This window comes from Anolis sagrei, chromosome 9 (genome assembly GCF_037176765.1).
Source record: "Anolis sagrei isolate rAnoSag1 chromosome 9, rAnoSag1.mat, whole genome shotgun sequence".
In the NCBI taxonomy this organism is placed as follows: Eukaryota; Metazoa; Chordata; class Lepidosauria; order Squamata; family Dactyloidae; genus Anolis; species Anolis sagrei.
Window position 1 is genome coordinate 35,344,397 of NC_090029.1, and position 144,179 is coordinate 35,488,575.

The 144,179-nt window shown below is 43.1% G+C and overlaps 1 protein-coding gene across 3 annotated transcripts; it reads right to left on the reverse strand.

Annotated features, from left to right (window-relative positions):
• Positions 1-1,039: 1,039 nt before the first annotated feature.
• ACAN (aggrecan) lies at positions 1,040-117,714 on the reverse strand. 3 transcript variants are annotated; one of them, XM_060755175.2, is made up of 19 exons: positions 117,217-117,714; positions 57,805-57,881; positions 54,787-55,170; positions 51,225-51,399; positions 49,185-49,312; positions 46,577-46,870; positions 44,432-44,923; positions 42,519-42,693; positions 40,854-40,981; positions 40,430-40,723; positions 34,751-34,930; positions 30,062-32,209; positions 26,103-26,216; positions 20,267-20,380; positions 16,217-16,375; positions 13,137-13,219; positions 10,546-10,690; positions 7,948-8,130; positions 1,040-1,452 (listed from the first exon to the last, which is right to left on the reverse strand). In XM_060755175.2, exons 2-19 carry the CDS (start codon positions 57,872-57,874, stop codon positions 1,364-1,366), a joined length of 5,355 nt encoding a protein of 1,784 aa, XP_060611158.2. In that variant the 5' UTR covers positions 57,875-57,881; positions 117,217-117,714; the 3' UTR covers positions 1,040-1,363. The 3 variants fall into 3 exon arrangements, with proteins under 3 accessions (XP_060611158.2, XP_067327557.1, XP_067327558.1); XM_067471456.1 differs by lacking the exon at positions 20,267-20,380; XM_067471457.1 differs by lacking the exons at positions 20,267-20,380; positions 26,103-26,216.
• Between the last annotated feature and the right edge of the window lie 26,465 nt (positions 117,715-144,179).

The following is a 144,179-nucleotide window of genomic DNA, read 5'->3' on the forward strand; positions in this document are numbered from 1 at the left end:
TGTGTCCTGCTCTTGAGCTCCTCAATATGTGTTGCCACTTTGGAAAGAAGGAGAGAAGGGGATCAATCTCTTTAAAGAAGAAGAAGAAGAAGAGTCTTGTCCACCCTGCAAATTAAATAATTACATTGCTTATGAATAATATCAGGTCAGTTGTAGGTTTTTTCGGGCTATAGGGCCATGGTCTAGAGGCATTCTCTTCTGACATTTTGCCTGCATCTATGGCAAGCATCCTCAGAGGTAGTGAGGTCTGTTGGAACTATAAAAAAGGGTTTATATATCTGTGGAATGACCAGGGTGGGACAAAGGACTCTTGTCTGCTGGAGCTAGGTGTGAATGTTTCAACGTGTCAGGAGTGACTCCTGGTGTGAGAGAATTGGCCGTCTGCAAGGACGTTGCCCAGGGGACGCCTGGATGATTTGATGTTTTTATCATCCTTGTGGGAGGCTTCTCTCATGTCCCCGCATGAGGAGCTGGAGCTGATAGAGGGAGCTCATCCGCCTCTCCCCGGATTCAAACCTGCGACTTGTCGGTCTTCAGTCCTGCCAGCATGGGGCTTTAACCCACTGCGCCACCGGGGCAGATTAGATTAGAACAGCACAACAACAGAAAGGAAACAAACAAGGACATCTAATCACCTCTCAACAAAAGATTGCTCCAGGCACTGCCAGGCAATCAAATGCTAATCAAGGTGGTCAGTTGAAACATTCCCACCTAGCTCCAGCAGACGAGAGTCCTTTGTCCCTCCCTGGTCATTCCACAGATATATAAATCCAATTTTCCTAGTTCCAACAGACCTCACTACCTCTGAGGATGCTTGCCATAGATGCAGGCGAAACGTCAGGAGAGAATGCCTCTAGACCATGGCCATATAGCCCGAAAAAACCTACAGCAACCCAGTGATTCCGGCCATGAAAGCCTTGGACAATACAATATCAGGTCACTCCCTTCCACGCCCACAACAAAAATAACACTCTGCTTTCATTATTTAACTTAACCCTCGCCCTGCTGTGCCCCTCCCCTCCCCGTCCCCTCCCAAGGCACAAAGATATTTGGATCCAGGCAGTGAGTAGAAAATAAAATAAAAATGCTGGAATCCCAATGGCTTTTGCTTTGCTGTCTTTTCCCTCCCTCCTTCCCTCTTTTTTTGTTTTTGTTTTGTTTTTTTTACATATACACAACTTGGATTTTTTTCTTTAATATATTTTTTCCTTATATAACAACAACAACAACAACAACAAAAAGCAACAAGCGTCTGTTAATATAACTGTTCCATAAATCTTTTTTATCTCTCTCTTTCTCTCTCTCTCTCAATCTCTCTCTCTCGTTCTCTCTTTCTGTGTCTTATCTCTTGCTCTCCTTCCTTTTAATGGGTGGTTCTCTGTGCCATTCCGCCATTGGTCCTCGATCGAGTCCGTGGGCTTCTCTTGTGTAGTCTGCGCTTGTAGGTGGAGGCTGTGGAAGGGAACGAGAAGAAAAGGCACCTTGTTACCCAGGGGTTGGAGAACACAGAGGCTTTGCTTGTCCTGAGCTGGCTTGACCAAGGTTCCCTCTCCTCCCACCTCTCTGGAAAAACACTGCCGAGGCAACAGCATGATATTTCTCCGCCCGGCCGTGTTGAACATCCCATGGCGCCAGCCCGCTTGCCACTGCACAATTGCGCTTTCTCTCACCTCGGACGCTCTGGGGTCTGAGGAATCAGCTAGGTTTTCTTTTCCAGGGCATTTTGTATGTAGCAGGCTCTGCCTTGTTCCACCCCCAGGTAAAGAGAACAGGGGTGGGGGTCTCGGGAGGTTCCAGGGACAGTTATGGCACTATGTGGGAGGGCAGTAAATGTGCCATTTCTCATAATGGCTGAGATATTGCCACCATGATGACCCATGACATCCAGGATCAGCTTCCCTATGGCTTCTCAACCTGACTGAGATATTGCCGCCATGATGACCCATGACATCCGGGATCAGCTTCCCTATGGCTTCTCAACCTGACTGAGATATTGCCACCATGATGACCCATGACATCCAGGATCAGCTTCCCTATGGCTTCTCAACCTGACTGAGATATTGCCACCATGATGACCCATGACATCCAGGATCAGCTTCCCTACGGCTTCTCAACCTGACTGAGATATTGCCACCATGATGACCCATGACATCCAGGATCAGCTTCCCTACGGCTTCTCAACCTGACTGAGATATTGCCGCCATGATGACCCATGACATCCAGGATCAGCTTCCCTACGGCTTCTCAACCTGACTGAGATATTGCCGCCATGATGACCCATGACATCCAGGATCAGCTTCCCTATGGCTTCTCAACCTGACTGAGATATTGCCACCATGATGACCCATGACATCCGGGATCAGCTTCCCTATGGCTTCTCAACCTGACTGAGATATTGCCGCCATGATGACCCATGACATCCAGGATCAGCTTCCCTATGGCTTCTCAACCTGACTGAGATATTGCCGCCATGATGACCCATGACATCCAGGATCAGCTTCCCTATGGCTTCTCAACCTGACTGAGATATTGCCACCATGATGACCCATGACATCCAGGATCAGCTTCCCTATGGCTTCTCGACCTCACTGAGATATTGCCACCATGATGACCCATGACATCCAGGATCAGCTTCCCTATGGCTTCTCAACCTGGCTGAGAAATTGCCACCATGATGACCCATGACATCCGGTATCAGCTTCCCTATGGCTTCTCAACCTGACTGAGATATTGCCACCATGATGACCCATGACATCCAGGATCAGCTTCCCTATGGCTTCTTATCCTGACTGAGATATTGCCACCATGATGACCCATGACATCCAGGATCAGCTTCCCTATGGCTTCTCAACCTGACTGAGATATTGCCACCATGATGACCCATGACATCCGGGATCAGTTTCCCTATGGCTTCTCAACCTGACTGAGAAATTGCCACCATGATGACCCATGATATCCAGTATCAGCTTCCCTATGGCTTCTCAACCTATGGGTCCCCAGATGTTTTGGCCTTCAACTCCCAGAAATCCTAACAGTTGGTAAACTGGCTGGGATTTCTGGGAGTTGTAGGCCAAAACACCTGGGGGGCACATAGATTGAGAACCACTGGTTTAGGCCACCAGAGAAGCTTTCTTCCAAGTATCTCGGGTAAATATCTGGTGGCCCAACTATGGAATATAATCTCCATGGAGGATAACCTGGCATCAGGTCAAGCCTTCATTATTTTCTGTGGCATTTTATTATTGTCTAGCTCTGGCCATCCTTGAAGTGACTGGCTTGACCTTGAAGGAGCTGGGGTGGTGTTGGCTGACAGGGAACTCTGGCGTGGGCTGGTTCATGAGGTCACAAAGAGTCGGAAGCGACGGAATGAATGAACAACAAGCTCTGGGTGGAATTCTGGTAATGTTATACACAAATGTTACGCCAGCCTTACACTTAGCACAGCAGGTTAACCACCAGCTGCAGTAAATCTTGCCAACCAATAATAATAATAATAATAATAATAATAATAATAATAATAATAATCTTTATTTATACCCTGCTACCATCTTCACAAAGGGGACTCAGAGTGGCTTACATGAGGCCAAGCCCAGCAATACATTACAGCAACATAAAGTATAAACAACAAAACAAGTATAAACAACAAAATAACCTTGGATTATCTCCTTCTTTAATGTTTGTATTATGTTATATTATATTTATTTATTTACGACATTTATATGCTGCCCTTCTCACCCCGAAGGGGATTCAGAGCGGTTATTTTGTTGTTTATACTTGTTACTCCTTGTCCTAATCTCCATGGAAGCAGTAAACAAGCTTGCTCCCTCCTCCCTGTGGCTTCCTCTCACATATCTCTACATGGCTATATCTCCTCTCATCCTTCTCTTCTTCAGGCTAAACATGTCCAGCTCTTTAAGCCGCTCCTCATGGGGCTTGTTCTCCAGACCCTTGATCATTTGAGTCACCCTCCTCTGGACACATTCCAGCTTAGAGTCAATATCTCTCTTGAATTGTGGTGCCCAGAATTGGACACAATATTCCAGGTAAAGTGGTCTAACCAAAGCAGAATAGAGCATGGGGAGCAGGACTTCCCTAGATCTAGACACTAGGCTCCTATGGATGCAGGCCAAAATCCCATTGGCTTTTTTTGCCGCCACATCACATTCCTGGCTCATGTTTACCTTCCTGTCCACGAGCACTCCAAGATCTTTTTCACACGTACTGCTCTCGATCCAGGCATTGTCCCCCATTCTGTATCTTTGCATTTCGTTTTTTCTGCCTAAGTGGAGTATCTTGCATTTGTCCCTGTTGAACTTCATTTTGTTAGTTTTGGCCATTCATCTCTCTAATCTGTCAAGATGGTTTTGAATCCTGCTCCTGTCCTCTGGAGTATTGGCCATCCCTCCTCATTTGGTGATCCTGCCTTCTAGCCCTTCATCTAAGTCATTAATAAAGATCCTGATCAGGACCGGGCCCAGGAGGGAACCCTGCCGATGTCACTCCACTCGTCACTTCTTTCCAGGATGAAGAGGAGGAAGCCTTGGGGAGAATCACCCTCTGGGTTCATGCATTTAACCAATTACAGATCCACCTCACCGTAGTTTTGCCTAGCCGGCATTGGACTAGTTTGTCTGCCAGGAGGTCATAGGGGACCTTGTCGAAGGCCTTACTGAAATCCAGGTATGCTCCATCCACGGCATTCCCCGCATCTACCCAACTATTACACAAAGATGGACCATATACAATTATGGCCATTGTCCCATTACTGTGCTTGCTGCTTTTCTTTGACATGATGCCATTTTTGGGATCTAAAACTGCCTCAAGTATTTCATTCTTTGAACCATAGCTATGCAACGCTCTCATATCCACACTGATGAAGAAGCAAGCTAGAAGGAGCAACACATGTCACATCTCTCGCTAGGAAGGAGTCTAATTTTCCTGGCTGCTTTTGGGGAGAGGTTGCTGGCTTTTCTTCTTGCCCCACAAATCCCTTCCCTGTCTGCCCCAGACTTCAAAAATCCAGGGAGGATTTGCAGAAATGGCTGAATTCCGCCTCTCAGCCAAGAAGAACTTGCCAACTGTTGACACTGCTATTTAATGGAAGTGCCAGAGCTGAATTTCCAGCTGGCCCCTGCAATCCTACCTGGGACACATTCAAACTACTGAACCTTGCAACACTTCTAAGCGCATTTCCATTTTAATCTAGCCTATTTTTCAGTATCAAACTGAATCATCTGATAATTCTTAATAGGAGAGAGAAAGTTAGAAAAGAAGACCATCTTAGAATCTTAGAACCCGACATAAGTATTATTATTTGCATTGCAAACTAATGAAGCAAAATCACATTTCTGAAAGGGTCTGTAAGACATAGAGAAATCGTGCACAGGGCACCAATTCTTACATTGCAGAAGAAGAGAAGAAGGAACAACCTTGGATCATCTCCTTCTTTAATGTTTGTATTATTTTTATTTATTTACTTACGACATTTATATGCTGTCCTTCTCACCCCGAAGGGGACTCAGGGCGGCTTGCAAGGTATATATTATATACAACATATTATATTATTAGCATAGTACAATATTAGCATTAAACATTGCTATATTGCACCATACCACTATATCGTAATATTATTAGCAATATTACATCTATATAAATAAAAATGTAATGTTCGTTTGTGGGATTAACAGAACTCAAAAACCACTGGATGAGTTGACATGAAATTTGGACACAATACACCTAACATTCCAATGAGTGTCCATCACCCATAAACACACACATGCACACACACGCACACACACAAAACCCCAGCGAATAGACTTAAAACCCCCCAAAATACACCATATATACATATTCACATACACTCATATACATATGCACAGCACACATTCATACACACACACACACACACACACACACACATATATGCACAAACACACACAAATATACACATATACACACATACATATACATACACACATATATACATATACACATACACTCATATACATATGCACAGCACACATTTATACACACACACACATATATATGCACAAACACACACAAATATACACATATACACACATACATATACATACACACATATATACATATACACATACACTCATATACATATGCACAGCACACATTCATACACACACACATATATGCACAAACACACACAAATATACACATATACACACATACATATACATACACACATATATAAGGGATCATCTGGAGAGGCCCTGCTCTCAGTCCCACCGGCCTCGCAAGCGTGTCTGGTGGGGACGAGGGACAGGGCCTTCTCGGTGGTGGCCCCTTGACTCTGGAACTCTCTCCCACTGGAGATCAGAACCGCCCTTCTATCCTGACATTCAGGAAACAGGCGAAGACTTGGTTATGGAGACAGGCATTCGACGAGTGAGCCAACACCCTGAGATATGGATGGAGGATGATGAGCAACGATTTTAGTCTGACGACTGACCATTGTAGTTATTGATTGTAATTGCTGTTTTAATGTTTTACTGTAATATGTTGCTTGTAGGTGATATTATAGTTGGAAACCGGTCTGAGTCCCTCAAGAGAGGTGAGAAGGTTGGTATACAAAACTTTTAAATAAATAAATAAATAAATAACATTAGGAAGAACTTCCTGACTGTGAGAGCCGTTCAGCAGTGGAACTCTCTGCCCCGGAGTGTGGTGGAGGCTCCTTCTTTGGAGGATTTTAAACAGAGGCTGGGTGGCTATCTGTCAGGGGTGCTTTGAGTGTGATTTTCCTGCTTCTTGGCAGAAAGGGATTGGACTGGATGGCTCACAAGGTCTCTTCCAACTCTGTGATTCTATTGAACAGCATTTGGGCTGGTCTGTTTAGCATGTGGGATGGCATTTGCATGGGTTCTTCATCTGGCCCAGCTTACTTGTCTGAACACATCTCCCTCATAGTTTAAGATCATCCTGGGAGGCCCTGTTCTCGTTCCTACCAGTGTCGCAAATACATCTGGCGGGGACGAGAGACATGACCTTCTCGGTTGTGGCCCCTCGCCTGTGGAACTTGCTTCCCACTGAGATAAGATCGGCTCCATCCCTCCTGTCATCCCTCCTGTCATTTGGGAAGAAATTGAAGTAGTGGTTCTGGGACCAGGCTTTTGGACAACAGACATAGATAGGACTTTGGACATGGAATTGGATATGGAATTGACTGGAATGATGTTATGGCGATGATTGCTGTTTTTACTGTTTTAATGAATATTTTACTTATTGTTTTAATTGTTATTATATTGCTGTGTTATGTAGTGGCATCGAATTGCCACCAAATGTAAGCCGTCCTGAGTCCCCCTTCGGGGGGGGGGGGGGGGGGTTGAGAAGGAATGGGATAGAAATACCAAATATATATATATATATATGGCTTGGGTAACCACGCCATATATATAGGGGGCCCTTGCGTTTCGTATAATTACGAATCGATTCGTTAATGGCGGACGCGATTGCGCAATATGCTAAAAAAACCCTCCAAATGGGACAGGAGGAACTTCTGAAGTTTCCCTCTCCCTCTGTGGTTGACTGTTGGTGTGATAAAACACACAACAACTATAAAACTTGCACCAGACATGCGAAAATAATTACGAAATAATTACGAAATAATTACAAAATAATTACGAAATAATTACGAAATAAATTGAAAAATTTTTTTCAAATCTAATTTACTCCTCACACTATTCCTGCATGGCTCAATATTGGATCGTAAGCTAATTTAAATACAAATTAATAATGAATTACGAAATTAACGAACGAAACCGCCCAAGCCTTATATATATATATATATGTATGTATGTATGTATGTATATATCTGATGCAGGTGCATGCTATACAAGAAAAACAGTCGATCCCTTCCTACTGAGGGATTTCCAAGTGCCAACAGTAAAAATAAGAAGAGAGACCATTACGTACGATCTATACAGGCTATCCGTGGCTCTTCCCAGTGCCCATTGGGTTGACACCGAATGGTGGGCACGTGGCGCTGTACGTAGCCTTGATTGCATTGGTATCGCACCATGGAGTTGATCTCATAGCGGTCTTTCTTCTTGCCAAAGTGCCTGGCATTCTCAACCATGGGGGGATCCCTGCAAACAACTGGTGCGAGAAAAAAAATGGGTTTTGAAATTGCTCAAAGGGAGGGAAGATCAGCCAGACACAGTCTCGTGGTACCTAGGCCCAGGAGCTTAGGAAAGACCCTTCCTCCACCTCAACTGGCATTACTTCAGTCTGAGAGGGAGAGAAGGACCTTCTTGGCTTCATCCTCTTGTACACTGCCAACCCCTGTTCCAGTATGTCCAGAATCAAACGACATGGCTATCCTCAGAATCAAGAAGACTTTGCCCTATCTGCCCTGTATGTGTCAAAGGATTATTTATTTATTTAGAGGTTTTCTATACCGGCCTTCTCAACCTCGACGAGGGACTCAGGTCGGTTTACAGTGCATATCAAATACAATCATATGAAAAAAACAGCAAATACAAATCATTACATATTAAAATAGTACAAGTCAGTACAATGAAAACATCGTCATTACATCATTACAGTTTCCTACGCCAAGTCATCAATCCAGTCATGGTCATAATCATATTCATAGTCACAGTTCATCATAATTTTGACCAAGCATTATGCTTGTGCTGGACATAAAACTGCCAGATTTGCAACTATCCAGCATCTATAGCTGCCTTTCAGGATCTCTTCATATTTGGCACTCTCAGCGCAAATGTTTAGAAAAGGCAGAGGAACGAGAGACCAGATTGCCAATATCCGGATGCTGGAGAATGGAGAAAGGCAGGGAGTTTCAGAAAAACATCTATTTCTGCTTCATTGGCTATTCTAAAGCCTTTGACTGTTTGGATCATAACAAATTGTGGCAAGTTCTTGGTGGGATGGGCATCCCAAGCCCCCTTCCCTCTCTCCTGAGGAATCTGTACAAGGACCAAGGAGCCACAGTCAGAACTGACCACGGAACAGGAGACGGGTTCAAGATTGGGAAAGGCGTCCGGCAAGGCTGCATACTCTCACCCAACCTTTTTAACTTGTATGCAGAACACATCATGCGAGGATGTGCGGGGCTTGGTGAATGCAAAGCTGGGGTGGAAATTGCTGGAAGAAACATTCACAACCTCAGATATGCAGATGACACCACTCTGATGGCCGAAAGCGAGGAGGAGCTGAGGAGCCTTCTAATCAAGGTGAAAGAAGAAAGCGCAAAAGCCGGGTTGCAGCTCAACATAAAAAAAACAAAGATTATGGCAACAAGAATGATTGACAACTGGAAAATAGAGGGAGAAAACGTGGAGGCCGTGACAGGGTTTGTATTTCTAGGCGCAAAGAAGACGCTTCCTTCTTGGGAGGAGAGCAATGTCCAGTCTCGATAAAATAGTCAAGAGTAGAGACATCAGACTGGCAACCAAGATCCATTGCCTAGTCCAAGCCGTGGTCTTCCCTGTAGTCACCTACGGATGTGAGAGCTGGACCTTAGGGAAGGCTGAGGGAAGGAAGATCGATGCTTTGGAATTGTGGTGTTGGAGGAAAGTGCTGAGAGTGCCTTGGACTGCGAGAAGATCCAACCAGTCCATCCTCGAGGAAATAAAGCCCGACTAAAGCTCATTGGAGGGAAGGAGACTAGAGACAAAGTGGAAGTCCTTTGGCCACATCATGAGGAGATAGCAAAGCCTAGAGAAGGGAATGATGTTGGGGAAAGTGGAAGGCAAAAGGAAGAGGGGCCGACCAAGGGCAAGATGGATGGATGGCATCCTTGAAGTGACTGGAGTGACCTTGAAGGAGCTGGGGGTGGTGACGGCCGACAGGGAGCTCTGGCGTGGGCTGGTCCATGAGGTCACGAAGAGTCGGAGATGACTGAACGAATGAACAACAACAACAGCACAAATGGTAAAATCTACCAAAGATCAAAGCCAATTATTAAAAAAGCATCTACCTGAATATGCTTCTGAATAGTATCATCTGAAAGAGGAAAAAAATTGCTCTACAAGACTCACGTTTTTGTTTTGTAACGCAACCATTAAGTATCTATTTACTCAGGTCAAAGTATATTATATTTTGTGCCTTTATGCATTATGGTTTATGCATCCTCATAGTCCTGCTAGTTCATTTTATTGACCACTAAGACACGATACTTGATGGATTCCAAAGGATGCATAAAGCATAATGCATAAAAGCACACAATATAAAAGATCAGCAACTACTGCAGTTAGAGACCTCAAATGTTGGGAAACTTAGTTTAATACCCAACTGGTGCTACAGCTAAAAATTGAACAAAATTTGAGAAATGATGGTGGGAAGGTTTAGACCACTTGACATGGAATGACCCCTATGTAAAGATAGGGTCTATGATGACTTACGGCCATAGATCTGTATTCTTTCTCAAGCCACTGCTATCGGTCACTCTACTGACCCTTTGGCAGCTTAAGACACACAGTTTTCCTAGCAGGAGCCACATAAGCCCTTCCTTGTCCCATAGCCCTGTTGGTGCAACAAGCCAGGCCTTACCTGTTCCTTTTTTGCAGGTGAACGGAAGGTGATAGTTACAAGGGACGTCATTCCACTCGCCCTTCTCATGCCAAATCATTACGACACAATCTTCTCCTTTGGCAAAGAAGTTGTCAGGCTGGTTGGGCCGCCAATTTTCATATTGCTGTGAAAGAAGACAAAGATGCCTATATTTTACACCGGAAAGAGAGACTAACCTGGAAGATGGCAATGCAAATTATATTTCAATGATTCTATGATTCCAATAGCATCAGATGGACTTATTTAGGCACCATTTAAATTGGGTTGTTGCAAGTTTTTTCAGGCTGTATGGCCATGTTCCAGAAGCATTCTCTCCTGATGTTCCACCTGCATCCATGGCAGGCATCCTCAGAGATTGTGAGGTCTCACAACCTCTTCAGGATGCCTGCCATAGATGCAGGCGAAACGTCAGAAGAGAATGCTTCTGGAACATGGCCAAACAGCCTGAAAAACTGACAGCAATCTAGTGATTCTGGCCATGAAAGCCTTTGACAACACATTGTGAGGTCTGTTGAAAACTAGGAAAATCGGTTTTATATATCTGTGGAATGTCCAGGGTGGGAGAAAGAATTGAAACATTCACACCTACCTCCAACAGACAATAATAATAATAATAATAATAATAATAATAATAATCTGCAAGGAAGAGATGAAACAATAGATCACATCCTGAGCTGCTGCAAGAAGATCACGCAGAGAGACTACAAGCAGAGGCATAACACCGTTGCTCAGATGATTCATTGGAACTTGTGTCACAAATACTATCTGCCTGCGACAAAGAACTGGCGGGATCACAAGCCTGAAAAAGTTACAGAAAATGAACACGCCAAACTACTGAGCGTGAAGCTTGAAGCAATAAACCACAGCCCTTGAAGGCCATGGCCAGCATGTCTCCAACAGTCAGGGAAATAATCAATGTTTTAAAATGTATTTTAAAAGGAAAGGTGATGAAAAACTTCCACGGAGGCTGAGTGTGTGTGAGTCAAGGTGTGATTTGCTCAAGATAACCATTTAAGAATGGATTAAAAAGGGATTATCTGCACATTGCTCTGAGGCCAAGAGTGTGCCTCACTCAAGGTAACCATTTATTGAGCCACTTTGAGTCTCCTTGTGGAGGGAAAAAGTGTGGCATAAATAAACATTATTATTATTATTATTATTATTATTATTATTATTATTATTATCCTTCTGAATTCAGACAGACAGAGTTTTGGAGCACAATACTCCTGACCTCACGATTGTGTTAAAAAACAAAGTATGGATTGTTGATGTTGCAATCCCAGGTGACAGCCGGATTGCAGAGAAACAACTGGAAAAGCTGACACGATATGAGGATTTAAAGATCGAACTGCAAAGACTCTGGCACAAGCCAGTCAAGGTGGTCCCAGTGGTGATCGGCACACAGGGTGCAGTACCTAAAGACCTTGGCCTGCACTTAAATACAATTGGCGCTGACAAGATTACCATCTGCCAGCTGCAAAAGGCCACCTTACTGGGATCTGCACACATTATTTGCTGATACATCACACAGTCCTAAACTCTTGGGAAGTGTCCGACGTGTGATCCAATACAGAGTGTCTGCTGTGGACTCATCTTGTGGTGTTTCAAATAATAATAATACTTTATTTATACCCCGCCACTATCTCCCCAAGCGGACTTGGGGCGGCTTACATGAGGCCAAGCTCAGCAATACAGTAAAGCAATATAACACAAGAACACAGCAGAAAATAAAAAAAAATAAAATTCAAATACAAGAACCAATATAAATAAACACATCAGATAATGTAAAATCAGAAAATTGAATGGTGGGTAGGGCCAATTGCAAAAGATTAAAAATTCAACAACACTGAGTGAGAGAGCAATGTAATGTATCAGGACAGGGGACAAAATTGGGTTTGATTGCACTAGCAGGTAAAATAAAGTGCTTCTGAGGGCATTTTATGCAGGACAAGAGTTCTTTCTTCCACCCTGGACATTCCACAGATATATAAACCCCATTTCCCTAGTTTCCAACAGACCTCACAACCTCTGAGGATGCCTGCCATGGATGCAGGTGAAACGTCAGGAGAGAATGCTTCTGGAACATGGCCAAACAGCCCAAAAAACTTACAACAACCCAGTGATTCCGGCCATGAAAGCCTTTGATGATACCATTTAAATTATCTCACAATACCTCACAATACCTCTGGTATAGCACCTTGTAATCTTATGCCAGAGGGAGAAAATTTTTCAAGTTATTGTTGAAGTCTTTCATGGCCGGAATCACTGGGTTGTTGTAGGTTTTTTCAGGCTATATGGCCATGTTCTAGAGCAGTGGTTCTCAACCTGGGGTCCCCAGATGTTTTTAGCCTACAACTCCCAGAAATCCCAGTCAGTTTACCAGCTGTTAGGATTTCTAGGAGTTGTAGGCCAAAAACATCTGGGGACCCCAGGGTGAGAACCACTGTTCTAGAGGCATCTAGAACATGGCCATATAGCCAAAAAAATCTACAACCTACTTTTCCAGTTATTTGTCCTTGTATGTAAGACATTTTTATTAAGAACAAAGTCCCTTCAGAATATAAACTCACAAGGGAGTGACCGTCAGACCAGCGGAAATCATCTTCAACAGCTCTGTCACTAAGGCCAACCCACTGGTAGTCTTGTGCATTGTCTAAAAAAGAGATTGGGAAAGGGACAGCAGAGGATTAAAACAAAAATTGGTTTATTGCACTAATAGGAAAAAGACATTTCCCAGAAGTCCCTCTCCAACATACACTCCTTCTTTAAAAAAGAAGAAAATATTACATGCAACAACAAATTATGGAAATTGCACAAAACTGCAATGCATCCATTCATTTATTTACTGTATTTATATACCACCTTTCTCACCCCTGGGTGGGGGTGGGGGGTGGGGGTCAAGGCAGGTTACAACATACTAATGGCAAAAATTCAATACCAACATACATTACACAAAGAATTCATAATAACGAATTACTACATATAACTACGAACTTAAAATCAATTAAACATAAGCTTTCTATGTTACCAACTTTATAGACTCATAAAACATATGACTTTATAGACTCATATAATGCAATTTAAAGGCATTGAATTGCATTACCTGAGTCTAAAAGTTGGTACAAAATGCAGCTGCTCGGCTTCTTGCGGGAATTCCGATGAGATGCCACATAACACCAATCTTACTACAGTTGCATTGGTTACCGATTGAGCACCGGATCACTTTCAAAGTGATGGTACTCACCTTTAAGACCTTGCATGGTCTGTACCTGAAGGGCCGCCTCACCCCCTACCAACCCCAGAGATCTATTGATCTGAGGACCAAGATCTATTGGAAATTCCCAGTGTCAAGACCTTGCGTCTAACAGCAACCAGGCGCAGAGCCTTCACAGCAGTGGCACCATCACTCTGGAACACTCTGCCACCTGAAGTCCGTGCCTTGCGGGACTTACCAGCTTTCCGCAGGCAATGTAAGACATACCTGTTTCAACAGGCCTTTGATTGTTGATATTGCTGCTTTTAAATTATTTTAAATTGTTTTTAAATTGTGTTCGATTTTAGTCATTCTTGTAAGCCGCTCCGAGCCCCAGGGAAGTGGCGGCATAGAAGTTCGAATAATAAATAAATAAATAAATAAATAAATAAATAAATACATTAAATGGAAATGGTGATGGGACTTAGAGATCTCTTCCATACAATGATGAGAAGACCCTGTCCCTCATCCCAACCAATCATGTTTGCGATGTCGGTAGGGTTGAGAGCAGGGCCTCTCCAGATTACCTTAAGTTTTGTGATGTTTCATACCAGGAGATACGTTCGGACAGGTAGTCTGGGCCAGAACCGTTTAGGCTTTAAAGGTTAAGACCAGCACTTTGAACTGTGCTCGGAAGCTGATCAGCAGCCAGTGGAGATGGTGTACGCCTCTCTTGTGAGCAACTTGGCTACCAACCATTGGACTAATTGAATCATAGAATCCAAGAGTTGGAAGAGACCTCCTGGGCCATCCAGTCCAACCCCATTCTGCCAAGAAGCAGGAATATTGCATTCAAAGCACCCCTGACAGATGGCCATCCAGCCTCTGTTTAAAAGCTTCCAAAGAAGGAGCCTCCACCACACTCCGGGGCAGAGAGTTCCACTGCTGAACGGCTCTCACAGTCAGGAAGTTCTTCCTCATGTTCAGATGGAATCTCCTCTCTTGTAGTTTGAAGCCATTGTTCTGCGTCCTAGTCTCCAAGGAAGCAGAAAACAAGCTTGCTCCCTCCTCCCTGTGGCTTCCTCTCACATATTTATATATGGCTATCTTATCTCCTCTCAGCTTCTCTTCTTCAGGCTAAACATGCCCAGCTCCTTAAGCCGCTCCTCATAGGGCTTGTTCTCCAGACCCTTGATCATTTGAGTCGACCTCTTTCTCTGGACACATTCCAGCTTGTCAATCTCTCTCTTGAATTGTGGTGCCCAGAATTGGACACAATATTCCAGGTGTGGTCTAACCAAGGCAGAATAGAGCATGGGGAGCATGACTTCCCTGGACCTAGACACTATGCTCCTATTGATGCAGGCCAAAATCCCATTGGCTTTTTTTGCCGCCACATCACATTCCTGGCTCATGTTTAACTTGTTGTCCACGAGGACTCCAAGATCTTTTTCACACGTACTGCTCTCAATATCTCTCTTGAATTGTGGTGCCCAGAATTATTATTATTATTATTATTATTATTATTATTATTATTATTATTATTATCTTTATTTATACCCCGCAAAATCTCCCGAAGGACTCGATGCAGCTTACAAAGGCCAAGGCCGCCGCCAACAACAACATGCAAATATCACAGTAAAACTCATAAGCAAATAGTAAAACATCAAGCAAAATAATAAAACACTAAAACAATGACATCACAACGCATTAAAACCTAAAGGCCGGGCCAAATGTAATGGACAAAATTCAAACGTGGTGAACTTCACAGGAGGTATGTAGCGGTTTTTTGGAGGTAAGTGCAATGTGCAGACAATCCTGGTCTCTGACAAAGTGCATTTGGGACATGATGCCAGGAGTTTCCTATTCTGGAAAGGCACACTGGAATAGTCAGGTCTTCAGGCTCTTCCTAAAGATTGCCAACATTGGGGCTTGTCTGATGTCCTTGGGGAGAGAGTTCCAGAGTCGGGGGGCCACCACAGAGAAGGCCCTGTCCCTCGTCCCCACCAAATGCGCTTGCGATGCAGGTGGGATTGTGAGCAGGGTCTCTCCAGATGAACGGAGGGAACGGGTGGGTTCGTATATGGAGATTCGGTCACGCAGGTAGGCGAGTCCCAAACCATTTAGGGCTTTGTAGGTGAGCACCCGCACCTTGAATTGGGACCGGAAGATGAACGGCAGCCAATGGAGCTCCTTAAACAGGAGGGTTGACCTCTCTCTGTAAGGAGCGCCAGTTAACAGCCTGGCCGCCAACCGTTGGACCAATTGGAATTTCCGAGCCGTTTTCAAGGGCAGCCCCATGTAGAGTGCATTACAGTAGTCCAATCTAGATGTAATGTTTGAAGAATTGGACACAATTCTTCAAAGGCAGCCCCAAATCTTCTTGGAAAAAAACCCCCAAGCATATGCTGTCAAGTTTAAGGTCTCTCTGAAGATGTCTGAAGACACTCTACTTACTGTTGACAAACTCTTGCTCTTCGGGAGTGATGATACTGCTCAAGTGGGACTGGTGTTCTCGGCACAAGTTCTCAGCATCCACCCAGGTGTGTTTCTCTTCGAAATGCTTGTAACAGTTGCCTTGGAATTTGGTCCAACCCACTTCACATTCTGCCAGGTCTGGAAATGGATAAGAAGGAGATATGAAGGCAAACAGAAGAAGGAAAAGACGAGGATGAAACACCCCCGAACTTGATTGAGTGGAGATGCAATGCACAGTTGTTTTCCCAGAAAGAAGGAAGTATTGACTTCCCTGCCATAGAAGATCCCTGTGGAGCCAAGCAAAATTTCAGAGCCTATTGATGCCACTTTAGCTTGCCAAAAGATGAAGAAAGATGGCATTGCCTTTTCAAGGCTGCCAAAGCGAAAGGGAAGGCCATTCAAGTCGCTTGGGCTCCATAAGGTTCTTCTTGAGGAAACAGAAGGGAGGACTTAAAGATAAATGGTTGGCAGGTCACAACATCCCCGCGGGTTTTGAGGAAGCCTTGAACAATTCTACACAGATTCAATTCGAATAAAGGTTACTGCTATTTAAAATAAGAAGGGAGTCGTTGAGATATTTTATTATTTTGTTCTGCTTCTCTGTCGGATAGTGCAGTGGGTTAAACCGCTGAGATGCTGAACTTAATAGTAATCTATATAAATAAAATTGTAATGTTCGTTTGTGGGATTAGCATAACTCAAAAACCACTAGATGAATTGCAGCCAAATTTGGGCACAAGACACCTACTAACCCAAGGAGTGACCATCATATATATGTGTGTATATATATATATATATTAGGCCTGGGCGGTTTCGTTTCGTTAATTCGTAATTCGTTAATAATTCGTTAATTTTTTCAATTACAAAACGATAACGAACCATTCTGGAGCAATTATTTAAAAAAACGAATTTTTAAATACGTTTTGTAAATGCTTCGTATTTCGTTATTGTATTCATTTCGTTATTGTTTTGAGGTCGTTTCGTTATTATTTCCGCATGTCTGGGCCAGTTTTATGGTTTAATTAGTGAAAAAAAAATTATAATATCACACCAACAGTCAACAACAGAAGGAGAGGGAAGCTTCAGAAGTTTTTGGAGGTTTTTTAGCGTATTTCGCGGTCGCGTCTCCCATTAACGAATCGATTCGTTATTGTTTCGGAAATCGATTCGTTAATTTTTTACCATTTACAAAATTTTGTAAATATCGAACTTTTTAAAAGGAAAATTTTGTAATTATTTTAAATATCAAAACAAAAAAAAAACCCAAATACAAATTGATTTTAGAAACAAATTTTTGCGTTGTTACCCAGGCCTAGTAATCTATATAAATAAAAATGTAATGTTCGTTTGTGGGATTAGCATAACTCAAAAACCACTAGATGAATTGCAGCCAAATTTAGGCACAAGACACCTACTAACCCAAGGAGTGACCATCACTAAATATATATATATATATATATATATATATATATATATATATAGTTTTGTCATTTGGGAGTTGTAGTTGCTGAGATTTATAGTTCACCTACAATCAACCGCTTTGAGTTCCCCCAGGGGTGAGAAAAGTGGTATATAAATATTGTAAATAAATAAAAAAAAGAGCATTCCGAATTCCACCAATGATGGAATTGAACCAAACTTGGCACACGGAACTCCCATGACAGACAGAAAATACTGGAAGGGTTTGGGAGTTGTAGTTCATAGGCTTGGGTAACAACGGAAAAGTTTGTTTCTAAACTCGTTTCGTTTTTAGGGGTCCATCGCGTTTCGTTTTTTTAAAGAATTCCGAAATTTTCCTTTTAAAAATTTCAAAATATACAAAATTTTGTATAATTACAAATCGATTCGTTAATGGCGGACGCAATTGCGTAATATGCTAAAAAACCCTCCAAATGGGACAAGGGGAACTTCTGAAGCTTCCCTCTCCCTCTGTTGTTGACTGTTGGTGTGATAAAACAAACAACAACTATGAAACTTGCACCAGACATGCGAAAATAATTACAAAATAATTACAAAATAATTTTGAAATAATTACGAAACAATAATGAAACAATAACAAAATAAATTGAAAAAATGGTTTCGAATCTAATTTGCTCCTTGCACTATTCCTGCATGGCTCAATATCGGAATGTAAGCTAATTTAAATACGAATTAATAACGAATTACGAAATTAATGAACGAAACCGCCCAAGCCTAGTAGTTCACCTACATCCAGAGAGCGCTGTGGACTCAAGCAATGATGGTTCTGGACCAAACTTGGCACAAGCACTCAATATGCCAAAATATGAATTACATGTATTAGAAACCAACACTTTCTTGTTACTTTATTTTCCAGATTATGAGACTGGGCCACAGCAAGGCGTGGCAGGGGATGGCTAGTCTATATAAATAAAAATGTAATGTTCATTTGTGGGATTAACATAGCTCAAAAACCACTGGATGAATTGACATCAAATTTGGACACAAGACACCTATCAGGCCAATAAAGGACCATCACTCATAAAAACACTGAAAAATACAGCAGAAGAGACTTAAAAAGTCAAAAAACAAATATACATTACAACGCATGCACAAAACCACATATATACATAAACACACATATATACACAGATACACAAATATATACACATATATGCAAAACTCTGGAACTCATTGCCCGGTGAGATTAGGAAAGCCCCTACCTTAGAAAGCTTTAAAAAGAATCTCAAGACCTGGCTCTGCCGCTGCGCTTTTGGAGAGTAGCCACACAAGCTTTAGCTATTGCCCCCCGCCTCAACATTTTGACCTAGGAGTACCCCCCCCTTGTACGAAGGTATGTTTATTACACTGTTTCTCTATGAGTTCCCCCATGCAAATAATCTGCTCCTTTTATCTCACCCTGAGTTTTTAAACCATTTTATTGTACATGCGGCCCGCTCACTACCATTATGTTGTTTATTGCTTTCTTATGCTTTGTATATATTGCTTATTGTATTTATATGCTTTGCACTTTATTGCGATGTTGTTTATTTTATTGTAATCTGTATTGTATTTTATGGTAATTTGTTGTTTGGGCTTGGCCTCATGTGAGCCGCCCCGAGTCCCCGTTGGGGGAGATTTTTAAAAATTTATTATTATTATTATTATTATTATTATTATTATTATTATCTTTGAAACGACAGCATAACAATACACATAACATTATAAAGCAAATCAAAACGTTAAGCAATAACAGTAAACAATAAAAGCAATACACCATAACACAATAAAACTAGGGCCGGGCCAAATGTAATGGGTACAGATTAAAAAGTGCTGAGTATGACAGGTGAAATATAGGATTTTAGGGTAAGTGTAATGTGCAGACAATCTTAAATCTCTGATAAAGTGCTTCTGGGACTTGTTATTGGAGATTCCTATTCTGGAAAGGCACACCCGAACAGCCAGGTCTTCAAGCTCTTCCTAAAGACTGCCAACGTAGGGGCTTGTCTGATGTCCTCGGGGAGGGTGTTCCAAAGTCAGGGGGCCACCACAGAAAAGGCCCTGTCCCTCGTCCCCACCAGATGCGCCTGCGACGCAGGTGGGATCATGAGCAGGGCCTCTCCAGATGAACGAAGAGAATGCGTGGGTTCATATGGTGGTGGGGTATAAATAAAGATGGTGGCGGGGTATAAATAAAGATTATTATTATTATTATTATTATTATTATTATTATTATTATTTCTCCCACCCTGGACATTATTCCACAAATATATAAACCTCACTTGCCTAATTTCCAACTGACCTCACAACCTCTGAGGATGCCTGCCATAGATGCAGGTGAAACCTCAGGACAGAATGCTTCTGGAACATGGCAATACAGCCCGAAAAACTTACAACAACCCAATGGAGGATGTGTTTGTCTCCTAGCAAAACATATGTTATTGTGATGAAGTGTTAGCGCTGAAGAGACGAGGACGGGACGGGGTGGGACAGGACAAGGGGAAAGAGAAGAAGGAGAGCTGTTAGTCCAGTTAGCTGAAGCCAGGTAGGGAGGAGGTAGGCAGGCCGTACCAATGTCACAGAGATCCCCTCCGTAGCTGGGAAGGCATAAGCATGTGAAATTGTGGACGCCATCGACGCAGGTAGCTCCATTCAGACAGGGTCTGGAGTGGCACTCATCAACGTCTGCAAGAAATCAAGGGCGCCATTAGGACGTGGGCTGGGCAGGGAGGTGGTCAACAGGAGAACTCCATGTTAGGGGAAGAAGTAGGGAAATGTTTGGAGGGACCGTGGAGGAGAATGGGATTCGGATGGAGAACTGCAGCTGCCACCAAAATAGGAAAGGCATGGGGATGGGAAGACATGGGGAGCCAGGAAGGGGAGACCAAGGTTGTCATCTACTTGGGTTGCTGAAATGACAGGTGGTGTTAGGCTTGGTGGAGCTCCTATCCTGCTCTCTGGCAGACTCCTATCCTGTATAGGAGAGGGTTGTTTTGTCTGTGGTCACCAATTAATTCCAGGCAGTAGAAGACACCTTTGTCCATGTCCTACACAGAGCAAAACACTGCTTCACCTTTTTGAATGGAGAGGTACTTTCGCCTCCCATCTTGGAGATAGTTCAAAGCCTTACAATTGCTATGGTCAACCACTTCTAAAGCAGAGGTCACTTGCCAGACTGTTGTGTCGAGGAAGGGGGGGATTGTGGAGAATGACCATTGAGGAACTGCCAGGACATGTCACCTCATTTCACTACTTTAATTCTTTGTAGTAGGCATCCAGGAGGAATAGAATCATAGAGTTGGAAGAGACCTCCTGGGCCATCCAGTCCAACCCCCTTCCAAAAAGCAGGGAAATCACATCCAAAGCACCCCCGACAGATGGCCATCCAGCCTCTGCTTAAAAGCCTCCAAAGAAGGAGCCTCTACCACACTCCAAGGCAGAGAGTTTCACTGTTGAACAGCTCTCACAGTTAGGAAGTTCTTCCTCATGTTCTGGTGGTATCTCCATAGAGTTGGAAGAGATCTCGTGGACCATCCAGTCCAACCCCTTTCCAAGAAGCAGGGAAATCACATCCAAAGCACTCCTGACAGATGGCCATCCAGCCTCTGCTTAGAAGCCTCCAAAGAAGGAGCCTCCACTACACTCCAGGGCAGAGAGTTCCACTGTTGAACAGCTCTCACAGTTAGGAAGTTCTTCCTCATGTTCAGGTGGAATCTCCATAGAGTTGGAAGAGACCTCATGGACCACCCCCCTTCCAAGAAGCAGGAAAATCACATCCAAAGCACCCTCGACAGATGGCCATCCAGCCTCTGCTTAAAAGCCACCACCACACTCCAGGGCAGAGAGTTCCACTGCTGAATAGCTCTCACAGTCGGGAAGTTTTTCCTGTAGAGACTATACACTTTCCCATATGTACCCACAAGTCCCCCCCTTCTCAAGTAATGTGTCATCACACCTCTCTGTCACACACACACATGCTAAAAATCTGGGGAAAATGCTTCTAGTCCCAACCTTGACAGTCATTAGTAATGAAAACAAGAGAAATGGCTTCCTAGTAAGCTTCTAAATGCAATTTAGCCTAACAGGGTGAGCAATGCGTGTGCCGGGAGAAAGGTTTTGATTTGCTCAGAACACTGAAAATGATATAACCTTGGTCTCCACTGCCTACCAATACCATGACAACATTTCAGAGCTGGTCAAGGTATTTTTCAAATGAAAAAAAGAATATGTGTTTTTCTGACTTAGACTTCATAGAATGAATTATTAGCATTATCCTTTTGTTTGGGTCTGTTGAATTGATCCAGTGAAGTTTGTGGGTTTCTCATCCTTCCTGATAAATAATTTTATAAGAGATTTGGGAAGGCCAATTGTGGTTTTATAAAAAGGAATGTAATAATAATAATAATAATAATAATAATTCCAAGAGTATTTAATAATAGCAATTCCCAGAGCTACTCTGGGACTTTTGAATTCAGACAGACAGAGTTTTGGAGCACAAGACTCCATGATCGTGTTAAAAAACAAAGTATGGATTGTCGATGTTGCAATCCCAGGTGACAGCAGGATTGAAGAGAAACAACTGGAAAAGCTGATACGAAAAGAGAATTTAAAGATAGAACTGCAAAGACTCTGGCACAAGCCAGTCAAGGTGGTCCCAGTGGTGATCGGCACACTGGGGGCAGTGCCTGAAGACCTTGGCCTGCACTTAAACACAATCGGAGCTGAGAAGATTACTACCTGCCAGCTGCAAAAGGCCACCTTACTGGGATCTGCATGCATTATTCTCCGATACATCACACAGTCCTAGACACTTGGGAAGTGTCCAACGTGTGATCCAATACAACAGCCAGCAGAGTGTCTGCTGTGGACTCATCTTGTTGTGTTTCAAATTATTATTATTATTATTATTATTATTATTATTATTATTATTTGTTCTATCATGCGCTGGGCCTGTAAATAATTGTCTTTAAATAGGACGTGTGACTTGAGCCCAGCGGGAAGCCAGGGTCCCCCAAAGAGAAGTTCTCAGAGGTTTTCCACCACAAATGGTCTTTAGATGGCTTGTGAAGTATAACAAAGTCCTTTATTAATGAACAATCAAACAGAAACTTCTCTTGCCTTCAATAAAGCTAAACAAATGACTCCAGGCTTTTATGCAACTGGTGGCTTCCTAATCTTGCCCACGAAGGGCAGGCAATTGTCTTCAATAACTAATTCTTTGCTTTAAAGGAAAATCCCCTTTTTTAACTTCTCCCAGGCTGACTGTAATCTGATTCTTACTGACGTGGGCTCCGCTACCGGGTCGAATTGCGTCTCGAACCTACCAGTGGACCTACCAGTAAGGCTAGAAGATTCTCCAGCTGGAGTTCTTTGGTCTTTAGGGCTGTTTCCCTGGAAATCTTTGGAGACTCTTAAGGCTGTTCTCCCCTGGAAAGGGTTGAAGCTTTTGTACAGGGAAGCTTGCACACGTCCTGTACATTAGTTTTCCTTGCTGAGACTAACTAAAAAATGGCTCCCTTCCCTTCCCAATTGCCCTGAGCAAGGGGTGGAACCAAAACTTAACGATGATGGACAGGTGACTTGCCCTATGACTGCAACCAAAGGAAGCCACCTTTCTGCAGAACCCCTGAAACCCTGGACTGCAAGCAAACACTCAATACAAAGCAAATAAAGTTCAAGCTCCTGGTACAGCCGTACCAGCACATTATTATTATTATTATTATTATTATTATTATTATTATTATTATTTTGCCCTGTCTCCCTGAGGAGACTCAGGGCAGATTCCTACATATAAGGAAGTGATCTTGTGGGATGAGTGGATGCATTGAATTATAACTGTTTGACAACGGGACCCCCCCCCCCACCCCAAAATGCTTGATGTGTCTTTCCAAAAGCAAATGCAGGCAGTTTTGCATGGAAAAGGGCTAATTTTTCATCCTAGGATTCACTTTCTGCAAGTGGAAATGGAAATAGTCAGAGATCTACCGGCTGTTAGAAATGGTGGGAGTTGAAGTCCAAAATACCTGGAGGGCCAAAGTTTGCCCATGCCTGTTCCAGTGGCATTCTTGAACAGTTGTTATGGTCCAGAGATTCTTCCTAATGTTTAGGTAGAATCTCTCCCACCCCCCTGCAATTTGAATTTGATTCCCCCAGGCTCAGCCAGGCCTTCAAATGCTAATGAAGGTGGTCAGTTTAAACATTCACACCCAGATCTAGCAGAGAAGAGCTCTTTGCCCCACCCCAGTCATTCCACAGATATATAAACCCATTTTCCTAATCCCAACAGACCTCACTACCTCTGAGGATGCTTGCCATAGATCAGGTGAAACGTCAGGAGAAAATGCCTCTAGAACATGGCCATATAGCCCGGAAAAACCCACAAGAACCTAGTGATTCCAGCCATGAAAGCCTTCGACATTACACTAAGCCATTCTTCATAGGGTTTGCTTTCCTAAACTCTGTTCCATTTGATCGCCCTTATCTGGACACATTCTAACTTGTCAATACAGGGGCATGGAATTAGACAACAGACACACAAATGATTGCAATCCACATCACAAATGACAGCAAAGCCTGCCATTAATGTTTGAATATGTAAAAAAAAAAAGTGTCACAAAAGCATCAGGAACCATCAAGAAGTGACCACAAATGGTCTTGCATAAACAAAACAATTTGCCAGTCTGGAAGCACATTCAGATTAATAGAAACAATATTGGGTTGCTGTAAGTTTTCTGGGCTGTCTGGCCATGTTCCAGAAGCATTCTCTCTTGATGTTTCTCCCACATCTATGGCAGGCATCCTCAGAGGTTGTGAGGTCTGTAGGAAACTAGGCAAGTGAGGTTTATATATCTGGGGAATGTTCATGGTGGGAGAAAGAACTGCCTGTCCGAAGCAAGTGTGAGTGTTGCAATTGGACACCTTGATTAGCATTGAATGGCCTTGCAGCTTCAAAGCCTGGCTTCTTTCTGCCTGGGGGATCCATACAGCCCAGAAAAATCATAGCAACCCAGAGATTCCAGCCATTAAAGCCTTCAACAACACAAGAAACCATGTTCTTGCTCACCTCTAGGTTGCATTTAGAAAGATGGAACCCACTCAGGATTATTTGGCCAAGAGATCCACAAAAGACTGGCATGGATAGAGGAACCAAAGTTCACCTCCTTCTTCTATCTCCATTATCCTTAAAATGAAACTTTGCCCCCTACTACACTGTCCTTATATCCCAGGATCTGATCCCAGATTACCTGCTTTTCACAGGTTATATGGTAGTGGAGACTCATCTAATCCAGTTCAAAGCAGATAACCTGGGATCACATCCTGGCATATAAGTACAATATAAAAGGGGTCCTTAGCTCCCATGAAAATTAGTTTGGGTCAGTGGTAGAGGAAACCCTAAAAAAGGGGTCTGGAGAAGAAGAAAGCTGGATCTGGAGAGGAGATGCATAGAATCATAGAATCAAAGAGTTGGAAGAGACCTCACGGGCCATCCAGTCCAACCCCATTCTGCCAAGAAGCAGGAATATTGCATTCAAATCACCCCTGACAGATGGCCGTCTAGCCTCTGTTTAAAAGCCTCCAAAGAAGGAGCCTCCACCACACTCCGGGGCAGAGAGTTCCACTGCTGGACGGCTCTCCCAGTCAGGAAGTTCTTCCTCATGTTCAGATGGAATCTCCTCTCTTGTAGTTTGAAGCCATTGTTCCTTGTCCGAATCTCCATGGAAGCAGAAAACAAGCTTGCTCCCTCCTCCTCCCTGTGGCTTCCTCTCACATATTTATACATGGCTATCATATCTCCTCTCATCCTTCTCTTCTGCAGGCTAAACATGCCCAGCAACTTAAGCCACTCCTCAAAAGGCTTGTTCTCCAGACCCTTGATCATTTGAGTCGCCCTCCTCTGGACACATTACAGTTGCCAGAGCCAAGAAGTGGGCTGTTTACACCCTGAATAAGGTCATGGCATTTGGGAGAGTAAATTCTTTGTAGTGTCATTTTAATGTTGCATGCACTTCTATTTGGTATTTTATTGGCCTTTAAAAATAAACTTAAATGTTGCAATACTAATGAGAAGCCGAGGCAGAACAGTCCTACATGCAGGAAGATTTGTAGCAGTGTTTCTCAGCTTTTATAATGCCGTCACCCTTTAACACAGTTCCTCATGTTGTGGTGACTCCCAACTATAACATTATTTTCATTGCTACTCCATAACTGTAATTTTGCTACTGTTATGAATTGCAATGTAAATATCTGATATGCAGGATGTATTTTCATTCACTGGACCAAATTTGGTACAAATACCTAATACACAATTTGAATACTGGTGGGATTAGGAGGGGTTGATTTTGTCATGTGGGAGTTAATCTCAGCAGCAAGTTAATCTCCATTCTAGGAAGAGGACTTCTAGACTTACCTATGTCACAGTGATCACCCATATATCCAGGTGGGCACAAGCAAGTGACGATCCCTTCTTGTTCCTGGCAAGTTCCCACTCCACATGGCTTCTCTTCACATGTCTTGGATGTAACTACAAATATAAAGTTTATATCCACTTAATCATTCAGCTATGTCGATTGGATGGGATGCTAAATGAAGGCTACCTCCAAGTTTGAGGGACTCTGATTAAAAGACCCTCAGGAAGTCACAACGGTTAAGAGGCAGACCTCTTTTCTCTTTGCTCTTTCCCATGAATCCTAATTCACTCTCTTCCTTCACCCTTGGAATGCATTACAACTTCTCCCTCGATGGACTGTTGGTGGGCAGGAAAAGAGATTTAAAGATGGACTCAAAGCCAACCTTAAAAACTCTGGCGTAGACACTGAGAATTGGGAAGCCTTGACCCTTGAGCGCTACAGCTGGAGGTCAGCTGTGACCAGCAGTGCTGTAGAATTTGAAGAGGCACGAATGGAGGGCGAAAGAGAGAAACATGCCAAGAGGAAGGAGCATCAAGCCAACCCCGACCAGGACTGCTTTCCACCTGGAAACCAATGCCCTCACTGCGGGAGAAGATGCAAATCAAGAATAGGGCTCTACAGTCACCTACGGACCCACCGTTCTTGAAAGATAATCCTACTCAGACAATGAGGGATCACCTAAGTAAGTAGAATTACAACTTAGGAAGAAGATTAAGGCTTATCACTGCTAAGTCCTAAGGTAAGGTAAGGTTTTTCCTTGACATTAAGTTGAGTCGTGTCCGACTCCGGGGGTTGGTTCTCATCTCTATTTCTAAGTCAAAGAGCCGACATTGCCCATAGGCACCTCCAAATTCATGTGGCCAGCATGACTGCATGGAGCACCGTTACCAGAGCAGTACCTATTGATCTACTCATATGTGCATGTTTTCAAACTGCTACGTTGGCAGAAGCTGGGGCTAACAGCGGAAGCTCACCTCTCTCCCCGGATTCGAACCTGCGACCTTTCAGTCAGCAAATTCAGCAGCTCAGTGGTTTAACTCACTGTGCCACTGGGGACTCCTAAGTAGAGCCAAAGTAAGTCCTACTTGAAGCCAAACCTTATACTTGCATTCAACATAGCTAAGTGGCTCTCTAAAACTCACAGGCTGCAAAAGTGCATGCAAAGCAGATGTTCATGGCTTGAATCAATCCATGGAGATATAAGAAGAACATGAAATTATCAGTACTCCTAGACAGGAATTGTACCATGCAATTTGGCTCCCTGTCTACAGCCTTTTTGATAACAAGCAAAGACCTTATTTTTTGGTGTACTGTAGCCCTGGATCGCCTTTTCACCGAACACCACACAATGTTCAGAAAATCCAATAAGTTTTTTTTGTCATGTCAGGAGCGACTTGAGAAACTGCAAGTCACTTCTGGTGTGAGAGAATTGGCGGTCTGCAAGAACGTTGCCCAGGGGATGCCTGGATGTTTTGATGTTTTACCATCCTTCTCTAATGTCCCTGCTTCGGGAGCTGGAGCTGACAGAGGGAGCTCATCTGCACTCTCCCCAAATTCAAACTTGCGACCTGTCGGTCTTCAGTCTTGCCAGTACAGGTATTTAACCCACTGCACCACTGGGGGCCCCTATCTAATAAGTAAAAGTTTTTTTTATACCTTTATACTTATTCATTAATAAACATTAATAAACATCCAATAAGTAAAAGTTTATTAATGAATAAGTGTAAAAGAAAAAAAGCCAGTCAAAAAGGAAGCAGCAAATGCACAAAAAGTAATTCCCAACGAGATCAAGAGTTCATCAGCGTTTGAAGCAAGGCATCAAAAAGCAATCCACAGAGACTTGAGTTAGACAAAGCAAAAGAATACTTAAGCAGGGTATTGTTCAAAAGTTATATCCATAAATGTGAAAACAGGAACACAAGAAAGGCAAAATCTCCAAGAACATCAAGTCATAAACAGGAATCAAACCGATAATCTTGAAATATAGGAACTTGGACTAGAAACCGGGAGTTATTTCCCCTTTTTACAACATTGTTTCCACCTAAGGCCTGAGAGCCCAGAAACCACTTGGAAGGTCTCAGCCTCTCCCATGACATCACTTCGCATGCACCTGCTTTTTCTCTCCTTATCTCTTAGCCTCTGAGAAAAATGAGCTTGTCTTTGTTTTACATTCTGTCTCCTAATCTCCAAGTGACTCGACCTGGAAAAACCTTCATCTCCCACATTCTTCTCTGAAGGTCACTCTGGCCAATCTCATGGGAACTGATATCACTTTCTCCCATTTCTCCGAAACCTCTTTCTCCAGGCCCCTGCTATCTTCCACAGATTCCTAGGAAATTACAGGTTGCAACCCATCATCCTCTTCCTCATCCTCTGAGCATTCAGAAAACTCATCCAATGCTTGTCAGGCTACAATATTTTTACACAGAGATTCAGCCCTTAACTGGTTGAGGAGTGCAATGGACATGTTTGCTTAACCTAAGTTGGTGGCCACCACCACATGCAATGTCTGACAAAATACTTCTGTTTCAAAACAATTACTTATATTCCAATATCTCCACATTCTAAATCCCCCGTCTCCCCTCTATTGGCATTCAATAAGATGAGACAGGCTTAAGAAAACACAGAGAATACAAAATGCTTTCCTCAACCCAGCACCCCTGAGATATCACAGAAATCATTCCCCATCATACTCAGTCATCAGAAGGAAGGGAGTGATGAAAGATGTAGCCTTGTAGTGTATGGAGTTGGGGAAGACTAACTTTTAAAGTTCTGTCATCAAGACCCAGATAGCTTTTTCTAAGTATTAAAAAAGGATAAGAAGGATAAGAAGACATCAAATGGATTTCTAAGCTGTTGAGATGCAAGGTAATAGGAGTGAGTTTCTTTCTCAGGGTGCTTCCAGACAGGGCCAAAATCCATGCCAATGTAGGTTTTAAAAACCCACTTTGGCATAGATTCCCATTCCCACTCCCCCCTCAAAAACCTGGGCTTTTCCAGAGGTGGGTGGCTACATGTAATGCCAATTACAATCAGGATGACATGTAGCCACCCCACCCCTCACGCCAATTTACCACTAAAAATAAAATAAAACTTAGCTGCTGCCATAACATTTCTTCTTGCTCCCACCTGGTGTGAGGAAATAACATGCCAGGAGACTGGGGGGGGGGGGGGGGGGGGAATCCCTCCTCCCTTCCCCAGTCCATCCCAAAAAACCGAAATGGCTATGTGGATTGGGTCTGGGAATCGCATGACATGGGCTCAATCCACACAGGGCCCACACCTGGTAAGACCTGGATCTTACCCTGAAATCCAGATCTTACCTAGTAAGATCTGGATTTTAGGGTAAGATCCAGGTCTTACCAGGTTTAATTAATTTGGAACAAATCCTGGTTTGTTCTGTATTAATTTGGTTTTACTGGAGGCGTCGTTTGAATGCTTATGGTAAGACCAAGACAAGTCCTGGTTTTTGGGCCTGTCTGGATGGGCCCTCTGATTTTGCGGATGAAAGGTGGCACACCAAGGTCAAGTAAAGGGAGAATAAGTTACCAGGAAATTCGGAAAATCAAGAGTCTAGAGCAGGGGTCCTCAAATCAAGGCCCGGGGGCTGGATATGGCCCTCCAAGGTCATTTACCCGGCCCTCGCTCAGGGTCAACTTAAGTCTGAAACAACTTGAAAGCACACAACAACAACAATCCAAAAGCAGGCCCACACTTCCTATTGAAATACTAATAAGTTTATATTTGTTAAAATTGTTCTTCATTTTAATTATTGTCTTGTTTGTAAGTGTTTTTTGCACTACAAAGAAGATATGTGCATTGTGCATAGGAATTCATTCATTTTTTTTTCAAATTATAATCCCGCACTCCAACAGTTTGAGGGACTGTCACCTGGCCCTCTGTTTAAAAAGTTTGAGGACCCCTGGTCTAGAGGCACATAATATATTATTAAATGTACCTTGTGTCATTGGCTCTGTTTCATCTGTCACATGGGGTGAAACTTCAGGCAGGGCATCTGTGGCAGCAGGAGGCATTGGTGAAGCCTCTGAAATAGATGCATCTTCTCTTTCTGACTCTGGTATCACATGCTCATAAACCTCTGTTAGATCCTTGGTGTGTTCTGTTAACTCAGCATCTGGCAACAGGTCTTTCTCTGGACCATCTGAGACAGGATGAGGAGGTGGCCCCGAACTATCCCCATGGATCTGGCTCCTCTCTTCAAATTCCCCCGAGGGCAAACCACTGACAGAAGGTACTCCAGATGTTTCGGAGTAGCTTTCAGGCAATGCAGAGGTTTCACTATCTGCTTCGTAAATGGTGGACACTTCTAAGTGACTTTCTGGCAATGCTGATGTTTCACCACTCAGTTCATGAATAGTTGAAGTTTCAACACCAGATTCATGGAATGTGGAAGTTTCACCACTAATATCATGATATTCAGGGGATTTTAGGGTACTTTCAGGATATGCAGAAGTCTCTCCACTAGCTGTGGAGGCTTCTCCACTTGAGTCAGTAAAGTGAAAATATGTGGCCTCTGTTCCTCCTCCCAGTTCCTGTGAAACTGCTGGACTTGTTACAGCTTCTACTAGATCTGAAGTCATTAAGGTGATTTCTGGGAGTCCAGAAGCATCACCACTAGTACTACCTACAGTTGAAGACTCTCCAGTTACATCAGTGACAACTGCAACTTCTCCACTAAAATATGGAACACCTGATGATGTTCCGCTGATGTCAAATGTCCCTGATGGTAATCCACTAGCTGTTGTCACACCATATATTTCTCCAGATGTTTCCCTCTCTCCTGAAGGGAAACCGCTGACTTCTAAGATCCCAGATGTCCCTTCTCCTAATTCTTGGGCAACAGATGGCTGTGTTACAACTTCCACCAAAGTTGTATCCACAAGAGAGATTGTAGGAAAGCCAGATGAGAGCCCACTATAATCATAAATTCCAGATGGCAAACCACTGGTGAGGCTCACACCAGAACTTTCCCCACTCATGTCCGTTAGTCCACTTGGAATTCCACTGCCTTCATGGACTCCTGAAATCCACCCACTGTAATCTATTTGTCCAGAAGGTTGACCACTCACATCCCAAATTCCAGACACTGTGCCTGATAGATCTTCATCTCCTGAAGGCAATCCACTTATTTCTACAAATCCCTTCCCTTCTTCTTCTTTAGTTGAAGAAGTCGTTGTCACTTCAAATAAATTAGAATCTATGAAGGTAACTCCTGAAGTCTCGCCACTTTCATCAGTTCCAGAACCTCGACCACTTAAGTCCACAAAACCACTTAGATCAGGTATCCCCAAAGGCGCTCCGCTGAAGTCAATTCCTGAGGATAACCCACTGCTATCTGGTAGACCAGAGGTCAGTCCACTGATATCAAGTCCTGATGATAATCCACTGATATCAGGTATCCCGGATAGCTCCCCACTGATATCAAGTCCAGAGGACAGCCCACTGATGTCCGGGATTTCACTGACATCTACTCCTGAGGGCAATCCACTAATGTCCCACTCAGCAGAGGGAAAGCCCGATAAGTCTCCATCTCCACTGACTCCAATTGTCCCTTTCCCTTCCATTTCTCTTTCCGTTGCTGTGGTTACAACTTCCACCAAAGTGGCATTCACAAGAGACACCGTAGGGAATCCAGACGTCAAACCACTGTAATCATATTCTCCGGATGGCAAACCACTGAAAAGATCAGTGCCAGATCCTTCTCCACTCATTCCAGAAGGCAATCCACTGAATTCTGGGATCCCTTTGCCTTCTTGAAGTCCAGGAACTCGTTGGTGGATTTCTGGGCCAATTCCTGATAATTCTTCATCACCAGAAGATAAGACGACTTCAATAATGCCAGAAGAAAGGCCACTTGTATCTCCTGATGGGAGTCCACTCTCTCCAGAAGGAAGTCCACTCAAATCTGGGATTCCAGAAGGAAATCCACTTTCTCCAAATCCTGAAGGTTCTCCACTAATGTCAGGGATTCCACTTATATCTGGCACTCCAGAGGTCCACCCAGAAACAGATGTCTCTGTTATTGGAGCTTCTGCACTTGTTTCTTCAGGTATTTCATAAATAGTAGGAACAGCCGATGGACTCGCTTTAACAAAGAAGTTTGGGGGAGAAAAAAAAAGAGAACTTATTTTTAAAAAGTTCAAAGAAGCAGTGAAAATACACAATACAAAAGGAAAGTTGACTTTTTAAAGCCATGGCTGCAGGAAGAAAGCTCTGAGAACAGGAAATATTTCACTGAAGAGTTGCTTCTTTTTGCAGAGCTTCTGAGCTACCTACATTGTTGACACAAAACCACTCTCACCTCACTGCTCTCAATGTCCAAGGAGAGAAATGGTGTGATACTCCAGGTATTGTTTCCAAAAATAAGGAATGCTGGGAGAGAAAGTTCAATATATGGAAGTCTATTTAAGCTCTCCCCTTGTGCTTTTCTGTGTGGTGAAATGCAATATGTGTTTTGGTGCAAACTCATTGACAGATTCATATGCGCCTTCAAATTAACTCCAACTTAAGGGGACTCCATCCTCCAGTTTCTTGGCCAGATTTCTCCAGAGGAGATTTGCTATTGCCTCTTACAGATTTGACAAAGTCACCCAATTAGTAGATTGGGGATTCAATAATAATAATAATAATAATAATAATAATAATGGGTTCTTGTGGGGTTTTTCGGGCTATAGGGCTATGTTCTAGAGGCATTTCTCCTGACGTTTCGCCTGCATCTATGGCAAGCATCCTCTGAGGATGCTTGCCATAGATGCAGGCGAAACATCAGGAGAAATGCCTCTAGAATATGGCCCTATAGCCCGAAAAACCCCACAAGAACCTAGTGATTCCAGCCATGAAAGCCTTCGACAATACAACAACAACAACAACAACAATAATAATACTGCAAAGGCTCTGGTACAAGCCAGTCAAGATGGTCCCAGTGGTGATAGGCACACTGGGTGCAGTGCCTAAAGACCTTGGCCTGCACTTAAACACAATCGGTGCTGACAAAATTACCATTTGCCAGCTGCAGAAGGCCACCTTACTGGGATCTGCATGCATTATTCACCGATACATCACACAGTCCTAGACACTTGGGAAGTGTCCGACATGTGATCTTGTCTGCTGTGGACTCATCTTGTTGTGTTTCAAATAATAATAATAATAATAATATAGATTAGGTAAAGGGTTCCCCCTGACATTAAGTCCAGTTGTGTCAGATTCTGTGGGGGGTGGTGGTGGTGGTGCTCATCTTAGTTTCTAAGCCAAAGAGCTGGCGTTGTCCATAGGCACCTCCAAGGTCATGTGGCCAGCATGACTGCATGGAGTGCCGTTACCTTCCCGGAGAAGCGGTATCTATTGATCTACTCACATTTTCATGTTTTTGAACTGCTAGGTTGGCAGAAGCTGGGGCTAACAGTGGGAGCTCACCTTGTTCCCCAGATTCAAACTGCTGACCTTTCAGTCAGCAAGTCCAGCAGATCAGTGGTTTAACCCACTGTGCCACTTGGGGCTCTTCAATAACGATGATAACAATAATAATATACTTTATATTCTGCTCTATCTCCCCGAGGGGACTCAGAGCAGATTACAGGTACATATAGAGCATACATTCAATGCCATTATACAATTGACAGAGACAGACAGTACGTAAACAGAGGCAAGGCTTCCCTCTTTACAGTACTGTACCCAAATACCGGTCCCACCTTATTTCAATTTGTATCAGTCTTAACCCAGCCTTTTAAATTATCCTGATCTATTCCTTTTCCATGCCCTAACAAATAGACATGAAGAGCAGGTGGTGTATGTATGTGTGTGTGTGTGTGTGTGTGTGTGTATATATATATATACTATTGATGTGTTGTTGGGTAATTCCATGCTTATGTTGCTGTTACTGTTGATGTTGTGACTCTGTATGTTTTGATGTTGTTGCTTGGAAACTGCCCTGAATCCCCCTGGGGAGATAGAGCAGTATATAAATAAAGTTTTTATTATTATTATTATTATTATTATTATTAATATTTATCTCTTGCATCTGGCTGTGCTCGACTCATCCATGGGGAGTAGCTCTTGCTTCATTTTTCCATACCGAGAAGCTGTCGTCCATGGATGCTTTCCTGGTTGGATTTTTTCCAGCATGTTTTTCAGGGCGCCTTTTACCTCCCTGCCAAAGCAGTACCTATTTATCTACTTACATTGTTGTTTTCGAACTGCTAGGTGAGCAGAAGCTGGGCTGATTGCAGGAGCTCACCCCAAGCCTCGCTTGAATTGCTGACCTTCTGGTCGGAAGGATCTTCTATAGCTGGCGATTTAACCCACTGTGCTAGCCTGGCCCAGATTCAAATTCTAGTCTTCCACTCAAACTGACTCTTATAATGAATTATTGGAAACCTTCTACTTTCATAATGGAGTGATATTTCCATTATAAAGATGCTTGCAACTGTGAGAGGGAAACCACATCATCCCTTGGTGTGTCTGCTACTGGACCTGCCTGGAATTCATAGGCACAAAGTATTGGGAGGGATGGCTGGCTATCATACAGATCAGACCTATGTATGCTGGCCCTGTACAAATCTGCCATACGAATGGTAGATACTGATTTACGCTATATCCGAACAATGTTTAATCATGCAGCCTGACTTACCAGTTAGCAATGACATATTTGTTGGAAATACTTCTGCCCCCCACTCAGTCTGATTTTCAGAGTCAGTGGCAAACTCAATTTCCACAGTTGTTTCTTCCCCAGAAGGGACTTCCTCGACTCCAGGGACCAGCTGAGCTGAAATGAGATCCTCTTCTATGTCTTCATACAGGGATGGCAGAGCTGGAAGACGAGAATTACAGTTGGTCATGTTCAAGACAGAGGCTTGACAGAGGCATGACTTGGATGAATGGCTAGAAGGCATGATCATCAAGTTTGCAACAAACACCAAATTGGGAGGGATAGCCAATAGTCCAGAGGACAGGAGCAGAATTCAAAACGATCTTGACAGATTAGAGAGATAATGGGCCAAAACTAACAAAATGAAGTTCAACAGTGACAAATGCAAGATACTCCACTTTGGCAGAAAAAATGAAATGCAAAGATACAGAATGGGTGAGAGCAGTACGTGTGAAAAAGATCTTGGAGTCCTCGTGGACAACAAGTTAAACATGAGCCAGGAATGTGATGTGGCGGCAAAAAAAGCCAATGGGATTTTGGCCTGCATCAATAGGAGCATAGTGTCTAGATCTAAGGAAGTCATGCTCCCCATGCTCCATTCCGCTTTGGTTAGACCACACCTGGAATATTGTGTCCAATTCTGGGCACCACAATTCAAGAGAGATACTGACAAGCTGGAATGTGTCCAGAGGAGGGCGACTAAAATGATCAAGGTTCTGGAGAACAAGCCCTATGAGGAGCGGCTTAGGGAACTGGGCATGTTTAGCCTGAAGAAGAGAAGGCTGAGAGGAGATATGATAGCCATGTATAAATATGTGAGAGGAAGCCACAGGGAGGAGGAGGGAGCAAGCTTGTTTTCTGCTTCCTTGGAGACTAGGACGCGGAACAATGGCTTCAAACTACAAGAGAGGAGATTCCATCTGAACATTAGGAAGAACTTCCTGACTGTGAGAGCTGTTCAGCAGTGGAACTCTCTGCCCCAGAGTGTGGTGGAGGCTCCTTCTTTGGAAGCTTTTAAGCAGAGGCTGGATGGCCATCTGTCAGGGGTGATTTGAATGCAATATTCCTGCTTCTTGGCAGAATGGGGTTGGACTGGATGATGGCCCATGAGGTCTCTTCCAACTCTTTGATTCTATGATTCTACGATTCTATGATTCTATGATTCTACGATTCTACGATTCTATGATTCTATGAGAGGGGCTTCAGGGTATTATATGGTCATATTTTAATGCAAATCTCAATCTCTAAAGTGGAATATTCTCAATTTTTCCTCTGTGGCATTTTACCTTTGTCCCCACAACATCCTAGAGCCATGGTGGCGAACCTATGACACGTGTGTCAGCACTGACACGCGTAGCCATTTTTGATGACACACAGCCGCATGCGGTCGCATACAGAGAAGATGGGGCTGCATCCCAAGAAGGACATTTCATCCTCAGTTCCTACACCAGCATTTTTCTATAATGCCGAGATATATGGCATTATAGAAAAAGCAGGTAACTTAAATAATTAGTTTTTGGTTTATTAAATATAGTTATATATTACAATAATACATTTTTGTTATTAAACTATAAATATCATGAAATTATGGGTTTTTCTCGAAGTGACACCCCACTCAAGTTATGCTTGATTTTTTTTGTGAGTATTGACACACCAAACTCAAAAGGTTGCCCATCATCGTCCTAGAACAATGTTAGCTTTGGGAACTTTGGATAATTCATAGTCTTTGTAACATCGATAAACACCCATTTAAAACACTCAAAGCCAACCTCAAAAACTCTGGCATAGGCACTGAGAACTGGGAAGCCCAGACCCTTGTGCGCTCCAGCTGGAGGTCAGCTGTGACCAGCAGTGCTGTAGAGTTTGAAGAGGCAGGAATGGAGGGCGAAAGAGAGAAACGTGCCAAGAGGAAGGCGCATCAAGCCAACCCCAACCGGGACTGTCTTCCACCTGGAAACCAATGCCCTCACTGTGGGAGAAGATGCAGAGCAAGAATAGGGCTCCACAGTCACCTAGGACATTGACCTTGGAGGACTATCCTACTCGGACAATGAGGGATCGCCTAAGTAAGTAAGTAAGTAAGTAAGTAAGTACACACTCATTAGGAAGAATAAAAAATTCATTGCTAGCAGATGGTGGAAACAGAAGAATGGTCTGCCTCAGGGGAGTGTGCTTGCTCCAACAATGTTCAACATTTACACAAATAACAACCATTGCCAGAAGGGATTGAGAATTTCATCTATGCTGATGATTGTGCCATCACTGCTCAAGCAGGGAGTTTTGAAATGGTTGAACAGAAGCTCTCTGAAGCTTTAGGTGCTCTTACTGCCTATTACTGGGAAAACCAACTGATTCCTAATCCATCTAAAACACAGATGCGTAGTTTTCATCTTAACATCAGGCAAGCATCTCAAGCTCTGAGGATGACCTGGGAAGGAATCCCACTGGGGCATTGAAGCATACCAAAATACCTGGGAGTTACGCTGAACCAGACTCTGACTTATAAGAACCACTGTTTGACTATCAAGCAGAAAGTGGGTGGTAGAAATAATATCATATGAAAGCTGACTGGCACAACCTGGGGATCACAACCAGACACAGTGAAGACATCTGTCCTTGCACTTTGCTATTCTGCTGCTGAATATGCATGCCCAGTGTGGAATACATCTCACCACGCTAAAACAGTCTCATTAAGTGCATGCAGCTCTTAATGAGACATGCTGCATTATCACGAGATGTCTGCGCCTTACACCACTGTCTAGCTAGTATTGCACCACCTGACACCCACCGGGAAGTAGCAACCAATAGTGAAAGGACCAAGGCAGACACATCTCCAGCTCATCCCCTGTTTGGGTATCAGCCAGCATGTTAATGACTTAAATCAAGAAATAGTTTTCTAAGATCTACAGAGACACTCGCTGGAACACCTCAGCAAGCAAGAGTCAAAAAATGGCAGGCTCAAACCCAGCACCTCAACCAATGCCTGATCCCAAATGCGAGACTCCCCCCTGGGCACACAGAAGACTAGGCGACTTGGAAGGCGCTGAACAGACTGGGCTCTGGCACCACGAGATGCAGAGCCAACCTCAAGAAATGGGGCCACAAAGTGGAATCCTCGACATGCGAGTGTGGAGAAGAGCAAACCACTGACCACCTGCTGCAATGCAACTTGAGCCCTGCCACAACACCAGAGGCACTCCAAATGGCCAGATGCTGGTCAAAGGACATTTAACCAACTACCAAACTCACAAATTTTGTGTTTTGTCTGTTTGTTTCATAGAATCATAGAATCAAAGAGTTGGAAGAGACCTCCTGGGCCATCCAGTCCAACCCCATTCTGCCAAGAAGCAGGAACATTGCATTCAAAGCACCCCTGACAGATGGCCATCCAGCCTCTGTTTAAAAGCTTCCAAAGAAGGAGCCTCCACCACACTCTGGGGAAGAGAGTTCCACTGCTGAATGGCTCTCACAGTCAGGAAGTTCTTCCTAATGTTCAGATGGAATCTCCTCTCTTGTAGTTTGAAGCCATTGTTCCGCGTCCTAGTCTCCAAGGAAGCAGAAAGGAAGCTTGCTCTCTCCTCCTCCCTGTGGCTTCCTCTCACATATTTATACATGGCTATCATATCTCCTCTCAGTCTTCTCTTCTTCAGGCTAAACATGCCCAGTTCCCTAAGCCGCTCCTCATAGGGATTGTTCTCCAGACCCGTGATTATTTTAGTCGCCCTCCTCTGGACACATTCCAGCTTGTCAATATCTCTCTTGAATTGTGGTGCCCAGAATTGGACACAATATTCCAGATGTGGTCTAACCAAAGCAGAATAGAGGGGTAGCATTACTTCCTTAGATCTAGACACTATGCTCCTATTGATGCAGGCCAAAATCCCATTGGCTTTTTTTGCCGCCACATCACATTGTTGTCTCATGTTCACCTTCCTCCCCATGAGGACTCCAAGATCTTTTTCACACGTACTGCTCTCGAGCCAGGCATTGTCCCCCATTCTGTATCTTTGCATTTCATTTTTTCTGCCAAAGTGGAGTATCTTGCATTTGTCACTGTTGAACTTCATTTTGTTTGTTTGTTTTGTTCTGTTAGAAATGTAATACAATTGACTGGTTGCCCTGACATGACAAATAAATTGGGAAAAATCCATTCCTGATCCCTCAATACAAAAGTCCAAAGGGGATAGTCGATGCAGCCATGCTCTCTGATAATCAAAACGTCCAGAAGTTTCAGCTGTGCAAGCTTTGGCCCCACTCCAGCACTGTGTACACCCTGGGCAGCTTGAAAAGGCTTTTGATGTCTACTTCACAAGCATCCCGCGTAGCTTTCGGAGGACGTTTCTTGTGAAATTTAGCACCTGAGGGGGAAAACTCTTCATGTCTAGTGTTCGAAAAAACTACTCTTGCTTATATTATTAAATGAGGGCAGGCATCCTCCTAACGATGGTTGTGTAGAAGAGGAAATTTCACCAGGCTCAGCCACTCCTGCTGAAATTTTGTCTTCTACACAGCTATCAAATGTACATGAGCTAGCTCAGGCCATGGGCAAACTTTGGCCCTCCTGGTGTTTTGGACTTCAACTCCCACCATTCCTAACAGCCTCAGGTATTTACATTATGATTCATAACAGTAACAAAATTACAGCTATGAAGTAACAATGAAAATAAGACTCTCTTTGGGAAATGTAATAAGACTCCCTTTGGGAAATTTCACTTGAAACTTGGCATTGCAGCTTGGATGACAGATATTGACTCTAAGCTGGAATGTGTCCAGAGGCGGGTGACTAAAATGATCAAGGGTCTGAAGAACAAGCCCTATGAGGAGCGGCTTAAGGAGCTGGGCATGTTTAGCCTGAAGAAGAGAAGGATGAGAGGAGACATGATGAGGGCTATGTATAAATATGTGAGAGGAAGCCACAGGGAGGAGGGAGCAGATCAAGGGTCTGGAGCACAAGCCCTATAAGGAGCGGCTTAAGGAGTTGGACATGTTTAGCCTGAAGAAGAGAAGGCTGAGAGGAGACATGATGAGGGCCATGTATAAATATGTGAGAGGAAGCCACAGGGAGGAGGGAGCAGATCAAGGGTCTGGAGAACAAGCCCTATGAGGAGCAACTTAAGGAGTTGGACATGTTTAGCCTGAAGAAGAGAAGGCTGAGAGGAGATATGATAGCCATGTATAAATAGGTGAGAGGAAGCCACAGGGAGGAGGAGGGAGTAAGCTTGTTTTCTGCTTCCCTGGAGACTAGGACGCGGAACTATGGCTTCAAACTACAAGAGAGGAGATTCCATCTGAACATGAGGAAGAACTTCCTGACTGTGAGAGCTGTTCAGCAGTGGAACTCTCTGCCCCGGAGTGTGGTGGAGGCTCCTTCTTTGGAAGCTTTTAAACAGGGGCTGGATGGCCATCTATCAGGGGTGATTTGAATGCAATATTCCTGCTTCTTGGCAGAATGAGGTTGGACTGGATGGCCCATGAGGTCTCTTCCAACTCAATGATTCTATGATTCTGTGACAGCTAAACACACACTAGCAACAATGTGAGGTCATTAGTGTGATTTATGGTCGCCCTAGACATATAGATATTCTCATTGATCATCTTGAACAGGAGATACATCTATGATTACATAATATACGACATAACAAATGGAAATGGAGATCCTACCTTTAAAACAAAAGGCATGGTGCTTTGATTGTGGGTCAGGGAACCCTGTCTGATTGTGGTGCAAGTAGATGGTCCTCACTCCAGGTTTGTCCCCACCGCATCCAGGACGGGGGTTGGCGATGGGGTATCGGAGGCTGCCGTCAGCCAGCCAGCCGGCACGGCAGTTGTCTAGGCCCAGTTTCCAGGCAGCATAAAGTTGTCCAGCAGAAGCCAGAGTGGCATTCTGGCTCTCACAGTATTCTTGGGCTTCCAGGAAGGTAAACTGCTCCAGCTGGGTTGCAAAGAAGACCTCACCTAGGCATTAAAAGAGGTTGCATGAGTTCTGGGCTCAAGCTTGCATAGGTCTGCATGTGCATCTATCAACCATCCCATATTTAGATGAAGAGTTCCCTACCCTACCCAGATACCACAAAAGGACACTCACCATTCAGTTTATCAATATAGCAGTATACATCAAACATCTCCGATGCGGGGCGCATACCATATGTCCGCACCCCAGGGATGTCTTCCTTGTCACCTTCACATTTGTTTCGGGGAAACACAATGGGGTACCTGAGCAATAAGCATAAGGGAGAATCATTTTTATTGAGCATCTCAAGTATCTCTCCCTCGTTGTTGAAAAAAATTATGTTCCAAACCAGGCAAACTTTGGCCCTCCGGGTGTTTTGGACTTCAACTCTCATAATTCCTAATAGCCGGTAGTTGAAGTCCAAGACATCTGAGGGCCCAGGTTTGTCTGTGGCTGTTCTAAACCATCATGTTTAGAACATTCTTGGTCTGAATGGTAGCAGTGATACTGTATTGCACAGAAAGCATACTTATCTGCATCAAAGGCAAGCTCACCCTGTTGTAATTTAAAGAATTTAGAGCAGTGCTGTGAGTTGACAACTTCAACACAAACGTTTTGTGTGGACCCAAGAAGGGTGCTTCAGTAGATGGTACCTGCTCCAAATTGCAGGAACTGCCCAGCCAAAATGAACGCAACAGACTTTAATTGACAGATTAGAGCGATGGGCCAAAACGAACAAAATGAAGTTCAACAGTGACAAATGCAAGATACTCCACTTAGGCAGAAAAAACGAAAAGCAAAGATACAGAATGGGGGACAATGCCTGGCTCGAGAGCAGGACGTGTGAAAAAGATCTTGGAGTCCTCGTGGACTGGCCATCCAGTCCAACTCCATTCTGCCAAGAAGCAGGAATATTGCATTCAAATCACCCCTGACAGATGGCCATCCAGCCTCTGTTTCAAAGCTTCCAAAGAAGGAGCCTGCACCACACTCCGGGGCAGAGAGTTCCACTGCTGAACGACTCTCACAGTCAGGAAGTTCTTCCTCATGTTCAGATGGAATCTCCTCTCTTGTAGTTTGAAGCCATTGCTCCATTGCGTCCTAGTCTCCAGGGAAGCAGAAAACAAGTTCCCTCCCTCCTCCCTGTGGCTTCCTCTCACATATTGACACATGGCTATCATATCTCCTCTCAGCCTTCTCTTCTTCAGGCTAAACATGCCTAGCTCCTTAAGCCGCTCCTCATCGGGCTTGTTCTCCAGACCCTTGATCATTTTAGACGCCCTCCTCTGGACACATTCCAGCTTGTCGATATCTCTCTTCAATTCTGGTGGCCAGAATTGGACACAATATTCCAGATGTGGTCTAACCAAGGCGGAATAGAGCATGGGGAGCATTACTTCCCTAGATCTAGACACTATGCTCCTCTTGATGCAGGCCAAAATCCCATTGGCTTTTTTTGCCGCCACATCACATTCCTGGCTCATGTTTAACTTGTTGTCCACGAGGACTCCAAGATCTTTTTCACACGTACTGCTCTCGAGCCAGGCATTGTCCTCCATTCCGTATCTTTGCCTATGTCTTCCAAGGGAGTGAACCCTGCCCAGTGCAGGCTGTAACCCTATACCCTGTTTGACCTTATGACTGACCAGGAGTACCTCCGTCTTGTCTGGATTCAATTTCAATTTGTTCACCCTCATCCAGACCATCCCAACTGCCAAGCACTGGTTCAGGACCTGCACAGCCTCCTTAGTAGCAGGTGGAAAGGAATGATAGAGTTGTGGAATCACACTCCATTCTCACCTGACCGTCTGGTCCCTCAGCCAGCCAGCATCACACTGGTCATAGCCATCTTCATAGGCGGCCTGTAGTTGTTCCGGAGTGGCAATGACAGCATGATTATCCAGGCAAGCTTGCTGAGCTTTGACAAAGGTCAGGGAGTATCTGTTGGTGGATGGTCGGTAATGAAAGATAACACCTGGCAAAGAGAGAGAGAAAAGAAAGAAAAAGATGAAAGGCTCAAAAAGGGCAGGAGTATATTCATTCGCACTGTGCCAAAATGTCAGTAGTTTCTGTAGTTTGCAAAGACGATTGCAGCGGGAAGAAAATAAATGAAAAATGCTCATTGCTCACTTGGGGAAGAAACTTAGTGAAGAATGACATGGATGTATTGTCGAAGGCTTTCATGGCTGGAATCACTAAGTTCTTGTGGGTTTTTTCGGGCTATATGGCCATGTTCTAGAGGCATTTCTCCTGACGTTTCGCCTGCGTCTATGGCAAGCATCCTCAGAGGTAGTGAGGTCTCTTGGAACTGGGAAAAAGGGGTTTATATATCTGTGGAATGACCAGGGTGGGACAAAGGACTTTTGTCAGTTGGGCTAGGTGTGAATATTTCAACTGACCACCTTGATTAGCATACAATGGGCTGACTGTGAGGATGAGGAAACACAACATACGAACCACCTACAGACCTACTAAGAAAATCCAACAAATGCTACGTACAGCAAAGGACAAGAGGGAACCTCTCACCTCTGCAGGAGTCTACCATTGTGTACCATGCAGCTGTGGACAAGTCTACATAGGGACCACCAAACGCAGCATTGCCCAAACAGGAATCAAGGAACATGAAAGGCACTGCAAACTATTCCAACCAGAGAAGTCAGCCATAGCAGAGCACCTGATGAACCAGCTTGGACACAGCATTTTATTTGAGAACACAGAAGTGCTGGACCACTCTCACAACCACCATGTCAGACTACACAGAGAAGCCATTGAAATACACAAGCATGTGGACAATTTCAACAGAAAAGAGGAAACCATGAAAATGAACAAGATCTGGCTACCAGTATTAAAAAATTCTAAAACTGCAACAGCAAAAACAGCAGAGAGGAAACAGGCAAGGACATCTAATTACTAGGCCTGGGTAACAACGCAAAAATTTGTTTCTAAAATCGATTTGTATTTGGGTTTTTTTTTGTTTCAATATTTAAAATAATTACAAAATTTTCCTTTTAAAAAGTTCGATATTTACGAAATTTCGTAAATGGTAAGAAATTAACGAATCAATTTCCGAAACAATAACGAATCGATTCGTTAATGGCGGACGCGACCGCGAAATACGCTAAAAAACCTCCAAAAACTTCTGAAGCTTCCCTCTCCCTCTGTTCTTGACTGTTGGTGTGATATTATAATTTTTTTTCACTAATTAAACCATAAAACTGGCCCAGACATGCGGAAATAATAATGAAACGACCTCAGAACAATAACGAAACGAATACAATAACGAAATACGAAGCATTTACAAAACGTGTTTAAAAATTCGTTTTTTTTAATGATTGCTCCAGAATGGTTCGTTATCGTTTTGTAATTGGAAAAATTAACGAATTATTAACGAATTACGAATTAACGAAACGAAACCACCCAGGCCTACTAATTACCTCTCAAGAAGAGTTTGCTCCAGGCACAGTCAGCCCATTGTATGCTAATCAAGGTGGTCAGTTGAAATATTCACACCTAGCCCAACTGACAAAAGTCCTTTGTCCCACCCTAGTCATTCCACAGATATATAAACCCTTTTTCCCAGTTCCAGCAGACCTCACCTCTGAGGATGCTTGCCCTAGATGCAGGCGAAACGTCAGGAGAAATGCCTCTAGAACATGGCCATATAGCCCGAAAAAACCCACAAGAACTTAATGACATGGATGTTGCAAACTTACCTGTAGGTGAAATGGGCTGGCTGGGAACGAGGGCAATGTCAGGAGCAGCTGTCCATGGCACGATCTCCTCCTCCACGGTGAATGGCAAGGCAGACTCCGGCCCTGGTGTTTCGGTAGCCCACAAGGTCTCTTCTACTGAGCTCACCTCTGGGGTCTCCGTGGTGAAAAGGACATCCAGGACTGAAACAGTGGCGTTTTCGAGGTCCTCCCAAATTCCTACCTCAGTCGCATTCTCCGTCTCATTCACAAAGCCAATTGTAGCAAAGAGATCGGGAGTGGCCGTGAAGCCTTCCTCCACCTCTGAGGCCGTGGCTGTAAAATCTATTGGCTCCAAGGTTGCGATGCTTCCCCGGGCTTCTTCCTCTGTTACATTTCGTGGAAATTCCAGCTCTACGTCGACATCGGTGACTGTCTGGATGGTGAAGCCACTGCCCAGTTCATCTATGATCACATCCGTGAAGTTTTCATGGATGATTGTACCCAAGTCACCATCTAGAACAGGAGGAAAATGTTGGACTAATAAAAGAACAGAAGATGGAGAAATCCCCTTCTTTTGGGCTAGGTCCAAGTGTGAAGACACTCTGAAGATCATGCAAATCTGGTGGTCCTAATGCTGTGACTCCTGAATACAGTTTGCCATGCTGTGGTGACCCCCAACCATAAAATTATTTTCGTTGCTACTTCATAACTGTAATTTTGCTACTGTTATGAATCGTAATGTAAATATCTGATATACAAGATGTATTTTCATTCACTGGACCAAATTTGGCACAAATACCTGATATGCCCAATATATACAGGTGGGGGTAAGTTGATTTTGCCATTTTGGAATTGTAGTTGCTGGGATTTATAGTTAACCTACAATTAAAGAGTATTCTGAACTCCAGCAACGATGGAATTGAACTAAACTTGGCACACTTCCATGACTAACAGAAAGTACTGGAAAGGTTTGGTGAGCATTGGCCTTGAGTTTTGGTATTGTAGTTCACCTACATCCAGAGAGCATTGTAGACTCAAGCAATGATTGATCTGGACCAAGCTTGGCATGAATTCTCAATTTGCCCAAATGTGAACACTAGTGGAATTTGGGGGAGATGGATCTCGACATTTGGGAGTTGTAGTTGCTGGGATTTATAGTTCACCTACAATCAAAGAGCATTCTGAACCCCCACCAATAATAGAATTGGGCCAAACTTCCCACACAGAACTCCCATGGCCAACAGAAAATACTGGAAGGGTTTGGTGGGCATTGACCTTGAGTTTTGGAGTTGTAGTTCACCTACACCCAGAGAGCACTGTGGACTCAAACAATGATGGATCTGGACTGATCTTGGCACAAATACTCAATATGCCCAAATGTGAATACTAGTGGAGTTTGGGGAAAATGGATCTTGACATTTAGGAGTTGTAGTTGCTGGGATTTATAGTTAACCTACAATCAAAGAGTATTCTGAACTCCACCAATGATGGAACTGAACCAAACTTGGAACACAGAACTACCATGACCAACAGAAAATACTGTGTTTCTGATGGTCTTTGACGACCCCTCTGATGCCCCCTTGTGACCCACCACAAGGGTCCCAACCCCCAGGTTGAGAAACACTGATGTAAGGATTCCATGATGCTCTGTTTCTGAAGCACATGGAAACAGAGCCCGAAGACCGTCTTCAAACTGGAGAAAGTGGGGAGAAGACGGGGAAAGGTGCAAATACCTGATATGCACACACCTGATGGTCTTTGGCAACCCCTCTGACACCCCCTCGCAACCCCGAGGGGTCCCAATCCCCAGGTAGAGAAACACTGCTCTATTAGATGTGGCGGGTGATTTGGGTGCCATGATTACATGTAATCTCATGTAGTCATCCTAAGCATTAATAAACATCTGAGTCTAATACAGGCATAGGCAGACTTTTTGAATATGACAAAATGCTTTAAAAGGTGCACGTTGAAGGAAAATGTCTACCCAAAAAAAGCATATTTAGCAGCAAATGCAAAAAAAAAATGTTTTCATATTTTGGAAAAATGCACAAAAACACATATTTTATGGGAAATGTGTGCAATATAATTGTGAACATTGACAAAGGATGGGATAGGCTCCTGCCTAGGCACATCAGGTCATTCGGACAGCTCTGCCCATATGCTCACCAGTATAGCAGATGGCATCGTAGCGCGAGTGGGGGTAAGGATACCCTGTCTGGTTGACATAGAGGTACACCGTACGAACTCCCACCAAGTTGCCACCACAAGTGGGCCGTGCCTTGTTGATGGGATACCGAACGCTGCGGTCCGCCAGCCAGCCGGCGCTGCAAACATCCATGCCATCTTTCCAGGCAAGGTACAACTCTCCCGTTGTGGCCAAACGGGCACCAAGGCTACGGCATTTCTCTGCAGCTTCTGGGAAGGTGAACTTCTCCGGGGAAGTGGCATAGAAGACTTTACCTGCAAGCATCAAATAGAAAGCATGCACCCTTTTACTAATACACTTATATCCTTCTAATACTGTATTATTATCTTATACACACTTATGCACCTATGGAGAGGAGGAATGTCCAATCGCCGTCTCCCAAAGCAGTTACTATACTCCCAACTCAAGAAAGGGAAATGGAATTGTGCTGGTACGGCTGTACCAGGAGCTCCAACTTTACTTTCTTTCTGTTATCTGTTTGCAGTCATAGGGCAGGCCTCCTGTCCATCATAATTAAGCTTTGGTTCCACCCCTTCTTCAGGGCTCTGGGAGAGAAAGGAACCATTTTTTGGGCAGTCTCACACAAGGAAGCTATATTATAGGACGTAGACCAGCTTGTCCCGCAGAAAAGCTTCTTTTCTCAAGAACATCTGGGGAAACAGAAATTCCAGGGAAAAGGTCCCAAGGCTCTGGCTGAAAACTCACAGCCTCTCAGCTTCACAGCAATCGGAGGGAAAACAGCCCAGAAGTTCTCAAAGAATTCACTGAGGGTGGACAGCACTACAGATCCACGGAACTCCATCTGAAATATCTACAAGCCTTGGCTGGTAGGTCTACACAATACCCAGACGCATTTGGAATTGGTAGTAGGACCCACACCGATGAGGCATAAATAGTAAGCAGCCTGGGAGAGGTTAAAAAGGGTTTTTTTCTTACAGAGAAAGTACACTTAATCAAAGTCAGGTGCCAGCCCATTGAGGACTAGACTAAGAAAGCCTTGAAGTGTTGTTTGAACCATTGAAGATTTGTTGTTTGTTCCATAATAAAGACTTTGTTGTATCATTAAAAGACTCTAAAGACCATCACTTCAGAAAAATCCCTGAGAACCTCTCTTTGAGGTGCCCCGGCTTCCCGCTGGGCTTAAAGTATACGTCCTATAGAAAAGACAGCTGTTACAGGCCCACTGGGACCACCTTGACTGGCTTGTGCCAGAGTCTTTTTAGTTCAGTCTTTAAATCCTCATATCGTGTCAGCTTTTCCTGTTGTTTCTCTTCAATTCTGCTGTTGCTGGGATTGCAACATCATTTATCCATACTTTTTTTTTGAGGTCAGGAGTATTGTGCACTGGGTTGTTGTAGGTTTTTTTCAGGCTATATGGCCATGTTCTAGAGGCATTCTCTCCTGACGTTTCACCTGCATCTATGGCAAGCAACCTCTGGAGAGAATGCCTCAAGAACATGGCCATATAGCCCGAAAAAACCTACAACAACCTATGATGATGATGATAATGATGATGATGATGATGATGATGATGATTATCTTTATTTATATCCCTCCATGGGGACTCAAGTCGGCTAATATCTGTCCATACTAAACAGTTTACCTTTAAAACTCTATCTATCTATCTATCTATCTATCTATCGATCTACCTACCTACCAGGATCCGTGGTGGTGCAATAGGTTAAACCCTTGTGTTGGTTGAATTCTGACCTGAAGGTCGGTGGTTCGAATCCAGACAGCAGGGTGAGCTCCCATTTGTCAGCTCCAGCTTCTCATGCGGGGATAAGAGAGAAGCTCCCACAGGATGGTAACACATCCAGGTATCCTCTGGGCATGTCTCTGCAGATGGCCAATTCTGTCACACCAGAAGCGACTTGCAGTTTCTCAAGTCACTCCTGACACGATACAAAAAGAATCTATCTATCTATCTATCTATTAGGGCTGGGCGGTTTCGTTTCGTTAATTCGTAATTCGTTAAAAATTCGTTATCTCTCTATCTCTCTATCTCTCTATCTCACCCTCTCTCTGAACTGCTTTTTACCTTTTAAAAATCTTTATTTTCCATTATGTTCTGCTTTTTAATCTTTTGTGACGGATGTGGGTTCATATCAATGCACAGAAACTTTATCATTCTTTCCAATTCAATAAATCTCATATTCTTTGATGATTCACGAGGAAGAAGGACCAAAGGTGGAAAAGAAGGACATTTTAAAGCTGAATTGAAATTTCTCAGAAAGCAATTTTCTTAGAATTCTTTTTCTAGCTCCCACTCAACCTTTGGTGATTGTGTACAGTTTGGCCTTCAAACGGTTGATTTCTAATAGATTGTTCTGTACATTCTCTTAACTTGGACCATGCATTGATGTGATGGCTCTGTGGTTGTACTGTAGGGGTATGTAGTTGTTGAATTAGGGAGGGGCAACTATGGCCCTGAAAATAGGTTTGGATGGCAACAGCTATTATCCTTCACTGTTCACAAGGTTGCCTAGGATTGATGGGTGTAGATGAAAAATGTCTCCAAAGCCACAGTAGTCTACCTAGTATTAAATAAGCGAACAAAGAATTTACCTTTCATTTCATCGGCATAACAATACACATCATATGTCTCATCTGTTTCTCGAACGCCATATGTTCTCACTCCAGGAAATTCATCCTTGTCACCATAACAACCTTCACGTGGATGGTGCATTGGGTACCTGATTCAGCAAGAGTTTGAGAAAGGAAAGAGATTGACTTTGGAGAGGGGGCTGGGCGAGAGAGACATCGAGCACTGAGCAATTCTGCAATGAAAGGAGAATCAGCATTGTATCAAAATTGTCTACACCAGGGTTCCTCAAACTAATGCCCGGGGGCCGGATGTGGCCCTCCAAGGTCATTTACCCGGTGCTCGCTCAGGGTCAACCTAAGTCTTGAAAGCACATGACAACAACAACAATACAACAATAGATACAGTGAAGACATCTGCCCTTGCGCTGTGCTGCTCTGCTGCTGAGTACGCATGCCCAGTGTGGAACACATCTCACCACACTAAAACAGTGGGTGTGGCTCTTAATGAGACATGCCGCATTATCACAGAGTGTCTGCGCCCCACACCACTGGAGAAATTACACTGTCCAGCCGGTATTGCACCACCTGACATCCGCCAGGAAGTGGCAGCCAATAGTGAAAGGACCAAAGCAGGGACTTCTCCAGCTCATCCCCTGTTTGGGTCTCAGCCAGCACGTCAACGACTTAAATCCAGACATAGTTTTCTAAGATCTACAGAGACACTCGTTGGAACACCTCAGCAAGCGAGTCCAAAAGTGGCGGGCTCAAACTCAGAACCTCAAACCTTTTGTATTGTTACTCCAATACCCCCATGCATATGGCATATATTGATATGAATAAACATAACAGTTTAAATAATGCACCAGTAAGGCCTTCTCGTGGACCACCATGAGAATTTCGGGGGGGGGGGGGGAGGGAGGGGCTGAAGCCCCTCGAGCCCCCCCCCCCCCGGCTACATGCCTGCTCCTGGCTGTCAGCCCAGCTCACTGCCCAATAGTTTGAAGACTGGGTCGAGGTGAGCTCCTAGTTGACAGCCCAGCTCACTGCCCGCCTAGCAGATTGAAAGCAGCAATGTGAATAAATAAATATGTAATGCATTAAAGTGGGGAGGTTTATAGGTACCTCATAAGGAACACCTCAGCAAGCGAGAGTCCAAAAGTGGCAGTCTCAAACCCAGAACCTCAACCAATGGCTGATACCCAATGAGAGACTCCCCCCTGGGCACACAGAAGACTGGGCGACTTGGAAGGCACTGAACAGACTGCGCTCGGGCACCACGAGATGCAGAGCCAACCTCAAGAAATGGGGCTACAAAGTGGAATCTTCGACATGCGAGTGTGGAGAGGAGCAAACCACTGACCACCTGCTGCAATGCAACCTGAGCCCTGCCACATGATGCACAATGGAGGACCTTCTTAGCAACACCAGAAGCACTCCAAGGGGCCAGAGACTGGTCAAAGGACATTTAACCAACTACCAAACTCACACATTTTGTATTTTCTCTGTTTGTTTGCTTTGTTCTGTTAGAAATGTAATATAATGGACTGGCTGTCCTGACACGAGAAATAAAATAAACAACAACAATCTTATCCCAGCACCTAAAAACAGGCCCACGCTTCACATTGAAATACTTTGTTGTTGTTGTTCATTCGTTCAGTCGTCTCCGACTCTTTGTGACCTCATGGACCAGCCCACGCCAGAGCTCCCTGTCGGCCGTCACCACCCCCAGCTCCTTCATTGAAATACTAATAAGTTTATATTTGTTAAAATAGTTCTTCATTTTAATTATGGTATTTTTTAAGTGTTTTTGAACTACAAATAAGATATGTGCAGTGTGCATTCTTATCACAGAGTGCTAGGGCACGTCAACCATTTCAGTTCTCGTTTGCAGGTATTAATTACAATTCATTAAGCAGGCCAGAATGGTGTCTCCAAAATTATTAGGTCTCGTTCATTCCTTCCTTCCATTCAGTTCATTGATACCCACACATATAAAATCCACATTTATCAAATCTTCATATTATATTAATATGACATCTGTCTACAGAAATACTTGCTTACCTGACGGTCTGATCAGACAACCAGCCAGCATCACACTGGTCAAAGCCATCATCATAGGCAGCCTGGAGCTGTTCAGGGGTTGCAATGACCGCACTGTTCTGGATACATGCCTGCTTGGCCTTCTCAAAGTCCAAAGTGTATCGGGTGGAGATGGCTCTATAATGGAACACGATTCCTGGGGGAAAAAACATTCACCAACATACATGTCAGTGGAACTAAAATCAGGTTTTTCTATACAGGTAAGCTAGAAGTCTTAGAAATGAACACCAACTCACAGAGTTGGATATGACTGGATTCATATCCAACTCTGGGGAAAATTTTTACCTTTAATAATAATAATAATAGTGATGATGATGATGATGATGATAATGTGTGATTGGTGTGGACTTGGCTTGGACTTTTAAGTGGACATAATGATAATAATGATAATATTAATAATAATTGGCAACCTGCAGGTAACAGCACTTCATGCAGTGATGCCGGCCACATGACCTAGGAGGTGTTTATGGACAACGCCGACTTGTCAGCTTAGAAATGAACACCAACCCCCAGAGTTGGATATGACTGGACTTAATATCAGGGAAAATATTTACCTTTAATAATGATGATGATGATGATGTGTGATTGGTGTGGACTTGGTTTGGACTTTTAAGTGGACATAATGATAGTAATGATAACATTAATAATAATTGACAGCCTGCAGGTCACAGCAGATCATGCAGTCATGCCGGCCACATGACCTAGAAGGTGTCTATGGATAGCGCAGGCTCTTTGGCTTAGAAATGAACACCAAACCCCAGAGTTGGATATGACTGGACTTAATATCAGAGGAAAAGCTGGAATGTGTCCAGAGGAGGGCGACTAAAATGATCAAGGGTCTGGAGAACAAGCCCTATGAGGAGCGGCTTAAGGAGCTGGGCATGTTTAGCCTGAAGAACAGAAGGCTGAGAACAGACATGATAGCCATGTATAAATATGTAAGAGGAAGCCACAGGGAGGAGGAGGGAGCAAGCTTGTTTTCTGCTTCCTTGGAGACTAGGATGCAATGGACCCATGGCTTCAAACTACAAGAAAGGAGATTCCATCTGAACATGAGGAAGAACTTCCTGACTGGGAGAGCCGTTCAGCAGTGGAACTCTCTGCCCCGGAGTGTGGTGGGGGAGTCTTCTTTGCAAGTTTTTAAACAGAGGTTGGATGGCCATCTCTTGGGGGTGCTTTGAATGCAATTTTCCTACTTCTTGGCAGAATGGGGTTGGACTGGATGGCCCAGGAGGTCTCTTCCAACTCTATCATTCTATGAAATGAATAGGTCTCAGAGGAAATTGTGCCTAAATTTGCACTAAAAGTGAAGATGGTTGAATTGAAGCCATTGTACTGAGAGCAAAACATGCAATGACATGACTAATTTGAAAAGACAATAATGTCCCAAAAAATCTATTTCCTTCCCATTCTGAAGGGAAGACATTGACTTTCCCATCTGTGCTGGTGGCCCTGTGTTAGTGGCAAAGCATAATAGAGGACTCAACTCAGTAAGTAATGGAGCCCCCGTTGGCTCAGTAGGTTAAACCACTGAGCTGCTGAACGTGCTGACCAAAAGGCCTGCAGTTCAAATCCGGGGAGTGGGGTGAGCACCTGCTGCTAGCCCCAGCTTCTGCCAACCTAGCAGTTAAAAAACATGCAAATGTGAGTAGATCAATAGGCACCACTTTAGCAGGAAGGTAAGGGTGTTCCATGCAGTCATGCTGGCCACATGACCTAGAAGGTGTCTATGGACAATGGTGACTCTTCGGCTTAGAAATGAACACCAGCCCCCAGAGTTGGATATGACTGGACTTAATATCAGGGGAAAATCTTTACCAATAATAATAATAATAATAATAATAATAATAATAATAGATTGGTGTGGACTTGGCTCGGACTTTTAAGTGGACATAATGATAGTAATGATAACATTAATAATAATTGGCAGCCTGCAGGTAACAGCACTTCATGCAGTCATGCCGGCCACATGACCTAGAAGGTGTCTATGGACAACGCCGACTCTTCGGCATAGAAATGAACACCAAACCCCAGAGTTGGATATGACTGGACTCATATCCAACTCTGGGGAAAATCTTTACCTTTAATAATAATAATAATAATAATAATAATAATAATAATGAAGATGATGATGATGTGTGATTGGTGTGGACTTGGTTTGGACTTTTAAGTGGACATAATGATAGTAATGATAATATTAATAATAATTGGCAGCCTGCAGGTCACAGCAGATCATGCAGTCATGCCGGCCACATGACCTAGAAGGTGTCTATGGATAGCGCAGGCTCTTTGGCTTAGAAATGAACACCAAACCCCAGAGTTGGATATGACTGGACTTAATATCAGGGGAAAAGCTGGAATGTGTCCAGAGGAGGGCGACTAAAATGATCAAGGGTCTGGAGAACAAGCCCTATGAGGAGCGGCTTAAGGAGCTGGGCATGTTTAGCCTGAAGAACAGAAGGCTGAGAGCAGACATGATAGCCATGTATAAATATGTAAGAGGAAGCCACAGGGAGGAGGAGGGAGCAAGCTTCCTTTCTGCTTCCCTGGAGACTAGGACGCAATGGAACAATGGCTTCAAACTACAAGAGAGGAGATTCCATCTGAACACGAGGAAGAACTTCCTGACTGTGAGAGCCGTTCAGCAGTGGAACTCTCTGCCCCGGAGTGTGGTGGAGGCTCCTTCTTTGGAAGCTTTTAAGCAGAGGCTGGATGGCCATCTGTCAGGGGTGATTTGAATGCAATATTCCTGCTTCTTGGCAGAATGGGGTTGGACTGGATGATGGCCCAGGAGGTCTCTTCCAACTCTTTGATTCTATGAGTCTATGAAAATATTTACCAATAATAATATTTATTTATTATTTATTTATTTATTTACTGTACTTGTATACCGCTGTTTCTCAGCCTAACTGGCGACTCAACGTGGTTTACAACAAAATACAACATACAAAATACAACCGTCAACAGTATACAATTTAAAACAATAAAAACATAATACACAATATTGGCACATCAATAACAATCCAATGCATCTCCTGACTAAAATCGTGATCCAGTTTCGTCGTCCATATTACCAATCCTTTAATCATCACATCCATTGCACCGAATTAACCAAATGCCTGTTCGAACATCCAGGTTTTTAATCTTCTTCGAAACACCATCAGCGAGGGGGCTGATCTTACCTCCATGGGAAGGGCGTCCCATAGCCGAGGGGCCACCACAATGTGTGATTGATAATCACACCATAATGTGTGATTGATGTGGACTTGACTCAGACATTTAAGTGGACATAATGATAATAATGATAACATTAATAATAATTGGCAGCCTGCAGGCAATAGCACTTCATGCAGTCATGCTGGCCACATGACCTAGAAGGCGTCTATGGGCAATGCCGGCTCTTCGGCTTAGAAATGGATATGAGCACCATCCCCAGAGTTGGACTTGACTAGAAAGGGAAAACTTTTACCTTAACTCAGCAAGTAAGTCAGAAGGAGGGAGGTGGGGAGAGATAGAGCCTTACCTTTTACTTTGACCTCCACGGTGTCCTGGCTGTCCTCAATGCCATGTATCACTTCACAGCGGTAGATCCCGGTATCGTTGGACCGAAGCGTCTTGATTTCCAGGGTGGCATCGGTGGGTATGGCGGGGTAGTTGGGCAAAGAAACCACCTCCTTGTATGCCGTGTTGATTCTCACATGCCCATCCATGGCCACCAACAAGACCACATCTTTGTCCTCGGATAACTTACTCCATTTGATTCTCGGGGACAGAGGGGGTGTGAACGGAGAGGTGGTGACGTGCTCCAGTGTGTCAATGTAGTAACAGGGAATGGTCAGAGTTCTTCCAAGGGGGACGCGCAAGGGGGAATGTAAAGGTATGCTCACACTCAATGTGGCACCATGATCTGTTGGTTCCCCAAAAGATGGAGAAGAGGGGAAGAGGAGAAGAGATCAAGAGCATATGTGAGTGACAGACCTTGAAACAATGCATTGAACAATGCAATTAGGCATAATTAGGGGCACAGCTACCACTTTCTGGCAAGTCTAAAATACTAATGTCAGATCATAGAATCATAGAATCAAAGAGTTGGAAGAGACCTCATGGGCCATCCAGTCCAACCCCATTCTGCCAAGAAGCAGGAATATTGCGTTCAAATCACCCCTGACAGATGGCCATCCAGCCTCTGCTTAAAAGCTTCCAAAGAAGGAGCCTCCACCACACTCCGGGGCAGAGAGTTCCACTGCTGAACGGCTCTCACAGTCAGGAAGTTCTTCCTCATGTTCAGATGGAATCTCCTCTCTTGTAGTTTGAAGCCATTGTTCCATTGCGTCCTAGTCTCCAAGGAAGCAGAAAACAAGCTTGCTCCCTCCTCCCTGTGGCTTCCTCTCACATATTTATACATGAATATTGTGAATATTGTTTAGCCTGAAGAAGAGAAGGCTGAGAGGAGATATGATGAGAGCCATGTATAAATATGTGAGAGGAAGCCACAGGGAGGAGGAGGAGGAGGGAGCAAGCTTCCTTTCTGCTTCCCTGGAGACTAGGACGCAATGGAACAATGGCTTCAAACTACAAGAGAGGAGATTCCATCTGAACATGAGGAAGAACTTCCTGACTGTGAGAGCCGTTCAGCAGTGGAACTCTCTGCCCCGGAGTGTGGTGGAGGCTCCTTCTTTGGAAGCTTTTAAGCAGAGGCTGGATGGCCATCTGTCAGGGGTGATTTGAATGCAATATTCCTGCTTCTTGGCAGAATGGGGTTGGACTGGACGGCCCATGAGGTCTCTTCCAACTCTTTGATTCTATGATTCTATGAATATAATTTAGTGGTCCAGTTAGAAAGATTTAGACCAGTGGTTCTCAACCTTCCTAATGCAGTGACCCCTTAATACAGTTCCCTAATGTTGTGGTGACCCCCAACCAGAACATTATTTTCTTTGCAACTTCACAACTGAAATTTTACTGCTGTTATGAATCATCTTGTAAATATCCGATATGCAGGATGTATTTTCATTCAATTGGGACAAATACTCGCTACACCCAAATTTGAATATTGATGGGGTTGAGGGAGGATTGATTTGGTCATTTGAGAGTTGTAGTTGCTATGATTTCTAGTTCACCTATAATCATTCTGAACTCCACCAAGGATGGAACTGACCCAAACTTGGGACACAGAGCTCCCATGACCAACAGAAAATACTAGAAGGGTTTGGTGGGCATTGACCTTGCGTTTTGGAGTTGTAGTTCACCTACATCCAGAGAGCACTGATGTATCTGGACCAAACTTGGCACAAATACTCGATATGCCTGAATGTGGACACTGGTGGGGTTTGGGAAAGATAGATCTTGACATTTGGGAGTTGTAGTTGCTGGGATTTCTAGTTCACCTATAATCATTCTGAACTCCACCAAGGATGGAACTGAACCAAACTTGGGACACAGAGCTCCCATGACCAACAGAAAATACTAGAAGGGTTTGGTGGGCATTGACCTTGGGTTTTGGAGTTGTAGTTTACCTACATCCAGAGAGCACTGATGTATCTGGACCAAACTTGGCACAAATACTTAATATGCCTGAATGTGGACACTGGTGGGGTTTGGGGAAGATAGACCTTGACATTTGGGAGTTGTAGTTGCTGGGATTTATAGTTCACCTATAGTCATTCTGAACTCCACCAAGGATGGAACTGAACCAAACTTGGGACACAGAGCTCCCATGACCAACAGAAAATACTAGAAGTGTTTGGTGGGCATTGACCTTGCGTTTTGGAGTTGTAGTTCACCTACATGCACAGAGCACTGATGTATCTGGACCAAACTTGGCACGAATACTCAATATGCCTGAATGTGAACACTGGTGAGGTTTGGGGAAGATAGACTTTGAGATTTGGGAGTTGTAGTTGCTGGGATTTATAGTTCACCTATAATCATTCTGAACTCCACCAAGGATGGAACTGAACCAAACTTGGGACACAGAGCTCCCATGACCAACAGAAAATACTAGAAGGGTTTGGTGGGCATTGACCTTGCGTTTTGGAGTTGTAGTTCACCTACATGCAAAGAGCACAGATGCATCTGGACCAAACTTGGCACAAATACTCAATATGCTTGAATGTGGACACTGGTGGGGTTTGGGGAAGATAGACCTTGACATTTGGGAGTTGTAGTTGCTGGGATTTATAGTTCACCTAAAATCAAAGAGTATTCCGAACTCCACCAATGACAGAATTGGGCCAAACCTCCCACATGGAACCCCCATTGCCATCAGAAAATACTGTGTTTTCTAATTGTCTTTGGCGACCCCTCTGACACCCCCTCGACCCCCAGGTTGAGAAACACTGATTTAGACTCTGGACTTCATGGTCCTCCAGGCTATCCAACTTTACATGGCATTGGATATGGTAAAGTAACCCTGAAACATCATAGGGACCCTCCTGTTCCTTCTACGAATATGGTGGTGGCCTGTCTCCAAATCCTGCCCCGATGGCACCATTCTGCCCAATGCTTCCTTTGTTTAAGGTGAGCTCCTGAGAATACGTACCTAAAACTTCCACAGAGCTGGCTGCAGTGATGACTTGCAAACACACAAAGGCTAGTAGTAAAGTGGTCATGCTTTTGCTGAAATATACAAAGACAAAAAGAAGTTTGTTGGCAGGCAGATATTACCCTTTGGATGTGTGTATGGGTGCGTCTTTGCATGGTTCTGCAGAAGGTGATCTTCCAACATCTCCAATGGGTGGATGCATTTCACACAGACACTTACACTTGTCTACTGAGTGAAGATCAACCCATGTACCTGTATATATAGTCTATATCAATAAAAATGTAATGTTCGTTTGTGATACCATCAGAACTCAAAAACCACGGGGGGAATTGACACCAAATTTGGACACAAGACACCTAACAGTCCAATGTACGTCCTCCACTCAAAAAAAATTAATGATTTTGTCATTTGGGAATTGTCATTGCTGGGATTTATAGTTTACCTACAATCAAAGAGCATTCTGAACTCCACCAATGATGGAATTGGGCCAAACTTAGCACACAGGGCTCCCATGACCAACAGAAAATAATGGAAGAGTTTGGTGGACATTGACCTTGAGTTTGGGAATTGTAGTTCACCCACATCCAGAGAGCACTGTGGATCTGGACCAAACTTGGCACGAATATTCCATATGCCCAAATATGAACACAGATGGAGTTTAAGGGAAATATACCTTGACATTTGGGAGTTGTAGTTGCTGGGATTTATAGTTCACCTACAATCAAAGAGCATTCTGAACTCCACCAATGATGGAATTGAACCAAACATGGCATATAGGACTTCTATGACCAACAGAACACACTGGAAGGGTTTGGTGGGCATTGACCTTGAGTTTGGGAGTTGTAACTTGGCACAGAAATTCCATATGCCTAAATATGAACACAGATGGAGTTTGGAGGAAATAGACCTTGACATTTGGGATTTGTAGTTACTGGGATTTATAGTTCACTACAATCAAAGAGCATTCTTAAACCCACAAACGACAGAAATGGGGCAAACTTCCCACACAGAACCCCCATGACCAACAGAAAATATTTAAGGCCATCCTTTCCAACTCCCTTCACCAGGGCAAGAAAATGTAATCAGAGCCCTCCTGACAAAGAGCCATCCAGTCATAAATATAGATAGATAGATATGATTCTCTCTCTCACACACATATATAGTATCATATATTTGAAAGAGACCCTTAAGAAGGGCTATGATATGTTGCATATTCCAGAGTAGGCAAACCAGACACTCTCCACATCAACACTGACAAAGAAACATCAAGAAATACTGTTTACTCACAAGCATAAAGGAATTACGTATATTAGAAACCAACACTTTCTCATTACTTTATTTTCCAGATTACCAGACTGGGCTACAGCAACGCATGGCAAGGGACAGCTAGTTATAGATATACAGTTGTAGCTGGAGGCTTCCTCATCACCAGGGCAATGGACCCATTCTGGAATTTAGCTTGAAAATTAATAGAGCTTGCTGATCTCTAGCTTACAAGCAAGTTCAGCACCTTGGTTAGCTCCTTTCAATTTCAGATAGAAACCTGTAGCCCAGTGGTTCTCAACCTTCCCAATGCCGCGACCCCTTAATACACTTCCTCATGTTGTGGTGACCCCCAACCATAAAATTAGTTTCGTTGCTACTTCATAACTGTCATTTTGCTGCTATTATGAATAGTAATGTAAATATCTGTGAGAGCCGTTCAGCAGTGGAACTCTCTGCCCCGGAGTGTGGTGGAGGCTCCTTCTTTGGAAGCTTTTAAGCAGAGGCTGGATGGCCATCTGTCAGGGGTGATTTGAATGCAATATTCCTGCTTCTTGGCAGAATGGGGTTGGACTGGATGGCCCATGAGGTCTCTTCCAACTCTTTGATTCTATGATCTGATATGCAGGATGTATTCTCATTCACTGGACCACTGTGGGAGTTGTAGTTGCTGGGATTTATAGTTCACCTACAATCAAAGAGCATTCTGAACTCCACCAATAATGGAATTGACTGTCAAACCTGGCACACAGAACTCTCATGACCAACAGAAAATCCTGGAAGGATTTGGTGGGCATTGACCTTGAGTTTTGGAGTTGTAGTTCACCTACATCCAGAGAGCACTGCGGACTCAAACAATGATGGATCTGGACAAAACTTGGCACAGATATTCAATATGCCCAAATGCGAACACTGATAGAGTTTGGGGAAAATAGGCCTTATCATTTGGGAGTTATAGTTGCTGGGATTTATAGTTCACCTACAATCAAAGAGCATTATGAAGCCTACCAACGATTGAATTGGGCCAAACTTCCCACACAGAACCTCCATGACCAACAGAAAATGGTGGTCTTTGGCGATCCCTCTGACAGCCCCTCGCAACCCCTCCAGGGGTCCCGACCCCCAGGTTGAGAAACACTGCATAGCCAATTCCATTGATGGGGAAGCCACCACTATAGTACTGACATTGTAGATCACTGCCAGATATTCAGCCATCTAGCAAAAAGTCTTATTATTTTTCAAACAGTACTTTATTTCTTAACAAACAGAAGGATTTGCCTACTCAAAACATTTGCTGTCAGAACAGAGGATCTCTAAAGAATCATTGCTATAAAAGGTCTAGCATATCTTTGATGATCATTTATTATTAATTTATTATTAAATACATAATTAGTAATTACTAACAATCAGGGCCAGCTAACACCTCCCTAATAAGGCACGAAGCAGTCAGGCTTTGAAGCTGCAAGGCTATCCAATGCTAATCAAGGTGGGCAATTGCAACATTCACACCTGTCTCAAACAGACAAAAGTTATTTTTCCCACCCTAGACATTCCACAGATATATAAACCTCATTTGCCTAGTTTCCAAAAGACCTCCCAACCTCTAAGAATGCCTGCCACAGATGTGGCTGAAATGTCAGGAGAAAATGCTTCTGGAACATGGCCATACAGTCTGGAAAACTCACAGCGACTGAATTAATTAACCACCAATTACTTATCACTAGGGCTGGGCGGTTTCGTTTGTTAATTTCGTAATTCGTTATTAATTCATTATTTTTTTTATAACGAAGCGATATTGAACCATTCAGGAGCAACTAAAAATCAAAACGAATTTTTCAATTCGTTTCGTAATTGTTTCAAAATCGTTTCGAAATCATTTCGAAATCGTTTCGTTATTATTTCCGTTATAGTTGTTGTTTGTTTTATCAGTGAAAAAAAATAATAATTATCACACCAACAGCCAACAACAGAGGGAGAGGGAAGCTTCAGAAGTTCCCCCTGTCCCATTTGGAGGGTTTTTTAGCGTATTGCGCAATCACGCCCGCCATTAACGAACCGATTCGTAATTGTTTCGTAATTGTTTCGTAATTTCCAAAATTTCGTAAATTTCAAACTTTTTAAAATAAAATTTTCGGAATTCTTTTAAAAATAGAAACGCAAAACCCCCCTAAAAACGAATCGAGTTTAGAAACAATTTTTTCCGTGGTTGCCCAGCCCTACTTAACACCAATGAATTAAGCAATATGAAAAATAGATGACACTCAATGCCTACAAAGACATTACCAAATTCCTTCCGTCTTGCAATGGGTAAATACTAGGGCTGGCCGGTTTCGTTTCGTTAATTCGTAATTCGTTAATAATTCGTTATTTTTTTTTAATTACAAAATGATAACGAACCATTCTGGAGCAATTTTTTTAAAAAACGAATTTTTAAACACGTTTTGTAAATGCTTCATATTTCGTTATTGTATTCGTTTTGTTATTGTTCTGAGGTCGTTTCGTTATTATTTCCGCATGTCTGGGGCAAGTTTTTTGTTTAATTAGTGAAAAAAAATTATAATATCACACCAACAGTCAACAACAGAGGGAGAGGGAAGCTTCAGAAGGTTTTGGAGGTTTTTTAGCGTATTTCGCGGTCGCGTCCGCCATTAACGAATCGATTCGTTATTGTTTCGGAAATCGATTTGTTAATGTTTTGTAATTTTTTTCACATTTACGAAATTTCGTAAATATCGAACTTTTTAAAAGGAAAATTTTGTAATTATTTTAAATAACGAAACGCAAAAACCCCCAAAAAACGAATCGATTTTAGAAACAAATTTTTCCGTTGTTACCCAGGCCTAGTAAATACAGGCAGGAGCAGTGAGTCCAGTTCAGTGAATTCAGTGGCTGATCCAAGTCAAAGCTAGAGAGGTGTTTGCAGCAGACAGACCCATCCTTGAAACTATAGATCCGGAATAAGGAGATACAGCCCTTTCTCACTCCAATTCAAAATTTAAAAAAATCCAAAATCAGTATTCCCACTTTGGGTATAATAAAAATTAGTATTAAGAAAAAGGTTGCATTATGGCATATTAAAAAAAGTGAAGCCAAGGAGAAAGTGTGTGGGCATGAAAAAGCAGTGGCTTGCCAGATTGTGACTGTTATATTTGGATTAGTTCTGGACGTTGATTTGGTGTGACATACCATGCCCCTATTAAAGCAGCTCCAGTGGCTGCCGACAAGTTTCCGGTCACAATTCAAAATGCAGATTATTCACCTACAAAGTCCAGCCTATTGTCATGACCGCATCCCTCCCTCCCTATGAACCTGTGGGACACTAAGATTTGCGCCCTATGAACCTGTGGGGCAATAAGATATGCTGGAGAGACCCTCTTCTTGGTCCCACCTCCGTCTCAAGGATAATTGGTGGGGATGAGGGAGAGGGCCTTCTCGGTGTTGGCTCCTCAGGTTTGGAATGTCATCCCCAGGGAAATTAGCCAAGCCCCTACACTCTTATGCTTCTGGAGGGAATTGGAAACATGGCTTTTCAAGCAGGCCTTTGACAGTGGCTAAAACATCAGCAAAAATGGATGACTAATCAAATTGTTGACTCTGACACTTTAATGTTATCTGTAACTTGACACTGCCCATTTTAATCAACAGCTATTGCTACATTTTATTGAGCATTTCATTTAAATTGAATTGGGGTTTTTGTAAATTGTTTTTATGCATTTCTGTCTTATATTCATTGATATTATTATTGTTTTTATAAATGTTTATGTACTTATAGTAGTGTCTCGCTTATCTGACATAAACGGGCTGGCAGAATGTCGGAGAAATGAAAATGTCAGATAATACGGAGTCTCCTATTATTACTCATCCAACGTGGTGCTAGACACCTAGAATACTAACAACATCAGGCCTGTAGCCGGGGGGGGGGGGGGTGTTTAGGGGTTCAACCCCCTCCCCCAGAAATAATTCAGGTTAAAAAAAAGCCTGGTTTACTCATGAATTTTGAACTAGTTAACCCAATCTCCATGCTAAGTCTATGAGATGCAAAAAATTAAGAGCCCCTCTAGAACTGTAAGCACTATCTCAAGCAAATATTGACGAGGGAGGTGGGTGGGTGGGGTGGTTAAAAAAAAGGGGAAGCAAATATTGACAATTTATTCACACTGTCATTATTTGCAGCAATAGCCGATGTAGCAAAGCAACCATGTTGGGGGGGGGGGGGGTGTTGAATGCTCTCATTAAGGAGGCCAGACTTGGTGGAGGTGGTTGACAGGGGCGGAGCTGCTGGCTATGGAAGGATGCTCTTGCCCTTGCTGTGCTCTTTGCTTCAGCGTGAGCTAGGAGGCAGGTTTACACCCCCCCCCTCCAAATTTTCAACCCCCCCCCCCAAATTTTCAACCTTCCCTGAATTTTTTTCTGGCTATGGCCCTGAACAACATGGACTCAAAGGGATAAGACAAGGCAATGCCTCAGGGCTAGAGCAGCCCATAAGGAAGTGCCCAGATGCAGGAGAGGAGCATGGAAATCATAGAGGGAAGGAGAGAGGATGTTTCTGCTTCTGGTCCTGCCTCTTTTCCACCTTCTCTCCCTTCTCTTCCTCCTCCTCGTTTTGCATTTTTAACTTTGTGGGAATGGGGAGAGAGTTGGGGAGCACTCCTTTAATCAAAGGGGAAATGCTGGAGGAAAAGGGGGACATTGGATAAGAATGTTGGATAAGTGAAGGTTGGATAAGCAAGACTACTGTAATTGTATTTTATGTGTTCTTGTGACACCATTACATGCTTTTGTAAGCTACCAAAAGTTCCTTTTGGGAGATGGTTGCAGGATACAGATAAAGTTATTATTATTTGAAATACAACAAGATGAGTCCATGGCAAACAAGATCATTCTGCTGGCTGTTGTATTGGATCACACATCGGACACTTCCCAAGTGTCTAGGACTGTATTGGTGAATAATGCATGCAGGTCCCAGTAAGGTGGCCTTTTGCACTTGGCAGATGGTAATCTTGTCAGTGTCAAGTGTGTTTAAGTGCAGGCCAAGGTCTTTAGGCACTGCACCCAGTGTGCCGATCACCACTGGGACCACCTTTATTTATTTATTTACTTTGCTTCTATATCGCTGTTCTCAGCCTGAAGGCGACTCACAGCGGTTCACAAAACACAGAACACAGCAAAATTCAAACACCAATATAAACAGTTAATAACCTAATCTAATACACAATTAATACACAATTACTATGAAACCATTCACTAGCGTCTCGTCACTAAGAACATGATCCAGGTTCGTCGTCCATTGGTTTGGTCCAGGGTCTTTGCAGTTCAATCTGTTGTTTCTCTTCAATCCTGCTGTGGCCTGGGATTGCAACATCGACGATCCACACTGTTTTTTAACACAATCATGAGGTCAGGAGTATTGTGCTCCAAAACTCTGTCAGTCTGAATTTGGGAGTCCCAGAGTAGCTTGACATGTTCATTTTCTGTAACTTTTTCAGGCTTGTGATCCCACCAGTTCTTTGTTGCAGGAAGATTGTATTTGTGGCACAAGTTCCAATGAATCATCTATTATTATTATTATTATTATTATTATTATTATTATTATTATATCAATGTCATGACCATTGTGTTTACAAGCCCTGGCCCTTGACCGCTCCAGCTGGAGGTCAGCTGTGACCAGCAGTGCTGCAGAATATGAAGAGGCACGAATGGAGGATGAAAGGGAGAAGCGTGCCAAGAGGAAGACGCGTCAAGCCAACCCTGGCCGAGACCGCCTTCCACCTGGAAACCAATGCCCTCACTGTGGAAGAAGATGCAGAGCGAGAATAGGGCTCCACAGCCACATATGGACTCACAAGAATATTGGAAGACAATCTTCCTTGGAAAATGAGGTATTGCCTAAGTAAGTAAGTACAGGGTAATACAATACCGGCCTCCTTCCTCCTTGCCTCTTGTTCACAGCATGTTCATCCTATCTCAACTTGTAAGTGGAGATGCTTTTATTTGTTTTCTAGCACCATTCAGAAAGCACTCGAGGCTGCCACGATCCAGCTTCAGCACAGTTTCGTGAACCAAACACAGAAGTCATGACATTTATTTTACTTTCATTTATACCCATCCCTTTCTCCCTGGTGCCCAAAGGGACTTAGAATAATTTGAAGCAAAGTCAAACTTAAAATCTCATTTGGCAAAGGCTAAAAAGCAATGAAACAAACAATTCCCTTCCAAAAGCACATGGTTACAAAACAGTTTGAACACATTTCAAACAAAAGGTACAACAAAGATTTAAAAACCCACAGCACACTGTTTTCCCCCAAACACCCTTCTGCAACATGATTTGAGAATCAAAGGCTTGGTGAAATAAAAATATCTTTTCTTGCCAGTGGTAAGAAAATAGAGAGGGGAAACAACCTGAATTTCTGTGGAAAGACAAGGGTCTTACAGTCAGGGAGAGTGGCAGAGCGCAAAGTTTTGATACAGAAAGTCCCAAGTTCAATTAACAGCATGGAAAGATCATTTTCAAAAGCAATTTAGACCACTGCAATGCTAAGACTCTCCCAAATACTAACATAATAGTTAGGTAAAGGTAGTCCCCTGACATTAAGTCCAGTCCTGTCTGACTCTGGGGTGTGGTGCTCATCTCCATTTCTAAGCCGAAGAGCCAGCGTTGTCCGTAGACACCTCCAAGGTCATGTGGCCGGCATGACTGCATGGAGCGACTCTGGAACTCTCTCCCTCTGGAGGCCAGAACCGCCCCATCCATCCTAACATTTAGGAAACGGGTGAAGACGTGGCTGTGGAGTCAGGCCTTCGAGGAATGAGAGAACACCATAGGACCCTGGATGGAAGTTGATGTAGATCCATCTTAATAGGACGACTGACCACAGTAGTTTTAGACATAGTGTTATTTTAAAGTTTTTGTAATTGTGATATATGATATTTTAATGAATGTATATGTTTTTATGGCTGTAAACCGGGCTGAGTCCCTCAATGAGGTTGAGAAGCTTGGTATACAAAACTGTAAAATAAATAAATAAATAAATACCTTTCCTATTGATCTACTCACATTTGCATGTTTTCAAACTGCTAGGTTGGCAGAAGCTAGGGTTGACAGCGGAAGCTCACGCCGCTCCCCGGAATCGAACCTGTGACCTTTCGATCAACAAGCTCCAATCCTTTAAAAACAACATTTTCCTGTTTGTTGAACATAAATAGTCTATATACTTTTAGTTGTTGAATACCTATGACAGAAAACATCTATTCCCTCTCACCATCTCGTTGCCACTGAAACTGACCGATGGAAAATTCAAAATAGATAAAAGGAAGAATTTCTTTACATGGTGCATGGTTAAACATGGAATTCAAAGGAATCAGACACACTCGTAGAAGTTTGCACCTTCATTGGCTACTGCTACAATGGCTATTATTGCACTTTTGGTATCAGACGATAACAAGGAATATTGGGCACAGCTACTCTCACATCCTGTAATAATAATAATAATAATAATAATAATAATAATAATAATAAACCTTTATACCCTGCTACCATCTCCCGAAGGATACGGTGCAGCTTACAAGAGGTCAAGCCCAAATACATCAGTGAAAACAACAACAATACAACAATAAATAAACTCATAAACAAGCAGTAACCATTAACAATAACACCACAACACATTAAAAGAACCTATGGCAGGGCCAAGTGGAATAATTAAAATTGTTAAAAAATGCTGGGCATGACCAGGTGAAATAGGATAGGTATTTTGAAGATAGGTGGGGCGTGCAGACGATCCTAAATCTCTAATAAAGTGCATTTGGTACAAATTGCTTGGAGTTTCTTTATTTTGGGAAGGCACACTGGAACAACCACGTTTTCAAGCTCCTCCTAAAGACTGCCAGAGTTGGGGCATGCCTGATGTCCTTGGGGAGTGAGTTCCAGAGTCGAGGGGCCACCACCGAGAAGGCCCTGTCCCTCGTCCCCACCAATTACGCTTGCGATGCAGGTGGGATCACGAGCAGGGCCTCTCCAGATGGTTGAAGAGATCATGTGGGTTTGTATACAGAAATGCGGTCACGCAGGTAGACGGGTCCCAAACCGTTTAGGGCTTTGTAGGTAAGCAGTACACCTGCACCTTGAATCCTGTAGGCAGACTTCCTATGGTCACTTGCAGCCTCCAATATTTCACAGGCAAAAACCATGACATTAGAAGTTAGTCAAGACAGCAAAATATTGATGAGGAAGACCACACAAGCTTGGAGAAGCTGCAACTGTTTGTTTTGCCTGAGTCTATTTATTTATTTATGACATTTATATGCCACCTTTCTCACCCCAAGGGGACTCAGAGCGGCTTACTATATATATATATATATATATATATATATATATATATATATATATATATATATACATATATACATACACACACACACATATATAAAATATATTATATTATTTGCATAGCACAATATCAGTATTATATATTACTATATTGTACTATATCATTATATTGTAATATTATTAGTAATATTGCATGTAATATAAAATATATAATAATATTGTATTATTATTATTATTGGTATTATATTGTATTACATTATAATATTATAAATATTAGTTGTTGTTCGCTTCTGACTCTTCATGACCTCATGGACCAGTCCACACCAGAACTCCCTGTCGGCCGTCACCACCCTCAGCTCCTTCAGAGTCAAGCCAGTCACTTCAAGGATACCATCCATCAATCTTGCCCTTAGTTGGCCCCTCTTCCTTTTTCCTTCTATTTTCCCCAGCATCATTGTCTTCTCTAAGCTTTCCTGTCTCCTCATTATGTGGACGATGTACTTCAACTTTGTCTCTAACATCCTTCCCTCCAATGAGCAGTTAGATGTATATACAATATATTACATTACATTACATTACATTATATTATTAGTCTACTGAGAAAGGCTCGGATAGTTACACACAAGATAGTTTCTGTAAGTTTGTTCTTAAGTTGAATTTATATGTCAGCTTATATGATATGATATGAAAGCTGACTGGCACAACCTGGGGGTCACAACCAGACACAGTGAAGATATCTGCCCTTACTCTTTCTACTCTGCTGCTGAATATGCATGCCCAGTGTGGGATACATCTCACCATGTTAAAACAGTGGATGTGGCTCTTAATGAGACATGCCACATTTTCACAGGATGTCTAGTCCCCACACCACTGGAGAAACTACACTGTTTAGCCGGTAATGCACCACCTGAAATCTGCCGGGAATTATTAGCCAATAATGAAAGGACCAAGGCAGTGATATCTCCGGCCCATCCCCTGTTCGGATATCAGCCAGCATGTCAATGCCTTAAATCATGATCTATAGAGATACTTGCAGGAACACCTGAGCAAGCTAGAGTCCAAAAGTGGCAGACTAAAACCCGGAACCTCAACCCATGGCTGATACCAAATGAGAGACTCCCTCCTGGGCAAACAGAAGACCGAACAACTTAGAAGGCACTGAACAGACAGTCCTCTGGCACCACGAAATGCAGAGCCAACCTTAAGTCCACGACATGCAAGTGTGGAGAAGAGCAAACCGCAGACCACCTATTACAGTCTGATTTGTAAGTTAGATGTTTGTAACTTGGGGGCTGCCTCCCCCCTCACCCCCTATATTGTTGCTGCTGTGCACCTTTACATCTTTTATGACATACAGTAACCCTACCAGAGTGTATTCATGGTATGACCTGGCTTTCCTCTGAGGCTGAGAGAATGTGTCTTGACCAAGGTCATCCAGTGGGTTTCCATGACCCAGAAGGGATTTGAAACCTTGTCTCTACAGTTGTTGCCCAATATCCAATTCGGTTCACCATGCTTACACTATGGGAATAACAACAACAACAACAAAAACAACAATATATGTATAATATGTGTGTGTGTGCATGCATACATACATACATACACACACACACACACGCGCACACACACACACACATATATATATACACACACACACATACATATATATATACCCACACACACACACACACACACATATGAGAGAGCCCCCGCTGGCAAAATGGGTTAAACTGCTGAGCTGCTGAACTTGCTGACCGAAAGGTCACTAGTTCAAATCCAGGGACAGGGTGAGCTCCCATTGTTAGCCCCAGCTTCTGCCAACCCAGCAGTTCGAAAACATGCAGATGTGAGTAGATCAATAGGTACTGCTCTGAAGGGAAGGTAAAAGTGTTCCATGCAGTCATGACGTTGGAGCCGTCTACAGACAATGCCGGCTATTCGGCTTAGAAATAGAGATGAGCACCACCCCCCAGAGTCGGACACGACTGGATTTAATGTCAAGGGAAAAACTTTACCTTTACCTGTACCTGTACCTGTACCTATACCTATACCTATACCCAGGAGTGGCTCAACCCATTACGCAAAGTAAGCGTTTGCAGTATAGTTGATTTTGCTCAGGGGCGCTCTTGGGGGAAAATAGACCTTGACGTATGCGAGTTGTAGTTACTGGGATGTATAGTTCACCTACAATCAAAGAACAATGTATTGTCGAAGGCTTTCATGGCTGGAATCACTAGGTTCTTGTGGGTTTTTTCGGGCTATAGAGCCATGTTCTAGAGGCATTTCTCCTGACGTTTCGCCTGCATCTATGGCAAGCATCCTCAGAGGTTGTGGGGTCTGTTGGAAGTAGGAAAAATGGGTTTATATATCTGTGGAATGGCTGGGGTGGGGCAAGGAGCTCTTCCCTGCTGCAGTTAGGTGTGAATGTTTAGCTGATCACCTTCATTAGCATTTGAAGGCCTGCCTGAGCCTAGGAAATCTGTTGCTGGGAGGTGTTAATCTGTGCCTGGTTTTTTTCCTCTCTGTTGTTTGGCTGTTATAATTTTAGAGTTTTTTAATACTGGTAGCCAGATTTTGTTCATATGAACAAAATCTGGCTACCAGTATTAAAAAACTCTAAAATTATAAAAAAAATTAAAATTATAACAGACAAACAACAGAGAGGAAAAAAACCAGGCACAGATTAACACCTCCCAGCAACAGATTTCCTAGGCTCAGGCAGGCCTTCAAATGCTAATGAAGGTGATCAGCTAAACATTCACACCTAACTGCAGCAGGGAAGAGCTCCTTGCCCCATCCCAGCCATTCCACAGATATATAAACCCATTTTTCCTACTTCCAACAGACCTCACTACCTCTGAGGATGCTTGCCATAGATGCAGGCGAAATGTCAGGAGAAATGCCTCTAGAACATGGCTCTATAGCCCGAAAAAACCTACAAGAACCTAATCAAAGAGCATTCTGAACTCCACCAATGATGGAATTGAACCAAATATGGCACACAGAACTCCCATGACGAACAGAAAATATGTATCAGTGATTGGTTGGGGGGGGGGGGCAAAATACTGTTTGCTTACCGTTGAAAATTACCTAGGGCCGCCTCTGCCTATACCTATGCCTATGCCTATGCCTATGCCTATGCCTATGCCTATGCCTATGCCTATGCCTCTGCCTCTGCCTCTGCCTCTGCCTCTGCCTCTGCCTATGCCTATGCCTATGCCTATGCCTATACCTATACCTATACCTATACCTATACCTATACCTATACCTATACCTATACCTATACCTATACCTATACCTATACCTATATATATATATATATATTATTAACAATAATATTATTGTTTCCCTTTCTATCTGATATAATGTGGCATAGGAAAAATTGAGAAGAAAGAGAGGGTGGGGATAATTGGTTTACTTTCATTTCCCTCTATTTCCAACTGAAACACTGTGACAAGGGAATTTTGCAAAGGGACAGGCCTTCTGGTCGATGTGCTGCAGCCACACACGTACCTTTGCTAGTTGAAGTTGGCCAGCCTGGGAAAGGCTTTACCACTCAATCCTGCTGCTTAAAAATAGCTCTATGTTAGGGAAAAAAAACAGACTCTCTTGTGTGGTGAGAACCAGGAGGATATATTTTCCTTTTCCATACCCCAAACGGGAAATCTGTTCCAAGCAAAATGTCTAGGTCTGAAGAGTTTCCACCATGGCAGTTGGTTAGGCTGTTGTTGAAATCACCTCTTGGCATTACACCCCACCAGAAACTGCAGAGATGGCTTCTGCCATTAACTATATCACATAGTCCAGTGGTTCTCTCAACCTTCCTAATGCCATGACCCCTTAATACAGTTCCTCATGTTGTGGTGACCCCCAACCATAACCCTAACATTATGAATCGCCATGTAAATAATGATCTGCAGGATGTATTTTCATTCACTGGAGCAAATTTGGCACAAATACCCGGTATGCCCAAATTTGAATACTGGTGGGGTTGGCAGGGGGGGGATTGATTTTGTCATTTGGGAGTTGTAATTGCTGGGATGTATAATTAACATGTAAACAAAGAGCATTCTGAATTCCACCAACAATGGAATTGAACTATACTTGTCACACAGAACTCCCATGACCAACAGAAAATACTGGAAGGGTTTGGTGGGCATTGACCTTGAGTTTGGGAGTTGTAGTTCGCCTATATCCAGAGAGCACTGTGGGCTCAAACAATGATGGATCTGGACCAAACTTGGCACGGATACTCAATATGCCCAAATGTGAACACTGGTGGGGTTTGGGAAAAATAGACTTTGACATTTGGGAGTTGTAGATACTGGGATTTATAGTTTACCTACAATCAAGGAGCATTCTGAATCCCACCAATGATAGAATTGGGCCAAACTTCACACACAAAACCCCCATGACCAACAGAAAATACGGTGTTTTCTGATGGTCTTTGGCAACCCCTCTGACACCCCTTTGCGACCCCCTCAGGGGTCCCGACCCCCAGGTTGAGAAGCACTGACATAGTAGGTCAGGAGGGCCCACTAGTGGGTTGCGCTCAGGCAAACGGTAGAAATGCATGCATTTCACATTTTTGTGTAAACAAAGCTAATTCTGCACTCTTGAAAGGCACACAAGCCATAGCCTAAGTGGTGTATTTCCACCACTATTTGTTGCTGCCACAGACCCATAATAAGTAAAAGAAATTATTTTAGCACACACACACACACAGGAGTATCATTAATTCTTGTGACATTACAGTAGTAATGTAGTGTATACATTTCTCATTTTGTTGCAAGGTACCTTCACATCAACTATGATGTATGGCTAAATCACACTAATAATAATAATAATAATAATAATAATAATAATAAGGCACAGTGGGTTAAAATTTTGAGCTGCTCAACTTGCTGACTGAAAGGTTGCAGGTTTGATTTGAATCTGGGAAGTGGGGTGAGCTCCCACTGTTAGCCCCAGCTCCTGCCAACCTAGCACTTTGAAAACATGCACATGTGAGATCTATAGGTACCACTCTACTGGGAAAGTAATGGTGCTCCTTGAAGTCATGCCGGCCACATGAACTTGGAGGTGCCTACGGACAACACCGGTTCTTCGGTTTTGAAATGGAGATGAACACCAACCCCTAGAGTCGGATATGACTGGACTTAATATCAGGGGAAAATTGATACCTTTAATAATAATAACAATAGGAATAATAATGAGGTGAGGTCTGACCAAAGCAGAGAATTTATTTATTTATTTATTTATTCATTTACAGTATTTATATTCTGCCCTTCTCACCCCGCAACAGACTCAGAGTGGATTACAATGTACATGGCAAACATTCAATGCCATAGACACACAACATATATAGATAGACACACAAAGGCTACTTAACAATTCAGCTTTTTGATGAGGGTATTCTGGCCACCAGGGGAGCTGTCGCTTCACCGAATATTTGTGACACTGACGAAGTACTTCCTCATTCTTTGCATGCATGCTGGAAATTTTTATGGCATTGTAAATTAGTTAAATTAGCCTCCCCGCATACATGGTATCTAAATTTCCTACTTGACAGATGCAACTGTCTTTCGGGCTGCAAAGGTCGACAGCGAGCTACAGAAATTGGTCGGAATCTCACTCCAACCTGGGCTGGCTTCGGACTCATGACCTTTTGGTCAGTAGTGATCTTAATGCAGCTCACTCCCACAGTTTTGTTGATTAAAAGCTCATGTAGTCAGGAAGTTCTTCCTCATGTTTAAGTCGAATCTCCTTCCCTGTAATTTGAACCCATTGCTCCAAGTCCTAGTTTCCAGGGCAGCAGAAAACAAGCCTGTTCCCTCTTCCTTTTGACACCATTTCACATATTTATATAATATACATGGCTCACATGTCTCCTCTCAAGCTTCTATTTTGCAGGCTAAACATACCCAATTCTTTAAGATGCTCCTCATAGGGATTCATGGTCTGAAGACCTTGGATCATTTTAGTCACCTTCCTCTGGACGCCTTCCAGCTTGTCAATATCTCTTTTGAACTGTGGTGCCCAGAATTAGACACAGTATTCCAGGTAAGGTATAACCCAGGGGTCCTCAAACTAAGGTCCAGGGGCCAGATACGGTCTCTAAGGTCATTTACCTGGCCCTCACTCAGGGTCAACTTAAGTCTGAAACGACTTGAAAGCACACGACAACAACACCCCTATCTCATCAGCCAAAAGCAGGCCCACACTTCCCATTGAAATACTAATAAGTTTATATTTGTTAAAATTGTTCTTCATTTTAATTACTGTATTGTTTTTAAGTGGGGTTTTTTGCACTACAAATAAGATATGTGCAGTGTGCATAGGAATTCATTCATGTTTTTTTTCTCAAATTATAATCTGACCCTCCAACAGTTTGAGGAACTGTGTTCAAAATGTTTGAGGACCCCTGGTCTAACCAAACTAAATAGAGAGACACCATGACTTCGCTCGATCTAGACACTAGACTCCTTTTGATGTAGCCAAAAATCCCATTGGCTTTTAAAGCTGCTGCAGCACAGTGGAAGTTTACCTTCCTTTGAGGCTGAGATAGTGTGACTTGCTGGAATTCAAACCCTGGTCTCCAAGGCATAACCCAGCACTCAAACCACTGCGCTGACGCTTCCTTTACTTATTAGAAAATGAAATGAAGTAACTAGTAGTTTGGAACTGATTTGGAACTGCCGCAGGGTTCCGTCCTGGGCCCGGTCCTGTTCAACATCTTTATTAATGACTTAGATGAAGGGCTAGAAGGCAGGATCATCACGTTTGCAGACGACACCAAATTGGGAGGGAGAGCCAAGACTCCAGAGGACAGGAGCAGGATTCAAAACGGTCTTGACAGATGAGAGAGATGATGGGCCAAAACTAACAAAATGAAGTTCAACAGGGACAAAGGCAAGATACTTCACTTTGGCAGGAAGAACGAAATCCAAGATACAGAATGGGGAACAATGCCTGGCTCGAGAGCAGTACGTGTGAAAAAGATCTTGGAGTCCTCATGGACAACAAGTTGAACATGAGCCAGGAATGTGATGTGGTGGCAAAAAAAGCCAATGGGATTTTGGCCTGCATCAATAGGAGCCTAGTGTCTAGATCTAAGGAAGTAATGCTACCCCTCTATTCTGCTTTGGTTAGACCACACCTGGAATATTGTGTCCAATTCTGGGCACCACAATTCAAGAGAGATATTGACAAACTGGAATGTGTCCAGAGGAGGGCGACTAAAATGATCAAGGGTCTAGAGAACAAGCCCTATGAGGAGCGGCTTGGGGAGCTGGGCATGTTTAGCCTGAAGAAGAGAAGGATGAGAGGAGATATGATGATAGCCATGTATAAATATGTGAGAAGAAGCCACAGGGAGGAGGGAGCAAGCTTGTTTTCTGCTTCCTTGGAGACTAGGATGCAATGGAACAATGGCTTCAAACTACAAGAAAGCAGATTCCATCTGAACACGAGGAAGAACTTCCTGACTGTGAGAGCCGTTCAGCAGTGGAACTCTCTGCCCCGGAGTGTGGTGGAGGCTCCTTCTTTGGAAGCTTTTAAACAGAGGCTGGATGGCCATCTGTCAGAGGTGATTTGAATGCAATATTCCTGCTTCTTGGCAGAATGGGGTTGGACTGGATGGCCTAGGAGGTCTCTTCCAACTCTTTGATTCTATGATTCCTTTCAACCTCTGTATCATACTATTTCTTTCTTCCTGGGATATAATGTCCCGGGAAAACAAAATGGTAGATACAATCTGAAGTTGCAAGGATCATGGCAATATATTATTTAGAAAAAAGCAAAAGTGGAGGAGAAACAGCGGTGAAGCCACCAGCTGCATGAAGGAGCTTAGTATTAGGATGACTTGGAAGGCGGTCATGATGGAATAAATTTCTTATTTTTGTTACAGCTGAGAAAACACATGCACAAAACCCTCACAGAAGCATATTTATGGCTGTGTTTGGATTCTAACATTTGCCTTCTTTAAGGAGGGGTGGCTGGGAAAGATATAAAACTGGTTCGTTCTCCTGCTCAGAAACCATCTCCTCTCCTATTTCCTGAACCAATCTGAATTCCAAACAGAAAAATGCACACTCCTCGAAACTTCATGGAGAGAGAGAAACAATAAGGGATTTGTTCTTGGAAGTGGAGACAAATCACAGCAGAACCGAAATCCCAGGGATTTTCTCCCGAGGAAGAATAGGATTCAACCCAAACCCATTCATTCAAGGAGAAAGGGGTTTGTATAATAGCCTTCTACCAACTTCGCTTCTCCAAATCCTTTTACTGATGCTTCAGCAGCACATATATGTGGCATTGAATTCACCATTGAGCTCAGTGAGGTTAACTTATTTTAATTGGCAAGTGGTCTTGGACCTGACCTAGGAATTTGGAATTACCATATATATCCGTGTAGAAGCCCAACTCATGTTTAAGTCAAGGGCAGTTTTCAGGCCAAAATTATAGATTTTAATATGATCCATGGGGAAGTGAAGGATCCTTGCATGGAGAGGGGAAAGCACCAACCCTGGCAATGATTTTGGGCCTGTCCTAGGAATTTGGAATTACCATATATATTCATGTATATTTATTTATTTATTTATGTATTTTGACTTGTATACTAGGCTTGGGCGGTTTCGTTCGTTAATTCGTAATTCGTAATTAATTCGTATTTAAATTAGCTTACGATCCAATATTGAGCCATGCAGGAATAGTGTGAGGAGTAAATTAGATTCGAAACATTTTTTTTCAATTTATTTCGTAATTATTTTGTAATTATTTCGCAATTATTTTGTAATTGTTTCGTAATTTGTGCAAACATCACAAATTAGCATAACTGTGAAACATTAGGTAGTATGGTATCAGGGCTGGCAAGGTATTTATGTCAGGCCATAGGTGACCCATAGCTGTCCCACCTACACTGCTTTGCCACCTACACTGCTTCCCCACTCGTGACCCCTTTCCACCTGATAAATGTTTCCATGACCCTGAGTATATAGATATATAAAATAGATATTAAAAATTTAAACATTTACTACTAATAAATCAGCATTTGCAAGGTTGGCTAAACAGACCGATGTTTTCCCTGCAGTGAGAATGCATGGCTCATCTTCACTCCAAAGTAGTGTTTCTCAACCTGGGGATTGGGACCCTTGGGGGATCATGAGGGAGCATCAGAGGGGTCACCAAAGACCATCAGAAAACTCAGTATTTTCTGTTGGTCATGGGCAGAGGTGGCCCTAGGTAATTTCAATGGTAAGCAAACAGTATTTTGCCCCCCCCCCCCCCCCCCAAAATCACTGATATATATTTTCTGTTCGTCGTGGGAGTTCTGTGTGCCATATTTGGTTCAATTCCATCATTGGTGCAGTTCAGAATGCTTTTTGGTTGTAGGTTTGCTATACATCCCAGTAACTACAACTCGCATATGTCAAGGTCTATTTTCCCCCAAGAGGGCCCCAAGAGCGCCCCTGGGCAAAATCAACTATACTGCAAATGCTTACTTTGCGTAATGGGTTGAGCCGCCCCTGGTCATGGGGTACTGTCTCTACAGTGCTCTCTGGATGTAGGTGAACTACAACTCCCAAACTCAAGGTCAATGCCCACCAAACCCTTCCAGTATTTTCCGTTGGTTATGAGAGTTCTGTGTGCCAAGTTTGGTTCAATTCCATCGTTGGTGGAATTCAGAATGCTCTTTGATTGTTGGTGAACTATAAATCGCAGCAACTACAACTCCCAAATGTCAAGGTCTATTTTAGACAAAATCCATCAGTGTTCGCATTTGGGCATATTGAGTATCCATGCCAAGTTTGGTCCAGATCCATCATTGAGTCCACAGTGCTCTCTGGATGCAAGTGAACTACAACTCCAGAACTCAAGGTCAATGCCCACCAAACCCTTCCAGTATTTCCTTTTGGTCATGAGAATTCTGTGTGCCAAGTTTGGTCCAATTCCATCGTTGGTGGAGTTGCGGGCCTGAAAATAGTTGTTTTTTATGATTTTGGGGTGCTGAAAATGAAAATGACATTTAAAAATGTATATTGGCTCTAGTTTTTATGATATAAGCAATCACGTGATCACGTATGGTTGAAAAAAATGCATGTTGCAACTTACACTATGGAAGATTCTAGAATATTCTAGAAAGTTTGATGACGCAGTATTAGTGCCGTGTGCAAAAGCCAGAAAGCCCTATATAAGGCCAGACTTTTGAACGGTGAGGGTCAGTCAGTTGAAGACGGAGACAGTCTCGTTAAACATGGTTTGACATTGTTCTTTTGACTGTAGTTCTGCCTCCTCGCACGTGTGTAAATAAAGCACTATGGAAAAAAGAGATCAAGGCCAATGGACTCCGTCCATGCTGTCAGACTCCTGCTGGAGCATTGCAAGAGGGAATCCTCTCCTTGAATACAAAAGAAAAGTCAAGAGAAGCAAACAGGATAGAAACTAAAGTCACGATTAAAGCGACATTTAAACTTTCAGACTTTTCAACTGCATTAGGCCTACTAATACAGTTTCTTGCTGCACAAACATAAACAACAGACTAATTAAATAAATATTTCTCATGTATAAACTATTGGCAATATAATTTGACTAAAATTTAGTAAATATTCACGGATTATATACATGCAGTAAGGTGAGGCGCATTATCATGATATTAACGAATTACCTATTGTGGAGAAAATTGAAATAGCTGTTGCATAAAAACCAGAGCCAATTAACACATTTAATTATTATATTTGAATTCAGCAAGTTAAATTTTTTAAGAAACGGCACATTTTGTTTCCGCAACTGAGAAAAACTGAAAATTTGTAGAACAGTGTTATAGGTGAACTATAAATCCCAGCAACTACCACTCCCAAGTGACAAAATCAATGCCCCTCCAACCCCACCAGTATTCAAATTAGAGCTTATCAGGTATTTGGTCCATTGAATGAAAATACATCCTGCATGTCAAATATTTACATGACGATTCATAAGAGTAGCAATGAAAATAATGTTATGGTTGTGGGTCAGCACAACATGAGGAACTGTATTAAGGGGTCGCGGCATTCGGAAGGTTGTGAAACACTGCTCCAAAGGATCCTTGTAGTCAAACAGATCAAGCCAAGCCAATAGAGGCGATTCAAGGTTATCCACTAGGCCTGGGTAACAACGGAAAAATTTGTTTCTAAAATCGATTCGTTTTTTGGGGTTTTTTGCGTATCGATATTTAAAAGAATTCCGAAATTTTCCTTAAAAAAACTTCGATATTTACGAAATTTCGTAAATGGTAAAAAATTACAAAACAATAACGAAACAATAACGAATCGATTCGTTAATGGCGGCCGCGATCGCGCAATACGCTAAAAAACCTCCATATGGGACAGGGGGAACTTCTGAAGCTTCCCTCTCCCTCTGTTGTTGACTGTTGGTGTGATATTATAATTTTTTTTCACTAATTAAACAAAAAACAACTATAAAACTTGCCCCAGACATGCGGAAATAATAACGAAACGACCTCAAACCAATAACGAAACGAATACATAACGAAATACGAAGCATTTACGAAACGAATTGAAAAATTCGTTTCGTTTTTAAGATGCTCCAGAATGGTTCGTTATCGCTTCGTTAACAAAAAAAATAACGAATTTTTAACGAATTACGAATTAACGAAACGAAACCGCCCAGCCTTATTATCCACTTCTGTGAAGATCTTTCAATTCTTTAACAACATTTCAAATTTACACCAAATAAACATGTTTCAAAATCAAACTTACAACCATACATTTCATGGTTTAATGAGTTAGGCTTTGAGGTAACTCCTTTTTTTGCTGTCATTTTGCACAGTAACTAAAATTAAACAGACTTCAACAGATGTATACAAACACATCTCAGTGAAAACTCTGGTGAGCTCTAAAACACTCTTGTGCTTCTTGTCGATGGCATTGTTTTAATAGTGGATGTAATGTTTTTAAATGTTTGAATGTTTATTAATTTTAATTTTAAGGTTATTTTAATGTTATGTTGTTTTTATGTCACTGAATAGTTGCCTATGTGTAAAGCCACCTTGAGTCCCCAGGTATAAATAGGGTAAATAAATAAATAAAAATTGTGACTTGAACATTGTAATTCCACAAGCTCCTATGAAGGAAGGGGAAATTGGCTGGCGCTTTAGCATTCTCCCTCATTTGTTCAGTTAATTAGCAGTGTAAAATCTAGAATTAGGTTCATTCTGCACACCCAACTTAAGTCAATGAAAATAAGTGTATTTTTTGTTTAAAAAATCCAACTTAATCAATAGCAGAACACCTGATGAACCAGCCTGGACACAGCAGATTATTGGAGAACACAGAAATGCTGGACCACACCAACAACCACCATGTCAGACTACACAGAGAAGCCATTGAAATACACAAGAAGCATGTGGACAATGTCAACAGAAAGGAAGAGACCATGAAAATGAACAAAATCTGGCTACCAGTATTTAAAAAAATTCTAAAATTACAACAGAAAAACAGCAGAGAGGAAACAACCAGGCACATCTTAACACCTCTCAACAAAAGATTTTCCCAGGCTCAGCCAGGCCTTCAAATGCTAATGAAGGTGGTCAGTTGAAACATTCACACCTAGCTCCAGCAGAGAGGAGCTCTTTGCCCCACCCTGGTAATTCCACAGATATATAAACTAGGCCTGGGCGGTTTCGTTCGTTAATTTTGTAATTAGTTAAATATTCGTTAATTTTAGCAATTACAAAACGATTACAAAACTTATTTTTAAACCCGGAAGTGTTTTTAAATATCGAAACGGCATGCGCCAAAAAATTTTGTATTTCCGTCCATTTCGGAAATACGTAAGATGGCTTGGCTAGATGCTTGCTGGGAGCTCTCCTCTCTCTCCTCTCCTTAGCCAATCAGAGCCTGAAAGAGGAGGAGGAGGAGGAGGAGGAGGAGAGGGCGGGGAAGGCGCCGGCTGAGCAAGCGAGCGAGAGGGCGAGCGACCCTCAGCGGGAAGGCGGCCCGTCCCTCCTTCCTCACCTTTGCGGTGGGTGTGCTTCGTTCTCCCAATTCCTTAGCGGAGGGCTGGGCTAGATGGCCTTTGGGGAGCCCTTCTCCCAATTTCGCATTGCTTCGGAGGAGCCGGGCCCAACTCGGCGGCAGCGCTTGAGGGCCCGCCAGAGTGAGTGACTGCCTTCCCTCCTTAATAATAATTTCTCCTCCCTATTCTACTAAATTAATAATTAAATTTAAAAAATATTGAAAAAATATTGAAAAAAAAGGGCACCATCTTTACAAAATGTTTTGTAAATATTAACGAAATTTCGTAAATACCGAATTTTTTTAAGGGAAAATTTTGTAATTATTTTAAATATCAAAACAAAAAAAAAACCCAAATACAAATCGATTTTAGAAACAAATTTTTGCGTTGTTACCCAGGCCTAATATAAACCCATTGTCCTAATTCCAACAGACCTCACTACCTCCGAGGATGCTTGCCATAAATGCTGGCGAAACATCAGGAGAAATGCCTCTAGAACACGGCCCTATAGCCCGAAAAAACCCACAAGAACCTAATAACTTAATTGACTGAATTAATTCCTATCCCTGTTTGAAACTGCTGCAAATAATACTCACTGGCCCATTGCTTTGGAAGGCGAAAGACCCAAGCACCAAGACTAGTAAGGCCGAGCAGAGAGAGTGTCCAGACTGCCAAAACGCCCGGGGCCATTTCCCATTTTACAGTATGTCTGGCCTATGTTATGGACACCAAAGGCTTGTAAACAGGTTTGCAAACATATCCTGGGAATGCTGCTGCTTGTTACAGGTCCGTGGAGAACACTAGCAGAAAACTAGACAGAGCGTATGTTACAAAGTATTTGTGGAAGCCGGCTCTTAGCATAACTTTGGGGTGTTGGAGGGTTTAATTACGGGAAACCAGTCCTGTTTTATTGTGTCTTAGTGTATTGTGCCTGTTGTTTACTTTGCTTTACTCTGTTTTTAATTGTTTGATTTGCTTAGATTGTATTGTTATGTTGTGTGTTGAGGCCTCGGCCTGTGTAAGCCGCATCGAATCCTTCGGGAGATGCTAAGGTAAAGGTAAAGGTAGTCCCCTGACATTAAGTCCAGTCATGTCTGACTCTGGGGTGTGGTGCTCATCTCCATTTCTAAGCCAAAGAGCCAGCGTTGTCCGTAGACACCTCCAAGGTCATGTGGCCGGCATGACTGTATGGAGCGCCGTTACCTTCCCGCCGGAGTGGTACCTATTGATCTACTCACATTTTCATGTTTTCGAACTGCTAGGTTGGCAGAAGCTAGGGCAGACAGCGGAAGGCATTTAAGTTATTTTACTCTGGAAGAGATGCGCTCAGATGCAGGCAGCCATGTACTTTAAAGAGGCTTCTTACCTGTTACTATTCTAGAGGAGAGGCGCTTGGCTGCAGGCAGGCACCCAAACACTTTCTCAATGCAAGAAGGCAAGTTCTGATGGGGACTTTCTTACTCTACAGGAGGTACTCAGCTGCAGGCACTGGGCTTGCAGACACACACTCTCAAGACACACACTCTCAAGGCAAGGAGGCAAGTTCTGAAAGAGAGTGACTTTCTTGCTCTAGAGGAGACGCTTGGTAGCAGGCAGGCGGGCATGCTGCTCTTGCACACCACACACGCACTCTCTCTTTCCAAAGCAAGGAGGCATGGAGCACCATATCCTCACAAAAGCAGAGGGAAAGCTGATGATCTGCTCCCACTCACTTTCGTGTTGAACTGATTTTCCTACCGGGAGGGGGCTTCCCATTATGTGCTCCCAAAGGTAACACATTAGGCCTGGGTAACAACGGAAAAATTTGTTTCTAAAATTGATTCGTTTTTGGGGTTTTTTGCGTTTCGATATTTAAAAGAATTCCGAAATTTTCCTTAAAAAAAGTTTGATATTTACGAAATTTCGTAAATGGTAAAAAAATTACAAAACAATAACGAAACAATAACGAATTGATTCGTTAATGGCGGCCACGATCGCGCAATACGCTAAAAAAACTTCTGAAGCTTCCCTCTCCCTCTGTTGTTGACTGTTGGTGTGATATTATAATTTTTTTCACTAATTAAACAAAAAACAACTATAAAACTTGCCCCAGACATGCGGAAATAATAACAAAACGACCTCAAACCAATAACGAAACGAATACATAACGAAATACGAAGCATTTACGAAACGAATTGAAAAATTCGTTTCGTTTTTAAGTTGCTCCAGAATGGTTCGTTATCGCTTCGTTAACAAAAAAATAACGAATTTTTAACGAATTACGAATTAACGAAACGAAACCGCCCAGCCCTATAACAAATGTAATGAAAGAACGGATGAAACAAAGGGAAACAGTTCCGCACACAACTCTAATGAGAAGTTACCCCTATGGTACAATTGGTTAAACCCTTGTACCAGCAGGACTGCTGACTGACAGGTCAGTGGTACAAATCCAAGGAGAGTGGGTTGAGCTCCCTGTGTCAGCTCCAGCTCCCCATGTGGGGACATGAGAGAAGCCTCCAACAAGGATGGTAAAGCATCAAAATACCCAGGTGTCCCCCTGGGAAACATCCTTGCAGACAGCCAATTCTCTCAAACTAGAAGTGACTTGCAGTTTCTCAAGTTGCTCCTGACACACACACACACACACAAAACCCTTCTGAAGAGTAATTTATGACATAATAGATTTACATACATTGAGAGAAGTACACACTCAAAGCTGAAGAGAAAACACTCATTTAACTACTCATTATGTACTTGCAGATGGCTAATTCTCTCACAACAGGAGCGACTCCTGACACGACAAAAAAAAAAAAACAACTTTGAGATTATTGGATATATGATTGAAAGCAGTTGGAGAATAAAGAGGTTGGAAAAGGCTGACCGGTTGCATTACAACAAAAAGGAGGAGATTTCCCCCTCGCCTCTTCTCCATTCAGGCCACTCTCCTGGATTCACCAATATTCATTCCCAATCTCCACGTGGCACCTGGGTGTTTTCTCTGCATTAATTCTAGACATCATGTAAATACCGGGTTTGCTTGGTGTTCATATTTGAATATCCCAGGTAAATTTTTAGTCCAGACTTCCTATCAGATAGCCAAAGGCTTTGAGGCTAACATAAAAACCTCATCAGACTGTCTCCAGATGTTCAGACGGGGAGAAAACATTATGGTGGAATGGAGAAAGGCCCCATCTTTCCTCAATGCCCTATTGCCAGGTGTATATAGTCATACTTTGGGGATTTTCGAATGGGATCACACTGTAAGATAGTGTGACCCCATTAACATCCATTCCCTCCCCATTATTCTTCCCATGTCTTTATTTCCAATTACAAACCTCCGAGGAGCTCACATTGGAATATCTTTTCTGCCCCTGACCCAGAACAAATGCTTGTAAACTCTCTCATATTTGCCTTTTGTCTTTGCAACAGAAAAACAATTTGGTTTTGTTCAAACAAACTGGTGTAAACAGCTGGGGAGAAATGACAGATTATTTGTTATTGTGCACCTTCTGGTCATTTCTGACTTATGGCAACCCTAAAGCAAACATTTTATGGGGAATTCCTGACAGAGTTAGTTTGGAGCTGTTGGGAATAGCAACCTTCTCAAGCCTCTACTTTATATAATTCAGATTGCTTACTGTATTGTATATGTGTGCATTGGTATGCAATTTTACTTTAACTCTTTGTTGTGGGAGGGACTGCAGACCATGTGGTCAGGTCTGGGCTTGTTCAGGACTCAGACTCCATTTTAGAATCAGTATTCTAATCAGACTTCAATGCAGGAACTGTTTGTCTTGGATTTAGTAGGAACCGTATGCTTAGAGACTTCATTGGACTTTCAGACTAGACAGAGACTCTTTTAGACTCTCAGAACACAGATGCTTTGGACTATGGACTATTGATTCTAAGAAAGATGCCATGTGTTACCAACACAGAGAAGCTACTACAAATCCTATTTATAACTTGTGCTGGTAAGGCTGTACCAGGAGCTCCAACTTCTTTTTCTTTCTTTGATTATTTGCATGTATTCCAAAGTTCCATGCATTTTGCAATAAGGTGGCTTCCCTTGGTTTGCAGCCACCTGCCTATCATCAGGGTTCAGGAAGGAAAGGGAGCCATTTTAGCTCAGTCTTACAGTTGAAAGCTTAGCTACAGGACGTGGATTAGCTCCACCTGTAGAGAAGCTTAGTTTCTTACGACATTCCGGGGGGAAACAGTTCCAAAGGACTCCAACTGGAGAATCTACAAAGCCTTGACTGGTAGGTCTACTCGGGACTGAAGAAGCAGTTTGGAGCTGGGAGTAGAGCCCACACCAGCAAAGTTTAGAGAGTAGATTGCCCAAGGAGGGGTTAAAAAGGGTTTTCCTCTTAAAGAAAAGAAACAGTTCACGAAGCCAGTTGCCTGTCCTTGTGGACAAGATTAAGAAAGCCACCAGTTGATTCAAAGCCTTGAAGTATTTGTTTGACCTGTTGAAGATCTGAGAAGTATTTGATTGTTTTGTTGAAGACCTAAGCAATAATAAAGGACTTTGTTAAACTTTTCAAGTTTTTAAAGACTCTGTATAGGAAAATCCTTAGGGCCTCTCACTCGAGGCATCCCAGCTTCCCGCTGGGCACAAAGAGTACGTCCTGTTCAAAAGCCAATTGCTATAGGCCCAGTGCATGACAGCACAATAACTGGATTGATAAGAAAGTACCAGTATGCTGAAAACATGAAGTTAGTAAGTAAACCAACTATGTTACTTTTAAAGAAGTCTACTTACTTTTGTCTCTTGAGAGCATAATTTAAAGGCAAATATATTTTAAGGGAGAACACGTGTTTTTGGACAACTAAAAAGAACACTTCTGAAGCTCTGCTGAGTATAAACGTATTTTTTGTGCATTGGCATATCTTTGTCCCTGAGAGTTCAAAGATGTATCTAGGTAGGTACTTTAGTTTAACAGCTGAGAAATCTGCGTAATTGCCTTACATGAATGCTGGTGAATGCCATTTTCCCCAAAAGGTTGTGACTCTAACAGGTCATGCTTTTTACTAAGAGGTTATGGCATCATTTTTGAAAAGTTATGATTTCTAACAAGGTCATGCCTTTCCAAAGATCATAATGAAAGCATTCAACACCCGCCCCCCAAACTTGGTTGCAATATTCCTGCTTCTTGGCAGAATGGGGTTGGACTGGATGGCCCATGAGGTCTCTTCCAACTCTTTGATTCTATGATTCTATAAAATCTCCAAAAAGGTTCTGGAGATTTCCATTTTCCAAAAGGAGCATGGCTGCCTTTGCCTTCCTCTGCGGCTGAGAGAGTATAACCTGCCCGAGGCCGTGCAGAGGGTTTTCATGGCCAATCACAGATTCAAATTCTGGTCTCCCAGTGTCCTCATCCAACAGTCAAACTACTGTACCATGTTGGCTCTCCCAAAAAAGCACAGGTCAGACTTAGGACTTCATCAAATGGTCTTCAGGCTCGGTTTCCATGCACTTCAGAAACGGAGCCCCACAGGAGCCCCATGGAGACTGTCACATAATGTAAGGCAGTGGTTCTCAAGTTTCCTAATGCCGCGACCCCTTAATACAGTTCCTTGTGTTGTGGTGACTCCCAACTATAACATTATTTTCGTTGCTACTTCATAACTGTAATTTTGCTACTGTTACAAATCATAATGTAAATATCTGATAGGCAGGATGTATTTTCATTCACTGGACCAAATTTGGCACAAATACCTGATATGCCCAAATTTGAATGGGGTTGGGGATAGGGGATCGATTTTGTCATTTGGGAGTTCTAGTTGCTGGGATTTATAGTTCACCTACAATCAAAAAGCATTCTGAACCCCACCAGCGATGGAATTGAGCCAGACTTGGCACAGAACTCCCATGACCAAGAGAAAATACTGGAAGGGTTTGATGGGCATTGACCTTGACATTTGGGAATATTGAGGTTTTTGTGCCAAGTTTGGTCCAGTTCCATCATTGTCTGAGTCCACAGTCCTCTCTGGGTGTAGGTGAACTACAACTTCAAAACTCAAGGTCAATGCCCATCAAACCGTTCCAGTATTTTTGTTGCTCATGGGAATCCTGTGTGCCAAGTTTGGTTCAATTCCATCATTGGTGGAGTTCAGAATGCCCTTTGATTGTCAGTGAACTATAAATCCCAGCAACTACAACTCCCAAATGACAAAATCATAATGTTTTGAGTGATGGTCACTCCTTGTGTTGTGAGACGTTTTGTTGCCAAATTTGGTGTGATTTCGTTCATTGGTTCTTTTGTTTTTAAGGTACTCATTATGCACTGAACATTTTTATATGTATAGATTTTGTGTGCATAGATAGAAATTCAGAAAGAAAAACCCGAACTTCCCTGGGACGTACCTCAGATAGAGTGGAAATTACATATATCAGTGGATTGTAGTCAACATGTTCCTCCAAGTTTCTTTGGAGCAGCGATTGTAGATTGTTTACTGTTCAAAGGAGTGCCTTTGGATGGAATACAATTCCTAGGTGTTTTTAAAAACGATGTTTCTAAAGGTGTTAAAAACAGAGCTGGTGAAAGTGCTTGTATATTTTTTGTTCAACCCAGAGATTGGAAAACGTAATTTCCAAACAGAGAAATAGTAGGTGTTTATTGTTTCTATTACATTTTCTGAGAAACTTTGGAGTGAGATGCCTAATAATGTCAACAACAGGAGATGTATGTTGGTATCAGGCCTGAAATCTTGAGGCCAATACTCCTCACCAGGCAATCCTCGTAGACACATATAATCACCTCCAAATGACATCTTCACCTTTGAACCAATAAGTAGAAGAATACCACCTTGTTCTACCACCTACACAGCCCAATAAGTCCAACCATCTTGTATTGTCGAAGGCTTTCATGGCCGGAATCCATGGGTTGTTGTAGGTTTTTCCGGGCTATATGGCCATGTTCTGGAGGCAGTTTTTCTCCTGACGTTTCGCCTGCATCTATGGCAAGCATCCTCAGAGGTAATGAGGACCTCATTACCTCTGAGGATGCTTGCCATAGATGCAGGTGAAACGTCAGGAGAAAAATTGCCTCCAGAACATGGCCATATAGCCCGGAAAAACCTACAACAATCCAACCATCTTTCTTACTTTCTGATATAATATTATCACCCTGAATTGTTGTAAGTTGCTTGACTAATGTCAAAATGTTTCAAGAATACAACTATTGGCTGGGAGTCCGCTGAATTAAGAACACTACTGACTAAAAGGTCATGAGTTCAAAGCCAGCCTGGGTCAGAGTGAGCTTCTGACCATTGTGTGTAGCTTGCTGTCGACCTTTACAGCCCGAAAGACAGCTGCATCTGTCAAGTAGGAAATTTAGGTGCCGCTTATGCGGGGAGGCTAATTTGACTAATTTACGATGCCATAAAACTCTCCAGCAAGCGAGCAAAGACTGAGGAAGTACTCCATTGATGTCACAAATGGATGGTGAAGCGACAGCTCCCCTGGTGGCCAGAATACCCTCATGAAAGCTGGAAAGTTAAATAGCCTCTGTGTGTCTGTCTGTCTGTATATGTTGTGTGTCTATGGCACTGAATGTTTGCCATGTATATGTGCATTGACTATTCTAAAGCCTTTGACTGTGTGGATAATCATAAATTGTGGCAAGTTCTGGGTGGGATGGGCATCCCAAGCCCCCTTCCCTCTCTCCTGAGGAATCTGTACAAGGACCAAGGAGCAACAGTCAGAACTGACCACGGAACAACAGACTGGTTCCAGATTGGGAAAGGCGCCCAGCAAGGCGCCTTTCCCAACCTTTTTAACGTGTATGCAGAACACATCATGCGAGGATGTGCGGGGCTTGATGAATGCAAAGCTGGGGTGAAGATTGCTGGAAGAAACATTCACAACCTCAGATATGCAGATGACACCACTCTGATGGCCGAAAGCGAGGAGGAGCTGAGGAGCCTTCTAATCAAGGTGGAAGAAGAAAGCGCAAAAGCCGGGTTGCAGCTAAACGTCAAAAAAAACCAAGATTATGGCAACAAGAATGATTGACAACTGGGAAATAGAGGGAGAAAATGTGGAGGCCGTGACAGACTTTGTATTTCTAGGCGCAAAGATGAGTGCAGACGCAGACTGTGGCCAGGAAATCAGAAGACGCTTCCTTCTTGGGAGGAGAGCAATGTCCAGTCTCGATAAAATAGTAAAGAGTAGAGACATCAGACTGGCAACAAAGATCCATTGCCTAGTCCAAGCCATGGTCTTCCCTGTAGTCACCTACGGATGTGAGAGCTGGACCTTAGGGAAGGCTGAGCCAAGGAAGAGAGATGGTTTGAACTGTGGTGTTGGAGGAAAGTGCTGAGAGTGCCTTGGACTGCGAGAAGATCCAACCAGTCCATCCTCCAGGAAAGAAAGCCCGACTGCTCACTGGAGGGAAGGAGACTAGAGACAAAAGTGGAAGTCCTTTGGCCACATCATGAGGAGACAGGAAAGCCTAGAGAAGGGAATGATGCTGGGGAAAGTGGAAGGCAAAAGGAAGAGGGCCGACCAAGGGCAAGATGGATGTATGGCATCCTTGAAGTGACTGGACTGACCTTGAAGGAGCTGGGGGTGGTGACGGCTGAAAGGGAGCTTTGGCGTGGGCTGGTCCATGAGGTCACGAAGAGTTGGAGACGACTGAACGAATGAACAACAACAACAATCCGCCCTGAGTCCCCTCTGCGGGATGAGAAGGGCGGAATATAAATACTGTAAATATAAATATATTCCTGAGCATCAAAACTATGCTGAAATAGATTGAGAGGGAGAAGGCATTCACAATGCAACTGCTTAGCTACTCATTCCTTTTTCCTGTGGAACTCTGATGATAAGATGTGATCTTCCCAATCAGATAACACGAGAAGCTTGAGACTCATCCTCAGAGCCTGAGTTCAACAGAATCCTCATCCAGCACCATCAATAAGCACCTCGCTATGTTGATTGTGGAATTCTGATAGTTTAATCCCACAAGGAATTTTTTTAAACGCAGCTTCTTTTCGTGCTGATATCAACCTTGTATCCAAAGTGTTGATGTTCATATATGGGAACTTATATAGAATGACCACCCCCTGCCAATGACAAGAAGACGCAAATAGTTACAATAGTTCCACAAGTTAGTTAAAAGCATGGATACATAATGGTTACCATTTACATAGCAATACAGACCATCCCTGAAATGTCAAAGGGTGCAAACCACACAGGGTTGCTGTGAATTTTCTGGGCTATATGGCCAAGCATTCTCTTCTGACATTTCACCCACATCTATGGCAGGCATTTTCAGAAGTCTGTTGGAAACGAGGCAAGTGAGATTTATATATCTGTGCAATGTCCAGGGTGGGAAAAAGAACTCTTGTCTGCTTGAGGCAAGTGTGAATGTTGTAATTGGCCACCTTGATTAGCATTGAATGGTCTTGCAGCTTCAAAGTCTGTATGGTTGCTGCCTGAGGGAATCCTTTGTTGGGAGGCATTAGCTGGCCCTGACTGATTCTTGTTTGGAATTCCCCTGCCTTTTGAGTGTGGATTCCTCTAGGCAGCAACCAGCCAGGCTTTGTTGCTAAAGTTCTTGTGTTGAAACTTTCAGAACTCTAACACAACTTTCAAAATTTCATAAAAATAGCAGTTCCTAATAGATTCTGTCATAAAAATCACCAATAATGAAATAATAATGAAATTTTGAAAGTTTTGTTAGAGTTCTGAAATTTTCACCACCAGTACTTTAGCAACGCTGTAGAAGCAAAGCACCAGCGCCCCCTAGTTTTCACAACCGGAACTTTAGTTTTGTAAGTACTTTAGAACCATTTAGAACAATGATGAGCAATCTTTTGAGTTTGGTGTGTCAATACTCGCCAAAAAACCGAGCATAACTCGAGTGGGGTGTCACTTCGAGAAAAAAACCATAATTTCATGATATTGATAGTTTAATAACAAAAATATATTATTGTAATATATAACTGTATTTAATAAACCAACAAATAATTATTTAAGTTACCTGCTTTTTCTATAATGCCATATATCTCGGCATTATAGAAAATGCTGGTGTACAAGCTGAGGATGAAATGTCCTTCTTGGGATGCGGCCCCATCTTCTCTGTATGCGGCCGCATGCGGCTGTGTGTCATCGAAAATGGCTACACGTGTCAGTGCTGACACACGTGTCATAGGTTCGCCATCATGGATTTAGAACCATGGATTGCACAGGTAAGAAGACTCCTTAAAGCTTGTACCTGCCTGCAGCAGAGCGCATCTTCTCTAGAGTAAAAAATGTGTCCCAAATGCACTTTATGAGAGATTTAGGATTGTCTGCACGCCCACCGATCCCTAAAATATCTATCCTATTTCACTTGGACATGCCCAGCATTTTTTAAAATGTAAACCATTACATTTGGCCCTGCCACAGGTTTTTAATGCGTCCTGATATTATTGTTATTGTTTTTGCTTTGTTTATGAGTTTATTTACTGTTGTATTGTTGTCATTGTTTTATTGATGCATTTTGGCTCGGCCTCTTATAAGCCGCACCGAGTCCTGCGGGAGATGGTAGCGGGGTATAAATAAAGGTTTATTATTATTATTATTATTATTATTATTATTATAAAACAGCTTAAATAAAGCAAGCCCCCCCCCCCCCCCCGCTACATGCCTGCGGGTCAAGGTTTACCCCAAATGCAGAACCCTAATATCTACATTCTGTGACTGATTTCCAGTTGACACATTCCCGAGTAAAGAGCAGCATGAGTCACATTTGCATTTAAACAGGATAAAATTACAGAAAGGAGAACTTGGGAATAACCCCCCTGAGCAAGAGCAGGAGCAGGGGAGCCTAGGGATGATTATTGTTGCTACTAATTTGAAAGGAACCAAATTTACCATCAAGTTAGAAGGGAGGCTGTTCAATCGCACCTCTTCTTTTATTAAGATAGTAATAACTTAGTAGTAATTTTACTGTATGTATTGTAGCGTGACTGGAGATAAGAATGTAGATCTATTTGGTCACTTTCCCCTGCGTTTCTGCCACCACGTGAGGTAAGTTATAATATTGTGAGAAATGGCACACTGGATGCAGAATTGATGGAGGTGAGGCAGTCTTCAAACAAAAGTTAACAAGTTTATTGAGCACAAAGCGTGTGGTTGCAAGTTGTAACTTTTCTTATAGAACTTAGAACAATGCTTGTAAGTTTAACAGTTCATTCTTCAAAGTAACACAGTATCTTCCTGACGTAGAGCGCTTGCTTCAGACAAAGTATCAATACAGGGATATTTCCCTTATTTGATCCTTCCTAGATCAAATTCTAAATAAGCTATTCTTTAGCCTCTCCTTGGACTAAAGAATTCCGGCTATGTTTCCCCCTTTCGGCTACCCTAGCCAGAGAAACTTTCAATAGCCAGACCCGGCTTTCCAAAGCCTCGAAACTTTGCTTCACAAGTCACTCAGCCACCTTTTCCTCTCCTTCTCTCTCAACTCCTCACTCTAACTCCTCACTGCTAAACCCTAACTCCTCACTCCTCGGAACCTAAAACCTAACTCATGACTGTTCACTCCTCTGAACCTAAACCCTCACTCTAACTCCTCTCAGTTAGGCCGCTCCAGCATTACTGCAGCCAATCTAAACACAAATACAGTTAAAATCATACAATTTATAATCAACTTCTGTACACCCCCCCCCCCCCAGTTCACAAATAATGGGTCGATAGAAAAAAGATCTTTTGGCATCCCAAAGCGAAAACAGATATCTGCCCTCCTGATTTCAGGAGGCTCCCAAAAATGGATCAGGGGCCCCACCAAAAGCCGGGACATGAAACGGGTCAACAGGCCCGTAGCCAGGATTTCGTTTTTTGGGGGGGGGGGGGGGGGAGGCTGAATTTTTTTCAGGGGGGGTTTCGGGGGGGCTGAGTTTCCGGGGGGGGGGGGGAGCTGAGTCTGAGTGAAAGAGGGTCTACCCTAGCAAACCTTTTGTATCATTACCCCAATAATATCCCCATCATGCATACGGGATATATTGAGTATGGTGATCAGATCATGATATGAATAAACATAACAATGTATTGTCGAAGGCTTTCATGGCTGGAATCACTCAGTTCTTGTGGGTTTTCTCAGGCTATATGGCCATGTTCTAGAAGCATTTCTCCTGACGTTTCGCCTGCATCTATGGCAAGCATCCTCAGAGGTGAGGTCTGCTGGAGCTGGGAAAAAACATGTGGAGAATTTCGAAAGGAAAAAACCATGAAAATGAACAAAATCTGGCTACCAGTATTAAAAAATTCTAAAATTGCAACAGCAAAAACAGCAGAGAGAAAAACAGGCAGGGACATCTAATCACCTTTCAAGAAGAGTTTGCTCCAGGCACAGTCAGCCCATTGTATGCTAATCAAGGTGGTCAGTTGAAAGATTCACACCCAGCCCAACTTACAAAAGCCTTTTGTCTCACCCTGGTCATTCCACAGATATATAAACTCCTTTTTTCCCAGCTCCAGCAGACCTCACCTCTGAGGAAGCCTGCCATAGATGCAGGCGAAACGTCAGGAGAAATGCTTTTAGAACATGGCCATATAGGCCGAAAAACCCACCAGAACTGAATAAACATAACAGTTTAAATAATGCACCAGTAAGGCCTTTTTGCGAACCACCATGAGAATTCCGGGGGGGGGGGGGGGAGGGCTGAAGCCCCTCAAGACCCCCCCCCCCGGCTACATGCCTGTGGGTCAAGGTTTACCCCAAATGCAGAACCCTAATATCTACATTCTGTGGCTGAAACGAAAAGGAAACGATGTTCACAGTGCCATCCCTTCAACAAGACGGCAGCAGTTATGTCAATTGCAGCTGAAAGACCCTTGTTGGGAGGATGATTGGCAGCTAGCTGAAGAGGCTGACAACCCCTCATTTCAGATTTTTAAGAGTGTGTTATTTTCCAGTTGACACATTCCCGAGAAAAGAGCAGCATGAGTCACATTTGCATTTAAACAGGACCACATGCCAGGTTAGTGCAAACGGTCGAAATGACCACACCTCAAGTTAAAAGCCAATGAAACTTTCTCATGGGTTTTTCCCTGTCGCACAAACATGTTGTCTGTGAGATGTAGGTAGGCTTTCGGCTTCACAAATAGCTCTCTGTTTGCCTTCGCGAGGCTGGCTCTTGGCTTGGCGAGATTTTTTTTTACCCACTGCCCTGCCCCTGGGCCCTCTCTCTGAGACCCCTTTGTCATAAAAAATTCCACATGCCTCTGCATCTCTCGTCTCCCAGACATTTTCCCCAACACAGTCCTTCCAGGCAACCTTGCTTTGACCATGCGTCTCAGAAATGCCTCAAGGTCCATAAAGCGGGCTTAACACACTCACAACATCCCTAGGCCACACATCACCTCAGTCTCACGAGAACTCACTCACTAAGATGCTCAGAAAACATCTTGCCTGGAGAGAGCGGCTCATTTTGAGAGTGTGTCGTCCAGTTTTTGAAAAATGAGGCTTGCCAGAAAAAGAGGAAACACACAACCACAAGGACCCAGATGTATGCAACATTTATGTTAATAGAGATGCATAGATTTATTGGTGTCTGCCTAAGTTCAAGTCGTGTCTTAGTTATGGTGACCCCATAGCCAACTATTATGGGGTTTTCTTGGCAGGACATTCAACTGGTTTAACTGTTGGACCACAACTCTGGAAGACAACATTTCGAATCCCTGTTCTGCTCATTGTCTGAGTAAGATAGTCTTCCAAGTACTTATGGTGGGTCCGTAGGTGACTGTGGAGCCCTCTTCTTGACCTGCATCTTCTTCCACAGTGAGGGCATCAGTTTCCAGGTGGAAGGCGGTCCCGGTCGGGGTTGGCTTGACGCACCTTCCTCTTGGTACATTTCTCTCTTTCACTCTCCATTCGTGCCTCTTCAAATTCCACAGCACTGCTGGTCACAGTTGACCTCCAGCTGGAGCACTCAAGGGCCAGGGCTTCCCAGTTCTCAGTGTCTATGTCAGAGTTTTTAAGGTTGGCTTTGAGCCCATCTTTAAATCTCTTTTCCTGTCCTCAAACATTCCGTTTTCCATTCTTGAGTTCGGGGTAGAGCAACTGCTTTGGGAGATGGTGGTCAAACATCCGGACAACGTGGCCGGTCCAGTGGAGTTGATGGCAGAGGACCATCACTTCAATGCTGGTGGTCTTGGCTTCTTCCAGCACGCTGATGTTTCCCCGCCTATCTTCCCAAGTGATTTGCAGGATTTTCCGGAGGCAGCGCTGATGGAATCGTTCCAGGAGTTGCATGTGACGTCTGTAGACAGTCCATGTTTCGCAGGCATAGAGCAGGGTTGGGAGTACAATCGTTTTATAAACAAGCACCTTGTTATCCCAACGGATGTCGTGGTCCTGAAGGACCAAAAATCAATTGCACTGCATTGGAAAGAACACTACCAAAGCCTCCTGAACCACAGCTCCAACGTGGCCGAAGAGGTTCTCTCACAAATCCCACAACAACAAATCAGGGATGAGCTTGCAGCACTGCCTAGTTTGGATGAAGTCAGCAATGCCATCAGCCAACAAAAAAATAACAAAGCCAGCAGACCTGATGGGATCCCCGCTGAAATCTTTAAAGAGGGAGGACCTGAGCTGACACAACAACTCCACCGGCTCATAGAAAAAGTGTGGGTGACCGAGAAAAACCGAGCAGATTTCAAGGATGCCACCATCATCACCCTCTTCAAAAAAGGGGAAAGAACAGACTGCGGAAACTATCGAGGTATCTCCCTTCTAACCTCCGCTGGGAAAATCCTCACAAGAATATTTTAATAAAACTTATAGGGATTGTAGCATAAGTATTATGTCATTTTTCCATACAATCCCCATTCAGTTCAATACATTTCAATTCAGTTCAATCATCCATGCCATGAGTTTTTTTGATGCCTGTGACATAGAAGTCTCTCTCTGCTTTTTTCAGCCAGTTTGTCACTTTGATTTTCACTTCGTTATCATCAAAAAAGTGTTTCTCACCAAAGTGTTCCTTCAATTTAGTGAAGAGATGATAGTCACTGGTGTGAGATCGGGGCTGTGAGAGGGGTGGCCGAAAATAGCCCAACCAAATGAAGTCAACAACTCTCATGTTGCATGAGACATGTGTGGATGTGCATTGTCATGAAGAAGACAGACAGGAGGGAAATGGAATGAAGGCACTCATCTCTAACCACAACAATGCCCGTCGATGAGCTACTGATGACTGGTGTTGCTCGTTTGCTTCTTCTGGTTTTTTACTACATGACAGGGATACCAACCTCCCCAAGAAAATTCCCCACAAGAGCTTCATGCCTTGTAACCTTACTTTCTGGATAACTCTCGTATTAGAAGCCAGCATTGTTTAGTGCAGTGCTTCTCAACCTTTCTAATGCCGCGTCCCCTTAATACAGTTCCTTATGTTGGGGTGACCCTCAACCATAACATAATTTTCCTTGCAACTTCATAACTGTAACTTTTCTGATGTTGTGAATTGTAATGCAAATATCTATATGCAGGATGTATTTTTATTCACTGGACCAAATTTGGCACAAATACCCGATACACCCAAATTTGAATACTGGTGGGGTTGGGGTTGATTTTGTCATTTGGGAGTTGCTGAGATTTATAGTTCACCTATAACCAAAGAGCATCCTGAACTCCACAAATGATAGAATTGAACCAAACTTGGCACACAGAACTCTCATGACCTTGAGTTTTGGAGTTGTAGTTCACTTACATCCAGATAGCACTGTGGACTCAATGATGGATCTGGACCAAACTTGACACAAATACTCAATATGCCCAAATGTGAACACTGGTGGAGTTTGGAATGATAGACCTAGACATTTGGGAGTTGTAGTTGCTGGGATTTGTAGTTCACCTACAATCAAAAAACATTCTGAACCCTACCAATAATAAAATTGGGCCAAACTTCCCACACACAACCCACATGACAAACAGAAAATACTGTGTTTTCTGATGGTATTTGGTGACCCCTCTGACACCCCCTTGCATCCCCCCCCCAGGTGTCCCGACCCCCAGGTTGAAAAGCAATGGTTTAGTGGTCAAATATGTGAGAGGAAGCCACAGGGAGGAGGGAGCAAGCTTGTTTTTTGTTTCCCTGGAGACTAGGACGTGAAACAATGGCTTCAAACTACAAGACAGAAGATTCCACCTGAACATGAGGAAGAACTTCCTGACTGTGAGAGCTGTTCAGCAGTGGAACTCTCTGCCCCGGAGTGTGGTAGAGGCTCCTTCTTTGGAAGCTTTTAAACAGAGGCTGGATGGCCATCTTTGAGGGGTGATTTGAATGCAATATTCCTGCTTCTATTCAGGGGGTTGGACTGGATGGCTCGTGAGGTCTCTTCCAACTCTTTGATTCTATGATTCTATAAGTATTGGATTTGGATTCTAGAGACCAAAGTTCAAATTCACACTCAGGCATACAATCCTATTGGGTGCTCTTGGGCAAGTCAGACTTTGTAAGCCTAAGAGGCAAGCAATGGCAAAACCTCGCCGGACAATTATTTTATCAAGACCCTGTAATAAGTTCGGCTGGCAATCGCCATATGTTAGAAACAACTTATGGTAAACAGGAACAACAACAACCAGGTAATTTTCAACGGTAAGCAAACAGTATTTTGGTGCCCCCCCCCCAACCAATCACTGATATATATTTTCTGTTCGTTGTGGGAGTTCAGTGTGCCATATTTGGTTCAATTCCATCATTGGTGGAGTTCGGAATGCTCTTTGATTGTAGGTGAACTATACATCCCAGTAACTACAACTCGCATATGTCAAGGTCTATTTTTCCCCAAGAGTGCCTCAAGAGCGCCCCTGGGCAAAATCAACTATACTGCAAAGGCTTACTTTGTGTAATGGGTTGAGCCACCCTTGACAACAACAACCATCTCAGACATGCTCTTAATGCAGTATTTCTCAACCTGGGGGTCGGGACCCCTGGAGGGGTCCCGAGAGGTCGTCAGAGGGGTCAGCAAAGACCATCAGCAAACACAGTAGTTTCTGTTAGTCTTGGGGTTCTGTGTGGGAAGTTTAGCCCAATTCTATCATTAGTTGGGTTTGGAATGCTCTTTGATTGTAGGTGAACTATAAATCCCAGTAACTACAACTTCCAAATGTCAAGATCTATTTTCCCCAAAAATCCACCAATGTTCACATTTGGGAATATTGAGTATTCATGCCAAGTTTGGTCCAGATCCATCCGCAGTGCTCTCGGGATGTAGGTGAACAACAACTCCAAAAATTCAAGGTCAGTGCCCACAAATGCCCTTCTAGTATTTTCTGTTGGTCATGGGAGTTCTGTGTGCTAAGATTGGTTCAATTCCATCGTTGGTGGAGTTTAGAATGCTCTTTGACTGTAGGCTAACTAACTACAGTCAAGCAACTTTGTTGTTGTTGTTGTTCATTCGTTCAGTCGTCTCCGACTCTTCGTGACCTCATGGACCAGCCAACGCCAGAGCTCCCTGTCGGCCGTCACCACCCCCAGCTCCTCCAAGGTCAGTCCAGTCACTTCAAGGATGCCATCCATCCATCTTGCCCTTGGTCGGCCCCTCTTCCTTTTGCCTTCCACTTTCCCCAGCATCATTCCCTTCTCTAGGCTTTGCTGTCTCCTCATGATGTGGCCAAAGGACTTCAACTTTGTCTCTAGTCTCCTTCCCTCCAGTGAGCAGTTGGGCTTTATTTCCTGGAGGATGGACTGGTTGGATCTTCTCGCAGTCCAAGGCACTCTCAGCACTTTCCTCCAACACCACAGCTCAAAAGCATCTCTCTTCCTTGGCTCAGCCTTCCCGAAGGTCCAGCTCTCACATCCGTAGGTGACTACAGGGAAGACCATGGCTTGGACTAGGCAATGGATCTTGGTTGCCAGTCTGATGTCTCTGCTCTTTACTATTTTATCGAGACTGGACATTGCTCTCCTCCCAAGAAGTAAGGGTCTTCTACAATTCCCAAATGACAAAATCACCCCCCCCCCCAACCCCACCAGTATTCAGATTTGGGCGTATGGAGTATTTGTGCCAAATTTGGTGCAGTGAATGAAAATACATCCTGCATATCAGATATTTACATGACGATTCTTCACAGTAGCAAAATAATGTTATGGTTGGGGGTCACCACAACATGAGGAACTGTATTAATGGGTCACAGCATTAGGAGGGTTGAGAACCACTGTCTTAATGTCTCTGTTCGTACCCCATTTTTTCTTTTCCATCTGCAAGTAATGTGATTTTTCATCTTACGATGAGAACGACCAAATTTATATGTATGTGTAGACCTTCATACATATGTGAGCTCATGAGCACACATGTACACACATTCTTGCACACACATCCAGTATGATTTTTAAAAAAATACTGGATGGTTCCCATTATAAAGTAAAAAGCCCCATCTATGCCTGAGACCAACAAAAAGCTTCTATACGTTGACACTGTAAGCCTATTGAGAGGCCAGAGTAGAGGCAGTCACTCACACCCCTTGTACACACAGATGGATGGAGACCGGAGAACCTCTGGCTTTACACACAGGCCGATCTGTTCTGCTCTCTCACAAGGAGGCAGTGAGCCGCTCGAAAAGCAAACTGTAAGGTTTCCGTTGTTGCATGGTGCTCACGCTAATTTAATATATAACCTCTCTCTCTCTCGTTCTCTCTCTCTCTCTTTCCCCAATTCTTTGGTCCCTCTCTCTCTCTTCCCCCCTCCCGTCTTGCTCTCTTTAAAGGACCTAGAATGTTCCAAGCTGTTCGGCAGCAGCTGAAAGCTGGCACTGTATGTGGTCCAGGCCTTGAGATGAACACGGCTTTTGTTGCCACTATTGAGCCGTTGGCTGCGAGCAGGGTACAGTGGCCAGCTTGTTCAACACATGGGAGTTGAATGGCGGAGAAGTCTGGAGAGGAGGCAACGGGCTTTGGGGACGTGGCACCCTGTGGTGGCCAGGCACCCTTCCTCAAGGCAAGGAGGGGGACAGGCAGGTTAGGAGAAGAAGGAAAAGGTGCCTCCTTTGTAACCGACGAAAGCCTTTGCTGGTTTTCCAAATGAGAAGGCGAAGCTCAAACGGCTGACCGTGGCTGCATACAAATGCGCTTCGTCGCACGAAATAAAGGCCAGCCTGTGCCAATTATTCTGTTTTTCAAAAAATCATTGCACCAAGGAAACCTATATTGTATGCACCCTGTGAAGAGGGGAAATAAAAGAGACTGGAAGAAATGCAAATCCTGGGCTCGCATTTGTCCGACCGTATTTGGGTTTCCCCAGGATTTGGAATAGCATGCCCGTTCCAACATGGGAAAAATGGAAACAGCAAGAGAAGGGGAGACAGGGAAGACAGTAAAATAGTTGAAGGTTGGAATAACTAATTAGAAACAGCAAGCTGCATTTTCAACAGGTACAACGGGCGACAGCCAGGCTCCTTACTGGAGTAAATTATAGGGAGCATAAAGGTAAAGGTAGTCCCCTGACATTAAGTCCAGTCATGTCTGAGTCTGGGGTGTGGTGCTCATCTCCATTTCTAAGTCAAAGAGCCAGCGTTGTCCGTAGACACCTGCAAGGTCATGTGGCCGCCATGACTGCATGGAGCGCCGTTACCTTCCCGCCGGAGCAGTACCTATTGATCTACTCACATTTGCATGTTTTCGAACTGCTAGGTTGGCAGAAGCTAGGGCTGACAGCAGAAGCTCACGCCGCTCCCCGGAATCGAACCTGCGACCTTTCGATCAACAAGCTCAGCAGTTCGGTGCTTTAACCCACTGCGCCACCGGGGGCTCCATAGGGAGCATCAACACCCCTATTAAAACAGCTTCATTGGCTGCCGATCAGTTGCCGAGCCAAATTCAAGGTGCCGGTCATGAGGTTGTGAGAATCTATTCCAAGACACACAGAGATTGGAAAAACTATGGAAAGACCTCACAACCTCTGAGGATGCCTGCCATAGATGTGGCCGAAACATCAGGAAAGAATGCCTCTGGAACATGATTATACAGCCCCAGAAAACACATCTATGACAGATATCCTCAGAGGTTGAGAGGTCTGTTGGAAACTAGGCAAGTGAGGTTTATATATCTCTGGAATAATGTCTAGGGTGGGATAAAGAACTCTTGTCTGTTTGAGGTAGGTATGAATGTTGCAATTGGCCACCTTGATTAGCATTAAATGACCTTGCAGCTTCAAAGTCTGGCTGCTTCCTGCATAGGGGAATCCTTTGTTGGGAGGTGTTAGCTGGCCTTGATTGTTTACTGTCTGGAATTCCCATTTTTTGAGTGTTGTTATTTATTTACTGTCCTGATTTTAGAGCTTTTTTAAAATACTGGTAGCCAGATTTTGTTCAGTGTCTGGTTTTCTTCCTTTTTGATGAAATTGTCCACAGTGTATTTGTCACATCGTGGTTGTCGCTTAATGATGAATTGCTCCAGTTTCTTTGCAGAAAATCTGTAGCTTTCTAGGAAGAAGATTTCAGTGGAAATACATAGCCGAAGCTTTACTCTGATGTAACGTCTCAGCGAAGTTCTCTGAGTGGGACAATGAATGCATCTTGCCTCGAATACTCATGCGTGTGATGCACATGGATACTCAGTTAGCAAACTGATATTTCACAGAAATACATCAGTTTGAATTTTATTATTACAATTATTATTTTCACATACATATTAACCAAAATAACAAGCATTGTCTTCACTTTTAGATCAGTGGTTCTCAACCTGTGGTCCGTGGACCAACAGTGGTCTGCAAGAACGAAAATATGGGGTCTGTTGGAGGCTGGAAAATGGGGTTTAGTGAATATAATATAATATAATATAATATAATATAATATAATATATTGTATGTACATATAATATTTATAATATTATAATGTAATGCAATATAATACTTATAATAATATGATATTATAATTATATATATTACATGTAATATTAATAATAATATTACGATATAATGATATAGTACAATATAGTAATATTTAATACGGATATTGTACTATGGTAATAATATAATCTATTGAATGTAAATATATATCTTGTAAGCCGTTCTGAGTCCCCTTTGGGGTGAGAAGGGCAGCATATAAATGTCGTAAATAATCTATCTATCTATCTATCTATCTATCATCTATCTATAAATGCTCTGTGCATAATGAGTACCTTAAAAACAAAAGAACCAGTGAACGAAATCACACCAAATTTGGCAACAAAATGTCTCACAATACAAGGATGACCATCACTCAAAAAATTATGATTTTGTCATTTGGGAGTTGTAGTTGCTGGGATTTTTAGTTCACCTACAATCAAACAGCACTCTGAACTCCACCAATGTTGGAATTGAACCAAACGTGGCACACAGGACTCCCATGACCAACAGAAAACACTAGAAGAGTTTGGTGGGCATTGACCTTGAGTTTGGGACTTGTAGATCACCTACACCCAGAGAGCACTGTGGACTCAAACAATGGTGGATCTGGACCAAACTTGGCACGAATATTTCATATGCCCAAATATGAACACAGATGGAGTTTGGGGGAAACAGACCTTGACATTTGGGATTTGTAGTCACTGGGATTCATAGTTCACCTACAATCAAAGAGCATTCTGTGAACATGTTGTGAACCGGTCCGAATCCCTCTTTGAAGGTGAGAGGGTCGGTATATAAAACCTCGAAATAAATAAATAATTCTGAACCCCACGAATGACAGAATCGGGGCAAACTTCCCACACAGAACCCCCATGACCAACAGAAAATACTTAAGGCCATCCGATCCAACTCCCTTCATCAGGGCAAGAAAAGGTAATCAAAGCCCTCCTGACAAAGAGCCATCCAGCCATAGATATAGATAGATAGATAGATAGATAGATAGATAGATATGATTCACACACAGAGAGATATAGTATCATAGATTTGAAAGGGACCCCTGAAGAAGGACAATTATACGATGCATTTCCAGAGTACGCAAACCAGACAATCTCTACATCAACACTGACAAAGAAACAGCAAGAAATACTGTTTACCCACAAGCTTATTGTATTAGTTTAGATATATTAGAAACCAACACTTTCTCGTTACTTTATTTTCCAGATCAACAGACTGGGCCACAGCAACGTGTGGCAGGGGACAGCTAGTAATAAATAAATAAATATGGTCTGGTTTCGTGAAACCCTCTTATAGTGTCGAGGCAACTGGGATGTCGTTGAGGGAAGAGGGTAACAACCTACAAAAGATTATTATTATTATTATTAAACTTTATTTGTACCCCGCTAGCATCTCCCGAAGGACTCGATGTGGTTTACAAGGCCAAGGCCTCAACACAACAACAGCAAACAATAACAATACTATGCAAAGCAAATTAAAAACATAAGCAAAACATTACACTATTACGCAATAAAAACCAGGCCGGGCCAGTGATGGGTACAGGTTACTATTATCACATAAGTTGTAGATTATTAAATATGGTTTTATGTGGGTGAGTAGATGGCGACTACTGGACAGCATATGACATATCACAGAACTGATGCAATTTTCTGAATCAGCACCCCAAATAACCAAACCAAATCTAAAGTTGACCAAAATCTGATTTGTAATCCTTTTGGTACTAATGTTGGAGAATGGTCCTTGCTCAAAGTGGTCCCTGGTCAAGTGGTGCCTAATCAAAAAAACATAACATAGACCCGGGGAGATTCATATACATAACATATTGGACATATTGACCATACTTTCTACTCACTAATGTCCTATACAGAGTGATTGCTATGGCTTGGAGTCCTGGACAGTTGGAACATGATGCATGAAGCAAAACATGAAGGATGGGCGTGAAGCTTGAAGCAATAAACCACAGCCCTTGAAGGCCATGGCCAGCATGTCTCCAACAGTCAGAGAATTAATCAATGTTTTAAAATGTATTTTAAAAGGAAAGGTGATGAAAAACTTCCACTGTAGCTGAGTGTGTGTGAGTCAAGGTGTGATTTGCTCAAGATAACCATTTAAGAATGGATTAAAAAGGGATTATCTGCACATTGCTCTGAGGCCAAGAGTGTGCTTCAATCAAGGTAACCATTTATTGGGCCACTTTGAGTCTCCTTGGGGAGAGAAAAGGTGTGGCATAAATAAACATCATCATCATCATCATCAATATCAATAACATTCCGGATTCAGACAGACAGAGTTTTGGAGTACAATACTCCTGAACTCATGATCATGTTAAAAAACAAAGTATGGATTGTCGATGTTGCAATCCCAGGTGACAGCAGGATTGAAGAGAAATAACTGGAAAAGATGACACAATATGAGGATTTAAAGACCGAACTGCAAAATCTCTGGCACAAGCCAGTCAAGGGGGTCCTAGTGGTGATTGGCACACTGGGTGCAGTGCCTCAAGACCTTGGCTTTCACTTAAACACAATCAGCGCTGACAAGATTACCATCTGCCAGCTGCAAAAGGCCACCTTACAGGGATCTGCACGCATTATTCACCAATACATCACACAGTCCTAGACACTTGGGAAATGTCCGATGTGTGGACCAATACAACAGCCAGCAGAGTGATCTTGTTTACTGTGGACTCATCTTGTGTTTCAAATAATAATAACCTAGCTTATGTATCTGACGTTGCCCAGGTATGTGTTTTGTAATGCCATTCATTAGAAATATTCATGGCAATTAGAAATATTCATGGCTTGGCAATTTTATGATTGGTCGCATTAGAAAATGTATACCTAGCTGTTAGCCCCAGATAACAGCCAACTGAGTAGTTCGAAAACATGCAAATGTGAGTAGATAAATAGGTACTGCTTCAGCGGGAAAAGGCAAAAGATGCTCCAAGCAGACTTGCTGGCCACATGACCAGGTGACAACGAAGGCTCACTGGCTTGGAAATGGAGAATAACACCTCCCCAGGACCAGAGATGAGCACCGCCTCAAAAAAAGAGCCAGAAATGAAAGGAGAAGCCTTTGCCTTTGTTTGTGCTTGTGTGTCTCATCGTATTGTAACAAGGTATTGAATGTTTGCCGGTATCTGTTTACACTGTAATCCACGGAATATAAATAAAGTGGTGGCAGTGGTGGTGGTGGTGGTGGTGGTGATGATGATGATGATAATAATGATAATAATAATAGAAAATCGGGAGGCAGAGGGCTTCTGCAAGTGAAACAAATGGTAGAAGAAGAGAAATATGCACTGGCAGATTATGTAAAAGGCAGTCAAGAACCAAAATTGAGGGAAGTCAAGAGTAGTAAACTGCTTCAAGTGCAAAAGACAAAGAGTGAATACCGTCAAAACACAATCCAGAGCACAAGAGAAAACTGGCGAAAGAAGGCTCTCCATGGATAGTTCCTGGGAAAAATTGAGAGCCAAATTGACAAAGTAAAAACATGGATGTGGCTCACAAATGGGACTCTGAAAAAGGAGACAAAGGAGGGCCTGATTCTGGCAGCCCAAGAACAAGCCATTCGAACCAAGGCCATCCAAGCCAGAATTGAAAAGCAGATGACAGATCCCAAGTGTAGACTCTGCAAGGAAGCAGATGAAACAATAGATCCCATCCTCAGCTGCTGCAAGAAGATCTTGCAGACAGACTCCAAGCAGAGGCACAACAACATTGCTCAGATGATTAATTGGAACTTGAGCCACAAAGACCATCTGCCTGCGACAAAGAACTGGTGGGATCATAAACCAGAGAATGAACACGTCAAGCTACTCTGGGACTTCCGAATCCCAGGTGACAGCAGGATTGAAGAGAAACAACTGGAAAAGCTGACATGATATGAAGATTTAAAGATCGAACTGCAAAGACTCTGGCACAAACCAGTCAAGGTGGTCCCAGTGGTGATCAGCACACTGGGTGTAGTGCCTAAAGACCTTGGCCTGCACTTAAACACAATCGGCGCTGACAAAATTACCATCTGCCAGCTGCAAAAGCCACCTTGCTGGGATCTGCACACATTATTCGCCGATACATCACACAGTCCTAGACACTTGAGAAGTGTCCAACGTGCAATCCAATTCAACAGCCAGCAGTGTGATCTTGTCTGCTGTGGACTCATCTTGTTGTGTTTCAAATAATAATAATAATAATAATAATAATAATAATAATAACAATAACTAAGCTAATAACTATTAAAATGCAGAAGTCATATTCTCTTTCACATGCGATTATAGCACTGGCAGGCCCAACAATTCTGAGCAATCTGCAGTTCTCTGGATTAACCATAACCTGATACAATTTAACATCAGAACACAACAGACTGTGCCTTGAAAACATGTTAGCTGCCTTCTATGCCCCGTGCCAAGCAATACTGAAAACCAGGCCTTTTGTTTTGTATTTTCCCACAAAATATGCAAACTTTGGTGTTGGAGGAAAGTTCTGAGAGTGCCTTGGACTGCGAGAAGATCCAACCAGTCCATCCTCCAGGAAAGAAAGCCCGACTGCTCATTGGAGGGAAGGAGACGAGAGACAAAGTGGAAGTCCTTTGGCCACATCATGAGAAGGAAAGCTTGGAGAAGACGATGATGCTGGGGGAAATGGAAGCAAAAAGGAAGAGGGGCCGACCAAGGGCGAGATGGATGGATGGCATCCTTGAAGGGACTGGACTGACCTTGAAGGAGCTGGGGGTGGTGACGGCCGACAGGGAGCTCTGGCGTGGGCTGGTCCAGGAGGTCACGAAGAGTTGGAGATGACTGAACGAATGAACAACAACATGCAAACTCTTGGCCCCATTAACATGACAGATGATATCTCTCATGGAAGCATTTTTAGAAGAGCGGTTCACAAGATACTGGTACCCAGTCCAGCAATAATAATAACACAAATCACTACCTAAGTGACGCTGGCAAGCATACTTCCTTATAAAGACTGAAATGGTTCCCTTAATATATCATGATTTCTCAGAGGATCTTTGGTCATGGAAATGGTTTTCCATGATCTATATTGGTTGGAGTAGTAACTATTAAAAGCCAATAAAGGAGACTGGCCACTAATGCATCATCAAAAAGAAAGAAAGAAAAAGAAAGCAAGAAAGAAAGAAAGGCAAGAGTGGGTGTTACATTCAATTTACATGTGCAAAGTGAAATATAAGTAAGTTTCTCCTTCTTAGTATTCTTCCTCAACTGAGGCAAAACTACCAATCAATATAAAGATAATCTGGGATCAAAGGAGCCCCTGGTAGCGCAATGGGTTAAACCCTTGTGCTGGCAGGACTGCTGACCAAAAGGTTGGTGGTTCGAATCCGGGCAGCGGGGTGAGCTCCCATCTGTCAGCTCCAGCTTCCCATGCGGGGACACAAGAGAAGCTTCCAAAAGGATAGTAAATCATCTGAGCGTCCCCTAGGAAACATCCTTGCAAACAGCCAAATCTCTCACACCAGAAGCGACTTGCAGTTTCTCAAGTCGCTCCTGACATGGGGAAAAAAAATCTGGGATCAGATACTGTATTATATGTTAGTGTAGACTCATATAATTTACTTCAAAGCAATTTGGATTATATGATGTGATAATCTGGATGATATGGCAATGTAGATCTAGCCATAGTATAGCTGAGACTCCGTGGAGGCTGGATCTATACTGGCCTATAATCCAGTATCTGATCCCAGATGATCTACTTTGAATGGGATTATATGAGTCTACAGTGCCATATAATCCAGTTGAAAGCAGATATTCATATATTGGACTAAACGTCAGTGCAGAAGGGGCCTGAGACAGACATACAATGATATAAAGTTTTGTCTCTAGAGCAGGTATGGGCAAACTTCGGCCCTCCGGGTGTTTTGAACTACAACTCCCACAATTCCTAACAGTAGGTCAAAACACCCAAAGGGCCGAAGTTTGCCCATGCCTGTTCTAGATACACCCCTCTCTCAGTAACATAGGCTTCACTGTTATCATTATGGTAGACATTTTTGGAGCCCACGATGGCACTGTGGGTTAAACCGCTGAGCTGCTAAACTTGCTGACCGAAAGGTTGCAGGTTCGAATCTGGGGAGCGGCGTGAGCTTCCACTGTCAGCCCCAGCTTCTGCCAACCTAGCAGTTTGAAAACATGCAAATGTGAGTAGATCAATAGGTACTGCTCCGGTGGGAAGGTAACAGTGCTCCATGCCATCATGCTGGCCACATTATCTTGAAGGTGTCTATGGACAACACCGGCTCTTTAGCTTAGAAATGGAGATGAGCACCAACTCCCAGAGTCGGACACGATTGGACTTAATGTCAAAAGAGAAAACCTTTACCTTAGACACCTTTACCTGACCTTAGCTTTACCTGGAGCTCCTTACAGGGAGCGGTCAACCCTCCTGTTTAAGGAGCTTCATTGGCTGCCGTTCATTTACCGGTCCCAATTCAAGGTGGAGGTGCTCACCTACAAAGCCCTAAATGGTTTGGGACCCACCTACCTGTGTGACCGCATCTCTGTGTACGAACCCACACGATCTCTTCGATCATCTGGAGAGGCCCTGCTCACGCTTCCACCTCCATCGCAAGCGCAATTGGTGGGGACGAGGGACAGGGCCTTCTTGGTGGTGGCCCCTCAACTCTGGAATTCACTCCCCAGGGATATTAGACAAGCCCCAACTCTGGCAGTCTTTAGGAGGAGCCTGAAAATGTGGCTGTTTCAGTGTGCCTTTCCAGAATAAGGAAACCCCCATCAATATGTCCTCAAACGCACTTTAACAATGATTTTGGATTGTCTGCACATTTCCTCCCTCTCCAAAACCTTTATTCCAATTACATGTTACCTGTTCATGCCCAGCATTATTTTTTTAAAAAATTAATTATTACATTTGGCCCAGCCATTGGTTTTTTTAAATGCGTCATGTAATTGTTATTGTTTTTGCTTATTTTGCTATGAGTTTTGTATTGTTTTTGTATTATTGCTGTTATTGTTATTGTTGTATTGTGGGCTCGGCCTCATGTAAGCCGCATCGAGTCCCTCGGGAGATGGTAGCGGGGTACAAATAAAGTCTTATTACACTGTTCTACAAATTTTCAGTTTTTCTCAGTTTCGGAAACGAAATGTGCCGTTTCTTAATAAATTTAACATGCTGAATTCAAATATAATAATTAAATGTGTTAATTGGCTCTGGTTTTTATGCAACAGCTATTTCAATTTTCTCCACAATAGGTAATTTGTTAATATTATGATAATGCGCCTAACCTTACTGCATGTATATAAATCGTGAATATTTACTAAATGTTAGTCAAATTATATTGCCCATAGTTTATACATGAGAAATATTTATTTAATTAGTCTATTGTTTACGTTTGTGCAGCAAGAAACTATATGAGTAGGCCAAATGCAGTTGAAAAGTCTGAAGGTTTAAATGTTGCTTTAATCGTGACTTGAGTTTATCTCCTGTTTGCTTCTCTTGACTTTTCTTTGGTATTCAAGGAAAGGATTCCCTCTTGCAATGCTCCAGCAGGAGTCTGACAGCATTGACGGAGTCCATTGGTCTTGATCTCTTTTTTCCACCGCGCTTTATTTACACACGTGCGAGGAGGCATCACTACAGTACAAAGAACAATGTCAAACGATGTTTAACGAGACTGTCTCAGTCTTCAACTGACTGACCCTCACCGGTCAAAAGTCTGGCCTTAGATAGGGCTTTCTGGCTTTTGCACACGGCACTAATACTGCATCATCAAACTTTCTAGAATATTCTAGAATCTTCCAAAGTGTAAGTCGCAACATGCATTTTTTCAGCCATAAGTGATCACGTGATTGCTTATATCATAAAAACTAGAGCCAATATACATTTTTAAATGTCATTTTCGTTTTCAGCACCCCAAAATCATAAAAGAACAACTATTTTCAGGCCTGCAACCTTTTCTCCGTTGAACAGTGTTATTATTATTATTATTATTATTATTATTATTATTTTCCTAGTAAATGCTATTTTGATAATTATTTATTTAAGTGTGTGTCGCAAGAAAAATAACTTGAACACCCCAGCGGTGATTTTATCTCTTGCTTCTCTTCAAAAAGCACATTTATTTTCCAGTGACTTTTGATTCTACACATCTTGAAAGAAGTCTCATCGAAATAGATCAATATATAATGCTAGAAACTACAAAGCCAGGATTTGCATTCCCTGCTCCTTTCTGCAGAACGCTTTCTTTCTCGCTGGTTACATGATGGAGGTTTTGGCATTCGGCTGAAAAGAAAATAAAGCTTTCAGGAGTAATGAAGGGCTTGAGAAAGCAGTCTCCCTCCGCGAACAAATGCCACTTGCTCTTCAAAATTAAACCACAGCCTGGCAAAATGCACTTTTTTCTGAGTATTCACTGAAAAAGCAGGACGTTCTTTAGTGATTCTAAGCAGATCCCGGGGATGTTCAAAGACCACCAATTTGCCAAGTGACTACAGAAACTTGTGACAAACTATCCAAGACTCAAAGCCAACTTTTCGCAGCTATAAATTGTGGTTAGATAACCCAAATCTATGTCTTCCACAAACTTTGTACAGAAAAGTAGGAACAAATCTCTCTCCACCTCTTGACTCACTCATTTACCCATTAGTAATATATATATTCACTGAGCTCACCAACTATTTAGTGGATGGAAGTAATTTGCAGATTGTGGCCAAAAAAAAGTGGCATCAAAGAAGCGCACAATGAATAATCCTGGGTTTCCATTATGGTGACTCTTTGCATCTCACTCTGTGATTTGAGGTCGACAGAATGCTTTGTAAAGACATGATTCACAAATCTATAATTTTTGCCATTTCATATCAGCACCATGCTTGGTATGAGTCACTTTTGGCCAAGAGACTCCATGTGGTTGAAGGGACAGAGGGATGAAACCGAATTGGATTTGTATAGTCGAAGGCTTTCATGGCCGGAATCACTGGGTTGTTGTAGGTTTTTTCGGGCTATATGGCCATGTTCCAGAGGCATTCTCTCCTGACGTTTCGCCTGCATCTATGGCAAGCATCCTCAGAGGTTGTGGGGTCTGTTGTCGAAGGCTTTCATGGCTGGAATCACTGGGTTGTTGTAGGTTTTTTCGGGCTATATGGCCATGGTCTAGAGGCATTCTCTTCTGACGTTTCGCCTGCATCTATGGCAAGCATCCTCAGAGGTAGTGAGGTCTGTTGTCGAAGGCTTTCATGGCTGGAATCACTGGGTTGTTGTAGGTTTTTTCGGGCTATATGGCCATGGTCTAGAGGCATTCTCTCCTGACATTTCACCTGCATCTATGGCAAGCATCCTCAGAGGTAGTGAGGTCTGTTGGAACTAGGAAAAGGGGTTTATATATCTGTGGAATGAATGTTTCAACTGACCACCTTGATTAGCATTTGATAGCCTTGCAGTGCCTGGAGCAATCTTTTGTTGAGAGGTGATTAGATGTCCTTGTTTGTTTCCTCTCTGCTGTTTTGCTGTTTTAATTTTAGAGTTTTTTTTTAATACTGGTAGCCAGATTTTGTTCATTTGCATGGTTTCCTCCTTTCTGTTGAAATTCTCCACATGCTTCTTGTGGATTTCAATGGCTTCTCTGTGTAGCCTGACATGGTGGTTGTGAAAGTAGTCCAGCATTTCTGTGTTCTCAAATAAAATGCTGTGTCCAGGTTGGTTGAAATTATCTTTCTACCTCAGATGTCCTATGAATAGCCCTGGGCCAACTGTGATTTCTCAGCTTCACATGTGGAAAAATTTGGAAAAGCTCATATGGCTCTGGCCCAGTTTACTTGTCTGAATGTATCTCCCTCTACGCTCCACCTTGTAATTTGAGATCTACTGGGGAGGCCCCGCTCTCGGTCCCACCAGCCTCACAAACACGTCTGGTGGGACAAGGGACAGGGCCTTCTCGGTGGTGACCCCCTGCTTGTGAAATTCGCTTGCCAGCGAGATTATTATGTGATTATAATTAATGTTACTGGGTTCTTGTAGGTTTTTTTCAGGCTATATGGCCATGTTCTAGAGGCATTCTCTCACTATCTTTGAGGATGCTTGCCACAGATGCAGGCGAAACGTTAGGAGAGAATGCCTCTAGAACATGGCCATATCGTCCGGAAAAAACTACAACAACCCAGTGATTCCAGCCATGAAAGCCTTCAACAATACATTAATGTTACTGTTTTTAATCCGGGGGTTGAGAAGGGCGGGGTAGAAATGTTGTAAATAAATAAATATAAATAATAAATAAATAAATGCAATCACAATTTTTTTGGGAAAGCCAGTGGCTGGATCTTCACTGCCATATAATCCAGATTATCAAATCAGATAATTCAGAGTATCTGCATTGAACAGGATTATATGAGGCTGGATCTACAGTGTTATATAATCCAGATTTTCAAATCAGATAATCCACATTATCTGCTTTGAACTGAATTATATGAGGCTGGATGTACACTGCTATATAATCCTGATTATCAAATCAGATAATCCAGATTGTCTCCTTTGAACTGAATTATATGGGGCTAGATCTACAGTCTTATATAATCCAGATTTTCAAATCAGGTAATCCACATTATCTGCTTTGAACTGGATTATATGAGGCTGGATCTACACTGCTATACTGTATAATCCTGATTATCAAATCAGATAATCCAGATTGTCTGCTTTGAACTGGATTATATGAGGCTGGATATACACTGCCATATGCTCCAGATTATCGGATCTAATAACCCACATTATCACTTGTGAACTGGATTACCTGAGTCTACACTGCCCTGTAGCCCAGTTCAAATCAGATAATCTGGATTTTATAGGCCAGTGTAGATCTGGCTCCTTATAATCCAGTTCAAAACAGATAATGTTGATCCATCCTGAGTCTACACTGGCATATAATCCAGTTCAAAGCAGATAATCCAGATTTCATATGGCAGTGTAGATGGTGTCTGAAAGATGCTAATGGGGTGCAAATCCATTCAAGGCAAAGGTTGATCCACAGACAACTCATGAATAATGCAGTTAGATAAAACGTGCGCTCTTATATCTAAGTTCAAATTATGGAAGCAAGTCTCATCGTGCTGACTTTGCTTCCTTGGGATGCCTCAGGACGGGCAGGCTTCTGAACAGGCACAGATCTGCCAACTTGACAGTTTCCATATTCAAATGAATACACGAGTTCTCTTTGTTGAGGCACCTTGGAAGCAGCTGTTCTCTTTGCCCAAATCCATCTCTGTTCCCATCCTTGCACCTCCCCGGATTCTGTATCCGCGGTTCCAACCATCCACTGCTGGAAAGTATTGCTCCCAGCAAAAAAACCAAAAAGCAAAGCTTGATTTTGCCATTTTACATAAGTAACACCAATTCATTATGATACTAGCCACCCCCTGCCATGCATTGCTGTGGCCTAGTTGTCCTTCTTTAGGAGTCCCTTTCAAATCTATGATACTATATTTGTCAAAGACATATACGTATATGTGTGGGTGTGAATCATATATATCTCACTATATCTATGGCTGGATGGCTCTTTGTCAGGAGGGCTTTGATTATGTTTTCTTGCCCTGGTGAAGGGAGTTGGACTAAATGGCCTTAAGGCAGCATTTCTCAACCTGAGTGTTGGGTTCCCTGGGGAGGGGGGTCATGAGGGGGTGTCATAAGGGTCACCAAAGACCACCAGAAAACACAGTATTTTCTCACCTCTGAGGATGCTTGCCATAGATGCAGGCGAAACGTCAGGAGAAATGCCTCTAGAATATGGCCATATAGCCCGAAAAAAGCCCACAAGAACTTAGTGATTCCAGCCATGAAAGCCTTCGACAATACAGTATTTTCTGTTGGTCATGGGGGTTTTGTGTGGGAAGTTGAGGCCAATTCTATCGTTGGGGTTCAGAATGATCTTTGATTGTAGGTGAACGGTGAATCTCAGTGACTACAAATCCCAAATGTCAAGGTCTATTTCCCCCAAATTCCATCTGTGTTCACACTTGGGCATATTGAGTATTTATGCCAGGTTTGGTCCAGATCCATCATTGTTTGAGTCCACAATGCTCTCTAGATGTAGGTGAACTACAACTCCCAAACTCAAGGTCAATGCCCACCAAACCCTTCCAGTATTTTCTGTTGGTCGTGGGAGTTCTGCTTGCCATGTTTGGTTCAATTTCATCGTTGATAGAATTCAGAATGCTCTATGATCGTAGGTAAACTATAAATCCCAGCAACTATAACTCCCAAATGACCAACACCAAATACTGTGTTTACTGATGGTCTTTGGTGAACCCTCTGACAACCCCTCATGACCCCCCAGGGGTCCCAACCCCCAGGTTGAGAAATGCATGGAGTGTCGTTACCTTCCTGCTGGAGTGGTACCTATTTATCTGCTCATATTTGCATGTTTTTTGAACTGCTAGGTTGGTAGAAGCTGGGGCTAACAACGGGAGTTTACCCGTCCCGCGGATTCAAACACCGACCTTCCAGTCAGCAAGTTCAGCAGCTCAGCATTTTAACCCGCTGTGCCACCAAGGCCCCATTCAGATAAACTTTCATTAAAACCATGTAGACAGGACAATATCTTGCTCCTAACAACATGGATCAGAAGTGTCAATAGAAAGGATTAGTGGTGAGATGTGCTGTGCATCGCCTGCTGATCCTAGCTATTTAGCTCCAAACAAAATCAAAGTTTTCTATCAGGGATGCAATCAAAGTTACAAAGAGGAAACCCATCATCCTTCCCACCATCATTAAGCATCACTTGGCTGCATCTGACCAAGGATCCATCTGTTCTAGCATCCTGCTTCCAACAGTGGAAACGGATCTCCAGGCAACCTGTAGGAAAGGGAAGAAGGCAGCAATACAACTGCCTCTATTCCAGGCATGGACAAACTTGGGCTCTCCAAGCATTTTGGACTTCAACCCCATCATATTTCCTGCCATCATTAAGGATCACTTGGCTGCATCTGACCAACATCTGTTCTAGAATGCAACTGTGGAAAAAGATCTCCAGGCAACCTGTAGGAAGGGAAAGAAGGCAGCAATACAACTGCCTCTATTCCAGGTATGGCCAAACTTGGGCTCTCCAAGGGTTTTGGACTTCAACCCCATCATATTTCCCACCATCATTAAGCATAAGCATCACTTGGCTGCATCTGACCAAGGATCCATCTGTTCTAGCATCCTGCTTCCAACAGTGGAAAAGGATCTCCAACAGTGGAAAACAGTGGAAAAGGATCTCCAGGCAACCTGTAGGAAGAAGGCAACAATCCAGCTGCCTCTATTCCAGGCATGGACAAACTTGGGCTCTCCAGGTATTTTGGTCTTCAACCCATTATCCTTCCCACCATCCTTAAGGATCACTTGGCTGCATCTGACCAAGGATCCATCTGTTCTAGCATGCGACAGTGGAAAAAGATCTCCAGGCAACCTGTAGGAAGGGGAAGAAGGCAGCAATACAACTGCCTCTGTTCCAGGCATGGACAAACTTAGGCTCTCCAAGTGTTTTGGACTTCAACCCCATCATCCTTCCCACCACTGCTAAGCATCACTTTGCTGTATCTGACCAAGGGTCCATCTGTTCTAGCATCCTGCTTCCAATAGTGGAAAATGATCTCCAGGCAACCTGTAGGAAAGGGAAGAAGGCAGCAATACAACTGCCTCTATTCCAGGCATGGACAAACTTGGGCTCTCCAGGTATTTTGGACTTCAACCCATTATCCTTCCCACCATCATTAAGCATCACTTGGCTGCATCTGACCAAGGATCCATCTGTTCTAGCATGCAACAGTGGAAAAAGATCTCCAGGCAACCTGTAGGAAGGGGAAGAAGGCAGCAATACAACTGCCTTTATTCCAGGTATGGTCAAACTTGGGCTCTTCAAGTGTTTTGGACTTCAACCCACCATCCTTCCCACCGTCGTTAAGCATCACTTTGCTGCATCTGACCAAGGATCCATCTGTTCTACCAACAGTGGAAAAGGATCTCCAGGCAACCTGTAGGAAGGGGAAGAAGGCAGCAATACAACTGCCTCTATTCCAGGTATGGCCAAACTTGGGCTCTCCAGGGGTTTTGGACTTCAACCCCATCATATTTCCCACCATCATTAAGCATAAGCATCACTTGGCTGCATCTGACCAAGGATCCATCTGTTCTAGCATCCTGCTTCCAACAGTGGAAAAGGATCTCCAGGCAACCTGTAGGAAGAAGGCAACAATCCAGCTGCCTCTATTCCAGGCATGGACAAACTTGGGCTTCCCACCATCCTTAAGGATCACTTGGCTGCATCTGACCAAGGATCCATCTGTTCTAGCATGCAACAGTGGAAAAAGATCTCCAGGCAACCTGTAGGAAGGGGAAGAGGGCAGCAATACAACTGCCTCTATTCCAGGCATGGACAAACTTAGGCTCTCCAAGTGTTTTGGACTTCAACCCCATCATCCTTCCCACCACTGCTAAGCATCACTTTGCTGTATCTGACCAAGGGTCAATTTGTTCTAGCATCCTGCTTCCAACAGTAGAAAATGATCTCCAGGCAACCTGTAGGAAGGGGAAGAAGGCAACAATACAGTTGCCTCTTTTCCAGGTATGGTCAGACTTGGGCTCTCCAGATATTTTGGACTTCAACCCATTATCCTTCCCACCATCCTTAAGGATCACTTGGCTGCATCTGACCAAGGATCCATCTGTTCTAGCATGCCACAGTGGAAAAAGATCTCCAGGCAACCTGTAGGAAGGGGAAGAAGGCAGCAATACAACTGCCTCTATTCCAGGTATGGTCAAACTTGGGCTCTCCAATGTTTTGGACCTCAACCCATCATCTTTCCCACCATCATTAAGCATCACTTGGCTGCATCTCACTGAGGAGTCATCTCTTCTAGCATCCTTCTTCCAACAGTGGAAGAGGATTTCCAGGCAACCTGTAGGAAGGGGAAGAAGGCAGCAATACAGTTGCCTCTATTCCAGGTATGGCCAAACTTGGGCTCTCCAAGTGTTTTGGACTTCAACCCATCATCCTTCCCACCATCCCTAAGTATCACTAGGCTGCATCTGACCAACATCTGTTCTATCATCCAACAGTGAAAAAAGATCTCCAGGCAACCTGTAGGAAGGGGAAGAAGGCAGCAATACAGTTGCCTCTTTTCCAGGTATGGTCAAACTTGGGCTCTCCAATGTTTTGGACCTCAACCCATCATCTTTCCCACCATCATTAAGCATCACTTGGCTGCATCTCACTGAGGAGTCATCTCTTCTAGCATCCTTCTTCCAACAGTGGAAGAGGATTTCCAGGCAACCTGTAGGAAGGGGAAGAAGGCAGCAATACAGTTGCCTCTATTCCAGGTATGGCCAAACTTGGGCTCTCCAAGTGTTTTGGACCTCAACCCATCATCTTTCCCACCATCATTAAGCATCACTTGGCTGCATCTCACTGAGGAGTCATCTCTTCTAGCATCCTTCTTCCAACAGTGGAAGAGGATCTCCAGGCAACCTGTAGGAAGGGAAAGAAGGCAGCAATACAGTTGCCTCTGTTCCAGGTATGGCCAAACTTGGGCTCTCCAAGTGTTTTGGACTTCAACCCATCATCCTTCCCACCATCGTTAAGCATCACTTTGCTGCAACTAACCAAGGATCCATGTGTTCTAGCATCCTGATTCCAAAAGTGGAAAAGGATCACCAGGCAACTTGTAGGAAGGGGAAGAAGGCAACAATCCAGGCATTGGCAAAGTTGGGTCCTCCAGGTGTTTTGGACTTCAACTCCCACCATTCCTAACAGCCTCAGGCCCCTTCCTTTGACCCCTCAGCCGCTTAAGCGGCTGAGGGGTCAAAGGAAGGGGCCTGAGGCTGTTAGGAATGGTGGGAGTTGAAGTCCAAAACACCTGGAGGACCCAACTTTGCCCATGTCTGCTCTAGCCTTTTGAAGTACACCTTTGAACCACAGGTGAAAGTAATCCACCCAATGAATTAAGAAAATCCAAAATTAGGGAAGGAAATAAATCCAGCCTTACCTTTAGAATTCAGTGCTTGAAGAAGTTAAGTCCCATATACCTAACCGAGCAGAACGATGTCTCAGCGAGTGTGTTTCGGAAGAAGTCCCAACTTCTGGAACCCTTGCAGGACGTCTCCGCAGCCTCCAGATGGGAATCCCTGCTTTTGTTTGGTGGGTGTTTCCCCCCCTTTCTCCTTGGTTTATTTCCCACCCCAGCCCCAGAACTAAATCAGAAGTCCTGGTATTTGGTATCTCAGGTTCAGTTGAGTCAGTGGCAGCAGGAGCAGCAGGAGGGTTGACTTGGAGTCAGAAAGGGAGCCAGAGAGAACAGAGGGGAGAGTTTCCAGCCACAGTCCAGTTGAGCTGCTACTGAGTGTAAAAAAAAGAGACCTTCAGGCGCCTCCTGTGCCTCCTTAGATACCTCTTGCTATAGCTGGCAGATTGCTAAGGGCGTTGAATCGTCCTATGAAACTTTGAGTCAAGGTAGGCAGGAATCCAGGAAAAATAAGACATGAGTTGGGGAAGGGGAGGGAGAGGTAGGGACGGGGGGGGGGGGGGTGTCAGAGAGAGAAGGGGGAAGCTGCACCTCTTGGGAGATGGAAAGAAAGGCCGGCCGGCCGGTTGAAACTCCTACAGAAGAGGGTCTTTTAAAAACCCACACACATACACAACACGGATTTGGAAACTGCTGAGACAGGGCACCACAAGTGTGCGAAAGGAAGAAACAGTATACTGGGACCCGGTTCAAATGGTTTGCATAAAAATAAAGTGGAGATAAAACTAATTAAAGTCTGTAGGCAAGAAGGGTGGGCGAGGATGAAGGAGAGGGAAAGGAGGTTGCCTGCAATGCAGTCAATAATGCTGCAGGCTGGCTAGGAAACTGTCAGAATAAATATTCAGAGCATCCTTAGATAGAGGATCAGGCAAGGAAAGCTAAAGGGAAAAGGAGAGGAGGAGGAGGAGGAAGAAAGGCAATTCCAGATGCAGCACAATGATGTGACTTCTGGCTACACAAATCCCTCCGGAAGAAATTGGCACTGCTACCTGCATGTTCCAAGGGTGGCTGCCTATGCATTCCCTGAAAGAGGAAATTCAGCACACACACACACACACAAAGACAATATGCAATAAAAATACTTATGCTTTTTGTGTGTGTCGGGAGCGACTTGAGAAACTGCTGGTGTGAGAGAATTGGCTGTCTGCAAGGACGTTGCCCAGGAGACGCCAGGATGTTTTACCATCCTGTCCTAACATGGGAAGCTGGAGCTGACAGACAGGAGCTCACCCAGCTCCCCGGATTCGAACCGCCAACTTTTTGTTCAGCAGTCTTGCCGGCACAAGTGTTTAACCCATTGCGCCACTGGAGGCTCCAAGGGACGGACTATATTGCTATGTACGAGGGTTGAATGAAAAATTATGCCTCCACCTTCGTTACTTGGGTTTGGATGGGAATATTTTAATAAATCAATTTCAGAAATGATCCTTAGAATGTGCTCTTTAACTACCACTATTCACTTTTCCACATAATCACCAGACAATTTGGTACATTTCTGCCAACAATGAACAAGTTTTCTGAAACCGTCACAGAAGAAGTCGACATTCTGTTTCCGTAACCCATCGTGCACAGATCTTCCGATAGCCAAGCAAAGCAATACTGTGACCCACACGTTCTTGTGAAATGCTGAGTATGTTTGAAATGATACGACGATTGTTTTGAATCAATCTGTCAACCTTTTGCTTGTGAAACTCGGTAGTTGCTGTCACAGGACGTCCAACTCTTTGTTTGTCATGCAAGTGTGGACTCATATAATCCAGTTCAAAGCAGATAATGTGGATTATCTGCTTTGATAATCTGGATGTTATGGAAGTTTTGTGTCATGTTTTTGAGGCTGGATCTACACTGCCCTATATCCCAGGATCTGATCCCAGATTATGTTTTGAACTGGATCATATAAGACCTCGGTAGCACAGCAGGTTAAACTGCTGAATTGCTGAACTTGCTGACTGGAAGGTTGGCAGTTTGAATCTGGGGAGCGAGGTGAGCTCCCATTGTTAGCCCCAGCTACTGCCAACCTTGCAGTTTGAAAATATGCAAATATGAGTAGATCAATAGGTACCACTTCAGCGGGAAGGTAATGCTGGCCACATGACCTTGGAGAAGTCTATGGATAACACCAGCTCTTTGGCTTAGAAATTGAGATGAACACACACTCCACCTAGAATTAATGTCAAGGGGAAACCATTAGCTTTTATATGAGTCTGCACTGCCAGATAATCTGGGATAAGAAGATAATCTGAGATCAGATCCTGGGATATAGGACAGTCCAAATGCTGCCTAAATTAAGATAGTCATGATGATGTTGATGGTGAGCAATGTGTGGTCCTCTTGATGTTGCCGAACTGCAGCTGCCAGCATTCCTTACCATTGCCCTTGCCACTTGTTGCTGTTGGGTTCTGCAGTTCAACATCATCTGGAGGACTTCATAGTTCAACTGGCATCCTGTTCAGTATTTTTGATGTCATAAACTAGATTTAAAATCTTTTAAAATGTGCTGTTTACATTTACGTTCATAGCGCTGCTGCCAAAACTGCAAATGCTCAGCAAACCACCCATCTTAAAAGCCAGGCAGCCAACCCAATCCAAGGGGTTCTGTGGTGCTAGGAACCGAAGGATGGCTTGTCCAGCCCCTTCCTTCCAACAAGATGTAATGCAATGTCGCTGTTCATTTTGGGATTTTGGCCTGCATCAATAGGAGCCTAGTGTCTAGATCTAAGGAAGTAATGCTACCCCTCTATTCTGCTTTGGTTAGACCACATCTGGAATATTGTGTCCAATTCTGGGCACCACAATTCAAGAGAGATATTGACAAGCTGGAATGTGTCCAGAGGAGGGTGACTAAAATGATCAAGGGTCTGGAGAACAAGCCCTATGAGGAGCGGCTTAGGGAACTGGGCATGTTTAGCCTGAAGAAGAGAAGGCTGAGAGGAGATATGATAGCCATGTATAAATATGTGAGAGGAAGCCACAGGGAGGAGGAGGGAGCAAGCGTGTTTTCTGCTTCCTTGGAGACTAGGACGCAATGGAACAATGGCTTCAAACTACAAGAGAGGAAATTCCATCTGAACATTAGGAAGAACTTCCTGACTGTGAGAGCCGTTCAGCAGTGGAACTCTCTGCCCCGGAGTGTGGTGGAGGCTCCTTCTTTGGAAGCTTTTAAGCAGAGGCTGGATGGCCATCTGTCAGGGGTGCTTTGAATGCAATATTCCTGCTTCTTGGCAGAATGGGGTTGGACTTAATGGCCCATGAGGTCTCTTCCAACTCTTTGATTCTATGATTCTATGATTCTATGCACCTCACATTGCACTTGACTGTCAAGAAGGGGCTAGAATCATCCTTTATCAGGGCCCTGCTCACCAGAGCCACCAAAGTCCTTGAATCAGTGTCACTGGCTGGCTTTTATGATGATTTTTAAAAGGTTCGATTGGGAGACTGTTCATATCTGCGCCCCCGCACACAGGATTTTGGCCTTCATGCCTCCATCTTCTGTTGCAAGAGCATAACGTGAAGCTGAATTCCCCCAAATGCCTACCCTTTGGCCGAGCCTGAAAGGAGCTCCTTCTCCTTGGGCAGACTGGACACCTCTTACACGATGAGAGGTAAACAGCCACAGTCCTCCTCCCCACCGCCATCCCCACCCCAATATTGCGGTTGATTCATCACCTGGCAAAAATAGAAGTGGAGGCTTCCAGGAAGGAGAGAACTTGCTTACAGAGTAGGCTTTATTTAGAAGTATTTGGAGCCCCCCCCCCCCTCTGCTTACATCTTCCCTGGCCTTCCTTGTATCTTTCCAGTTACTAATCGGGTTTGGTCTCGCTTGAGCGACGGGTGGCCAGAGCTACTAAGGGAGGCTCAGCTTCAACCCAGATGCGCTGTGTTCGAATTTTGCTTCGTCCATGGGAACACGTTCAGCAATCTGCAATGTGGAGGATGATCCTGTATATACTCGACTATAAGCCTAGTTTTTCCGCCCCACTTTTTAGGCTGAAAAAGTCCCCCTTGATTTATACTCGAGTCAAGATTATTTATTATTTTACTCTATTATTATTATTATTATTATTATTATTATTTTACTTTATTTATTATTACACTTATTATTTTACTCTGATATTATTACATTTATTATTTTACATCATCATAATCATCATCATCATTTTACTTTATTTTTATTATTATTACACTTATTATTTTACTCCCCTTTTTAGGCTAAAAAAGTTCCCCTTGATTTATACTCGAGTCAAGATTATTTATTATTTTACTGTATTATTATTATTATTATTATTATTTATTACACTTATTATTTTACTCTGATATTATTACATTTATTATTTTACTTTATTATTATATTTATTATTTTACCCTATTTATTATTTTACTCTATTATTATTGGAAGATTCTGCCAATCTAGCAGTTCGAAAACATGCAAATGTGAGTAGATCAATAGGTACCGCTCTGGCGGGAAGGTAACGGCGCTCCATGCAGTCATGCCGGCCACATGACCTTGGAGGTGTCTACGGACAACGCTGGCTCTTCGGCTTAGAAATGGAGATGAGCACCACACCCCAGAGTCAGACATGACTGGACTTAATGTCAGGGGACTACCTTTACCTTTACCTATTATTGGAAGGATACATAAGCACATTTACATTGAAGAAGGTTAGAACAATGGTTTAATCAGAGTTGGACAGTCTTATCTTAAATTACAGTTTTATGTAAATATTCAAAAACATTTAACCTACTCATGCCTCAATTAATATAATTTTATTGGTATTTATCTTTATTTTGAAATTGACCAGTAGCTGCTGCAGTTCCCACCCTCGGCTTATACTCGGGTCAATACATTTTCCCAGTTTTTTGTGGTAAAATTAGGTTCTCGGCTTATATTCGAGTCGGTTTATACTCAAGTATATACGGTATATCAACTCACTTTGACTGGGTGATTTATACAGAGTGTTTTTACTTCACTTGTTTATTTAATTGTTTGTTGACACCAATGCTACCCAACCCTTCTGCTAAAAATGTTCTAGGAGCCGATAACCAATTGTTAATTGGTCCTTGGCCTATATATTCATAATCTAATAAAAGATGACACATAAAGAAAAGGGATGGCAGTGGAGGGTTCCTATTTATTTATTTATTTTATTTATTTAGAGATTTTGTATACCGGTCTTCTCACCTCCATCGAGGGACTCAGGCCGGTTTCTAACAACAATATCACAAACAATCATTAAAAACATCATATTCCATATTACACTAAAACATTAAACTAGCAAAATACAGTCATATAGTTACAATGGTCAGTCATCACAATAAAATCGTTGTTCATCATCATCCATCCATATCGCAGGATATTGACTCACTCGTCAAATGCCAGTTTCCAGAGCCAAGTTTTCACCTGTTTTCTAAACGTCAGGATAGAAGGGGCAGTTCTGATCTCCAGTGGGAGAGAGTTCCAGAGCCGAGGGGCCACCACCAAGAAGGCCCTGTCCCTCGTCCCCACCAGACGCACTTGTGAGGCTGGTGGGACCGAGAGCAGGGCCCCTCCAGACGATATATATATTCATGCGTAAGTCCAGAAATTTTCATCAAAGTATTGACCCAGAAAACTTGGATGACTTATTCATACGTCAGTGTAAGTCCTGTGCCATAATTCTTACCAAAAAGGAACTATCCCCCTTTCTGGATTGAATCACAGAGTTGGAAGAGGCCACAAATAGAATGGCAAAAGGTGGGAGCTTGGTCCATCCCAAGAGAAACCAAAACTCTCTCCGCTTATATGCAGTTTCCACCACATGGACAGTAGGGCTGGGCGGTTTCGTTTCGTTAATTCGTAATTCGTTAATAATTCGTTAATTTTTTCAATTACAAAACAATAACGAACCATTCTGGAGCAATTTTTTAAAAAAACGAATTTTGAAATAGTTTTGTAAATGCTTCGTATTTCGTTATTGTATTCGTTTCGTTATTGTTTTGAGGTCGTTTCGTTATTATTTCCGCATGTCTGGGCCAGTTTTATGGTTTAATTAGTGAAAAAAAATTATAATATCACACCAACAGTCAAGAACAGAGGGAGAGGGAAGCTTCAGAAGGTTTTGGAGGTTTTTTAGCGTATTTCGCGGTCGCGTCCGCCATTAACGAATCGATTCGTTATTGTTTCGGAAATCGATTCGTTAATGTTTTGTAATTTTTTTCACATTTACGAAATTTCGTAAATATCGAACTTTTTAAAAGGAAAATTTTGTAATTATTTTAAATAACGAAACGCAAAAACCCCCAAAAAACGAATCGATTTTAGAAACAAATTTTTCCGTTGTTACCCAGGCCTAATGGACAGCATTTAAAAACACATTTTCTTGTTGAGAGCATTCATTTGCAGTTTTCCTAAAGTGTGCATTTTTCTGCCTAATCTAAAAAGCACATTGGCATATTTTCCCAATGCTTTGCCATTAAGCAACGTTTTAAAATATCCACATCATGCACTTTACGTCTCTGAAACACCCTCCCTCTATGCTTTGCAGATGTGCAAGTTCTCAATGTGATGTGTTTCTCCTTGAGATGAATCTCAGAAAGTGAGAAAAGGCTACTTTGGTAAAAATAGTGACAAATCCAGTGAAATTCTTTGTTGATCCTAGCATGAGCTCTGCCTTTGCAGGCTGGCTGCATTGTTACTTCTACTTTGGCCTCTCAAATCCACAGAAGCCTGAAAACTCAACTCAAGAAAGCAATGCAAAGGCGTTGGGCAAGGGAATAAATGAAAACAGGGCTAATTTTATGTTTCAGTGGTAGATGAATGCACTGCTTTTTGTGCATAGGAACATGAGGCATCTCCTTTGTTGACTTTTCTCCCAGAATTTTCTTCTAGTTCAGCTCTGCATAAACAGCTCTCTATTGGCCTTGGAGAGGGATGGAGGGATTATTCCAGGTGAAGGACATTTGCCGTACTGGATTTCTGTGCCCTTGAAGCACTTCCCTGCTTTACTGCTGAAGGAAGATCTAGCATAGAGGTAACAGGGTGAGCAGTCACATGTCCTTGCCATTCAAATGTGAATTTGGGACTGTATGTCCTGAACGGCGCTAGATCGGGTGGCCATGGGCCTTTGTTTGAAGACTTTCTTTGCTTCAGCTTCTACAACTTCCATTCCAAAATTCAAGGTCAACGCCCACCAAACCCTCCTAGTATTTTCTGTTGGTTCTGTGTGCCAAGTTTAGTTCAGTTCCATCACTGGTGGATTTCAGAATGCTCTTTGACTGTAGGCAAACTATAACTCCCAGCAACTACAACTCCCAAATGTCAAGGTCTATTGTACCCAAACTTCAACAGTGTTCACATTTGGACACATTGAATATTCGTGCCAAGTTTGGTCCTGATCCATCTTTGTTTGAGTCCACAGTGCTCTCTGGATGTAGGTGAACTACAATTCTAAACTTCAAGGTCAATGCCCACCAAACCCTTCCAGTATTTTCTGTTGGTCATGGGAGAACTGTGTGCCAAGTTTGGTTCAATTCCATCATTGGTGGATTTCAGAATGCTCTTTGACTGTAGGTGAACTATAACTCCCAGCAACAACTCCCAAATGTCAAGGTCTATTGTGCCCAAACTCCAACAGTGTTCACATTTGGGCACATTGAATATTTGTGCCAAGTTTGGTCCAGTTCCATCTTTGTTTGAGTCCACAGTGCTCTCTGGATGTAGGTGAACTACAATTCCAAACTTCAAGGTCAATGCCCACCAAACCCTTCCAGTATTTTCTGTTGGTCGTGGGAGTTCTGTGTGCTAAGTTTGGTTCAATTCCATCATTGGTGGATTTCAGAATGCTCTTTGATTGTAGGTGAACTATAAATCCCAGCAACTTCAACTCCCAAATGTCAAGGTCTCTTTTCTCCAAACTCCACCAGTGTTCATATTTGGGTATATTGTTTATGAGATTTATTTTCACTGTTTTGTATTGTTGTTTGTTATTGCTTTTATTATTGATGTATTGTGGGCTCGGCCTCATGTAAGCCGCACTGAGTCCCTTGGGGAGATGGTAGCGGGGTAGAAATAAAGTATTATTATTATTATTATTATTATTATTATTATTACTTCCCACCTACTGGGCCATTGGCTGGGGAAAAATGATTATTTTCTATGGAGAGGACTATCCAGTTCAACCCTGGCTGAAATATTAATGCCTCGTAAAGATATCCACCAAAGATATGTCATGCTTGATATTAAGAGACACTCTCACATATCAATGGAAGAATTCAAGGACCTGAGAATAGGCCTGGGTAACAACGGAAAAATTTGTTTCTAAAATCGATTCGTTTTTTGGGGTTTTTTGCGTTTCGTTATTTAAAATAATTACAAAATTTTCCTTTTAAAAAGTTCGATATTTACGAAATTTCATAAATGTGAAAAAATTACAAAACATTAACGAATCGATTTCCGAAACAATAATGAATCGATTCGTTAATGGCAGACGCGACCGCGAAATATGCTAAAAAACCTCCAAAAACTTCTGAAGCTTCCCTCTCCCTCTGTTCTTGACTGTTGGTGTGATATTATAATTTTTTTTCAATAATTAAACAAAAAACTTGCCCCAGACATGCGGAAATAATAACGAAACTACCTCAGAACAATAACGAAACGAATACAATAACAAAATACGAAGCATTTACAAAACGTGTTTTAAAATTCGTTTTTTAAAAAAATTGCTCCAGAATGGTTCGTTATCGCTTCGTAATCAACAAAATTAACGAATTATTAACGAATTATGAATTAACGAAACGAAACCGCCCAGCCCTACCTGAGAAGACTCTCAAACCATCTTTCGAGCCGATTTTCTACTGTCCATGAAACCCATGCAGCCCTTTCTCAATGTGACATTGTTGTTGTTGTTTATTTGTTCAGTAGTTTCTGATTCTTCGTGACCTCATGGACCAACCCACGCCAGAGCTCCTTGTTGGCTGTCCCCACCCCCAGCTCTTTCAAGGTCAAGCCAGTCACTTCAAGAATAACATCCATCCACCTTGCCCTTGATCTCTTCCTTTTTCCTTCCATTTTCCCCAGCATTGTTATCTCTTCCAAGCTTTCCTGTCTTCTCATTATGTGGCCAAAGTATTTCAACTTTGCCTTTAATGCCCTTCCCTCCAGTGAGCAGTTGGGCTATTTCCTGGAGTATGGACTGGTTGGATCTTCTTGCGGTCCAAGGCAGCCTCAATTTTCCTCCAACACCACAGTTCAAAAGCATCTCTCTTCCTTCTCTCACCCTTCCTTATGGTCCAGCTCTCACATCCATAGGTTACTACAGGAAATACCATTCCTTTAACTATGTGGATCTTCGTTGCCAGTGTGATGTCTCTACTCTTAGCTATTTTATCAAGATTGGTCATTGTTCTCTTCCCAAGAAGTAAACATCTTCTGATTTCCTGCCTGCACTCTGTGTCTTTGTTTGCTTAGTTGTTTATTCGTTCAGTCACTTTCGACTTTTCATAACCTCATGGGCCAGCCCACACCAGACCTCCCTGTCGGCCGTGGCCACCCCCAGTTCCTTCAGTGTCAAGCCAGCTGTTAGTTACAGGATTTGGGGGAATTGAGTAGATACCTCAACCAGTTGCCTGGTACATGGGACCCTTGGTCCATCTGAGGTCACTTTGGGTAAGCTCTGTTTGGAAATCAAGATTAGCATTGCTGGACAATTACATATTATTTCCAAACACCCAGTTGTTGTGCAGGATTTCCGTGCTCAACATGATTCTCCACATTACACAATTATTTGTTGTTTATTTGTTTAGGGGCTTCTGACTGTTGATGACCTCATGGACCAGCCCACGTCAGAGCTCCCTGTTGGCCATGGCCACCCCCAGTTCCTTCAGTGTCAAGCCAGTCACTTCTAGGATAACATCCATCCATCTTGCCCTTGGTCGGCCCCTCTTCCTTCTTCCTTCCATTTTCCCCAGCATCATTGTCTTCTCCAAGCTTTCCTGTCTTCTCATTATGTGGCCAAAGTCTTTATCTCTAATATCCTTCCCTTCAGTGAACAGTTGGACTTTCTTTCCTGAAGTATGGACTGGTTGGATCTTCTTGCGGTCCAAGGCACTCTCAGAATTTTCCTCCAGCACCACAGTTCAAAAGCACCTCTCTTCCTTCTCTCAGCCTTCCTTATGGTCCAACTCTCACATCCATAGGTTACTACAGGGAATGGCATTGCTTTAATTATGAGGATCATCGTTGCCATTGTGATGTCTCTACTCTTCACTAAGTCTGCCTCCAACTTAACGCCTCCAAATGTACAAGAGCATTATAAGGCCCTTTCCACACAACTGTATAAAATACATATTGAACTGAATTATATGGAACCCACTCACCGTACCTATTCCTCTTATAAAAAAACCCCCACAGGTAAATAGGAATAGGGAAGCTGAAAAAAACATGACGTTCTCTCTTGCATCATTCTGTGTAGTTGTTTGAAAAGGGGGACAACTATTTTGGGGAAAGGTGTGATGTGGAATAGAGAACATTTCCAGAGCTTTTATTGTCGTTCACACCCCATAAAAGGCTGGCACCCTATTACTGAATTACAATGACTGAAGTCACGCTTACTACATCATAGCTCATTTTTATGGTCATTGTGCAGGTTGTGATTCTGTTCCAAACACACCACAACCAACGCCCACCCCCACACCTATTCACCCTCACTGCCTCAACATATCCATTTCCATATTGTCGAGAGGTAAATAGCTGGATGTATTCCTGTTTATCTCCTTGTTTTCAAACAGTATGAAAATTGTTGTATTCAAGTATCTGAGGAAACTCTCAAACTATCTCTCCGGCTCTTTTCTCCTGCCCATCTAACCCATGAAGCTCTTCCTCAATGTACCAAGAACTCAGTTCTTGTGGGTTTTTTTGGGCTATATGGCCATGTTCTAGAGGCATTTCTCCTGACGTTTCGCCTGCATCTATGGCAAGCATCCTCAGAGGTAGTTAGGTCTGCTGGAGCTGGGAAAAAAGGGGGTTTATATATCTGTGGAATGACCAGGGTGAGACAAAGGGCTTTTGTAAGTTGGGCTAGGTGTGAATCTTTCAACTGTCCACCTTGATTAGCATACAATGGGCTGACTGTGCCTGGAGCAAACTCTTCTTGAAGGGTGATTAGATGTCCCTGCCTGTTTTTCTCTCTGCTGTTTTTGCTGTTGCAATTTTAGAATTTTTTAATACTGGTAGCCAGATTTTGTTCATTTTCATGGTCTCTTCCTTTCTGTTGAAATTGTCCACATGTTTGTGGATTTCAATGGCTTCTCTGTGTAGCCTGACATGGTGGTTGTTGGAGTGGTCCAGCATTTCTGTGTTCTCAAATAATATGCTGTGTCCAGGTTGGTTCATCAGGTGCTCTGCTATGGCTGATTTCTCTGGTTGGAGTAGTCTGCAGTGCCTTTCATGTTCCTGGATTCTTGTTTGGACATTTCTGCGTTTGGTGGTCCCTCTGGAGACTTCTTGTCCACAACTGCATGGTACACGGTAGACTCCTGCAGAGGTGAGAGGATCCCTCTTGTCCTTTGCTGAACGGAGCATTTGTTGGATTTTCTTGGTGGGTCTGTAGATTGTTTGTATGTTGTGTTTCCTCATCAGCTTCCCTCTGCGGTCAGTGGTTCCCTTGATGTATGGCAGGAACACTTTTCCTCTGGGTGGATCTTCATCTTGACTCTTGTGGCTTGTTCTTGGTCTTGCAGCTCTTCTGATGTCTGAGGTGGAGTCTCCATTGGCCTGGAGAGCCCAGTTTAGGTGGTTCAGTCCATCTTGGAGGAGGTACCAAGAACTGCCTATTATGTACATTTTGGGGGAAATCTCAGTATGGCGATGTAGCTACATGATAGATAGATGTATGTGTGCACACATGTGCTTTCAAGTTGCCTGTCAACTTATAGGGACCCGATGGATTCCGATGACTTTTCTTAAGCAAAGAACATGTATGGTTTTGCCAGTTCCTTCCTCAAAAGTAGAACTTCACTGGTATTTCTTAGCCATCTTCCATCAAAACACTAACCTTTCCTCACTCTTCAAAGACTAAGCTTGAAAAGGGCAAAAAGACCTCATTACCTCTGAGGATGCTTGCCATAGATGCAGGCAAAACGTCAGGAGAAAAATTGCCTCCAGAACATGGCCATATAGCCCGGAAAAACCTACAACAACCCATGGATAATGGGTTATACTCTCTGCATCCCCAACGAAAAAGCTTTTGCCTATTGTGCCAACATCCTCCAGGTATTCTGACCACGGCTCAAATAAAATATCAGCAAATTAATGGATCTTGGTAGTAATGTTTCTGTACTTTTAATTGAGAGAGAAGGGTAATTGCTTAAATGTTTTGTTGTTATTTATTTTCCCTTTTTCCCCTCTTTCTGACACGATGGCATTTGAAAAAAAATAAATGATGTGGAAATTGGGACATATCTTGTTCTCCCCCACCCTGGCCACACAGCCACAAATTTTCCTGAGTATATCCAAAAATAGAAACACATGCAAGAGAAAAGAGTAGGAAAATTATGGAATGAAAAGAAATACTCAGCCAACCCAAGGGCACAGCTGTTATTTACAGGGTTTGGGGGAATGGGGTGGATACCTCAACCAGTTACTTGGTACATGGAACCCTTGGTCCATCTGAGGTCACTTTGGGTAAGCTCTGTTTGGAAATCAAGATTGGCGTAGCTGGACAATTACATATTATTTCCATACACCCAGTTATTATGCACGATTTCTGTGCTCAACAGGACCCTTAACATTACACAATTATTTGTTATTTATTTGTTCTGGCACTTCCAACTTTTCGTGACCTACTGGACCAGCCCACGCTAGAGCTCCCTGTTGGCCATGGCCAACCCCAGCTCCTTCAAAGTCAAACTAGTCATAGAACCATAGAATCATAGAATCAAAGAGTTGGAAGAGACCTCATGGGCTATCCAGTCCAACCCCATTCTGCCAAGAAGCAGGAATATTGCATTCAAATCACCCCTGACAGATGGCCATCCAGCCTCTGCTTCAAAGCTTCCAAAGAAGGAGCCTCCACCACACTCCGGGGCAGAGAGTTCCACTGCTGAACAGCTCTCACAGTCAGGAAGTTCTTCCTAATGTTCAGATGGAATCTCCTCTCTTGTAGTTTGAAGCCATTGTTCCGCGTCCTAGTCTCCAAGGAAGCAGAAAACAAGCTTGCTCCCTCCTCCCTGTGGCTTCCTCTCACATATTTATACATGGCTATCATATCTCCTCTCAGCCTTCCTCTCACATATTTATACACGGCTATCATATCTCCTCTCAGCCTAGTCACTTCAAGAACACCATCCATCCATCTTGCCCTTGGTCAGCCCCTCTTCTTTTTTCCTTCCATTTTCCCCAGCATCATTGTCTTCTCCAAGCTTTCTTGTCTTCTCATTATGTGGCCAAAGTACTTCCTCTTTGCCTCTATTATCCTTCTCTTCAGTGAGCAGTCAGGCTTTATTTCAAGTATTGACTGGTTGGATCTTCTCGCAGTCCGTGGCACTCTCAGAATTTTCCTCCAACACCACAGTTCAATGGAATAGAACAATGGATGATGAATCTGGATCATGTTTCTGTTGATGAGATGATAGTGAATGGCTTTTGTAGTAATTGTTTATTAACTATGTAATGTGTAGGCTGTTAATTGTTTTTATACTTGGCATTGAATTCTTGCTGTTCTTCTCTGTTGTAAACCGCTGTGAGTCGCCTTCGGGCTGAGAACAGCGGTATATAAGTAAGGTAAATAAATAACTAAATAACTAAATAAAAGCATCTATCTTCCTTCTCTCAGCCTTCCTTATGGTCCAGCTCTCACATTCATAGGTTGCTATGGGGAATACTATTGCCTTAACTATAATAATAATAATCATTATCATCATTTTTATCACCATCGTCGTCTTAATGCCATCAAAGCCAGAATTGAAAAGTCGATGACAGATCCCAAGTGTAGACTCTGCAAGGAAGCAGAAGAAACAATAGATCCCATCCTAAGCTGCTGCAAGAAGATCGCGCAGACAGACTACAAGCAGAGGCACAACATCGTTGCTCAGATGATTCATTGAAACTTGTGCCACAAATCCCATCTGCCTGCAACAAAGGACTGGTGGGATCACAAGCTGGAAAAGGTTACAGAGAATGAACACGTCAAACTACTCTGGGACTTCCGGATTCAGACAGACGGAGTTTTGGAGCAAATACTCCTGTTGTCACCTGGGATTGCAACATCAACAATCCATACTGTTAAACATTGTTAAACATCAGGAAGAGCTGCATGGTGTTCTTAGCCATGCGCACCTCATCCCTTTGCATCGCTGTTCACCGCCAGCCAGGGAAGGGAAACCGCGAGATTTTAAAACTAACAGGGAAGGGAAGAAGACTTAGGGATAAAAATAAATGAAATAGAGTGGCAACAATTATGGAGACAAAGACATCTAAAAAAATTATCAATACGGGTTAAAGAAAATTATTATAAGTTAATATGGAAATGGTACCTAACAACAGTAAGATTAGCATATATAAATAAAAATAATTCAAAAAATTGTTGGAGAGGGTGTCAAGAACCAGGAACATATATACATATGTGGTGGCAATGTAAATATGTAAATAATTTTTGAGGGAAAGTATTTAGAGAAATAGAAGATATAATGAATATGAAAATTGAGAAAAATCCTAGTACAGCTTTATTATCATTATATAACAATAAACAATTGAAAAAGGAGCATAAAGAAGCGATAACAAACTTATTAAAAATAGCAAGATTGCTTATAGCAAGGAACTGGAAAAAAGAAATAAATATACAAATAGAGGAGAAAGGCAGGGAGTTTCAGAAAAACATCTCTTTCTGCTTCATTGACTCTTCTAAAGCCTTTGGCTGTGTGGGTCATAATAAATGGTGGCAAGTTCTTGGTGGGATGGGCATCCCAAGCCCCCTTCCCTCTCTCCTGAGGAATCTGGACAAGGACCAAGGAGCCACAGTCAGAACTGACCACGGAACAGGAGACGGGTTCAAGATTGGGAAAAGAGTATGGTAGGGTTGTATCCTCTCCCCCAACCTTTTAAACTTGTATGCAGAACACATCATGCGAGGATGTGCGGGGCTTGAGGAATGCAAAGCTGGGGTGAAAATGGCTGGAAGAAACATCAACAACCTCAGATATGCAGATGACACCACTCTGATGGCCGAAAGCGAGGAGGAGCTGAGGAGCCTTCTAATCAAGGTGGAAGAAGAAAGCGCAAAAGCCGGGTTGCAGCTAAACATCAAAAAAACCAAGATTATGGCAACAGGAATGATCGACAACTGGGAAATAGAGGGAGAAAACGTGGAGGCCGTGACAGACTTTGTATTTCTAGGTGCAAAGATGACTGCAGATGCAGACTGTGGCCAGGACATCAGGAGACGCTTCCTTCTTGGGAGGAGAGCAATGTCCAGTCTCGACAAAATAGTGAAGAGTAGAGACATCAGACTGGCAACAAAGATCCATTGCCTAGTCCAAGCCATGGCCTTCCCTGTAGTCATATCTACGGATGTGAGAGCTGGACCTTAGGGAAGGCTGAGCGAAGGAAGAGAGATGCTTTTGAGCTGTGGTGTTGGAGGAAAGTGCTGAGAGTGCCTTGGACTGCGAGAAGATCCAACCAGTCCATCCTCCAGGAAATAAAGCCCGGCTGCTCATTGGAGGGAAGGAGACTAGAGGGAAAGTGGAAGTCCTTTGGCCACATCATGAGGAGACAGCAAAGCCTAGAGAAGGGAATGATGCTGGGGAAAGTGGAAGGCAAAAGGAAGAGGGGCCGACCAAGGGCAAGATGGATGGATGGCATCCTTGAAGTGACCGGACTGACCTTGAAGGAGCTGGGGGTGGTGACGGCCGACAGGGAGCTCTGGCGTGGGCTGGTCCATGAGATCACAAAGAGTCGAACGAATGAACGAATGAACAACAACAACATACAAATATATTACAAGTTTAAAAAGGTATATGGAACAAAGTGGTTTTGATGATGTATGGGGAAAATTTGTTGTAAATGGTTTAAAAAATAAAGAAGGAAAGTTACCTCCACAAGAAGGAATGAGATTTTGGACAGACGATATGTAAAAATTGTGGCTTGAGATGGGGGGAGGGGAGCACAGTGGTGGGAAAAAAGGAGGAAAAAATGCTTAAGCGGAATAATAAGATTATATGTTAAAGAGGGTGATGAATAATATGTAACTGCTATAAACATTTGTAATGTAATAACTATGATAAAACAATAAAAATATTCTAAAAAAAATAAAATAAAACGTGGCCTTCAAGAAGGGAAACTGCGAGGCTTTGCCAAAGTGATTAATTGTTCTAAAAATAAGAATAACTGTGGGAGACATCCGAAAATAACAATGGGTAAGTGGTTTAAATTTGGAATTACTCCTCCCACTATTCCTGCTTGGCTCGAAATTGGTTCAAAAGGGATTTTTTTTCGAATTACTTACGATTTTAGAAGCTTCCGAACGAACTTGCCCAAGCCTAATGTGTGTGTGTATGTATGTATGTGTGTGTGTGCGTGTGTGTATGTATGTGTGTATACATATATATATACACACACACACACACTTTGACACACTAGTTGCTATTTATCTCTCTGGGTTTGCATATGCATACCACAGGATTTCAATTTAGCTTCCCGATGAGATCCTGAAGGAACTTCTGTGGTCCAACACATTTCCAGACCATGACACCATAGAAAAGAATGAAGGGGAGAAAGAGAGAGCAATGTTTGCCACTTACCTTCCCCTTGGGTTATTCTTGGCCTTCCTCTCCCACCTTTGCCTTACTCATTTATTTGCTCCAGGTCCTATCAGTGACTCACCCCTCCTAATTTTTATTTTTTATATATAGGGCAGGATTCTGACCATTGCTAGGAGGAACACATCACTCGGTTAATGGGACATTTCTTTTCCTGCCTTGGTGATGACATTGGGGATCGTGTTTTAATAACAAGGACATTCCCCCCGGCACATCCTGCTATAGTTTTGCTGTTTTTAAAAAAGTTGACATTTTCAAATACGACATGCTGGAGTGGATTCCTGTGCCTTTAGTGGTTATTTTGAAGAGTGGAATTAAGAAGGCGTTGCCCACCATCCCAACCAGGAAACAGGCAGTATAGTACGTGACAAGTGAGGCTGGCGGGGACGAGGAGCAGGGCCTTCTCAGTGGTGGCCCCCACCTGTGGAACTCACTCCCCGGGGAGATTAGATTGGCGACTTCCCTTCTGGCGTTTAGGAAAAAACTGAAGACCTGGGTGTGGGGCCAAGCCTTTGGTCATGCTGACAACTAACTTAAGGATTTAACGATAGACAAGGACAAATGGAATGGAATGGATATATGGACTCTGAACCCTGAGCATGAGATTGTTTTATTATTTTATTATGTATTGATGTTTTAATTTAACTGTTGAATGGTTTTGTTTTGTATTGTATTGCTTGTCAATTGATTTGGGCATCTAATTGTGCCTCCTCTGTAAGCCGCCCTGAGTCCCCCCCCCCCCCCCCGGGGTGAAAAGGGCGGGGTATAAGTAAGTGAAATAATAATAATAATAATAATAATAATAATAATAATTAATAATAATACGTGCTGAAATTCCCTCTTCCATTTTGGTTAACTATGGTTAATCTATATCAGGGATCCTCAAAGTTTTTAAATAGGGGGCCAGGTCAAAGTCTTTCAAACTGTTAGAGGGCTAGATTATTATTTATTTTTAAATTATTATTATTATTATTATTATTATTATTGTATCTGCAGCATGGGCCAGATTATAATTTGAAAAAAAATATGAATGAATTTCTATGCACACTGCACATATCTTATTTGTAGTGCAAAAAAAAACCCCACTTAAAATAATACAATAATTAAAATGAAGAACAATTTTAACAAATATAAACTTATTACTATTTCAATGGGAAGTGTAGGCCTACTTTTGGCTGATGAGATAGGGGTGTTGTTGTTGTTGTTGTTGTTGTTGTATGCTTTCAAGTCGTTGCAGAGTTAAGTTGACCCTGAGCGAGGGCCGGGTAAATGATCTTGGAGTGACGTATCTGGCCCCTGGGCCTTAGTTTGAGGACAAAATACAAGTTGCAAAGCGTTATCAAAACAGCACTGTGTTAACATAAAGCGTGTAAATATACAGCACATGTGCAGTGTATTTATTTTGTTATTGTTCATAGATATCTGTGTTTCTTTGAACTTAGTTTGAGGACCCCTGATCTATACTATAGGATTAATGTAGTTTGATACCACTCTAACTGCCATGGCTCAATGCTACCGAATCCTGGGACTTGTAGTTTGGTGAGACCTTTAGGCAAAACTAGATTGACCTCTTTTCACCACATCAAGGTGATAAGGTTTGCCAGATTGAACTAGCTGGAATTCCCCCTTTTGTACAACCTTTTTTGAACCCCCAGTGGCGCAGTTGGTTAAACCGCTGAGCTGCTGAACTTAATAATAATAATAATAATAATAATAATAATAATAATCCCTTATTTATACCCCGCTAACATCTCTTACAAGAGGCCGAGGCCCAATACATCAATAAAACAACAGCATAACAAATACAACAATAAATAAAACTCATAAACTCATAAAACAAAACAATAAACATTAAAAGACTAGCAGTAAACATTAGACAATAACATCACAACGCATTTAAAACTAAGGCCGGGCCAAATGAAATGATTAAAAATTTTAAAATGCTGGGCATGACAGGTGAAATGGATAGGTTTTTGGAGATAGGTGCGGTGTGCAGACAATCTTAAATCTCTAGTAAAGTGCATTTGGGACATGATGCTTGGAGTTTCCTATTCTGGGAAGGCACACTGGAACAACCACGTCTTCAAGCTCTTCCTAAAGACTGTCAACGTTGGGACTTGTCTGATGTCCTTGGGGAGAGAGTTCCAGAGTCGGGGGTCACCACGGAGAAGGCCCTGTCCCTCATCCCCACCAATCGCGCTTGCGATGCAGGTGGGATCCTGAGCAGGGCCTCTCCAGATGATCAGAGATTATTGATAAACTTGTTGACCGAAAGGTCGCAGGTTCGAATCCAGGGAGCAGGGTGAGCTCTCGCTATTAGCCCCAGCTTCTGCCAACCTAGCATTTCGAAAACATGCAAATGTGAGTAGATAAATAAGTACCACTCCGGCAGGAAGATAACAGCACTCCAAGCAGTCATGCTGGCCACATAACCTTGGAGGTGTCTATGGACAACGCTGGTTTTTCGGCTTAGAAATGGAGATGAGCACCAACCCCCAGAGTTGGACACGACTGGACTTAATGTCAGGGGGAAATTTTACCTTACCTTTACCTTACAACCCTTGAAGGGACAGGGGCCTGGCCACTTCTGCATCTGATTTTGATGTTGGCCTGCATCAATAGTAGTGTCTAGATCCAGGGAAGTTATGCTACCCCACTATTCTACCTTGGTTAGATCACATCTGGAAAACTGTGTCCAATTCTGGGCACCACAATTGAAGAGAGATGTTGACAAGCTGGAATGTGTCCAGAAGAGGGTAACTAAAATGATCAAGGGTCTGGAGAACAAGCCCTATAAGAAGTGGCTTGAAGAGCCGGGCATGTTTAGCCTGAAGAAGAAAAGGTTGAGAGGAGACATGATAGCCATGTATAAATATGTGAGAGGAAGCCACAGGGAGGAGGAGGGAGCAAGCTTCCTTTCTGCTTCCCTGGAGACTAGGACGCAATGGAGCAATGGCTTCAAACTACAAGAGAGGAGTTCAATGTATTGTCGAAGGCTTTCATGGCTGGAATCACGCATGGTCCATGACGTCTCTTCCATCTGTGGGGTTTTTCGGGCTATATGGCCATGTTCTAGAGGCATTTCTCCTGACGTTTCGCCTGCATCTATGGCAAGCAGACCTCACCTCTGAGGATGCTTGCCATAGATGCAGGCGAAACGTCAGGAGAAATGCCTCTAGAATATGGCCTTGTAGCCCGAAAAAACCCACAAGAACTGAGTACAAGAGAGGAGATTCCATCTGAACATGAGGAAGAACTTCCTGACTGTGAGAGCCGTTCAGCAGTGGAACTCTCTGCCACGGAGTGTGATGGAGGCTCCTTCTTTGGAGGCTTTTAAACAGAGGCTGGATGGCCATCTGTCAGGAATGCAATATTCCTGCTTCTTGGCAGAATGGGCTTGGACTGGATGGTCCATGAGGTCTCTTCCAACTCTTTGATTCTATTATTCTATCTGGCAACCCTAGGACTAGTTGGCCTGTTGTTGAACATGGACCCACCCCCCCCCCCCCCCCGGGGTCAAATTATTAAATTGATAAACTTGGCACCACAGTGCAAAATGTCTGTTTTGCACTGTTATGCTAACTCAGCTTACTTTGGAGGATAGCCGCAGGCTGGCATCACTTCAGCTGACTTAATAAACCACCTCATTGGTGTCTTCTTCAACTTGGAGAGATTTATTTCAGAAAATTGGGCTACTCCATCTTGCTAGGGGCACAGACCTACAATGCAGCCAGTAACTGCGTATCCATTCTACAGGTTTCGCTATCCATGGCTGAGATCTCACTATCCACAGCCATTTTAAATTGCTCTATTTTAGGCCTCTGTGGCCCTTTCCAGGTCCATAGTTTTGCGTTTCTAAGGACACCCTGAAGTGACTGGTGTGTCAAGCTAAGTTGGGAGTGGACCTGCATTTTTCTTTGCCCTTTTTTTGCTGCTAACTGAAAGACTCATCAGATGAAAGCCACCCTAGAAATGTTATTCCTAGTACTGAACTCACCTATTGCTGTGTCAATATTTGTGAACAGGGAAGGGCCTCTAAACCATAGCGCTTCCGCAAATGAATGTCTCCGTAAGAGTCTTGGGCAAACCGGTTGCCGAGCCATAGACTTAGGCTGAATCTAAACTGCCCTATATGCCAGGTGATCTGGCAGTATAGACCCATATAATCCAATTCAAAGCAAATAATCTAGAATCAAACCCTGGTATACAGGGCAGTGTAGATTCAGTCTTAGGTCTTGCTACACTGCCATATAATCCAAATTATCAATGCAGATAATCCACATTACTTGCTTTGAACTGGATTATCTAAGTCTACACTGCCATATAATCCAGTTCAAAGTTGATAGTCTGATTTTATATGGCAATATAGAAGGGGCCAATAACTTGTGATTTGAGAAAAAAAACACAGCTAAGTAGTAGGCATGGTTAGGTACCATCGGAAACTTCATAATTTGGAATAAAGTCGGAAGAATTACCTTTTTGAAACAATTTCAAACTTTTTAAGAAAACCGGAAGTCCCTTTTGCCCTTCTGAAACCTTTTCTGCCATTTTTGTTACAACTCAGGAAGTGAGTCGGAAATGATTCAGCTTTCCCCAGCTTCTGGTCCCTGGCCTCTGCTCAAGCCAGAGAAACCAGTTTTAAACCAGAGAAGGAAGGAATTTGCTCCACTTGCTTTTCCCCGCTTCTGATCCCTGGCCTGGGCTCAAGCCAGAGAAGCTAGTTTTAAACCAGAAAAGGAAGGAATTTCCTGGCCTTGGCTCAAGCCAGAGAAGCCAGTTTCAAAGCCAGAGAAGCCAGTTTTAAACCAGGGAAGAAAGGAATTTCCTCCGTTTGCTTTTCCCCGCTTCTGGTCCCTGGACTTGGCTCAAGCCAGAGAAGCCAGTTTTAAACCAGAAAAGGAAGGAATTTCCTGGCCTTGGCTCAAGCCAGAGAAGCCAGTTTCAAAGCCAGAGAAGTCAGTTTTAAACCAGAAAAGGAAGGAATTTCCTGGCCTTGGCTCAAGCCAGAGAAGCCAGTTTCAAAGCCAGAGAAGTCAGTTTTAAACCAGAGAAGAAAGGAATTTCCTCTGCTTGCTTTCCCCCGCTTCTGGTCCCTGGACTTGGCTCAAGCCAGAAAAGCCAGAGAAGCCAGTTTTAAACCAGAGAAGGAGGGAATTTCCTCCGCTTGCTTTCCCCCGCTTCTGGTCCCTGGCCTCGGCTCAAGCCAGTTTTAAACCAGAAAAGGAAGGAATTTCCTGCCCTCGACTCAAGCCAGAGAAGCCAGTTTTAGAGCCAGAGAAGCCAGTTTTAAACCAGAGAAGGAAGGAATTTCCTCCACTTGCTTTTCCCCGCTTGTGGAGTAAAACAACTACTTTCAAAATAAAGACCACCCAATGAAACAGGAAATAACACTTTCAAACCATTAACGAAAGGATTCAGAAGTCTCAGAAGCTTCAAAAAGTTTTGAACATTTTTTTCTGTGAAAATCAGAATTGACTTTAGAATTGAACCACCAGTGCTTCCTACATCCGAGTTTTGAACCATTTTTTTTGATCAAACAAGCCTACTAAGTAATGTATCCCGTACCTAAATCCAAGGTGGAGAGCTCATTTTGGGTAATTGAGAAGAGTTTTCCCAACTCTGACTGCTCCAAGTCATGTTTAGCTTTATTAGCCAAGATCAGGAAAAGTGTAACGGAAGGATATTATGACCCAGCAGAATTGTAGCACACCAAAAGGTTTGAATATTGATTCTATGTGTCAAATTCAAGAGCCATGAGTCAAACCCAGACTTCCATGCCGTTGTATGTGGCCCTCCAAATGTTAGAACACAACTCTTGTAATCCTCTTTAGACATCATACCCAAAGCTTATGGGAGTTGGGATGTTTTTAAGATCTGGAAGGCTGCTGTTTGTTCTTTTTGGTCAGGAGAGTGGGGTTTGGATTTACAAGGCGTGTAAATTGGGTATGTGATGGATAGAGTGATATCTGACTTTAAAATGCCCTTTAAACTTTCCCTAACCTCGAAGCGCCACAAGTGCTGTTAGGTTGCAATTCCCATCATCCCCAGTCTACATGGTGGATAATCAAAAGTTCAATAACATCTAGGAACCAAGGCTGGATAAAAACTAAAGAGTACCGACCATTATGTGAAAAATATATATAGTTGACCCTCTGTATCCACTGATTCTCCCTCCATGGATTCAACAATCCTTTGAAGACGGACGTGGCCCTCGATGGAATTGAATTTGACACCCTGACATATAGAGCATGTTCCCGTAAGAAAACTTTAGTTATGACATTGATGACAGTGTAAATCCCATGCTGTCTTTTCAATATCGTTCTTCTTTTTGGACTGTTTTTTCAGAGACAGGTTACAGCAGACAATAACAAGTTGACTTGGAAGTCTCTTGTTGATAAGGTCATCAGATGTCAAAGCTGACTATAGTTAAGAACACTTAGGCCCCTTCTACACTGCCATATAATCCATATTATCAAAGCGGATAATCCACATTACCTGTTTTGGACTGGATTATATGAGGCTTCAGGTCTTCAGATTGTGCTCAGTCTTGAACCTCCTCTGGGAGTGCCTGACTCTGGTGGTTATGCCTGCAGATTCATTGGAACATGCAAGCCCCCTCACCACAACAAGGTGACAATCCATTGAGGGGGATAGACATGAAGAATTGGGAAGCTCTGCCCCTTCAGCACTCTAACTGGAGGTCAGCTGTGATCAGCAGTGCTGTGGAATTCAAAAAAGCACAAATGGAGGGCGAAACAGAGAAACATGCCAAGAGGAAGGCATGTCAAGCCAACCCTGACTGGGATCGCCTTCCACCTGGAAACTGATGCCCTCACTGTGGAAGAACATGCGGATCAAGATTAGGGCTCCACATTCACCAACATACCTACCGCCAAGACACTACACTTGGAAGGCCACCATACTAGGAAAACTAAGCAAAAGAAAGTAAGCAAAGTATATGAGTCTACACTACCTTTCAATCCAGTTCAAAGCAGATGGATTTTATATGACAGTGTAGATGGGGAACTCTTTGTTTGTCATGCAAGTCAGATGTTCCCACTTCAACATCTTTAAACTTACTCGCCCAACGATGCACGGTACTCACATCAACACAATCACCGTAAACAGCTTGCATTCTCTGATGAATCTCCTTTGGGGTGACACCTTCTGCGGTCAAGAATTCAATGACAGCCCGTTGCTTAAGTCGCATTGACTGACCGTCTGCGCAGGGTTCCATACTTCGCACTTTAACAACACAACCATTCAATGCTAAGGCTTCCTGCCAAAATTTGTTTGTCGTGTCAGGGCAACCAGTCAATTGTATTACATTTCTAATAGAACAAAACAAACCGACAAAACACAAAATTTGGAAGTTTGGTAGTTGATTAGATGTCTTTTGACCAGTATCTGGCCACTTGGAGTGCCTCTGGTGTTGCCGCAAGAAGGTCCTCCCTTGTGCATGTGGCAGGGCTCAGGTTTCATTGCAGCAGGTGGTCAGTGGTTTGCTCCTCTCCACACTCGCATGTTGTGGACTTCACTTTGTGGCCCCATCTCTGAAGGTTGGCTCTGCATCTCGTGGTACCAGAGCGCAATCTGCTCAGCGCCTTCCAAGTCGCCCAGTCTTCTGTGTGCCCAGGGGGGAGTCTCTCATTTGGTATCAGCCATTGATTGAGGTTCTGGGTTTGAGCCTGCCACTTTTGGACTCTCGCTTGCTGGGGTGTTCTAACGAGTGTCTCTGGAGATCTTAGAAAACTATTTCTAGATTTAAGTCATTGACGTGTTGGCTGATACGCAAACAGGGAATGAGCTGGAGATGTCTCTGCCTTGGTCCTTTCACCTGACTTCCCGGCGGATGTCAGGTGGTGCAATACCGGCTAAGCAGTGTAATTTCTCCAGTGGTTTAGGGCGCAGACACCCCGTGATAATGCGGCATGTCTCATTTAGAGCCACAACCACTGTTTTAGGGTGGTGAGATGTGTTCCACACTGGGCATGCATACTCAGCAGCAGAGTAGCCAAGCACAAGGGCAGATGTCTTCACTGTGTCTGGTTGTGATCCCCAGGTTGTGCCAGTCAGCTTTTGTATGATATTGTTTCTAACACCCACTTTTTGCTTGATGTTCAGGCAGTGCTTCTTGTAGGTCAAAGTACGGTCCAGAGTGATTCCCAGGTATTTGGGGAAATGAAACTGTAGAGGAAAGTCTACTGAACAAGCCAGTACCTGGCACATACCAGTACTGCCATCTGTTGAGGAGTTACGAAGGTGGAGGCATTTTTTTTCATTCAACCCTTGTATATTGACTACCCTCTGAAGGTGCTCAGGCACACATATATCTCAGTTTTCATCTGTGAAATGTTGGAAGGTCTGCAACCTACCCACATTGATTGGCAGCAGCACTTCAGGGTTTCAGACGTGGTTCCTTTCCAGCCCTGTATGACGATGGGGAGGATGTAACCGTGCAATTTCAACACGCAAAGCCTGTGGTCTCACCATTCCCTTTGTAAGAGCCTATAAGGGGCTGAAGCCCTGGTATATCATGGCACTTTTTTCCCTTTGCTCCCTCCCTCGGGATCTGTCAAGAGAAAGGATTCTAGTATGTTGATTTTTGTTTTGCTTCGTTTATGGGGGAGAACTATTTCACACATAATTATAACAGTCGTGAAGAGATTGTACGAAAAGGGCTTTACTGGAAATTTCAAGGGAGCGAACAAGGAAAACCCTGTGTTCCAGCGTCAGCAGCTCGGAGAAAGAACCCAGGCTGCAAAGGGTGAGGGAGGACAATGCAAAGTCTTCAAGCTGCAAGAAAGAAACCCTTCAAGAGCGAGGTGGGTCTTCCAGGTGCCAGGAGAAACCGAGCCAGAATGGACCACAGCTCTGTCCCAGGTCATTTGCTCTGGATTAGGGGACTGCTGTTTGCAAGAGGCATCAATGGTGTTTATGTGAGAAGCAAAGAGAATTGGCAGCTGGATCAAGAAGACAGTTGAGCCTTAAACACGGAAGAGAGGACATTTTATATCATTGCACACAGACACCTCCATCCTGACTTTCAGAGTTGTTTTTTTTCATCATTCACTACCATTATTAGGAAAGCCCAAGAACCCCAATTTTCCCAGATGCTCTGGAGAAGATGCATTGCTGGCAACATGTGGAGGTACTTTGGTCACCAGATTACACATATATAGGGTAGTATATGAGTCCCCTTGGGGAGAGAGTGCAGAATATAAATATATTATTAGTATTATTATTATTATCTGGTATTTCCTCTCTGTTCTATGGATTCTGGATACAGATGCAATTGGAACAGAAGTTAGCAAGTGTGTTGGGTAATCAATTGCATAGTTTGGGAAAAGTTACTTGTTTAGACTACACCTTTCAGACCATGATACTTCAGATCTCATCCATCCCAACTACTATTGACTTGGCCTTGAAGGTAAAAGACAGACATAGTTCTGAGGATTGAATGAAAAGTAATGCCTCCACCTTCGTTAACTCCTCAACAGATGACAGTACTGGTATGCGGCAAGTTCTGACTTGTTCAGTAGACTCTCCTCTACAGTTCCATTTTGGTGGGAAGCCTTAGCATTGAACAGTTGTGTTGTTAAAGTGTGAAGTATGGAACCTTGCACAGACGGTCGGTCAATGCGACTTAAAACAACGTGCCGTCATTGAATTCTTGACAGCAGAAGGTGTCACCCCAAAGGAAATTCATGAGGGAATGCAAGCTGTTTAAAGTGATTGTGTTATGTGAGTACTGTGCGCCGTTGGGCAAGTAAGTTTAAAGATGTTGAGATGGGAACATCTGACTTGTGTGACAAACAAAGAGTAGGATGTCCTGTGACAGCAACCACCAAGTTTCACGAGCAAAAGGTTGACGTTCGTCATAATCAATCAGAGAGAAATTTCAAGCATAATTGGCATTTCACAAGAATGTGTGGGTCACATTATTGCTTTGCTTGGCTATTGGAAGATCTGTGCACAGTGGGTACCCAGGATGCTGATGTCTGAAATGAAAGCACACAGACTTGAAACTTCAGAGACTGGATCTCACCACCGTACGACATCCTCCATACAGTCCAGATTTATCACTGTCTGTTCGTGATAATGAAAGAAGATCTGCAGGGACATCATTTTGCTTCTGATGA

Bases quoted from the DNA above. Each gene is read 5' to 3' on its own strand.
- ACAN (XM_060755175.2), bottom strand. From the start codon at position 57,874: ATGACCACTTTACTACTAGCCTTTGTGTGTTTGCAAGTCATCACTGCA. The intron at 40,982-42,518 runs GTGAGAATGGAG...CTTATTGCTCAG, and splicing joins CTGAGGGACCAGACGGTCAG to GTACCCCATTGTGTTTCCCC. The intron at 20,381-26,102 runs GTAAGTCTAGAA...GATTTCTTGCAG, and splicing joins GGGTGATCACTGTGACATAG to ACGTTGATGAGTGCCACTCC.